This window comes from Oncorhynchus clarkii, chromosome 12, assembly GCF_045791955.1.
Source record: "Oncorhynchus clarkii lewisi isolate Uvic-CL-2024 chromosome 12, UVic_Ocla_1.0, whole genome shotgun sequence".
Lineage (NCBI taxonomy): Eukaryota > Metazoa > Chordata > Actinopteri > Salmoniformes > Salmonidae > Oncorhynchus > Oncorhynchus clarkii.
The window spans coordinates 32,945,430-33,089,608 of record NC_092158.1 but is presented as its reverse complement, the minus strand read 5'-3'; the positions used below and the strand labels follow the sequence as shown (position 1 = coordinate 33,089,608).

The 144,179-nt window shown below is 41.9% G+C and overlaps 5 protein-coding genes and 1 pseudogene across 7 annotated transcripts in view; all 6 read right to left on the bottom strand.

The window, feature by feature from the left end:
- Positions 1 to 25,730: 25,730 nt before the first annotated feature.
- On the bottom strand, positions 25,731 to 47,095 carry LOC139423089 (protein Wnt-11-like). Its single transcript, XM_071174732.1, has 6 exons — positions 46,898 to 47,095; positions 45,234 to 45,429; positions 43,387 to 43,631; positions 40,759 to 41,036; positions 33,937 to 34,229; positions 25,731 to 26,821 (listed from the first exon to the last, which is right to left on the bottom strand). The coding sequence occupies exons 2-6, from the start codon at positions 45,314 to 45,316 to the stop codon at positions 26,647 to 26,649; spliced, it is 1,074 nt and encodes a 357-aa protein (XP_071030833.1). The 5' UTR covers positions 45,317 to 45,429; positions 46,898 to 47,095; the 3' UTR covers positions 25,731 to 26,646.
- A 9,676-nt stretch (positions 47,096 to 56,771) lies between these two features.
- On the bottom strand, positions 56,772 to 91,590 carry LOC139422451 (uncharacterized). Its single transcript, XM_071173626.1, has 14 exons — positions 91,479 to 91,590; positions 91,219 to 91,324; positions 91,085 to 91,121; positions 87,389 to 87,625; positions 76,477 to 76,597; positions 72,712 to 72,822; positions 72,491 to 72,539; positions 70,421 to 72,234; positions 70,155 to 70,188; positions 68,206 to 70,016; positions 67,987 to 68,035; positions 65,964 to 67,771; positions 59,307 to 59,343; positions 56,772 to 59,191 (listed from the first exon to the last, which is right to left on the bottom strand). Exons 4-14 carry the CDS (start codon positions 87,391 to 87,393, stop codon positions 56,772 to 56,774), a joined length of 8,259 nt encoding a protein of 2,752 aa, XP_071029727.1. The 5' UTR covers positions 87,394 to 87,625; positions 91,085 to 91,121; positions 91,219 to 91,324; positions 91,479 to 91,590.
- On the bottom strand, positions 85,318 to 87,343 carry LOC139421781 (52 kDa repressor of the inhibitor of the protein kinase-like; annotated as a pseudogene).
- Positions 91,591 to 92,709: 1,119 nt separating the features above from the next.
- Positions 92,710 to 98,208, bottom strand: LOC139423088 (cytoskeleton-associated protein 2-like). The gene is made up of 7 exons (XM_071174731.1): positions 98,137 to 98,208; positions 97,694 to 97,761; positions 96,811 to 97,592; positions 94,284 to 94,638; positions 94,119 to 94,179; positions 93,668 to 93,938; positions 92,710 to 93,495 (listed from the first exon to the last, which is right to left on the bottom strand). Exons 2-7 carry the CDS (start codon positions 97,736 to 97,738, stop codon positions 93,219 to 93,221), a joined length of 1,791 nt encoding a protein of 596 aa, XP_071030832.1. The 5' UTR covers positions 97,739 to 97,761; positions 98,137 to 98,208; the 3' UTR covers positions 92,710 to 93,218.
- A 21,438-nt stretch (positions 98,209 to 119,646) lies between these two features.
- Positions 119,647 to 135,115, bottom strand: LOC139423086 (dolichyl-diphosphooligosaccharide--protein glycosyltransferase subunit STT3A-like). Of its 2 annotated transcripts, XM_071174730.1 has the most exons (17): positions 135,055 to 135,115; positions 132,333 to 132,452; positions 132,168 to 132,228; positions 131,924 to 132,045; positions 131,497 to 131,642; positions 131,254 to 131,344; positions 131,055 to 131,161; positions 126,670 to 126,834; positions 126,245 to 126,425; positions 125,675 to 125,830; positions 125,437 to 125,528; positions 122,132 to 122,287; positions 121,429 to 121,734; positions 121,197 to 121,299; positions 120,760 to 120,948; positions 120,391 to 120,506; positions 119,647 to 119,959 (listed from the first exon to the last, which is right to left on the bottom strand). In XM_071174730.1, the coding sequence occupies exons 1-17, from the start codon at positions 135,071 to 135,073 to the stop codon at positions 119,921 to 119,923; spliced, it is 2,169 nt and encodes a 722-aa protein (XP_071030831.1). In that variant the 5' UTR covers positions 135,074 to 135,115; the 3' UTR covers positions 119,647 to 119,920. The 2 variants fall into 2 exon arrangements, with proteins under 2 accessions (XP_071030831.1, XP_071030830.1); XM_071174729.1 differs by lacking the exon at positions 119,647 to 119,959 and having other exon boundaries at positions 120,260 to 120,506; positions 135,055 to 135,105.
- An 863-nt stretch (positions 135,116 to 135,978) lies between these two features.
- The window catches only part of LOC139423085 (etoposide-induced protein 2.4 homolog), a 10,555-nt gene continuing 2,354 nt past the window's right edge, over positions 135,979 to 144,179 (bottom strand). For both annotated transcript variants that reach the window (XM_071174727.1, XM_071174728.1), the window contains exons 2-11: positions 142,545 to 142,674; positions 141,692 to 141,837; positions 141,215 to 141,275; positions 141,007 to 141,073; positions 140,772 to 140,896; positions 138,881 to 139,000; positions 138,580 to 138,691; positions 138,361 to 138,472; positions 138,159 to 138,233; positions 135,979 to 138,030 (exon numbers count right to left, since the gene is read on the bottom strand). In XM_071174727.1, the coding sequence (XP_071030828.1) occupies positions 137,865 to 138,030; positions 138,159 to 138,233; positions 138,361 to 138,472; positions 138,580 to 138,691; positions 138,881 to 139,000; positions 140,772 to 140,896; positions 141,007 to 141,073; positions 141,215 to 141,275; positions 141,692 to 141,837; positions 142,545 to 142,586 (1,026 nt within the window). In that variant the 5' untranslated portion in view covers positions 142,587 to 142,674 and the 3' untranslated portion in view covers positions 135,979 to 137,864. The remainder of the gene's footprint in view (positions 138,031 to 138,158; positions 138,234 to 138,360; positions 138,473 to 138,579; positions 138,692 to 138,880; positions 139,001 to 140,771; positions 140,897 to 141,006; positions 141,074 to 141,214; positions 141,276 to 141,691; positions 141,838 to 142,544; positions 142,675 to 144,179) is intronic.

Here is a 144,179-nt window from a genome sequence, read left to right as displayed (position 1 = left end):
CGTGGGGGTCGGTCTCAGTACCTGGTGGACTGGAAAGGGTAAGGTCCAGAGGAGCGCTGGGGATGGGTTACTGTTGCGCCTACTCCCCCTCTCCCGCTCCCGCACACGACGTCGCCAGTCTACTAACCACCGGTCCTGACGACCCACATTTATCCCTTTATTTAGCCCTCAGTAGCCTTAGTCTTCAGGCAGTATTGGTTTTGTTTACGTTCAGTACGCTACTCCTGTTTTGATTATCTTCATGTTTCTAGTTATTAAACTCATCTTCTGCACCTGCTTCCTAACTTCCTAACTACGTTACACATTCATTTGTGAATGCAATTTCCGAAATGGAACAGTTTAGGCCTATTTATTGTTTACGCTAATTATTCAATGGTAACTTTGTTATTTTATTTTAAAACTAAAATGCTTGAATACTGTTAAAATCATGAATGACTCATATACTGTGCGATGACATGAACAAAGAAATTATTGATCCTTTATTATTAACTAGGCAAGTCAGTTAAGAGCAAATTCTTATTTACAATGACAGCTGACCAGGGAACAGTGGGTTAACTGCATTGTTCAGGGGCAGAAGGACAGAGTTTTACCTTGTCAGCTCAGGGATTTGATCCAGCAGCCTTTCGGTTCCTGGCCGAACGCTCAAACCACTAAGCTACATGCCACCCCACAATTTATACAGTAGACTATTTAAGGTAATATAGGCCTTAATAAGTTACGGTATTAAGACTAAACAGGATGTGCTCTTAAGCCTACAGCTCGATGGTGGTTATAAAAGGCTGCTATACTAAGCCTACTAATGACATTACTTATTATTATAATGATCATCATTATAACAATAGTGTCACCTTAGAAAGCCGTTTTATTCCTCTATTTGGTTAGGTCAGGGTGTGATTTGAGGTGGGCATTCTATGTTGTCTATTTCTTTGTTTTTGGCCGAGTATGGTTCCCAATCAGAGGCAGCTGTCTATCGTTGTCTCTGATTGGGGATCATACTTAGGCAGCTTTTTTTCCCACTTTCTGTTGTGGGATCTTGTTTTTGTTAGTTGCTGGTTCAGCGCTACATTACTTTACGTGTTGTTTATCTTTCTTGTTTTTTGGGTTGTTCATTTAATAAATTCAGAATGTACGCCTACCACGTTGCACCTTGGTCTCCATCTCTAAACGACCGTAACAGAAGATCCCACCACCAAAGGACCAAGCAGCGTGGTCAGGAGGAATGGACCTAGGAGGAGATCTTAGACGGGAAAGGACCCTGGGCGCAGGCTAGAGAGTATCACCTTCCGAAGGAGGAGATGGAGGCAGCTAAAGCGGAACGGCGACGTTACGAGGAGTTGGCTCAACGAAGCAAGCACAAGAGGCAGCCCCCAAAAACACATTTGGGGGGAAGCACACAGGGAGATTGGCGGAGTCAGGGTTCAGACCTGAGCCAACTCCCCGTGTTTACCGTGGGGAGCGAGTGACTAGTCAAGCACCATGTTATCCGGTTCTGCGCACCATGCCTTCGGTGCACAGCCACATCCCAGTGCGCTCTCTGCAAGCTCCTCACAGTTGCCGTGCTAGAGCATTCAGCCAGGGGGGATTGTGCTGGCTCAGCGTTCCTGGCCTCTGGTGCGTCTCTTCGGCCCAGGTTATCCTGCGCCAGCTCTACGCACGTTATTCCCAGTTTGCCAGCACAACCCAGTGCGGCCTGCTCCATCTCCCCTCATTTGCCGGGCCATGGGGCTTATCCAGCCAGGACGAGTTGTGCCAGCTCTGCGCTCCAGACCTCCGGTGCGCCTCCACGGTCCAGTGTGTCCTGCGCTGGCTCTACGCACTATGCCTCCAGTGCGCCGTCATAGCCCAGTGCATCCGGTGCCAGCTCTCCACACTCACCGAGCTAGAGTGGGTATCCAGCCAGGACGTGTTGTGGCAGCTCCACTCACTAGGCTGCCAGTACGTCTCCTCAGTCCGGTGAGACCTGTTCCGGGCTCCACGTATGAAGCCTCCAGTGATGATCCATGGCCCGAAGCCTCCAGTGATGATCCATGGCCCGAAGCCTCCAGTGATAATCCATGGCCCAGAGCCTCCAGTGATGATCCATGGCACGAAGCCTTCAGTGATGATCAATGGCCCGGAGCCTGTAGTGGTAATCCATGGCACGAAGCCTCCAGTGATGATCCATGGCCCAGAGCCTGTAGCGATGTTCCATGGCAAGGAGCCTGCAGAAACGGATCCCAGTCCGGAGCCTGCAGCGACGGTCCCCAGTCCGAAGCTTCCAGCGCCGGTCCCCAGTCCGGAGCCTCCAGCGACGGTCCGCAGTCCGGAGTCTCCAGCGATGGTCCGCAGTCCAGAGTCTTCAGCAACAAGCTGCAGTCCAGAGCCTCCAGCGGGGGTTCCCAGTCCAGAGCCTCCGGCAATGATCTGCAGTCCGGAGCCTCCAGCAATGTTTCCCAGTTCAGAGTCTCCAGCGTAGATCCACGGTCCGGTTCCACAGAAGCGGAGGGATCAGCGTAGGGAGCGGGGGCTATGTCCCGAACCGGAGCCGCCACCGAGGGTAGATGTCCACCCGGACCCTCCCCTATAGGTTCAGGTTTGCGGCCGGGAGTCCGCACCTTTGGGGGGGGGGGGGATACTGTCACGCCCTGTCCTTAGAGAGCCGTTTTATTCCTCTATTTGGTTAGGTCAGGGTGTGATTTGGGGTGGGAATTATATGTTGTCTATTTCTTTGTTTCTGGCCGAGTATGGTTCCCAATCAGAGGTAGCTGTCTATCGTTGTCTCTGATCATACTTCGGCAGCCTTTTTTCCCACTTTCTGTTGTGGGATCTTGTTTTTGTTAGTTGCTGGTTTAGTGCTACATTACATTACATTACGTGTCGTTTATCTTTCTTGTTTTTTGGGTTGTTCATTTAATAAATTCAGAATGTACGCCTACCACGCTGCACCTTGGTCTCCATCTCTAAACGACCGTAACAAATAGTAATAATAAGAAGGAGATCAAGGAAAAAGGGTCATTATTATAATTTTTTAAATTCTGACAATTTGGAACAGTGTAAACACTAAATTAATTATAAATAATACCAGCTCTTGGGAGTTATAGAAATAACAACACTCAAAGATATTGGTTATGCTTTGTATTCTAAACTGTATCAGACATGCGTGTGTCCTGTTCTGGACTATCAGCAGGAGTGTGGGGTGCCAAGAGGTATTTCAAAAAATAAACATGTCCATAACAGAGCAATACATTATTTTTTAGGTGTCCACAAGTTTGCACCTATACTTGCAATAACTGGGGACATGAGCTGGGAACCCTGTGAGGTGAGATGGAAGGCATGTATGGTGAGACGTTGGAATAGACTGTTGGATACAGTCTGACTGAACATCTGAATGAAAAACAATTTAAGAGAAACAGGTTGTTGATGCTTTATTAAAGGAGATTGGAGGAGATTAATCATAAACCCAAATTCAAAAACTTTTGATTGATTAAGAGGGAATTTGTGTGTGAGAGATATATTATGTATAACCTAGCTAAAAGCAAGAGATCGCTATGTGCACAGGTATAATCAGGGATATTGCCTCTGCATATTGAAACAAGTCGGTATTGTGGTGAAATGGAAGAGGAAAGACTATGTAACTATTGTGACCTCGAGGAAATAGAGAATGAAACTCATTTTATCCTCTATTGTCCTTTTCTACCACAATATACGCTTGCTCTTATTCCAGAAAGCACACCAGATATACCCTGGCATCATATGGCAGAGCGATCAGGAGAAACTGAAATGTTTTTTTGTCCATTGTGAATTTCTGTTTGCGAAATATTTAGATAAAGCCTGGAATAAAATAAAAAGGACTATCTAATTTAACTGTAAAAATATTTAGCTTCTATGTGGTAAATGGCGTGTGTGTGTGTGTGTATAGGCTTGTCTCCCATATGAATCTTCTCTTTGTGCCAGACTGGGTTCATCACCATTTACCCGTTGTTGTCTTCGCTCTCCCGACCAACACCTGTGATTTCTTTATGGCTCTCTCTAATGTTAATATGCCTTGTCTACTGTTGTTTTGGTTAGTTCTTATTGTTTTATTTCACTGTAGACCCCCCCAGTCCCGCTCAACATGCCTTGGATAGCTCTTTTGCCTCACGCATGAGGAGACCTCACCTGGCTTAACTAGTGCCTCCAGAGATGTAACCTCTCTCATTGTTACTCAATGCCTAGGTGTTAACTCCACTGTACTCACATCCTACCATACCCTTGTCTGTACATTATACCTTGAAATCTGCTTCTTTTATTCTCTGTTCCCAATGCACCCAGACGACCAGTTCTTATAGCCTTTAGCTGTACCCTTATCCTAATCCTCCTCTGTTCCTCTGGTGATGTAGAGGTTAACCCAGGCCCTGTAGCCCCCAGTACTACACCTATTCCCCAGGCGCTCTCATTTGTTGACTTCTGTAACCATAAAAGCCTTGGTTTCATGCATGCTCCAGGTCATCTATAAGTCTTTGCTAGGTAAAGCACCGCCTTATCTCAGCTCACTGGTCACCATAGCAACACCCACCCGTAGCAAGCGCTCCAGCAGGAATATTTCACTGGTCATCCCCAAAGCCAACACCTCCTTTGGCCCCCTTTCCTTCCAGTTCTCTGCTGCAAATGACTGGAACTAATTGCATAAGTCACTGAAGCTGGAGACATATCTCCCTCACTAACTATAAGCATTAGCTGTCAGAGCAGCTTACCGATCACTGCAAGTGTACACAGCCCATCTGTAAATAGCCCACCCAACTACCTCATCCCCATATTGTTATTTTTTGCTCTTTTGCACCCCAGAATCTCTACTTGCACATCATCATCTGCATATCTGTCACTCCAGTGTTAATGCTAAATTGTAATTATTTTGCCACTATGGCATATTTATTGCCTTACCTCCTTAATCTTCTACATTTGCACACACTGTTCATAGATTTTTCTATTGTGTTATTGACTGTACGTTAGTTTATTCCATGTGTAACTCTGTGTTGTTGTTTTTGTCGCACTGCTTTGCTTTATCTTGGCCAGGTCGCAGTTTTAAATGAAAACTTGTTCTCAACTGGTCTACCTGGTTAAATAAAGGTGAAATAATACAAAAAAGCCTTTGGTTTATTTATTTTTTTACCTTTATTTAACTAGGCAAATCAGATAAGAACAAATTCTTATTTTCAATCACGGCCTAGGAACAGTGGGTTAACTTCATTGTTCTGGGGAAAACGACAGATTTTTACCTTGTCAGCTCAGGGATTCAATCGTGCAACCTTTACGGTTACTAGTCCAACGCTCTAACCACTAGGCTGCGTGCATGCGTGCACTACCATTCAAAAGTTTGGGGTCACTTTCCTTGTTTTTGAAAGAAAAGCACATTCTTCACAGTGCGAAGGGTGCCTGTAATCCATGGCTTCTGGTTGGGGTATGTACATACAGTCACTGTGGGGACGATGTCCTCGATGCAATTATTGATAAAGCCAGTGACTGATGTGGTGTACTCCTCAATGCCATCTGAAGAATCCCAGAACATGTTCCAGTCTGTGCTAGCAAAACAGTCCTGTAGTTTAGCATCTGCTTCATCTGACCACTTTTTTATAGACAGAGTCACTGGTGCTTCCAGCTTTAATTTTTGCTTGTAAGCAGAAATCAGGAGGATAGAGTTGTGGTCGGATTTACCAAATGGAGAGTGAGAGAGAGCTTTGTACGCATCTCTGTGTGTGGAGTACAGGTGATCTAGAATTTTTTTCCCTCTGGTTGCACATTTAACATGTTGATGGAAATTTGGTACAACTGATTTAAATTTTGCTGCATTAAAGTCTCCGGCCACTAAGAGTGCCACCTCTAGGTGAGTGGTTTCCTGTTTGCTTATTTCCTTATACAGCTGACTGAGTGCAGTCTTAGTGCCAGCATCTGTCTGTGGTGGTAAATAAACAGCCACTTAAAGTATAGCTGAAAACTCTCTAGACAAGTAGTGTGGCCTGCAATTTATCACAATATACTCTACTTCAGGCGAGCAAAATCTAGAGACTTCCTTAGATTTCGTGCACCAGTTGTCAATACCTCTCACAAATACAAGTAGTGATGAAGTCAATCTCTCCTCCACTTTGAGCCAGGAGAGATTGACATGCATATTATTTATGTTTGCTCTCTGTGTACATCCAAGGGCCAGCCATTCTGCCCTGTTCTAAGCAAATTACAATTTTCCTAAGTCCCTCTTTGTGGCACCTTGTCACATGCCTGTAGTACTTGCCTTGTTGATAATGCTGTTAAAAAGGTTTGAGCAACACTTTATTATGGACCAACTTCTCCCCATCTTAGCTGCTGTTGTATCAATATGTTTTGACCATGACCATGACCACCTCAACTTGTTCAATTTCCACATGATGTATTACATTATTTAGTTGAGGTTTAGTGTTTAGTGAATGATTTGTCACAAATACAATTTTGTTTCTGAAATATTTAGGACTAAGTTATTCCTTGCCACCCATTCTGAAACTAACTGCAGCTCTTTGTTAAGTCTTGCAGTCATTTCAGTCGCTGTAGTAGCTGACGTGTATAGTTTTGAGTCATCCGCATACATAGACATACTGGCATTCCTCAAAGCCTGTGTGGATATAAGATGGCCCGGAAGAGGATGACTGAAGTTTTACATGCCCCTAACCAATTGTACTATTTTTTATTTATTTTTTGCATTGTTTGTAACTTTTTTTTTTTTACTTATTTTGTACATAATGTTGCAGCTACCGTCTCTTATGACTGAAAATAACTTCTGGACATCAAAACTGGGATGACTCATCACGAACTGGAAGAAGCTTTTTTCTTTAACAACTCCGACGAGAAAGATATACTGCTCTCCCGGGAACAGGCCCAGATCCCCGTCATTTGCGTGAGGAAAAGAGGACGCAGATCAGGTTGCCTTTAGAGAATCTGTAGGTGAGCGAGTAAACTCCCACTGCCACCAATTCTACTTGCTAACATGCAATCATTGGAAAATAAAATTGATGACCTACAATTATCCTACCAACGGGACATTAATAACTGTAATATCTTATGTTTCACCAAGTCATGGCTGAACGACGACATGGATAATATAGAGCTGGAGGGATTTTCAATGCACCGGCAGATCAGAGAAGCTACATCTGGTAAGACAAGGGGTTGGGGGTGTGTGTCTTTTTGTAAATAACAGCTGGTGCGTGATGTTTAATATTAAAGAATTCTCGAGTTATTGCTCGCCTGATGTAGTGTACCTCATGATAAGCTGTAGACCACACTATCTACCAAGAGAGTTCTCATCTATATTATTTGTAGCCGTCTATTTACCACCACAGATCGATGCTGGTACTAAGACCACACTCAATCAACTCTATAAGGCCATAAGCAAACAAGAAAATGCTCAACCAGAAGTGGCACTCCTAGTGGCTGGGGACTTTAATTCAGGCAAACTTAAATCAGTTTTACTTCATTTTTACCAGCATGTCACATGTGGAACCAGAGGGGGAAAAATTCTAGACCACCTTTACTCCACACACAGAGATGCATACAAAGCTCTCCCCTGCCCTCCATTTGGCAAATCTGACCATGATTCTATCCTCCTGATTCATGCTTAAGGGCAAAAACTAAAGCAGGAAGTACCAGTGACTCGCTCAATACGAAGTCGTCAGATAACAAGGATACTACTCAACAGGACTGTTTTGCTAGCACAGACTGGAATATGTTACAGGATTCAACCAATGGCATTGAGGAGTATACTACCTCAGTCATCTGCTTCATCAATAAGTTTATGAATGACGTTGTCCCTACAGTGACCATACGTGCATATCCCAACCAGAAGCCATGGATTACAGGCAACATCTACATCCGGCTAAAGGCTAGAGCTGCCGCTTTCGAGGAGAAGGACACTAATCCGGACGGCTGTAAGAAATCCCACTATCCCCTCAGACGAACTATCAAACAAGCAAAGCGTCAATACAGGATTAAGATTGTATCCTACTACACCGGCTCTGACGCTCATCGGATGTGGCAGGGCTTGCAAACTATTACCGACTAAAAAGAGAAACCCAGACGCGAGCTGCCCAGTGCCACGAGCCTACCAGACGAGCTAAATGCCTTTTATGCTCGCTTCGAGGCAAGCAACACTGAAGCATGCCCGAGAGCCCCAGCTGCTCTGGATGACTGTGTGATAACACTCTCGGTAGCCGATGTGAGCAAGACCTTTTAAACAGGTCAACATTCATAAAGCCGCGGGGCCAGATAGATTACCAGAACGTGTACTCAAAGCATGCACGCATTTTCAACCTCTCCCTGACTGAGTCTGTAATACCTACATGTTTCAAGCAGAACACCATAGTCACTGTGCCCAAGGAAGCGAAGGTAACCTGCCTAAATTATTCCCACCCTGTAGCACTCCCGTCTGTAGCCATGAAGTGCTTTGAAAGGCTGCTAATGGCTCACATTAACAGCATCCTCCCGGATACCCTAGACCCACTCCAATTTGCATACCGCCCCAACAAATCCACAGATGACACAATCTCAATCACACTCCACACTGCCCTTTCCCACCTGGACAAAAGGAACACCTATGTGAGAATGCTGTTCATTGACTACAGCTCAGTGCTCAACACCATAGTGCCCACAAAGCTCATCACAAAGTTAAGGACCCTGGGACTAAACACCTCCCTCTGCAACTGGATCCTTGACTTCCTGACAGGCCGCCTCCAGGTGGTAAGGGTAGGCAACAACATGTCTGCCATACTGATCCTCAACACTGGGGCCCCTCAGGGGTGTGTACTTAGTACCCAAAACACGACTCCAACCCCATCGTTAAGTTTTCTTACGACACAACAGTGTCATCCTGATCACCGACAGCGATGAGACTGCCTATAGGGTGGTCAGAGAACTGGCAGTGTGGTGCCAGGACAACAACCTCTCCCTCAATGTGACCAAGACAAAGGAGCTGATTGTGGACTACAGGAAAAGGCGGGCCAAACAGGCCCCCATTAACATCAACGGGGCTGTAGTGGAGCGGGTCGAGAGTTTCAAGTTCCTTGGTGTCCACATCACCAATGATCTATCATGGTCCAAACACACCAAGACAGTCATAAAGAGGGCACGACAAAACCTTTCCGCCCCAGGAGACTGAAAAGATTTTGCATATGCATATGCATATGTCACTTCACCCCTACCTACATGTACAAATTACCTCTAACCTGTACCCCCGCACACTAGTACCCCCTGTATATAGCCTCATTATTGTTATGTTATTGTGTTACTTTTTATTATTTTTTACTTGAGTTTATTTGGTAAATATTTCCTTAACTCTTCTTGAACTGCACTGTTGGTTAAGGGCTTGTAAGTAAGCATTTCACAGTAAGGTCTACACTTGTTGTATTTGGCGCATGTGACAAATAAAGTTTGATTTGATGTCCTTAGTAAAGATTGAAAAAAGTAAATGGCCTGGACAGCTGCCCTGGGGAATTCCTGATTCTACCTGGATTCTACCTGGATTATGTTGGAGAGCCTTCCGTTAAAGAACACCCTCAGCGGCCGCAGACACAAGTTCCCCCAGCGACGAAGGTGCAGGAAGATCAGGCTCCAGGGAGGCAAAACTATTCGTTGTTTGTATCCACTCCGGGCCTCTCGTTGGGAGTGTAGACTGCTTTGAAGGAGGCCGCTGTCTTCGACTTCCACGGCTCGTGAGATGTGATCATCGATTATTGCCATGCTCCTCTTGCTGTGCTTCTTTGACTCCGCTATCAGATGGGGGAGGAGAGGCAGGAGGTTGCTCCCCTGGCAAACAAGCTCCGGGCACATCGGCCAGTTGGATAACGACAAACGACAAGACGGAGATGCGTCCAACATACACTAATGCCGTCCAAACCCTGGCATAGAAAAGGTCAAAATTCCACTCTGCATTTTCCCTAGTTTCTTACGTAGGTGATCAAGGAAGCCACCTCAAGCCTAAAATCCTCGGCAAGCAAACAATTGCCCTATTGGAACTCTGAGTGATCCAGTCAGCGCTGGTTGAAAGAATGCCAGGAGTGTGCAAAGCTGTCATCAAGGCGAAGGGTGGCTACTTTGAAGAATCTGAAATCTAAAATATATTTTGATTTGTTTAACACTTTTTTTGGTTACTACATGATTCCATATGTGTTATTTCATAGTTGTGATGTCTTCACTCTTATTCTACAATGTAGAAATAAAGAAAAACCCTTGAATGAGTAGCTGTGTCCAAAGTTTTGACTGGTACTTTATTGCACATAGATGTACACAGAGGGTGAATGTCAGTGGTATGCATGTCAATCTATCATGGTTCAAAGTTTAGGAGAGATTGACTGCATCACTATTGGTTTTTGTGCGAGGTGTTAATGGGATACAACTGTCTGTTCAAGCAGTTGGCACACAGTTTGGACACTCATCAGTACCACATAAGACATGTAGCCAGAGGTCTCATCACAGTCCCCAGGTCTAGAACAGAGGCTGGGAAACGCACAGTATTACATTTAGCGATGACTACATGGAACTCTTTGCCACCCCACATAACTCAAGCTAGCATTAAAAACAGATTCAAGAAACAGATGAAAGAACACCTGACGGGGACGGTGAAGAAACACAGACATTTTTATATATTTTTCATTGTATTATGTATTGTATTATGTAGTGTTATATTATGTATTTTATGTATTTTATTTGTTGTGTTTTGTTTCCTGTTTGTACCACAGGAAGAGCAATTAGGGGTCCTAATAAAATACTAAAATACAAAAAATACTAATGCCAAATCTTTTCAGCCTTCTGAGGGGGATGTGGACACAGAGGGACTTGAAACTCTCTATCTGCTCCACTACAGCCCTGTAGTCCATGATCAGCTCCTTTGTCTTGCTGACACTGAGGGAGAAGTTGTTGTTCTGGCACCACACTACCAGGTCTTTGACCTCCTCCCTATAGGCTGTATACCACCGTCGTGTCGTCGGCAAACTTAATGATGGTGTTGGAGTCGTGCGCGGCCACACAGTCGTGGGAGAACAGGGAGTACAGGAGGGAACTAAGCATCCCCGAGGGTCCCCCTTGTTGAGGGTCAGTGTGGCGGACGTGTTGTTGTTTTCTCTCACCAACTGGGGGTGTCCCGTCAGGAAGTCCATGATCCAGTGGAAGAGGGAGATTTTCATTCCCAGGGTCATTATCTTAGTGATGAGCTTCGAGGGCACTATGGTGTTGAAAGCTGAGCTACAATCAATGAACAGCATTCTAACATAGGTGTTCCTTTTGCCCAAGTGGGAAAGAGTAGTGTGTAGTGCAGTAGAGATTGCATCCTCTGTGGATCTGTTTTTTCGGTAAGTGAATTGGAGTGGATTCAGGGTGTCTGGGATGATGGTGTTGATGTGAACTATGACCCGCCTTTCAAAGCACTTCATGGCTACAGACTTGAGTGATACAGGTCGATAGTCATTAAGGTAGGCTACCTTGGCATTTTGGGCACAGGGACTATGGTGGTCTGCTTGAAACATGTAGGTATTACAGACTGGATCAGGGTGAGGTTGAAAATGTCAGTGAAGACACTTGCCAGCTGATCAGCGCATGCTCTGAGTACGTATCCTGGTAATCCATCTGGCCTTGCGGCATTGTGAATTTTAACCTATATAAAGGGCTGTTATGGTGACCATATTAGCGCCACACCGGCAATCAAGAGTCATGACTGCAACCAAATTAGGTAACTAGGCTTCTCCATGCTTGGATGCTGCTGATGGTCATTAGTATCTTACCAAACTTGTTAAATGCCTGGTACTCAGCACTCTATTGTCTCTCTAATCACTCTGACATCAATATAAATGTTTCCAAAAATTTAATCAAACACTTCATAAGAGCCCATGAGATCATGTTGTGCAACATTTCTATAGGCTATCCACTTTGTTAGAAAACAAAGTTTTGATGGCCTCTATTAAAAAGGCTAGGCCTACTATATATATTTATCAAATGTCCTAATATTAAGCACATTGCTTTGCTTTACAGGAGTATAGCCTACCTGGCTGGCATAAAAATGAACCACGGGAAAAGCGTCCTCCATTCGCTATTTAAGTGCATAGATGACATGTAGTTTTTTTCCCATGCCCCTGTTCCGAGACAGATCAAGTGAAGGGCATTGGATAAGAAGAATGTATATATCTGACAGAGCCATGTGAGTGAGAGGTGCTTCTGAACATGGCAGCTGGGAGAAGGGAATTCTAATTATTGTATTCAAAGCCTAACACAACAAAATGGACAGTGCTTTCTAAGGCGATGATTCATTCAAAACAAACATATGCATATTAGAGGTTACGCATAGGCTTATGAGCCCAAGCCCCCCCAAAAAACGGAATTAAAATGAAGATTGTGCAGTTATAATATATATAGCCTACTGGCATATTACCCGTGGCAGAAAAACATCAAACAAAACTGATTTAAGATGTCATTGCTGACATTTAATCCTAGTAAAAATTCCCTGTTTTAGGTCAGTTAGGATCACCATTTTATTTTTAGAGTGTGAAATGAAGTGTACATACACTCAATTAGTATTTGGTAGCATTTCCTTTAAATGGTTTAACTTGGGTCAAACATTTTGGGTAGCCTTCCAAAGGCTTCCCACAATAAGTTGGGTAAATTTTGGCCAATTCCTCCTGACAGAGCTGGTGTAACTGAGTCAGGTTTGTAGGCCTCTTTGCTCCACATGCTTCTTCAGTTCTGCCCTCAAATGTTCTATAGGATTGAGGTCAGGGCTTTGTGATGGCCATTCCAATACCTTGACTTTGTTGTACTTAAGCCATTTTGACACAACTTTGGAAGTATTCTTGGGGTCATTGTCTATTCGGAAGACTCATTTGCAACCAAGCTTCAACTTCCTGACTGATGTCTTGAGATGTTGCTTCAATATATCCACATAATTTTCCATCCTCACGATGCCATCTATTTTGTGAAGTGCACCAGTCCCTTCTGCAGCAAAGCACTCCCACAACATGATGCTGCCACCCCCGTGCTTCACGGTTGGGATGGTGTTCTTCAGCTGCAAGCCTCCCCCTTTTTCCTACAAACATAACGATGGCCATTATGGCCAAACAGTTCTATTTTTGTTTCATCAGACCACAGGACATTTCTCCAAAAAGTACGATCTTTGTCCCCATGTGCAGTTGCAAACCGTAGTCTGGCTTTTCTCTGGTGGTTTTGGAGCAGTGGCTTCTTCCTTGCTGAGTGACCTTTCAGGTTATGTCGATATAGGACTTGTTACTGTGGATATAGATAGTTTTGTACCTGTTTCCTTCAGCATCTTCAGAAGGTCCTTTGCTATTGTTCTGGGATTGATTTGCTCTTTTTGCACCAAAGTACGTTCATCTCTAGGAGACAGAATGCGTCTCCTTCCTGAGCAGTTTGACGGCTGCGTGGTCCCATGATGGTGTTTATACTTGCGTACTATTGTTTGTACAGATGAACGTGGTACCTTCAGGCGTTTGGAAATTGCTCCCAAGGATGAACCAGACTTGTGGAGGTCTACCATTTTTTTCGGAAGTCTTGGCTGATTTCTTTTGATTTTCCAATGATGTCAAGCGAAGAGGCACTGAGTTTGAAGGTAGGCCTTGAAATACATCCACAGGTACACCTACAATTGACTCAAATTATGTCAATTAGCCAATCAGAAGCTTCTAAAGCCAAGATATCCTTTTCTGGAATTTTCCCATCTGTTTAAAGGCACAGTCAACTTAGTAAATGCAAACTTCTGACCCATTGGAATTGTGATACAGTGAATTATAAGTGTAATAATCTGTCTGTAAACAATTGTTGGAAAAATGACTTGTGTCATGCACAAAGTACATGTCCTAACCGACTTGCCAAAGCTATAGTTTGTTAACAAGAAATTTGTGAAGTGGTTGAAAAATGAGTTTTAATGACTCCAACCTAAGTGTATGTAAACTTTCGACATCAACTGTAATTGGTCTAGCCTTTGAGTATGGACTTATTATGCATACTGGATGGACTGGTTACCTTATGCTATGCTGCACAATTTATATTCATGAGTCTGGGAGAGAAGGTATAGCCTAGGCCAGGGTTGGGCAAACTTTTTGGAATTCAAAGGAGGGCTGCATTTTTGGGGGGACTAATTGTTTGTTAAATTCAATTTGCAGGGGCCTCCTGAGTGGCGCAGTGATCTAAGGCACTGCATCGGAGTCTTTGAGGAGTTACTCCAGACCTAGGTTCGATCCCAGGCTTTGTCACAGATGGCCGTGGCTGGGAGACCCATGAGGCGGTGCACAATTGGCTTGGCTGGCTAGTGTTTCGAGGGACCCATGACTCTCGACCTTCGCCTCTCCTGAGGCTGTACAGGAGTTGCAGCGATGTGACAAAACTGTCAATTGGTATTTTCTATGTCTCGGGTCGGAAAGGCGATGCTGTTGGTTCATTGATTGTGAGGCACAGTTTGCCTACAATTAGTGAATTTGATTTTGAATAGCCTAGTAATAGGGAATTTTTATATTTGAATAATTCATTGGGTGGCACATTACCTTTAGCTATAAATAATACTTCACCACCATGCATTTCCATGTCCTCCCCTCTCTCCTTTATTCATTTTTTTCGCACGCAGAGGGGGTGTCAACAGTTTAGTGAAATGTTTCGTTGCGAAAACACGGTTACTATCGATGTTCCCAAACAGATTTTACTTGGTTTCCCAAAGTAAGCAATTGGTAGCTTCAGGAACAAGGTTGGAAAGTCCATGGCATACAGAGCTTGGGCGAAATAACAGATAACAGATAGTCAGATAACTAAAATACAGTAGGCTAACTCAAATTCTGTTCTTCTGAAATACATTTTCTTCATATCATAATGTTTCTTTAGACTTAACTAAAATAAATAATGGATTTATTGTGATGGTGTATATTAAAGGGATTTATTAGACTTTTTGAAATACAGATGTTCTGAAATCATGCATCAGCTGCTTGAATGCATGGAGGCCTGGAGATGCTAAATGTGTTTATGTTCATTGACCGGCAATTACCATGAGACCGGCAGTCTTTTGCATGACAATAACCGGCTGACAAAAGTTAATGACCCCCACAGCCCTAGGATAGAGTTATGGTCAGATTGAACAAATAGAGAGCGAGGGAAAGCTTTGTATGTGTCTCTGTGTGTGGAGTAAATGTGATCTAGTGTTTTTTCACCTCTAGTTGCACAGGTAGCTGGTAGAAATTATGAACATTTGCTGACAGGTGTATAAAATCGAGCACACAGCCATGCAATCTCCATAGGAAAACATTGGCAGTAGTATAGCCCGTACTGAAGAACTCAGTGGCTTTCGATGTGGCACCATCATAGGATGCCACCTTTCCAACAAGTCAGTTCGTCAAATTTCTGCCCTGCTCGAGCTGCCCCGGTCAACTGTAAGTGCTGTTATTGTGAAGTGGAAACGTCTAGGAGCAACAATGGCTCACAGAACGGGGCTGCAGAGTGCTGTAGAGCGTAGTGCATAATCGTCTGTCCTCGGTTGCAACACTCACTACCGAGTTCCAAACTGCCTCTGGAAGCAACGTCAGCACAATAACTGTCGGGAGCTTCATGAAACGGGTTTCCATGACGGATCAGCTGCACAAAAGCCTAAGATCACCATGCGCAATGGCAAGCTTCAGCTGGAGTGGTGTGAAGCTTGCTGCCATTGGACTCTGGAGCAGTGGAAAAGCGTTCTCTAGAGTGATGAATCACACTTCCCCATCTGGCAGTCGGACGGATGAATCTGGGTTTGGCAGATCCCAGGAGAACACTACCCACATACGGAATCATGAGGTCAAGGGTTTTTCTTTATTTTTTAAAATTATTTTCTATATTGTAGAATAATAGTGAAGACCTCAAAATTATGAAATAACCCATATGGAATCATGTAGTAACCAATAAAGTGTTAAACAAATAAAAACATATTTTATATTTAAGATTCTTCAAAGTAGCCACCCTTCGCCTTGATGACAGCTTTGCACACTCTTGGCATTCTCTCAACCAGCTTCATGATGTAGTCACCTGGAATGCATTTCAATTAACAGGTGTGCCTTGTTAACAGTTAATTTGTGGAATGTCTTTCCTTCATAAATCGTTTGAACCAATCAGTTGTGTTGTGACAAGGTAGGGGTGGTATACAGAAGATAACCCTATTTGGTAAAAGACCAAGTCCATATTATGTCAAGAACAGCTCAAATAAGCAAAGAGAAACGACTCGAAATTTCTTTAAGACATGAAGGTCAGTCAGTCATGAACATTTCAAGAACTTTGAAAGTTTCTTCAAGTGCAGTTGCAAAAACCATCAAGCGTTATGATGAAACAGGCTCTCATGAGGACCACCACAGGAAAGGAAGACCCAGAGTTACCTCTGCTGCAGAGGATAAGTACATTAGAGTTAACTGCACCTCAGATTGGGGCCCAAATAAACGCTTCATAGAGTTCAAGTAACAGACACATCTTAACATCAACTGTACAGAGGAGACTGTGTGAATCAGGCCTTTACAATCAAATTGCTGCAAAGGGAACCAATAAGAAGAAGAGACTTGCTTGGACCAAGAAACACGAGCAATGGACATTAGACCGGTGGAAATTAGTCCTTTGACCTGACAAGTCTAAATTTGAGATTTTTGGTACCAACCGCCGTGTCTTTGTGAGACGCATTTGTGGTTCCCACCGTTTTTATTATTATTTTTATTATTTCACCTTTATTTAACCAGGTAGGCCAGTTGAGAACATGTTTTCATTTACAACTGCGACCTGGCCAAGATAAAGCAAAGCAATGCGACAAAAACAACAACAAAAAGTTACACATGGGATAAACAAACATACAGTCAATAACACAATAGAAAAATATGTATACAGTGTGTGCACATGTAGTAAGATTAGGAAGGTAAGGCAATAAATAGGCCATAATGGCGAAATAATTACAATTTAGCATTAACACTGGAGTGATTGATGTGCAGATGATGATGTGCAAGTAGAGATTCTGGGGTGCAAAAGAGCAAAAAATAATATGGGGATGAGATAGTTGGATGGGCTATTTACAGATGGGCTGTGTACAGGTGCAGTGATCTGTAAGCTGCTCTGACAGCTGATGCTTATAGTTAGTGAGGGAGATATAAGTCTCCAGCTTCAGTGACTTGTGCAATTCGTTCCAGTCATTGGCAGCAGAGAACTAGAAGGAAAGGGGGCCAAAGGAGGGGTTGGCTTTGGGGATGACCAGTGAAATATACCTGCTGGAGCGCGTGCTACGGGTGGGTGTTGCTTTGGTGACCAGTGAGCTGAGATAAGGCGGGGCTTTAACAAGCGAAGACTTATAGATGACCTGGAAACAGTGGGTTTGGCGATGGATATGTAGTGAGGGCCAGCCAACGAGAGCACACAGGTCATAGTGGTGGGTAATGTATGGAGCTTGAGTGACAAAAAGGGCACTGTGATAGACTGCATCCAAGTTGCTGAGTAGAGTGTTGAAAGATTTTTTGTAAATGACATTTCCGAAGTCAAGGATCGGTAGGATAGTCAGTTTTACAAGGATAAGTTTGGCAGCATGAGTGAAGGAGGCTTTGTTGTGAAATAGGATGCCGATTCTAGATTTAATTTTGAATTGGAGATGCGTAATGTGAGTCTGGAAGGAGAGTTTACAGTCTAACCAGACACCTAGGTATTTATAGTTGTCCACATATTCTAAGTCAGAACTGTCCAGAGTATTGGTGCTAGTTGCGCGGGTGCGGGCAGCAATCGGTTGAAGAGCATGCATTTAGTTTTACTAGCATTTAAGAGCAGTTGGAGGCCATGGAAGGAGTGTAGTATGGCATTGGAGCTTGTTTGGAGGTTTGTTAACACAGTGTCCAAAGAAGGGCCAGATGTATACAGAATGGTGTTGTTTGCGTAGAGGTGGATCAGACAATCACCAGCAGCAAGAGCGAAATCATTGATATATACAGAGAAAAGAGTCGGCCTGAGAATTGAACCCTGTGGCACCCCCTTAGAGACTGCCAAAGGTCCGGACAACAGGCCCTCCGATTTGATACTCTGAACCCTATCTTAGAAGTCGTTGGTACACCAGGCAAGGCAGTTATTTAAGGAACCAAGCCTACCGGTAAGAATGCGGTGATTGACAGAGTCGAAAGCCTTGGCCAGGTCGATGAAGACGGCTGCACAGTACTGTCTTTTATCAATGGCGGTTATGATACCATTTAGGACCTTGAGCGTGGCTGAGGTGCACCCATGACCAGCTCGGAAACCAGATTGCAAGCGGAGAAGGTACGGTGGGATTCGAAATAGTCGTGATCTGTTTGTTAACGTGGCTTTTCGAAGACTTTAGAAACGCAGGGCAGGATGGATATAGGTCTGTAACAGTTTGGGTCTAGAGTGTCTCTCCCTTTGAAGAGAGGGATGACCGTGGCAGCTTTCCAATCTTTAGAAATCTCAGATGATACGAAAGAGAGGTTGAACAGGCTAGTAATAGGGGTTGCAACAATTGTGGCAGATAATTTTAGAAAGAGAGGGTCCAGATTGTCTAGCCCAGCTGTTTTGAAGGGGTCCATATTTTGCAGCTCTTATAGAACATCAGCTGTCTGGATTTGGCTGAAGGAGAAGCGAGGGGGCTTGGGCATGTTGCTGCGGGGGGTGCAGAGCTGTTGGCCGGGGTAGGGGTAGCCAGGTGGAAAGCATGGCTGGCTGTAGAAAAATGCTTATTGAAATACTCGATAATCATAGATTTATCGGTGGTCACAGTGTTTCCTAGCCTCAATGCAGTGGGCAGCTGAGATAAGGTGCTCTTATTCTCCATGGACTTCAGTGTCCTTAAACTTTTTGGAATTAGTGCTACAGGATGCACATTTCTGTTTGAAAAAGCTAGCCTTTGCTTTCCTAACTGACTGTGTATATTGACTTCCCTGAAAAGTGGGGGCTATTCGTGGCTAATGCAGTACGCCACAGGAGGTCAAGGGCAGTCAAGTCAGGGGCTATATCTGTTTTTGAATGGGGCATGCTTATTTAAGATGGCGAGGAAAGCACTTTTAAAGAACAACCAGGCATCCTCGACTGACCGGATGAGGTCAATATCCTTCCAGGATACCCGGGCCAGGTCGATTAGAAAGGCCTGCTTGCTGAAGTATTTTAGGGAGCGTTTGACAGTGATGAGGGGTGGTTGTTTGACCGCGGACCCATTACAGATGCAGGCAATGAAGCAGTGATCGCTGAGATCCTGGTTGAAGACAGCAGAGGTGTATTTGAAGGGCAAGTTGGTCAGGATGTTATCTATCAGGGTGCCCATGTTTATGAATTTAGTGTTGTACCTGGTAGGTTCCTTGATAATTTGTGTGAGATTGAGGGCATCTATCATAGATTGTAGGACTGCCGGGGTGTTATTAAGCATATCCCAGTTTAGGTCACCTAACAGTATGAACTCTGAAGATAGATGGGGGGCAATCAATTCACATATGGTGTCCAGGGCACAGCTGGGGGTTGAGGGGGTTCTATAACAAGCGACAACAGTGAGAGACTTATTTCTGGAAAGGTGTATTTTTAAAAGTAGAAGCTCGAACTCTTTGGGCACAGACCTGGATAGCAAGACAGAACTTTTCAGGCTATCGCAGTAGATTGCATCTCCGCCCCCTCTATCTTGACAGAAAATGTTGTAGTTGGGATGGAAATGTCAGAATCTTTGCTGGCCTTCCTAAGCCAGGATTCAGACAAGGCTAGGACATCAGAGTTGGCGGAGTGTGCTAAAGCAGTGAATAAAATAAACTTAGGGAGGAGGCTTCTGATGTTAACATGTTACAGTTACAGACGTCAACAAATGAGAGCACCTGGGGAATAGGTGTGGTACTGGGGTCTACAGGGCCTGGGTTAACCTCTACATCACCAGAAGAACAGAGGAGGAGTAGGATAAGGGTACGGCTAAAGGCTATAAGAACTGGTCATCTAGTGCTTTGGGAATAGAGAATCAAAGGAGCAGATTTCTGAGCATGGTAGAATAGATTCAGGGCATAATGTACAGACAAGGGTATGGTAGGATGTGAGTACAGTGGCGGTAAACCTAGGCATTGAGTGACGATGAGAGAGGTTGTGTCTCTTTAGGCACCAGTTAAGCCAGGTGAGGTCTCCGCATGCGTGGGGGTTGGGACAAAATAGCTACCTAAGGCATGTTGAGCAGGGCCGGGGGCTCTACAGTGAAATAAAACAATAATAACTAACCGAAACAGCAGTAGACAAGGCATATTGACATTAGAGATAGGCATAAAGCAATCACGGACGTTGGTCGGGAGAGCTAAGACAACGGGTAAATGGCGATGAATGGGCAGAGAGGGTCAGTTAGGTACACACAGGACTGGGGTTGAAAGATAAACAAAATGAGTTACAGTGTTAATGAATAGACCAGCAGGCATTAGCTGTGTAGCTGAGTGATCATAGGGTCCAATAACCAGCAATAGGTGAGTCAGGGAGCCATTCGGTCATTTCTACTATGCTAGCCAAGCGGGAGACATGGCGTTCAGAAAGCTAGCAGGCCGGGGCTGGCAGATGGGTTTTGGCGACATCGCACCGGAAATTGCCGGTTGAAACACATCGGACGATTACGTCGGCAGGCCAGTTGTGATGGATTGGTGGGGCTCCGTGTTGACAATAAAGGGTCCAGGCCAATTGGCAGAAGAGCTATTGTAGCCCAAGAATTAGCTGGTATACTCCGTTGGCTGGCCGGGAGATGAACCTAGCTCGGGGCTAGCTTACTGGTGCTTGCTTCGGGACAGAGGCGTTAGCCAAGAGTAGCCACTCGGTTGCAGCTAGCTAGCTGCGATGATCCGGTGTGATGGTCCAGAGCTTGAGGCATGAATCCAGTGATGTGGTGGAGAAAGCAGTCCGATATTCTCTGGGTTGATATTGCGCTATGCAGATTGGCAGGTAATTGTCCGAGCTAAAGCTGTCTAGTGTCCGAGCTAAAGGCTAGCTTCTGATGGAGGTTCCAGTTATAAGGTATAAAAAAATTGCAAATCCATACCACATTGGGTGAGGCGGGTTGCAGGAAAATATGTTTCGTTCGTAGATGGAAAGTGAGATTAAAATATATACGTAAAAAATGAAAAACAGACTTTACAGACTCATTAACACGGGACAAGACAAACACACATCCGAATGCTACGCCATCTTGGATATATGAAGTGAAGCATGGAGGAGGTGTGATGGTGTGGGGGTGCTTTGCTGGTGACACTGTCGGTGATTTATTTAGAATTCAAAGTACACTTAACCAGCATGGCGACCACAGCATTCTGCAGCGATACTCCATCCCATCTGGTTTGCGCTTAGTGGGACTATCATTTGTTTTAACAGGACAATGACCCAACACACCTCCAGATTGTGTAAGGACTATTTGACCAAGAAGGAGAGTAATGGGAGTGTTGCATAAGATGACCTGGCCTCCACAATCACCCGACCTCAACCCAATTGAGATGGTTTGGGATGAGTTGGACCGCAGAATGAAGGAAAAGCAGCCAACAAGTGCTCAGCATGTGTGGGAACTCCTTCAAGGTTGTTTGAAAAGCATTCCAGGTAAAGCTGGTTGAGAGAATGCTAAGAGTGTGCAAAGCTGTCATAAAGGCAAAGGGTGGCTACTTTGAAGAATGTAAAATATAAAATATATTTTGATTCGTTTAACACTTTTTTGGTTACTACATAATTCAATGTGTTATTTCATAGTTTTGAAGTCTTCACTATTATTCTACAATGTAGAAAATAGTAAAACATAAAGAAAAACCCTTGAATTAGTATGTGTGTCCAAACCTTTGACTGGTACTGTACTTTTGGCCATGTAGTGTACATTCTATATAAATACATTCAGTAATATATGCTGTAATGTATTTAAAATGCATAAAATAAATACAAATAAAATAAATTATTTGGCAAGTTTTTGGTATTTAACATGTATCCCCCCCCCCCCCCCCAAAAAAAAAGCCTGTATGCATTTGAAAGGACACTGATGTTCTATATTCATGAAGATTTACATTCCCTTTTCGAGTTTAAATGTAACACTGTCATATAGAGGTATTGTAAAATTAGGCAATATATGCTTGTCAGTTTTAGCTTTGTGTAATGAAAATCTTTTTTCATTATAGAAATAGTTACAGCTGAAATCAATTGGAATAAGTATCTGAAGACATCAATTAACATGAATGTCTGCCTTTGATCTAAAGCGCATTGCATGTTTTGTGTCTCCTATTATGGTAACTGTTTTTATTCTTATTTTAGTGCTGACTCATTCTCAATAATGAGTGCTCTCTATGCCAAGAGTCTTGATCTTCAATATTATGAGAGCATCTGTACCGTATCTATGACGATGTTCGACTGACTTGATTTTGAGGGAAAGCACCATAGAAATAGAATTACCTGTAATTCTATTTCTCTGGAAAGCACCCATTATTTCTACATATTTCTCCACTCAACCACCTTCCATCACCTCCCTTCACCAGTTCCCCTAATCACTCATCTCACCCATCTTACAAGTTAGTCTTTATTTGGGATGTTGCTGCAGTGCATGCCTTGCCTCTACTATCTCCCAGGCAACATGCCTCTGGACACATCCTAACTGCCCCGGAGTGCCGGCCCAGGCGCCTGCTCACAGCAAACAACAAAAACAGCATTTAACAGCACATACTGCTGGGCCCTTTTTACAAAGAGCAGGAGGGTGGGGAGTGGTTCACAAAAGTCAATTTAAGGTACGGGTCAGTACATCTCAAAGCCTTTACCACTCCAGTCAATTTCTTTGTCTCCCTCATTCACAGCGAGTATCTAGACCAGAGGGCACACAAAGGCGATTGTCATTATATGGTCTCGGCTGACATTAACCCCGGAAGATTTTCACTGCTGTCCATTAAACTCTCCTTTTCCCCTCTCGATTACAGGCTAACTCCCCCAGAGCCACCCTAGCTAAACAGATACTTTTGGAAAATACATAGAAAAGTAAACTTCAGTGACAATTAGTGTCGGGTTGTTTTGTTATTATTAGAGGACAATGCTTTTTAGCGGCCTTGAACTATGGTGTTCTAAAACTGCTATATGTGATGGTGTTAGGCTGAGCAACAAAGCTGCCTGGACATTCTGTTCACATTAGCTAACAGCTCCTCCTCTGCTTCTCTCTGGGCTTTGTGTGGAGAGAGAAAGAAAAAAGACAGAATGCGCAAACAAGTTTATTTGCATTCCTTTAGCTACTAGTGGTCCTCTGTAAAATGGATAGAATTAGCCATGCTTTCATGGCTTATATGAATTATTTCGCAAAGTGAAAGTATTAGTTAAACCTTCTATGTTTCTGTGCTTCTGTGCTATATTTCAACCTCATTGTTCGATCAAATGTTTTAGAGAGGTCAGAAAGAGGTCAGTGGAATTGTAGCATTGTAGCATGCAGACAGAACTCAGAACTTATTCTAAAGGCATGGTAGATCTCTGGTAGTAAATTTCAGTGAATTAATTTCAACAAAACTATTAACATAATAATTCAGTATTATGTTCACGTTATTGTTTTTTTATATTGAGCATACATTTAGGGGATTAATAGACTTATACAAGTATTTAATTACGTTGGGAAATGCTTGCTGTCACCATTAGCAAAGGTGGCACTGCCTTTAGCTTTGTGTTCAAGAGGTCAAGTGGAGGCCTTGTGAGAGGTTGAAGTTTACTATTGCACTCCAAGTCAAGAGTCACCATATAGCCAGACACCGTCCCTTCACATCACACCCAAACACGCACTCTATGACAGCATGGCTTTGATGGTCTGACAAGCTCTTGGACAGCCAAAGTTGTCAGAACCAGGGTTTGTAACCCTTGGCGTGTCACTGGCCCTTAAGTTAGGCCTGCTACATGGAGGGCAGCTTGTGTCTCCTCACTCATCAGGTTAGCCTCACTTATGTGTTGGCAGTGGCCCCACCGACAGACAACAGTCGGCACACATGCACAAGTGCGCACACACACACACACACACACACATGTGCGCGCACACACACACACACACACACACACACACACACACACACACACACACACACACACACACACACACACACACACACACACACACACACACACACACACACACACACACACACACACACACACACACACACACACATCCTCCTTCCCCCTCCCATCCAGCTGCCAGCCTAGGGAATGCCACTGACTGAAGGGTACTTGAGGCTGTCGACAGGCTGGGCTGTGTGGAGCGAGACCTCCACTCACCTGCACAGAGTGCTCCTCCGACTCCCCATTCTTTCCCCCAGACCTCTAACCTTTCACCCCCACCCTCCTCCTCCTCCAACCCCCATTTACCTCCCACACCTTTCCTCATCACGACAGATTGTGTCCATCCTCACATGCTGGCAATGCATTTAAAATACTGACAGATAGGTTCACAGGACAGCCTTTGAGGGTCCTAAGTAGATAGTGTCCATTGTTCAACCCATCTACACATTTTCTATGTATGTACTACCTGTGATTTTCATTGGCTGATGTAACACAGCATGAAAAAGGGGTTATGTATCCATGACACTGGCTTGGCTGGATTACAGACAACACATTGTATCTGGAATTCACTCTGCGGTGTATTTCTCATCATTCCTAAAATATGACTACTTTAATCAGTTAAAAGATGCCCATCAATCAATTTGTTAGCAGTAGTCGATGATTGCAAACAAAAACCTAGCTCATAAAAGACCTCCAAAAAACTAATGTAACAATGATTGCGTTCTATTAAACATACCTCCCCTGCAGTTCTATAGTGTTCTAGTTTGCTCCCACAAGCGGGCTAGGTCAATAGCGGTACATATGCTCGGCTGGATTAGGTTGGAGCCTCAGCATGGGCCAAGAGTTAGTTATTTCTGTCTGTTCAGAATCATGAAAACTACAAAGCAACACAAGGCTTGGTCAGTGGGTTATACTTCTGCCTTATAGAGTGCCAACTGCCAAGATCTGTTCCTTTGACTAACAACCTAAAAAAAATGTAACCCTTTGTATGAAAATAAATTAGATTTATTTTTGTTGTTCCCACGATGAAATCAGGGAGAGGATTGTGGATCTGTCACCATCCATCTGTCCTCTGTTCGTACATTAGTCTCAGACAACACTAAACAGATTTTTACGAAACTTGGGTGAATGATGCGTTTTCCATAGAGATCCGCTGTTTACAAAATTACACTGATTGGTCAGATAGTGGCACTATAACAAGAGATTGAAAATGCAAACTCTGAAAGGTGGGGAGCAACATGTTTACTGTTGCCTTGTTTTTTAATTGGAAGTTTAGCCCAATCCAAGATCTCTTCTCATCCAGATGATTGTTTGTGGGTTAGGCTAAACCCATGATAGAATCATAATTAATAGCCCTTGTGACAGTGAAGAATGTCCAAACAAACACTTTCCCAGGGTTTTTGTAATTGAGAGGTTGATCCCAATTGGCCTTCTGATTGAAAACTAAAGCACATTACAAGTGTGCTCACAGCTCACAAGTCTCACAGTCACAGGTCATTGTGTGAAACTGTTATTTTCTTAACACTTTGAGATGTCATTAATTACAGTAATGCTTCGGGGGGGAGAAATATAGCTAGTCTATTTCAAAAACACCAGCCTGTGAGGTTACATATTTCTCTTGCCAAGTTTCTTTTAAATTACAAACAGAAAATTCACCATGATGATGATGATGAGTTGCGGTCTTGGGAAAATAAAAAATGGAGAGCTTGTTAAAGAGTCTATAATTAGTTTATAAATATTTCTTTCTTTAATTCAGCATACAAAAAGACAGTATGTACAGCCACATAAGAGTGGTTCATCATAACACGGCATTAAAGGAGACCCATGTGTTCCGTTCACATGCTCTGAGTGTTAGGCTTTGGACTACCTGCATGTCAGACATTCTAGGGATAATGTGCTGTTTCTAACACTGGGAGTTCTTTGTCCTTATCCTGAGGATGCACACAGAACTGTGTGTCTGCAGGCGAGTCCCCAGTCAAGCTCCAGTGCTCAAGAGTTCAACACCAGTTACTAAAAAAGTTCCACAACTAAAAGTACTTTAAGTTCCCTTTGTGTGTTGAGCACGATTTCCCTCTCTTTATTTCAGTGTCTTTCTCTGTTGAAAAAAGGACTAACATTTGAGGAAAAACACCATGGATCCTTCAGAACCCTTTGAATTCCGTGGAATGGTTCTGAAGTAAACGGTGAGTGTCAACATCAGAGCGAGGTTGGAAGTATAGCCCCAACAGCAAACGAGGAGACTACAGTCCCTCTCCTCAAAAAACAAATCCAATATCATTTATTTGAATAAAAGTATATACGAAAATAGACATTTGATATCCGAGTACGGCAAGTGTAATGCACATTTATGAAAGGAAAGAAAAAATCCTCGAGGACGGTGGCCTTCACGTAAACCAATAGGCATTGTCACAACACCCATGTGTCCGCGTTCGTAAAATGGAAAAGGTTTTAAGTCCAGCTTGTGAGTCAGAGTTTAATTAAAAAGAATGAACAAAAATAAACACTTTCTTGTCAAAATATACATGCTAAAGCTTAAGACAAAAGTAAGCCTTCTTGGTAACGTAGTGCTTTGGTTATCTGTAGCCCCAGCACATAGACGTGGGGCGGTTAGGTGGGTGGGTGGATGAAGTAGACAACATGGACTCATTTGCAGACGTATCTCTCCACAATCCTCTCACACTTTTTACATGTGACATAGCAGCACCAGTGGTACTTGCAGTGGCAGCGCTCCACCAGCTTCTCTGTGTAGGGGTTGTAGCCACGCCCACAGCACATCATGTCACAGCTGTCGCTGCCGATGGACGTCTTGTTGCATTGCCTGGAATCAACAGACAGAAAGGGGGAAAACGTTACAACTATGTTTGAGAACTTTTTGCATTCCTAAATGACATTCATTCTGCCCCCAAACAAATGAGAGAAAAACAAACCATTCTACACACTGGTAATACATTGTGGTTTATGGAAAGCCCTCAAGGTCCCTAAAACATTTACATTTACATACACATAAACCCAGTCTCCCTAATAGATTCCCCCCTCAAACAACCCCATTGACCTTAGAAGAGTTCCTCTCTCAAAGATCAACCCCAAAACGTTTTGTCCAATGTTTTGGACAATTCCGAAACCATCTCAAGCCTAACAAATGTCTCTAAAAGGGGGAGCTTGATGAATGCTTATTGTGCATTCACCCAAACATTTTCCCCTTGCGTTTTGTCTTAGGGCACCGAATGCTTCGCTTGGGACCCTTTCTTAAGCCTGGGGGCATCTTAAGTGAGCAGAGAATAGTCGTATCATAAATCACAGTGAATACACACGGGAGCCCTCCCTCTATTTAACCCACTCTCGCTCCACATAATTGCATTGTTTTATAATACCAGAGTGTTAATGGCCAGCTTGGTGAGAGACAGAGACACTGAGAGGATGGCTGAAGCCTGCTGACACAGAAAAGGGACGAGGAGGGAATGGGTGGAGGGGCGGGAGGGAAGTTAGAGTCATTGGGAAAAGTAGGACAGACTCATTACAATAGTGGCCTTTGGGACAGGCCAATTAACAATAGCTCTACACAGATATGTTTTGTCAGAGAAAATCTGACCTTTCAGTCTGGTGCCTGGTGTAAAGTTAATGGATCAAAAGCACATGACCATCTGTAAACTCCACATCGCTCTCACACAGCTGTGTGTCTCACAGTCAGAGCTACTAATCCAATTCTGAACTAAAACATCCTTCGATGGTGCCGTCCCTCGTGAGACCCACAGCTCTTGTTGCCTTTGAGATACTGATCATCCCTCAGCTCTGGGGATGTTATTGAGGTTTAACTTGTTATGCATTTCTTATTAATACAGAACACATTCTAACCCCACAAGGAATGTCGCTACAAGGTATATCACTGGACAGCTTTCTACAGAAGGAGGCTTCCAACATTTATATCCTTTACTAAGAAGTAGACTACATATGTTTACTGCTATTACACTCCAGGTATTATCAACGGGGTCAAAAATATCCAAGGCGAGGAGTAGCGAGATTAGAAGGGTAAACACAGATAAGGCCACCCTGAAGTGTGTACCATTGAACACGGCTCCGTCAGGGTCAAACAAAGTGCACTATCCCTTGGTGAGGGGCTAGGGATCGTGGGAGTGAGGTGGATGGTGCTGAGGCCATGTGATGGGGAGGTGCGGTTAAAACATCCCCCAGACCCCTGGGACCCTCGTTGAAACACACACCACACGACACATCAGCGTCACACATAGTCACCAGGAGGCTGGTGATGCCTTGTGACTCAGCATAAAGCACTGAATATATGCCATAGACCATGTGTTACGGGCCCCTTATCAGGTTGGGGACAGCAGATGCATGGAGCACTGCGACTGCACCTGACATGGAGCATGTTTTCAGGTTATCTGTTAAGTGGCCTAAAGAGACATTTGCATGAATTGTTTTCAATGTTCCGCATTTCCAGCTCCAAGAGCCCTGAACCTTACTCCTTACTGAAATTTGTCATACATTTTCTGCAGCCTAGCAGAGATTTAGCTACGCTACTAAAATTAATATCCATGGCAAAAGATACAAAAGGAAGAAAACCCACTAGGCTGCCAAAGATGGCAGTTGAAGTCGGAAGTTTACATACACTTAGGTTGGAGTCATTAAAACTTGTTTTTCAACCACTCCACAAATTTCTTGTTAACAAACTATAGTTTTGGCAAGTCGGTTAGGACATCTACTTTGTGAACGACACAAGTCATTGTTCCAACAACTGCTTACAGACAGATTATTTCACTTATAATTCACTGTATCACAATTCCAGTGGGTCAGAAGTTTACGTACACTAAATTGACCGTAACTTTAAACAGATTGGAAAATTCCAGAAAATTATGTCATGGCTTTAGAAGCTTATTTTAGGCTAATTTACATAATTTGAGTAAATTTGAGGTGTACCTGTGGATGTATTTCCAGGCCTACCTTCAAACTCAGTGCCTCTTTGCTTGACATCATGGGAAAATCAAAAGAAACTAGCCAAGACCTCAGAATTTGTTTTTAGACCTCCACAAGTCTGGTTCAGCCTTGGGAGCAATTTCCAAATGCCTAAAGGTACCACGTTCATCTGTACAAACAATAGTACGCAAGTATAAACACCATGGGACCACGCAGCCGTCATACCTCAGAGGAAGGAGATGCGTTCTGTCTCCTAGAGACGTACTTTGGTACGAAAAGTGCAAATCAATCCCAGAACAACAGCAAAGGACCTTGTGAAGATGCTGGAGGAAACAGGTACAAAGGTATCTATATCCACAGTAAAACGAGTCCTATATCGACATAACCTGAAAGGCCGCTCAGCAAAGAAGAAGCCACTGCTCCAAAACCGCCAGAAAAAAGCCAGACTACGGTTTTGCAACTGCACATGGGGACAAAGATTGTACTTTTTGGAAAAATGTCCTCTGATCTGATGAAACAAAAATAGAACTGTTTGGCCATAATGACCATTATGTTTAGAGGGAAAAGGGGGAGGCTTGCAGGCTGAAGAACACCATCCCAACCGTGAAGCACGGGGGTGGCAGCATCATGTTGTGGGGGTGCTTTGCTGCGGGAGGGAAGGACTGGTGCACTTCACAAAATAGATGACCTCGTGAAAATGGAAAATTATGTGGATATATTGAAGCAACATCTCAAGTCATCAGTCAGGAAGTTAAAGCTTGGTAGCAAATGGGTCTTCCCCAAGCATACGTCCAAAGTTGTGGCAAAATGGCTTAAGGACAACAAAGTCAAGGTATTGGAGTGGCCATCACAAAGCCCTGGCCTCAATCCCATAGAAAATTTGTGGACAGAACTGTAAAAGTGTAAAAGTGTGTGCGAGGGGCCTCCCGGGTGGTTAAGGGCGCTGTACTGCAGCGCCAGCTGTGCCATCAGAGTCCCTGGGCCCCAGGCTCTGTCGTAACCGGCCGCAACCGGGAGTTTCGTGGGGCGACGCACAATTGGCATAGCGTCGTCCGGGTTAGGGAGGGATTGGTCGGTAGGGATGTCCTTGTCTCATCGCACACCAGCGACTCCTGTGGCGGGCCGGGCGCAGTGCGTGCTAACCAAGGTTGCCAGGTGCACGGTGTGTCCTCCGACACATTGGTGCGGCTGGCTTCCGGGTTGGATGCGCGCTGTGTTAAGAAGCAGTGCGGCTTGGTTGGGTTGTGTATCGGAGGACGCATTACTTTCAACCTTCGTCTCTCCCGAGCCCATACAGGAGTTGTAGCGATGAGACAAGATAGTAGCTACTACAACAATTGGATACCATGAAATTGGGGAGAAAAAGGGGTAAAATTCAACAACAAAAAAACATTGAAAAAAAAAGTGTGTGCGAGCAAAGAGGCCTTACAAACCTGACTCAGTTACACCAGCTCTGTCAGGAGGAATGGGCCAAAATTCACCCAACTTATTGTGGGAAGCTTGAAACGTTTGACCCAAGTTAAACAATTTAAAGGCAATGCTACCATTAAAACTTGTTTTTCAACCACTCCACAAATTTCTTGTTAACAAACTATAGTTAGCAATGCTACCAAGGCAATGCTACCAAATACTAATTGAGTTGTATGTAAACTTTTGACCCACTGGGAATGTGATGAAAGAAATAAAAGCTGAAATAAATCATTCGCTCTACTATTATTCTGACATTTCATATTCTAAAAATAAAGTTGGGATCCTAACTGACCTAAGACTGGGAATTTTTACAAGGATTAAATGTCAGGAATTGTGAAAACTGAGTTTAAATGTATTTGGCTAAGGTGTATGTAAACTTCCGACTTCAACTGTATCTGGCCTTTACCCCAGACAAAGAAAATACCCCTTACTTCCCACTAAGTTCTCACAGTGGTCTGACCGACAACATGCAACGTGTATTTCCTAATGAATACCTTCAGATGAATAGAGAGAATCTTGTTTAATCTTAACCCGTTTCCTTCTGTGTCGTGCTCTCAAATCGATATCAGCTGAATGCACTCAGGCTCTAAGAATAACCACATTACTCACCCCTGTATGATAGCAACACAAGGGCACGAGTCACAATGGGCATGGCAGTGACACGTGCTCAGACATACCACAGACAGGCCAATCTCAGGGACCACTTGCTTTATCAGGGATTCTCAAAACAAAATGGTGCCTGCCACCAGGGAGGGCGGCAGCTAATTAAATCAACATCCTGGACGAACTCCCCGCTTGAGAAAACAAACAGGAATGGTAATTTCCTAAATGTTAGCTGCACGGCCGTGAAGCAGGAACCAGGCAGAGCCAGGCCAACATACTGAGTATGTAGAGCTTTCACAAAAGAGTAGCTATGATTTTGTAAGGTCCTATATTACAACCTGGATTCAGGGGTAGACGTAACATAGTAAATGTATATTCGGGACACTCCAAATAGTATGATATGTTACAATTCTCATGGTATTTATTAATTTATCCATTTGGTATGATATGCTCCGAATTACAATTCGTATGATATGTTTCCCGAATTGCAATTCATACAATATGTTACGAATTGGAATTCTTACAATATGTTGTGAATTTCCAAAACATATGATATGTTACATATTCTAATTTGTTGTGGGTAACGTTAGCTAGGTGTCTAATGGCTAATGTTAGCAAGGCTAGGGGTTGGGGGGGGTTAAGGTTAGGGTTAGGTTAGGGTTAAGGTTAGGAGTTAGGTTAAAGTGTTAAGGTTAGGGTTAGAGAAAGGGTTAGCTAGCATGCTAAGTAGTTGCAAAGTAGCTAAAAAGTAGTAAGTAGTTGCAAACTTGTTAATTTACTAAAATGCTGAAGTTGTCTGTGATGAGATTCGAACATGCAACCTTTGGGTTGCTAGACATTCACGTTATAAGTAACTTTCTGTCTTATGTAACCATACCAAACGTGACATATCATAGTAATTTGAATGTCCCGGATTTACATAAGATCAGGCTGTATATTCTTTCACAATGCTCCACCCATGACACTAGGGCTGTGGCGGTCACGAAATTTCGTCAGCCGGTAATTGTCAAGCAAATAACTGACGGTCTCACGGTAATTGACCGTAAATTAACATAAACACATTTAGCATCTCCTGGCTTCTACACATGATGCAGACCTTTGGAACATCTACATTTTAAAAAGTCTAATAAACCCATGTAATATATCCTACACCTTCACAATAAATCTATTATTTATTTTAGACAGGTCTAAAGAAGCATGATATGAAGAAATTGAGTCTATTTCAGAAGAACAGAATAGCATACTTGGAGTTGTCCTTATATTAGGTCCTTACCTGGCTATGCCATGTGGCTGTGGGCTACACTAGTTCATTTAGCAGACAAGATTTGCTTAGAATTCCGTGGCATTATTTATATTATTTTATAGTATGAATAATACAATTAAACAAAGCTGAATAAAAAAGAAAGGACATATTTTCCAAACGATTTGAGGGACTGCGCACATGCGGCTATTCTGTGTTGAGCGGTTAACAAAGAAATAGGTCCTCCTTTATGCTTAATATAGAGTTATTAACGTAACTTCAATTGTTCTACAAACTTTGTTCTATAAGTTTTGATTTTTAATACATTGTAAGGCTGCATGATGCGACTCTAATGATGATTTGAAAAAAGTAGCTTGAAAGGCATGAGCTCTGCTTTGTTTTTTTTTGCGCAGACTGTACACACTTCGTCAGACTCTCATTCACAATTTGAGAAGCACTTGATAATGCCTTGAATTTCCCGGCGGCATTCCCTTTGTGTGGCCATAATGCAACCTAAAAAAGCCATGCCTTCTGCAGCCCTTCTCCCTGAGTGCTGCCTGCTCAGAAGCACCTCTCATCTCACTCACACGGTTCTCCATCACGTGATCGGGTCTTTCTCACAGGATAAAAGTGAAGACAGACACATCGGGGAAGCAACTGCCTGTATCCTTATCCAAACCACAAAGGCAATTGTGCATGTAATGCTTTTATTATAAAGCTGCTTTTTGATGGTGAAAATGATGTTCCCCAAACTTGAAACTCACGCGCTGCATATGTATGTATGACAGTTAAGCTCTACATCCCTTGTAAAGAGTATTAATGTGCTTAATTTTCAGAAGTTATTAGGCCACTTTAGTTGTGATACAAACCTTATCAAAGCATATAGGCCTATGGTCTAGGCTACATGAGGTGTGTGACTATGATTCTAAAAAGTCACAAGTGGTAGTATATAATTCACAATTGATAGGCTAATATTGTCACCCATCAGTTTATTCTTGATTTAATCTTGTATTTACATGTACTAAATAATATATGTGTGAAATTCGTTTTGATATAGAATGGGCCATTATCAGGCAGCGGGAAAAAATACAAGTCATCTATGCACTTAAATAGCGAATGGAGGATGCTTCCTGTAGTTCATTTTCATGCCAGCCAGGTAGGCTATACTCCTGTTTTAAAGATAAGCAATGTGCTTAATATTTGCTTAATATTAGGAAAGTTGAGAAATAAATATAGCCATCACTCTGTTTTCTCTCATAATTGCATAGCCTATAGAAATGTTGTGCAACATGAGCTCATGGGCTCTCATGAAGTGTTTGATTCGATTTTCGATAACATTTGCTTTCAATGGGACAACAGAGTTATTAATATAACATTAGAACATTTAAATTGGCTCAGAATAGGGCTCGTACACATGGATTAGTGGCCTGAGGGCACACACTTAATGTGTTGTGAAAAGTGTTATGAAATGTAATGTAATGTCATGTAATTATTAAAATTATATATAGCTGCCTTAATGTAGCTGCCTCCAATACACACACATACACACACACACACACACACACAAACACACACACACACACACACACACACACACACACACACACACACACACACACACACACACACACACACACACACACACACACACACACACACACACACACACACACAGTCTCCTGTAACAGTCTCACCTGTCCTGGGTGCCGACGGAACCCAGCTTGTCGTTTTTGGCACAGAAGTCCGGAGAGCTCTGCAGGTAGACCAGTTCGTTCTCTCTGACGGGCCTGATGTCAATGTCCTTGGGGACCAGCTGCTTGCGCGTACCCATGGGTCTGTGCACCACCTTAGTGGCTGAAAGGTACTTGGTCTTCAGGTCAATGGCGATGTCCTTCAGGTCCTGCAGGCCTCTCCAGCAGGTCCGTATGGAGCAGGAGCCAGACACACCGTGACACTTACACTTCATCACCAGCGCATCTCTCAGGGCCTGGAGGACGTGAACGTAAAACACTGTTACTATTGAGGCTAATGCTATAGCAGAAAATATGTCAAAGATTGCACAAAGGGATTGATTTACAGTAATAGGCCCTGAAAAGAGCTATATACAGTGCATTCGGAAAGTATTCACACCCCTTAACATTTTACATATTTTGTTACATTACAGCCTTATTCTAAAATGTATTAAATTGTTTTTTCCCTCATTAATCTACACACAATACCCCATAATTAGAAAGCAAAAACAGGTTTTTAGAAATGTTTGAAAAAATAAATAAAAATAAAAACAGAAATACCTTATTCAGACCCTTTGCTATGAGACTCGAAATTGAAGTAAGGTGCATCCTGTTTCCATAGATCATCCTTGAGAGGTTTCTACAACTTGATTGGAGTCCACGTGTAGTAAATTCAATTGATTGGACATGATTTGGAAAGGCACACACCTGTCTATATAAGGTCCCACAGTTGACAGGGCATTTCAGAGCAAAAACCAAGCCATGAGGCTGAAGGAATTGTCCGTAGAGCTCAGAGACAAGATTGTGTCGAGGCACAGATCTGGGGAAGGGTACCAAAATATTTCTGAAGCATTGAAGGTCCCCAAGAACAAACTGGCCATCATTCATAAATACAAGGCTGGAAGTTTGGAACCACCAAGACTCTTCCTAGAGAGCTGGCCGCCCAGCAAAACTGAGCAATCGGGGGAGAAGGGCCTTGGTCAGGGAGGTGACCAAGAACCAGATGGTCACTCTGACAGAGCTCCCAGCGTTCCTCTGTGGAGATGGGAGAACATTCCAGAAGAACAACCATTTCTGTAGCACTCCACTTTTTTATTTATTTTACCTTTATTTAACCAGGCAAGTCAGTTAAGAACCAATTCTTATTTTCAATGATGGCCTAGGAACAGTGAGTTAACTGCCTGTTCAGGGGCAGAACGACAGATTTTGTACCTTGTCAGCTCGGGGGTTTGAACTTGCAACCTTCCGGTTACTAGTCCAATGATCTAACCACTAGGCTACCCTGCCGCCCCACTAATCAGGCCTTTATGGTAGAGTGGCCAGATGGAACTCACTCCTCCTAAAAGGCACATGAAAGCCCACTAGGGGTTTGCCAAGGGACACCTAAAGGACTCTCAGACCATGAGAAGCAAGATTCTCTGGTCTGATGAAACCAAGATTGAACTCTTTGGCCTGAATACCAAGTGTCATGTATGGAGGGAACCTGGCACCATTCCTACGGTGAAGCATGGTGATGGAAGCATGATGTTGTTGGGATGTTTTTCAGTAGCAGGGACTGGGAAACTAGTCAGGATCGAGGGGAAGATGGACAGAGCAAAGTACATAGAAATCCTTGATGAAAACATGCTCCAGAGCGCTCAGGACCTCAGACTGGGGTGAAGGTTCACCTTCCAATAGGACAACGACCCTAAGCACACAGCCAAGACAATGCAGGAGTCTCTGAATGACCTTGAGTGGCCCAGCCTGGACTTGAACCCGATCAAACATCTCTGGAGAGACCTGAAAATAGCTGTGCAGCGACGCTCCCCATCCAACCTGACAGAGCTTGAGAGGATCTGCAGAGAAGGTGCTTTAACAAAGTACTGAGTAAAGGGTCTGAATACTTCTGTAAATGTTATATTTCAGGGTTTTTTTCTCGCTTTTTCATTATGGGTTATTGTGTGTAGATTGATGAGGGAAAAAAGTATTTAATCTATTTTAGGATAAGGCTGTAATGTAACAAAATGTGGAAAAACTCAAGGGGTCTGAATACTTTCCGAATGGACTGTATGCTCAAATAGTCATCCATATATCCATATTTCAAGCCAAACTACTACTACTACTACTACTACTACTACTACTACTACTACTACTACTAGCCTTAACCCTTGTGTGGTGTTCGGGTCTGTGGGACCCATTTTCAATGTTATATGAAGAACATGTAAAATAACAACTTTTCATTGAGTGCACACTGTGCACCGCCCTACACATTTTTATTACATATGTGGTGTTTGGGTCCACTGGACCCAAGGGTAAAAAAAGTGTGGAAAAGTGTATGTGTAGGTGAAAACAAGTAAAAATTAAACCAAAAGTTTTAGTGTGTGCCTTTACTCTGTCTTCCTCCTCCTAACCTGGCTCTCTCCCTGCCTGTCTGCATGTATCCCGCTATTCTCGCACTCTTTACCATTTGTAGTGTGTGAAACTACACAATGTCTTGTGGGAACCTGCACAATGTTATTATAATACATTCGTCTGATACATTGTAGCTCCTTACCACAATCAATCAGTATGGCAAAAATAATCTCTGCTCAGAGGGCCTTAGAAATAATTTTTGCCGAGAGAGAAGCTACAGTAGTGCGGAAGGAGCATTTTCCACTTTGGAAGATGAAGACATTTCAGAATATGAGGATTAAGTCTCCGTCAATTCAAAGTCTGACAGTGAGTTGGAAGAAGAGGATGAGATTGACCCTCAGCCAGCCCCAGAACCAGCCCATCAGCAGCCAGGCCGTGGGCAACCAGCTCGTCAGCAGCCTGCAGGAGGAGAAATATAGATGTAAAAAAATGGTGGCATTGAATGGTCTTCTTGCCCAAAGAATGAGCCACCCCACATGGCTGCCAATGTGATAAGGATGCAACCAGGGCCGACGCAGATGGTGGTTACTCATGTGCAGGACATAAAGTCTTCTTTTGAACTGTTCATCCCAGACACCATCCAGAAAATCATTCTGGACACTAATTTGGAGGGCAGGTGTGTTTTTGGAAAGAGATGGAAGGAGATGGACAAAACTCATTTACATTTTTAGATCCAATGGGAAATCCGCAGAATCCCTGTGGAATGCAGAAACTGGCAGATAACATTTCCGTGCAACAATGTCTCTGGAAAATGTACACATTATTTCCAGGATTATCCGCTTTCGATAACTGAGCCACCAGACCAGCTCAGCAGCAGAGAGACAAGCTAGCTGCAATCAGGTCAGTGCAGAGAGACAAGCTAGCTGCAATCAGGTCAGTGTGGGACACGAGGGTGGGCCGCCTTCTCCTGTTTTACAACCCTGGGCCCAACGTTACTGTTGATGAGCAGCTTATGCCATTTAGGGGCTGCTGCCCCTTCAGGCAGTACATACAGTCTAAACCTGCAAAATATTGAGTCAAGATCTGGACTGCTTGTGATGCTTCTTCATCATATGCGTGGAACTTGCAAGTGTATACAGGGAAGCCAGATGGAGGAGCCCCTGAGAAGAACCAAGGGATGCGGGTTGTCCTGGATGTGACACGGGGACTCGGTGGACACAACATCACATGCGATAACTTTTTTACTTCGCACAAGCTGGGACAGGAGTTCCTCAAGAGGAAGCTGACGATGGTAGGAACCGTATGAAAAAACAAGCCAGAGCTCCCACCTCACGCCGACACGTCCCTAGTGTCCTACGTGCCAAAGAAAGGCAAAAATGTTGTACTCATGCTACATAGGGATGGGCGAATCTGTGGCCAGGAACAACAAAAAACAGAAATCATAATGGATTACAATGCCACAAAAGGAGGGGTGGACAATTTAAACAAGCTGGTTACAGCTGCAAAAGAAGAGCCCTACGCTGGCCCCTTGTGAAATTCTTCAACATCTTGGACAACGCGTTTGTCATCTGGATGCCGTTGAACCCAGATTGGAACAGAGGGAAGCTGAAGAGAAGACGTCTCTTTCTCGAGGAGCTGGGCAAGGCATTGGTAAGACCTCAAATCTAGAGGAGGCAACATATCCCAAGGACCCCATCTTCTGCAGCCATCGTGAGGATGATTCAGGAGGAGAATGCTGGTGCCCCATCCGTCCAAAACACAGAACTAACAACTCCAATACCGGAAGTAAGTGTGAGTGATGTTGTTGCATGTGTGTCTGACTCTCCTACCTTGACCTGCTGTAACTATATATGTGAGTGAGTGAGATGTTAGTAAAATTCCTGAACTGTGTTTTCATCCTTGTAGATTGAAGCCGGTAGCAACAAGAAGAAGTGATGCGATGTGTGTGGAAGAAGGACAGGAAGACGCAGTACAAATCCATCAAGAGCAAGAAATACATTTGCTACACACACACAGTAAAACTCTGTCCCTCATGTGGTGTGTAGACCGACTTTAATTTGTGTTCAATGGGGCTCATTTATCATTTCCATAAAATACTGAAAAATGTGTCCTTTCAATTTGTTCAGTTCAAAGCAATAAACATCAATAGTGATGAAAACTTTGTTTAATTTATATTTGTTTAAGATAGACATGATTTATTCCACCCGTGTCTTGATAAAAATAGATTTCTGTTAACAAAAATTTAATTTTATTAAAAAAAAAATATATATAGTGCTTTTATTGATATGTATGCTGTCTATATTGCTTGTAATGTATTTAAGTCAACATCTAAGTATTAAGTATTCTTATGTAAATTGTTATGGCTGTATTGTTTTAAAAACCCAATAATATTGTGGGTCCATTCATTGGGTGAATAACAAAAACATGAACACCACACAAGAGTTAAGACTTGTGACTCGACGTTGACTTGAGACGGATGACTTGAAATGATCTGGCTAGGTTTGTAAAATGTTTTCACTCATTTTGTGGCACTGAGTCTCTGTGGATTTACTCTCCAAGCAGCCAGAGACAGTAGCCGCAGCTACGTAGAACGTGCAACAGATTGGTGAATGAATTGGACCAGCAAACTGTTAATCAACAAAGGTCGGATGAGCTAGCGCAGTGGTTCTCAAAGTGAGAGCGTTTTGGGGGGTCGCGAGTATAAAGCTGAATGGGAAAAATACATATTTTTCATACATATTTTAATAGGCTACACATGCATATTTTTATATTTTATATATTGTGTATATATACCTTTGCCTGTTTGATCTGGTTTCTAATATAGACCTACCCTACGGTATTATACCAAAAGATTGTCTCAAAAACATCTCATCTGTGCTTCAGAACCAAAAAGTTGCAGGTCTTGATTGTTGACCAATGACCAGTCATCAGCATTGACGCGCAAAGGCGAGCGCGCATATCCAGAGATAAGTGACCAGAAATAACTTTTCTCCAGTTTTGCCTGACAAAAGCACAGTATGCCTACATTTATATTATTTATCCATATAATATATAGTTTAGAAATCAACCACAGAGGCATCTTTGCCAGAACAATAATAGGCTACCTGCCGATTTCATTGATCTTGTTCATATTTCAGATAGTCCCAGTTTGGGTGGCTACTGGCTATATCATGTTTAAGGCTTGCTATAACATCGCACTGCCTTCAATATTATGGGATGAAAATTTAACATATTCTGGCGACTTAATTACGGTATTTGTGAAAAATAAAAGGGCTACCCAGTTCAGGTGTCAACGAGCATTCGGCAGGCAGGCGGTCCTCCAAAGTGAAGCACTAAGCGTGCAGTGCAGACAGACAATGCTTTCCAGACGATCCTGCAACCTCCACTTTTTACAGGTAGGCAGTATTTTGCTTGCCCTGGACTCCAGAGAAGTGACATAATATCCCTAGTTGTTATTGGCTGCTAACAAGAATGGTTGTAATGGCTGTAATGACAGGCTACATTTGCGCAGCGATTATGTGCATGTGTTAGTGTATGTGCCTCGGGCATGTGTGTGTGTGGGTCGCAAACTTTTAACCAACTATTTTTGGGATCTTGCAGGTCAAAACGTTTGAGAACCACTAAGCTAGCTAGGAAGAGAATATTGGCATAAATATATATCTAGCTCCAAATATTGTTTGGTGATCAAAAATATTAACTGTTTACTTTGCAAGCTCACCAGCAATGGGGCATCAGTCATAAATTATTAGCATAGGCCTAGCTACTGTTCTTTTGGTATGTCAAAACTGCTTGAAATGTATAATTGACTTACATTATGAACTAGTTGGAATTAGTTGCAAAGTATGTTATAACATAATCAAAATGTGTTATAGACAAAATAATGAAAAGGGCTGCCTGGAAGCCTCAATAAACAGTCATTGCAGTCATGTATAGGTTTTATTTTTTTACTTGACTTGAAAAAACGTAACAGTCATGTATAGGTTTTATTTTTTTACTTGACTTGAAAAAACGTGTGATTTGACTCGACTTGAATTGTTCTTGGAAAGCATGATTTAGATTTGACTCGAGACTCGTTTGACTTGAGACTCAGATCTTGTGACTTGCTCGTGACTAAAATAATAGTGACTTTTATTTTACCTTTATTTAACTAGGCAAGTCAGTTAAGAACAAATTCTTATTTTCAATGACAGCAGTGGGTTAACTGCCTGTTCAGGGGCAGAACGACAGATTTGTACCTTGTCAGCTCGGGGATATGAACTTGCAACCTTTCGGTTACTGATGACTTACTGTTCATTCTATGTAGTAGTATTCAGAGGTGGGACGGCAGGGTAGCCTAGTGGTTAGATCATTGGATGATCTAACCACTAGGCTACCCTGCCGTCCCACCTCTGAATACTACTACATAGAATGAACAGTAAGTCATCAGTGATCTGTGATTATAAGATTACTTTGTACCTGTCTCCCCACTTCACTGTTGTGCAGATGCATCAGCTTGTTGGCGTGGGAGCCTGCCTTCTTCATCTTCATCGGGGCGTCAGAAAACTTGGAGCCCATGACCAGGCCATAGTGCAGGTTGTCTGCACATCCGCCCCAGCGGTAGCCCGGCTCAGGGATCTCCCCGGGGATGGGGCCGCATGAACACAGGCGCAGGTCCCCCGACGTGCACGCCTGCGCTATGGTGTGGCTGATGGCCGCCGCAGACAGGGCATACACAAACGCTGACTCCCTCGTGCCTGTTTGGAACAAGACAAGGCCTTTTGAGTGAGGGAAAATACATCAGTGAGTATAATTTTTGTAGTAGAATCTAACCTTTATCTATTGTATCATTGAACAGTTTGCCAAGTGAAACCTCAGTAAGAGTAACATCAGATAGTCACTGGACAGATATGGTTATACAGCCGGAGTGGATCATATGGATCTAATGTAGGTGATGAAGTGTGTACACAAAGAGGGCAGATATGTCAATGCTGGACGATGGAGGTGGGAGACAGGAAGAACCAGCCAGACCACAAAAACATCCCTGTATGAAGAAGACCACTAGTTTATTGTTGACCAGTGGCTTCTCAAGACTGGTCTAACAGTTGACAGATGGAGCTTGTCTTCTCCTGAGGCGTATCATCATGGAGCTATCTCCTTAAATCTTTGATTAGGAGCCAGCTCTTTGTTGTGTTTTATATATATATATCTTCACTCAAACTCAGTAAAACTGGAACTGACATTGGCTCTGCCTGGCTCAGCAAAGATCCCTTTGGCAATGGAAATAAACCCATCTAAGTAGAAGTACAGAACATGGAAAGACTCTCAGACAAATCACTGAAAGGAGTGTGCATATAATGAGACAATGATCGATCAAAATCTGTAGGCATGTACTGTATACAATACTAATGCTTTGTACTGGAAGGAGCAACTAAGAGCCTGCCTGTATGTTCAGTTGAGTTCGCTGATAATATTTAGCATCTTGCAGTACTATAGAAAACCAGATGCGTGTAGGTAATGTGTGACGTAAAAGGGATTTAGAACTGAGAAGGATGAGTTGTCACAAAAAAAAAGATGTCTAGATCCCTTCTAATAGTCACTGTCAAACTCAATACTATCTCTCACATGAAGAATGGAATCTATTGTGTCACAAAAGAGAGTCAAGGCACTGTTAAGCTATGAAGACAACCACATCAAGTACTTGGAACATAAAGAGAAGGACTTTGTAGCACGGATATTAGGGAGGTGGGTGGCTAGGGTGATAAAGGACAATTTTCTTTCTTTCAAGGGGACACAAAGAAGAATGGTAGCCTTTGCTTGGCCCAGTCTGCTCTGCCCTCAGAGCACAAAAGACCCCCAAGGACGATGATTAAGGCTTTAAACTCTCGCTTGTAAATGATCTCCTGCAACACTTGAATTAGCTTTTTGAATCCCACCAAGGACACAGAGTTTCTACTGTCCTGATAATTTGGTCTGAGATGATCACTCCTAGTTCTATTGAAAAAAACGTTTGGGTTGCACACCTAGCACAATGGATCTCACACCACCATTTCAATCAATTGATCTCACAGCACCATAAACAGTAGGGGAGACTGGGGTTTGTTGTCTCACGGGTTTTGGTATTTGGCATTTTATTAGGATCCCCATTAGTTACTGCTGAAGCAGCAGCTCCTCTTCCTGGGGTCCACACAAAACATAAAACATGACATAATACAGATAATTCATAGACAAGAACAGCTCAAGGACAATCTAAATGGCACTGTGCAATATTTGTAAGGTTAACATGTGTGCATTCTTTGAAAGAACCGATCCACCTGGTCTATTCATGTCAGCATGTCAAAACAGTGAGGTTAGGAGAATTTGTGTTTTACATAGATGGGGGGGGATTTTCTTTACTTTTTTTGTTTTAATTACGGGAGTATCCATGAACAATTATGTTTGTTGAAAAGAAGAGAGGGAGAGCTATATTTCAAACCTATTTTCTGAGTTCCAAGGTCCAGCCATGTAGTAACTAACATCTTTATTAGCATTGGGGTTGTTTGTCACTATCAACTCCATTATAATAAATCCCAAGCTCTTTTGTGCTTGTGCTATAAAAAGTTCCCTTCGTTGCCGCTCTCTCACACACATATTTTTTATGTCTCCCCCCCCACACACACACACACATGCTTGTGCAAACAAACACATACACACCCAAATTTACTCAAAATGTCATATGTTTTTCTCACGGCATAAAATGTTGAATTTGTTAGAAATATCCTTAGATCAAAGAAAGGCTTTTTCCAAGATGATGTGTGCTATATTGCTTCATTTCCTGTTACAGAAAGAATAAGCTACTAGCAAACATTGTGACAACCAACAACATATTGTGTGACATCCTATCCCACGATGGGGCTGGTTGTCACAGGTGGACAGAGTGTGTTTTGATGGCTTATAACTCCATGTTGGAATAAGATATGAGGGTCCCCATTTCAACCCAATACCTTGGTCTTTCTCCTAATATTGAAAAGAGCCTTTTAAGATATACTGGTGCTGAGAAATACACACAAGAGTAAAAAGTGTGACAGCCAACCCCGGTCTCCCCTAGATTGTGACCAGTAGGCCTACCTCTGTCAAGATCTGGACGATACCTCGAGGAGTCACTGGGGATTTCAATAGAGGAACAGTTCCAGCGCATGTCGGCGAAGGTCTTCTGGCAGGTCTTCTTGACCTCGCGGGCTGCGGCGATGATGGTCTGCATGAGCTCCAGGTTGCTCCGACACAGTTGGGCTTGTGACGACACCAGGCCGGGCAGCAGCTTGCAGTGTTGGGTCTGGTTGATGTGTAAGGACGTGGGTGTGTGAGATAGGGCCCTGGAACAGAAACAGACGTAATTATAAGTACTTCATTATGATGGCTTCAACTCAGAGGTTTCTATACTGCAAAAATGTAATCTGAAAAATTCCAAGATCAAAATATTTAACATTTTTGATATGAAATATGACATGATTTTATGAATGCAAAAGCCGATGCCATAGTTAAAAGTCATTTTCTCACTTCTAACATACATACATTTTTAGGCCCATAACTATAGCTATGATACATACTGAACCATTGCGCTTCAAACTTGTTTTGAAACAATCAAACAGATTATCAGAACTGTTGGAACTTTTAACATTTTTGGCATTCGTACCACTTGACTTGGAAGATACAAAAATACCAGAGAGAGGATGCCAATGAAAATCTCTCAAGAAGTCACGAACAGGTAAAACATAACAGACCACAGCTTGGCATCAGACTATTCTCCTGTATTAGTTCAGCAGAGGAGGTTCCAGAACATGCCAAATGATGATTTCATCATAGGCAAAAACCCTGACCCAGATCTAACTGACAGCACTACATCTATCCATCTATCATCATTTACATTCTTCATTGTTAAAAGGATTGCATTCTACCGAGAATTTTGTTTGGCATAAATCATCTGATTACGAAATCTAAAAGGGGGGCACACATAATTGATTTGCACATAGACAGAACAGAAGATTAGTTCATAGAAAAACCACCAGAGAACCTGGTCAGTCAGTGTCTGACTCTGTTTTCTATGTCTTGTAGCAGCACTGCGAGGGAGAGAGAGTTCCGTGAGAACCAGCCAGTGCCTCCTGCACTATGGCCTGTTTCGGATTAGGAGTGAGGGGAGTGGCCACTCCATGCCCAACGATAAGTTGTGACAGACTCCCCTGTGCTCTGGGTAACCCAGAGCTCACAGGTGTTTATGGCCGCATCTGGTTCACATCCAGGCCCCGTAGAAATATCAAGGCTGGGAGAGACCCTTTCTACTATAGGATTTAGCACAATGTCATGCAATCTCCATCTCTCTCTCTGAGGCACATTTGCTGTTCGACTGTTATAGCCTATCGAAATCTTACAACAACTCACTCATAGGTTTCAGATGCTACAGATGGTAAAAATAAACATCCCAAATCATGTGCAGGTATAAAATGTCAATCAATCTATGAACCAAAGAAAAATATGTACCAAAGTCAATGAGGAATTTGTATATCTAAGGGAAAAACTTCCAAATTATGTCACTCTTGGTTATAATGATGTTTAACACACAAGCTGCTTGTTGCTTTCGAGTACTCTGTTCTAACAGAGTATTCATTTTTCACTCCATAATTCCCATTCAAATCTTCTCATTAACATTCATCAGGGGACAAATTGAGAACCTGGACTGAAATAATGCACAGCCTTTCTTTTAGTTTACCGGCAAAAAATGTGGCAAATGTTCATCCTCAGATGGACAATAAAGTTATATTATATTTTTCTGCAGGTTTAGAATAAATACAGTAGGAAACAAGAAGGACTTGGAGAGCCCCAGCTTCTGTTTTGCTGCCTATGCACAACACAAGCCACAATAAACAGTAAAGCAAAAGGAAGAATGCACACACATAAAAGACAACATAAAAGTTCCTTACAGCCATTTGATGCCGGAGCAGATCTGGGACAGCAGCAGAATGGTAAGCAGACAGAGTGGGAGGGTGTTAGACGTTTTCTTCATAATGATAGTGTTCCAACTTAGAGATGACAGTAATGCAGGTGGCTGTTGGCTTTTAGGCTCTTATAGGTGCAATCACAAGTCAACTGCCATGACACCGTCTTCCCCTCTTTCCCCTGTTTGGTGGAATACAAAAATACACCATTAAAGGAACACTCCACACTATTCAAAGCAAAATGTCAAAAGATAATCTATGCTATAATGGTTTTGTTCACTGCCACATTTCTTATGTATAGTGGAAAAGTAATAGAGAAATCTAAAACCCTATTTCAAGAAATGTATTAATTGTGGAACTCTTGTGCTCATCCTTCCCACTGGTGCAACAACACTCACTGCAGGGGCTATTGAGAGTTGACAGATCCCCCCACCCACCCCCACCCCACACACACACACACACACACACACACACAAACTGAATTGTATTTTCTGTTTACCCTCAGATACATTTCAGATAGTAATATGATCAGTGGATGGCAACACCAGCAGCGCACACTACACTACAGCAGACAAGGTTGTACTTGTACAGGGCATTACCTCCATCAGATAGGGTTTTTAATTGTCGAGTGATGATAAGGAAGCTCTTTGAAAATAACTTTAATTTTATGCCTCAAACAAAACACTAATCTCACTGATTATAGTGATATTTAAAGTGGAAATAATAGTTGCTTAATACGTCTCATCAACACATAATAAGACAGTATAATAACACTATTATTTCACTATATTTTCACCATGATGCACATCTTTCTAAGCATCTCTAACCATGTGGGTAATACAAACCTATAGCCTCATTTATATACATGTTGCGAATTGTGATCTAAATTGGCTACGCTGTACAGGAGCACAACATCAGACCCTTTGGAAATGTCAGCTACAGCACATGTGGTATAACGGTTAGCAAGCGATCAACTATCAGCAGGCAATCAGTTTAGATAAGAATATCCGATTTTACATTAAAAACATTTATTTAACATTTAAACACATTTAACATTTATTCACAAAACCTTAAAGTTGTGGTAGTTCCATTTGTCCCGATCTCCAATTTTATATAAGGTGCATTGGGTTTATGCGAGGGAAACCACTCTATGCATGCAGAGGTTACTTTGGTATTTTGTGTGGGGTGAAACTGTCAATGAAATGAATAGTTTTCCCCATGATCACCTTCAACGAATATCTATTAAATTCCCGTTGTATAATATAGCCGTATCAGCCACTAAACCTAAACATTGGAACTTTATTATCTTTCAAATTCCCCTCCATCTGCATGTTTGAAGCTGTCTCCTTGTTATTATAGCCTTCTACCTCTATTCAGTCGCAGTGGGAACAATAGGTAAATAAAGTTACTCTTAAAATGTAGTTTGAGTCACGTTCAAGTTAATAAGGCAGCCTACACTCGAGTCCTTATTCGAAAATATCTAGGATATTATCTATCCAAACTCAAATCAGATATATAGTAGCCTAATCTTTTAAATAGCCTAGTTCGTGTTCAACCAATTAAAAGCTATCAAACTCTGAAAATAAGCATGTCATCGATAACTTTAGACTTTGATAGTCATGTCATGAAACTAGACCATTGCTCCTCACCTTTAATGATGATTCGTGTCAGTGTAATATCCTTTTGAATTCAATATCCTCCACAAATTCGTATAAATCCACAATTTCGCAATTCAAATGAATCCAAAGAAGTAAGCATCGTTTTACTCCCCAGCAACAGTGGCTACCTCTTCTCTCTCGCAGGTTATTCAGCGTGCAGTGCCTCTCGCTGCGGAATGTGTTGGACTCATGGCAGTGGGGCAGCCTCAACTCATAAGTACTCCTGCTCCGCTTTGATCTCGCTGGTGATGTCAGGCACAATTAGCATAACAAAGCGGGTTGAATTTGGACTTCCAAGGAGAGACGTAAGATACCCACACTGTCATTGTCCAATCTTGCTCTACATGTTAGATCATTTTAACCAGTTGCGCTATAGTTTTTGTTATATATTTTCGCAGTTTTATTTTCTAGGTTGCCCCCAACACTAATGCTCACAATAATGATAATAGTTTAATGTATAATAGAAACCACGAATAGTTTCAAGTTTTAATGTCACATACACAAGTACAGTGAAATGCCTTTCTTGCAAATTCAAAACCCGACAATGCAATAATAAATAACAATGTAATACTAGAAGAAAAACACATGAGAAATAAGACGAAATATGAAAAACACAATAAGTAAGTAAGTAAGCATACTGCAGAGTCTGTTCCAATACCATATTTACAATGTGCAGGGATACTGCAGTAAATACTGTATGTATAGGTAAGGTGAAAAGGCAACATTATATAAGATTAACAGAGTAGCAGCAGCTTGTATGTGAATGAATGTCCGGGTGTGTAGAGTCTGTACAAACGTATGTGCATATTATGTGTGAGTGAACAGATGTTGTGTAAGTGTGTAGGGCCCTGTGAGTGTGCATAGACAGAGTACAAAACTAAAACAAAAGGTCAATAACGATACAAGGTTAACTCAGATAGTCCGTGTAGGTATTTTGTTAACTATTTATAAGTCTTATTGCTTGGGGATAGAAGCTGTCCAGACTTGATGCACCGGTACCGCTTGCCGTGCGGAAGCAGAGAGAATAGTCTATGGCTTGGGAGGTTAGTCTTTAACGATTTCCCGGGCCTTCCCACCACACCGCCTGATATAGATATCCTGGATGGCAAGGAGCTCAGCCTAATAGGTCCAATAATATATGATGATGATGATGATTATTTTTATTTTTAGTATTATGCTATTACCATAATGGGCCTGTTGTTTTATTATCAGCATCGTCTATGCATAAAAAAAACTGAAATGTAATTCCAACTCAATGTGGACAACTTGAATATGCTGAGTTTTGTTAAATATATTCAATAATAATAAACAAAAACAGGGGCGTACTGAAAATGTTTCATGCACATAATGATTCCACCATGGTCACCTTATTAATAATTTTACAAGCGAGGCAGGTAACTATTTCCTTATAGTTTCTGTGTTTTAATATCAGTGAATGTTCCCATGCATCGCCATATGCATTTTCTATTAACCAATAACCTGGCTCTCTTTGCTCACTTTGCCTCATGCAGAGAATTCTGTAACGCTCAGTGCTCTCCCCTCAGTAAAACAACCACACACCCAAGCGCTGTAACAACCATGCAACTAAGACACCTTCATTAATAAGAATGTTTCCACTGTTAACACGGTTCCAGTGTGTTGTTGTCTGACTGAGGCAGAGCTCCGCAGGTAATTTGTGCTTTTATTTTTTTTATTTTATGGGGACAAACTTAATGAGAAAGGAGCGCACAACAATGTAGGCTACAATTACATTTCAGAACGCATGGTCCTATAGGACCATTAACTATGAGTGTAATTTATGTACATTGGATTACGAGGGTAAAAACGCACATGACAGAATAAAAAGTAGGATGGCATTTTATTTTACTGGCTAAACCATCCCAGAATGAAATGTAATAATTTATAAATGAAAATGTAGAAAACAACGTTTATTAAGATGGGAAATGTTTTATGAACAGTCCTACTGGAATGTTACATTACATTATGGAATACTTTGCCGAGTAATTTTGAAACCCTGATACAGTCTTTGCAAAAACAAAAGACAAACTGGAAAAGTTATTTCGTGATATTTAAACAACACCACAATTCATCAGATTTTACAATGCTGGGGTAGGAACCTAAATCAACTTTAATATCCATGTTCCATTTTTTTATACCTTTAATACCAGTATAATGACAGCCTTTTTCTTCTGTTTGGAAATTGTATGAAAACAGAAATTACATGTCCATTGAATATAACTGGTTTAAAAATGATCCAGGGAGGCTCCAGTTGCTAGCTGGTGGAGCCAGAATACACGGATTAAAAATAGAATCATGACATTATACAAAAATAATTCTGAAACTAGTAACACTATCACAGCCGCTCTTTCTCACATCATCTGTTTTTACTCAACAGGGGTCCTCTACCAAACAGTATTATTTTTCTGGTCGGGTATCATGAAACTTGCTTGAAACGCAATAATGGGAAAGCAAATCAATACGCACGCGCACGCGCACGCGCCCCCCCCCCCCCCCCCCCCCCCCCCCCCCAGTGTAGAGTGGGCTGGGCTCCAGACTGGCTGCAGGCATGGTTTAAACCACTGACCTTGCTCCCTGCCCCACGCCCAACATGCTAGCAGATCCTCTACTGGCTGCTCCAGAGGGGAGAAGGATTAAGATCTGTCACAGTTTCTTTCTGCCGGTTTGATCATGTGGGGTAGACACATTTACGAACCAGGACATGCCCACTTTCCCTCTGCACAGGGGGATTCTGTGGCCCAAATCTCTTTGGCAAACATGATACAATCCAAGGTTGTTATTTGACAGTAGCGTGTCTAGGGAACGCTTGGAGTTTGAGTTAACCTTTTACTGCAGTGGGCTAAATCAGGGTCACACAGAGTAGACTTAAACAAATCCTATTTGTAGTGTGACTGCACTATGCCATGTTTCTGGTTCCGGCGGAGTGGGTGAAATGTGTTTTATGGCAGTAAACTGTGAATGGACATGGGTTGTACTGTGTGTGGGGAAGGAGGGGGCTGCAGCAGAGCTTACTGTAGCTGGAGCACTACAGCACCGTCTCAGGGTTGACCGTTTTACACAGAGGCTCTCCATTCCTGTCTGAGCCAGGATCAACATACAGGCCTTTGATCTCCCATCTCACCTTTCAACCAACACACAAGGGTAAGGAATCCTTTTGGCTGTTCTGACTGGACAGCAAAGCCACACGACTTCATAAAAATGAAAAACCTCAGTTGTTTTACCCAATAACAGCCAAACCTTCATCAAACCTTTGTTTGGATTTAGCACCTGCAATTATTCTCTGTATATGTATAACAAACTAACAATGCCTTGTTCTACCCCACAGAAAGAGCCTGAAGAGGTCTGAATACAATGCTTAAACGTTTGGGAGGAATGGCTTTTCCAGCTCACAATGTTGTGCCATTGTCTCCCCAATTACAAGTGTACCAGAGCTATAGCAAGAGAAGATAAGACCACTCACCTTTCGCCTCCTGGGATACAGGCCTGAATGGGCCCTGAGTCACAGCTACCCAGCAACTACCCCCTGAAAAGACTAACCTGTCTGGCATCCATTCAACCCTTTCCTTTTATTTCTCTATCCCTCCTGTTCCATGTTTCTAAGCATCACCATCAGACTGGCAAGTTTCATCATGGTGTTGCATAAACTTGTTTTAGCGCTCACATCAAATCAAATCGTATTTGTCACATGCCCCGATTACAACCTTATCGTGAAATGCTTACTTACAAGACCTTAACCAACAATGCAGTTCAAGAAATAGAGTTAAGAAAATATGTACAAAATAAACTAAAGTAAAAAGTAAATAAATAAAAAAGTAACACAACAAAATTACATAACAATAACGAGGCTATATACAAGGGGTACCGGTTCCGAGTCAATTTGCGGGGGTACAGGTTACTCCCATCTACAGGCACATCATTTTTTTGTTAGTTCAATCAAGTAACCAATGTGAATGCCATTGTATTATTGTGAGAAAGATCTGAAAGTTGATATATGCTTATGTTTGTAGCTCCCACAATGCAGTATACCTAACAATACACAGAAATCCAAACACTAAAAAGAAAGAAATTAACTAATATCAGAACGAGCAATGTCAGAGTCGGGAATATAAATATATATATATGGATATAGTGTTGTGTATAGACAGTATGGACAGGATATGAATAGGAAAGATGTGTACAGCAGTAGTTATATAGGATGAGCCTTGACTAGAATACAGTATGTACATATGAAGTGGATAAAAATTATTAAAGTGACCAGTGTTCAATGACTATGTACATAGGGCAGCAGTCTCTAAGGTGCAGGGTAATGTATCGGGTGTTAAGCGTCTAGTAACAGTGCCTAAGTTCAGGGCAGGGTACTGAGCGGAGGACGGCTAGTGGTGTCTATCTCTAGATGGTAGCGGGGTGAACAGTCCGTGGCTCGGGTGGCTGAGGTCCATAATGATTTTCCTGGACTTCCTGTGACACCGGATGGATTAGATGTCCTGGAGGGAAGGCACATATACAATGCAACTGAATTAAGTGTCCTCTTGTTGATGAATATTTCAAAAGATCCTCACTGTAAGCTTAACTTCTTCTGAAAGCAGATGGAAATCCTGGAAATCTCTGAGACACAGACAGACATAGCTCTTTCTGGCTTCCTGCAACATTATTCCATAAATTATTACCTCTTACTAGCTCAGACTTTGATGAAAATGGTCTATTTGAATTTTTTCATCAAATGTTTACCACCAAACACTACGGGATTCTATCTATCAGTTTGTTCTGATATAAAACATGACATTTGTGTCTGTGAAATCCTATACAACACCATAATCAATAAAAGCACCAAACTTTCCCTATAAAAAGGGAAAAAGCATCATCAAAGAGGCAGCTCACCAATGTGAAAATACTATCTTGATGTGTGGATTTTCAGGTGCTCTTCTTCACAGGCAATGGTGTACCTCACAGCAGGGTCCACAACAGAAACAACGATCACCATCCAATTTGTGCTCTATAGTCAGGAGAAGATAGGAGCACATCTTTTGTGTACCATTTGTTTATAACCATTCTTAAACTCTGCTTTGAGGAGCCTAAACCCTTTCAAGTGACAGATGGGTGGCACTTAATTTGGTCTTCAAGGAGTGCTCAGGCCTGTATAGGACTGTTTATCCATTCATGGAACCTTTGGCAAATGTACTTGTCTGGATCCAGAGTCCAACACCATTGGTTACTCATTTCAAAGGTGAAATGATATATTTACAGATTAATTTAAAATTAATATCATAGTTCCATACTAAAATCCAGCCACACTATAATATTAAAGGGATACTTCAGGATTTAGGCAATGACGCCCCCAGAGTAAGATGAACTATGGATACCATTTTTTATGCCTGCGTGCAGTTTGAAGGAAGTCGCTAACTAGGGTTTGAGCAATTGCTAACTAGCTTTAGCGCAATGACTGGAAGTCTATGGTGCCTACTAGAATGCTAGTAGATACAATAGACTTCCATTCATTGTGCTAACGCTAGTAAGCATAGGCTACCTCTAATTTCCTTCATACTGGATGCAGAGACATAAAAATGGTATCCATGAGTTGATCTGACTCTGGGGAAGTAGATAAAGGGCTTCATTGCCAAAATCCCAAAGTATCCCTTTAAGTGATTTCTCAATTTGCTCTGCTGTAACTGTCAAGGTTTATAAAGCGCTTATAAAGCACATACAAAGGAGGCCTTCACAAAGATTATGAATGTTGTTCCTTGAAGACATTGTGAGATAAAATTAAATAACACATGAGCATTAAACTACTGAACAAAATAAATCAATATTTTCTTTAGGGTATTATGACATGAAATTAGGATCAAAAGTACTTTTTCGCCACATGCAGATAGAGGACATAGGACATTTCCTGTAACATGAAAAGAGATGTCAGTGTCGGCTTCTACAGACCATCCATCATACGAGAGCATATTATGTCTGACGAGGTGTTGCTGAAAGAGGAGGAAAGGGGAGAGCAGGTGATAAAGGTAGCGGAAGGATGGAGGTAAACTACCTGGGTGGGGTGATGCTTCCCTTCACAGTTCAGATTCACTCTGCCAACACCTCTCAGGAAGACTGACCCAGACAAAGATGAAGGAGCCAACAGGGACAAGTGCCGCCACCACAGGACCACAGGCCTCTGCACAGCATAATAGGATCAATTGTGCAGCAGAAAGACATGTTTCCTTTCTCCTCCTCAGAATCGGTGGAGGGGTATCAGAGTACTGGAGCACTCTTTAATAATGCGTGGCGCTTAAATCTGAAAGTGGAGCAGCAGTAGAAAAAGGGGTTACCAAAGCAGTAACCTGATCACAAGTTAATCGTCTTTGCCCTCTGCTGGTAAAGGGGCACATTTTTACTGGGCCAAGCTCAGAGGACGAGCAATCAGTGACCGACTGCTGATGCCCTGGCTTTAGGAGAGGGAGTAGATTTAAGGAAATGTCAGCAGTAGAATTAATATCTCAAGAATATCTATCTATACGTTGTATACACACAGCTTTGGAAGCGCTAAGTTTATCAATGGCATTTCTATACATGTCACAAAGACATATTTCCAATAGTACAGTTTAGTTTTAAATGTCTGTCCAGTGCATGAAAACCTGTTTCTAGGTCTGAATGGCTGACTTGGTGTTGCGATAACTCAAATTAAATGGTCTATTTGTGGGTGTTTTGAATTATGGGGGGCGATGCCATTTGTCCCCTGCAAAAGGAACCTTTAAATAAAATCCAGTTAAGCCTGTCTGCCTTCCCCTCCAGAGTGACCTTAAATTCTAGCAATGGACATGATTAGAATACCACAGGTCTAACATTAGAGCAGAACCTTTACTTCCAATAGGAAACCAGCACATAAGTTCTAATTATGACAAGCAATTCCTTGTTTTGATGGGAGATGAAAAGGCATTTCTTGCTTGTTATAGCAAGGGGTCCCAAAAACAACCAACCAAAAAGAGTCAACATGAGATACAGTACAAAACACCTGCAACGAGGTCCACCTTTATTTCTGTATCAGTGGAAATGAGAGGGATACCAATAGCTTATGGGACTGAGCAGAGCAAAGTTTAGGAGTTCCTTAGCTGGATGTAGCCACCAGGGTTGTGGTCAATACCATTTCAATTCAGTCAATTAAGAATGTAAACTAAATATTTTCTCAGAGAAGCATTGAGTAAAATTGGAATTTCAGTGTACTCCCTGAATTGAAAAGGAATGGACCTCAACCATGGTGGCCACAGCTAAGGAGAATGGGCTGTAATCCAGTCTGCAAACAAGGCTCTGGGCTTGTCAGTGACGACCCAGAGCACAGCAGAGACAAATCCGTTTGCTCAGCAGTTGACCGAGGACATGGAGATGTTCCTTTCACACGGAGCTGAGCCCCAACAATACATTCTTTCTTGTAGGGGAGGTTTCTGCTGTTACAGATCACAGGAAGAATACATGTCCCTTGAAGTAATAGTTGAGATGGGGATGCACTGCTCTTTAATGCATAGATGGAAATAAACAGTTTTTTCTTGGTGTGTGAGTCCCAAGGTGATGAAAGAATCACTGGGTCAAACATATTTCAGTTTATAACCAGTTTGTTTTTGCCAAAATAATATCATAAAATAATGGTTAATTGTGGTAATTTCAATTAGATAGAAAGAAACAAGATTTCTTCGGTTTTAAGTCAGGATCTACCTGAGATTAGTAGTTATTTTACAAATCAAACACTTTCCTCAAAACACTTTTTTTTAAAGGAAAGTATATACCTATGGGACTTACAAAATCAGTTGGGTAATCTGAAATTTGAACACATTTGAAAGCACACAGAACCCCAGTCCTTTCTGCTGAGCACTAGACACATATCTGGCAGGCAGATGACACAAATAAAAATGTATTGCTTGTGGAAAATGTGGTCAGTACCTAGGTCAAAATCTAGAAATGACTGGGAAATTCTCTAAACGATGAGAGGAACAAGAATTTGGCGCGTCTGCACAGCGTCCATCTTTTCACAAAACTTTTAAAGCTTAGCATATCAGGAATGGTTGTCAGGATAGATTCAAGAAAGCAATCTTCTGGCTTTCAAGACTTCTCTATAGATAACAAACACAATGTAGAAAAATATTTAATACATTGGTTTCGCTCACCCAAAATCTGAAAACGTCTTTCATGGTGTCTTTTCATAGAATATCTACATCATAGTTAAACATTAGGAAAAGCCCAAGGTTCCTTTAAAAAATAAATACTGCATATTACAAGTGTTTTACTGATGACCTAAAATAGTTGATTTGTGAGAGCAACTATTGCATTGTCATCTTAAGATCTTTGTTCTACTTGGGTTCATAAGGCTTCTGAAGTGCCCTCCTCACAGCAGCTAACCTCAGAAAGATCATAGGTTATTGCCCTAAACTGACCCAGAGCCCAAGGTCTCACTGAAGACAGACTGATTGCCTCCCTTCAAGATTTGATGACATCAGCTTGAAAACAATACCCCAGTGATTGATGCCCAGTCCAGAGACTAGGCTAAGGATGTGTTACAAATCAGACAAGAGGGAGTGTAAAAAAATAAAATCACCCCCACCATTCAACATTTAAGATATTTACCCCGACAATGGGAGGAATTAAAATTTGTAGAAAGTGAAGAATCAAAAGCAACATAATGGGAGGAAAAAGTTGGAAGTGCATAGGCCTACTGCACAATAAGCAATTATGAGATGAGATACTTCCTTTTGTTGTTGTCTAAACCAGTTCATATGTTTGAGATTTCCCATTAAGATTACAAATCGGTAAGATATACAGCAAGCTTCATGGTTTATTTGGCTTTGGATCCCATATCAAAAGGTGTGGCAATGCTTACATTCTCCAATCCTCAACAGAGCAGTCAGCTGCAAGTCCACCCCCCCCCCCCCCTCAAATTATTTAAATAAAATATGCTTTATAATCAAACATTCTCTTGATCAATAAAGGGGACTCTTAATATATTCCAAATTAATTGCCAAAATAATGTCGCCCTCTTGTGACTGCTTTGAACATTGATTTACTCACGATGGTATGCTTGCTACAGCAATGTGAAGTCATACAATAAGAACATTGATTTACTCACGATGGTATGCCTGCTACAGCAATGTGAAGTCATACAATAAGAACATTGATTTACTCACGATGGTATGCCTGCTACAGCAATGTGAAGTCATACAATAAGAACATTGAGTCTTTTTAGAACTTTATTTTCATTTTTTGACAAATATATATGAAATGTTGAACTCTTAAGGAGACAGTATTTGGAGAATTCTTTACAGAAAATGAACTCTCCTAGACAAGAAACCATCATAAAATACATCTACATGATTGAACTAACCATTTCTATTTGTGCCAAGGAAGAGAATGATACAACTTATTGACAGTGAATTGATGCAAGTGATTCTTAAATCCAGTCCAATGTTATTTGGTGCTGACAAACAAAAGTTATTTCAAAAAGCCTGACGGGACTGTCATTTTCAGACATCTGTATTTTTATGATTCATGGGGTTGACTGTTAGTTTTGCATAAAGGCACACAAGCATTGGTAACCCTCAGGTGAGCATTGCTTTTTTTGTCAAGACATTGGTCCCATTAGGCAGTACAATTATCCAAACAACTTAAAACAAAAATGTTATAATAAAAAACAATGAATAAAATGACCAAAAGATTTAGATCATTCATGTATACAGGGAAATGTCTTCTAGTAAGTTAAAATGTTTATTGAGACCTAAATTAGGTTGGACATTTACTCAAGGGTACAGTGGGTCAGCAGTATAGGACACCAACTCAGAAACCTGCTTTATGCTAATAAGAGCTTGAGGGAACACGTGCTTATTTACAGAGGATGAAGTTCAGAAAGAGACCTGGTCTCCTGTTGTATGAACCCCTGGAGGCTTCTCTTTCCCTGCCTGAAGGTACTCTCCCTCCGGGAAAATGGTAGGATGACCAGGAGTCTTAGGAGGGTTTCAATGTTACTAAAGCTCCTAATGTCTGATGCCTTCAGAGTGTCGAGCACAGTGGCTGGAAGATACCCGGACATGGGATCCAACCACTTCTCTCTCCAAGACTTAATCTCTGTTGGGAGTGAGACCAGGTCAGGCATGTCATCTTTGTACATGCGGAAAACGTAAGCATTTACACTGCTGTTTTCTAGCTTCGACATGGCGTAAGGCACAATCTCCAGGCACCTCAGGGTACTGAGGACCTTCTCTGTGAAGAACTCACTGACCTCAGCAATGGAGTGCTCTATCACCTTCTGACTCACCGCCATTTTGTAAAACTGACTCAGGGGTTCTAGCAGCGCAGAGTGCAACAACGTTATCTGCAGCTTGGAAGCTAAAGAGACAGCTTCCTTGAACCAGGCCTTGTGATGTGTGTCGATATCGCTCTTCAATTCATTGAGGGAAGTTAGGAGATCGGGCAAGCTATTCATAGCTAGCAACACATCTAGGGGTTTTCCTTGAAGAGATTGGCTCAGCTTTTTGGTCGAGCTCAGGACATTCTTCAGCACGACAGCCGTGAAGATGAACTCAAAACGTCTGACTTTATCGAAGTAAAGCAGTGCTTGGCCACTCCCTAAGCTATTCTCCTCACTTTTCAGCTCATTCAAGCACAGCATGACTACCTCCAGGAGCTCTACCATCAAATCATGCATATCATGACTCTTCTCCCAGTTCTTAATAAGCTTGTCCCTAAGCTCATTACCCTTCCCCTCATCATGTTGGAATATAGCAATGATCACCTCTTCCAGTTTGATCTGTCGTTCTGCATCCTCTGTGAGCCACTGTAACATGTTTTCTACAGACACTGCACAGTCTGCTGCTGCCACTGCAGGAGATGACCTGGCTAGCCACACATTCAGAGACACAGCAGAGCTGACCATTTGCATGGCCAGGGGGTATTTCTGGGCTATTACAGCAGATACAGCCCTCATCCGAGATCCTACCTCACCAACACTTAGCAAAGCTTGCCCTCTACAGTACGCCATATTGAGCCCCCATTTCTCTGATAGGGCTGTTTCAATAGCATCAGCCAAGACAGCAGTGTCCTGGCTGAACGGGATGAAAGCTACAGTCTCCTCGCATTGAGTGTCCTGTTTGTCCAAGTACCTGATGCACAGGGGGACATAGAGCTGTCTCTCAATCTCAACCGCCTGTTCCGTTATTATTGTAAAGAACTGTGAGTCCCAGAGTTCCTTAAGTATTTCCTCGCGCACAGGTGGGTCATAGAAAGACATAGCCTGCCTCTGACCTACGACCCTGTCCTCTACCATTACAACACCATCCTCCGCCTGTGCGCCGCCGCCCTGCGCGACGCCGTCCTGCGCGACGCCGTCCCGCGCCTGGGCGACGCCGTCCTGCGCCTGCCCCTGGGCGACGCCGTCCCTCCACTGGGCGACGCCGTCCCGCGCCTGCCCCTGGGCGACGCCGTCCCGCGCCTGCCCCTGGGCGACGCCGTCCCGCGCCTGCCCCTGGGCGACGCCGTCCCGCGCCTGCCCCTGGGCGACTCCGTCCCGCGCCTGCCCCTGGGCGACTCCGTCCCGCGCCTGCCCCTGGGCGATGCGGCCCTGCGCCTGGGCCACGCCCTCCTGGGCCACGCCCTCCTGCGCCTGGGCCGCGGCCTCCTGCGCCACCCCCTCCTGCGCCTGGGCCGCGCCCTCCTGCGCCACCCCCTCCTGCGCCACACCGACGCCGTCCTGCGCCGCGCCCTCCTGCGCCACGCCCTCCTGCGCCGCGCCCTCCTGCGCCACTCCCTCCTGCGCCTGGGCCGCGCCCTCCTGCGCCACCCCCTCCTGCGCCACACCGACGCCGTCCTGCGCCGCGCCGACCTCCGCCACCAGCGGCGCGCCGTCCTCCGCCACCAGCGCCGCGCCGTCCTCCGCCACCAGCGCCGCGCCGTCCTCCGCCACCAGCGCCGCGCCGTCCTCCGCCACCAGCGCCGCGCCGTCCTCCGCCATCAGCACGCCGTCCTCCGCCACCAGCGCCGCGCCGTCCTCCGCCACCAGCGCCGCGCCGTCCTCCGCCACCAGCGCCGCGCCGTCCTCCGCCACCAGCGCCGCGCCGTCCTCCGCCATCAGCACGCCGTCCTCCGCCATCAGCACGCCGTCCTCCGCCATCAGCACGCCGTCCTCCGCCATCAGCACGCCGCCCTCCTCTTGCAACTCTCCTGCAAGGGGTTGTTCTGCCATATCAGCTTGGTGTTCCTCAACTGTCTGCTCATGTCTCTCATCAGGGTTTACATCAAAAGCTCTGAAATCTAAACACACCCACACAGTTAAATAAACACCCCTCTTTCCTTTATTTTCATTCTACTATTACATGGTTCATGTAGAATGTCATGATGAATCTTCATGATTTAAACATTCACTTACCACTTTCCAGCTTCAGACCTTTCATTTGTTTCTTCACCTAAATTACATAACAGAATTGAGTACATTTAAAACACATTTATTTGCTATGCATATCTCCTTTGCCAGGGGATAGGGGGGGTGATCTTGTGTATTGTTTACTGTTATTATCTGTCTGTTTGTAAAATGGACAATTCATGAATAAAATAATTGTATGCTATACCAGGGATTTTCTGGATCAAAATGGGGCTTAGGTGGTGGCGTGGCCATGGGCCTGGCAAATGGTGTGGTCGATGGCCGTAAATTTTAGGAGGCCCTCCTGTTGGCCTCAGTGACAAAATGTAGCCGTTTTAAAGGAAATTACAGTGCCTTGCGAAAGTATTCGGCCCCCTTGAACTTTGCGACCTTTTGCCACATTTCAGGCTTCAAACATAAAGATATAAAACTGTATTTTTTTTGTGAAGAATCAACAACAAGTGGGACACAATCATGAAGTGGAACGACATTTATTGGATATTTCAAACTTTTTTAACAAATCAAAAACTGAAAAATTGGGCGTGCAAAATTATTCAGCCCCCTTAAGTTAATACTTTGTAGCGCCACCTTTTGCTGCGATTACAGCTGTAAGTCGCTTGGGGTATGTCTCTATCAGTTTTGCACATCGAGAGACTGAATTTTTTTCCCATTCCTCCTTGCAAAACAGCTCGAGCTCAGTGAGGTTGGATGGAGAGCATTTGTGAACAGCAGTTTTCAGTTCTTTCCACAGATTCTTGATTGGATTCAGGTCTGGACTTTGACTTGGCCATTCTAACACCTGGATATGTTTATTTTTGAACCATTCCATTGTAGATTTTGCTTTATGTTTTGGATCATTGTCTTGTTGGAAGACAAATCTCCGTCCCAGTCTCAGGTCTTTTGCAGACTCCATCAGGTTTTCTTCCAGAATGGTCCTGTATTTGGCTCCATCCATCTTCCCATCAATTTTAACCATCTTCCCTGTCCCTGCTGAAGAAAAGCAGGCCCAAACCATGATGCTGCCACCACCATGTTTGACAGTGGGTATGGTGTGTTCAGGGTGATGAGCTGTGTTGCTTTTACGCCAAACATAACGTTTTGCATTGTTGCCAAAAAGTTCAATTTTGGTTTCATCTGACCAGAGCACCTTCTTCCACATGTTTGGTGTGTCTCCCAGGTGGCTTGTGGCAAACTTTAAACGGCACTTTTTATGGATATCTTTAAGAAATGGCTTTCTTCTTGCCACTCTTCCATAAAGGCCAGATTTGTGCAAAATACGACTGATTGTTGTCCTATGGACAGAGTCTCCCACCTCAGCTGTAGACCTCTGCAGTTCATCCAGAGTGATCATGGGCCTCTTGGCTGCATCTCTGATCAGTCTTCTCCTTGTATGAGCTGAAAGTTTAGAGGGACGGCCAGGTCTTGGTAGATTTGCAGTGGTCTGAAACTTCTTCCATTTCAATATTATCGCTTGCACAGTGCTCCTTGGGATGTTTAAAGCTTGGGAAATCTTTTTGTATCCAAATCCGGCTTTAAACTTCTTCACAACAGTATCTCGGACCTGCCTGGTGTGTTCCTTGTTCTTCATGATGCTCTCTGCGCTTTTAACGGACCTCTGAGACTATCACAGTGCAGGTGCATTTATACGGAGACTTGATTACACACAGGTGGATTGTATTTATCATCATTAGTCATTTAGGTCAACACTGGATCATTCAGAGATCCTCACTGAACTTCTGGAGAGAGTTTGCTGCACTGAAAGTAAAGGGGCTGAATAATTTTGCACGCCCAATTTTTCAGTTTTTGATTTGTTAAAAAAGTTTGAAATATCCAATAAATGTTGTTCCACTTCATGATTGTGTCCCACTTGTTGATTCTTCATAAAAAATACAGTTTTATATCTTTATGTTTGAAGCCTGAAATGTGGCAAAAGGTCGCAAAGTTCAAGGGGGCCGAATACTTTCGCAAGGCACTGTACATGCAATTCCACAAAAAACAGAGATTCAAACAAAACTAAATCTATGGGGGCCCCATGACAAATACTCCGGAGTTAAAATTTTAGATTCCCCCTGACTGTCATGCTTTTATTTTGGTGATTTGTTCTCAAAGATGAACTTACTTCAATATGAACAGGTCCATTATCGTTTCTACATACTTTATATCTGTGGTTTAATTTTACACAAAAATAATTAATCACCCCCCACCCCAAAGAAAAACAAATGTTTTGTGTGGTGTGTGTGTGTGTGTGTGATAGATAGATAGATACAGTGGGGCAAAAAAGTATTTAGTCAGCCACCAATTGTGCAAGTTCTCCCACTTAAAAAGATGAGAGGCCTGTAATTTTCATCATAGGTACACTTCAACTATGACAGACAAAATTAGAAAAAAAAATCCAGAAAATCACATTGTAGGATTTTTAATGAATTTATTTGCAAATTATGGTGGAAAATAAGTATTTGGTCACCTACAAACAAGCAAGATTTCTGGCTCTCACAGACCTGTAACTTCTTCTTTAAGAGGCTCCTCTGTCCTCCACTCGTTACATGTATTAATGGCACCTGTTTGAACCTGTTATCAGTATAAAAGACACCTGTCCACAACCTCAAACAGTCACACTCCAAACTCCACCATGGCCAAGACCAAAGAGCTGTCAAAGGACACAAGAAACAAAATTGTAGACCTGCACCAGGCTGGGCAGACTGAATCTGCAATAGGTAAGCAGCTTGGTTTGAAGAAATCAACTGTGGGAGCAATTATTAGGAAATGTAAGACATACAAGACCACTGATAATCTCCCTCGATCTGGGGCTCCACGCAAGATCTCACCCAGCAGGGTCAAAATGATCACAAGAACGGTGAGCAAAAATCCCAGAACCACACGGGGGGACCTAGTGAATGACCTGCAGAGAGCTGGGACCAAAGTAACAAAGCCTACCATCAGTAACACACTACGCCGCCAGGGACTCAAATCCTGCAGTGCCAGACGTGTCCCCCTGCTTAAGCCAGTACATGTCCAGGCCCGTCTGAAGTTTGCTAGAGAGCATTTGGATGATCCAGAAGAAATGGGGAGAATGTCAAATGGTCAGATGAAACTAAAATATAACTTTTTGGTAAAAACTCAACTTGTTGTGTTTGGAGGACAAAGAACACCATACCTACTGTGAAGCATGGGGGTGGAAACATCATACGTTGGGGCTGTTTTTCTGCAAAGGGACCAGGACGACTGATCCGTGTAAAGGAAAGAATGAATGGGGCCATGTATCGTGAGATTTTGAGTGAAAACCTCCTTCCATCAGCAAGGGCATTGAAGATGAAACGTGGCTGGGTCTTTCAGCATGACAATGATCCCAAACACACCACCCGGCAACGAAGGAGTGGCTTCGTAAGAAGCATTTCAAGGTCCTGGAGTGGCTTAGCCAGTCTCCAGATTCCATAGAAAATCTTTGGAGGGAGTTGAAAGTCCATGTTGCCCAGCAACAGCCCCAAAACATCACTGCTCTAGATGGGGTCTGCATGGAGGAATGGGCCAAAATACCAGCAACAGTGTGTGAAAACCTTGTGAAGACTTACAGAAAACGTTTGACCTCTGTCATTGCCAACAAAGGGTATATAACAAAGTATTGAGATAAACTTGTTATTGACCAAATACTTATTTTCCACCATAATTTGCAAATAAATTCATTAAAAATCCTACAAAGTGATTTTCTGGATTTTTTTCTTCTCATTTTGTCTGTCATAGTTGAAGTGTACCTATGATGAAAACTACAGGCCTCTCTCATTATTTTAAGTGGGAGAACTTTCGCAATTGGTGGCTGACCAAATACTTTTTTGCCCCATATATATATATATATATATATATATATATATATATATATATATATATATATATATACATATATACACACACACACACACACACAGTGAGCACCATAATTCATTGGACAGTGATTATTTCTTGTGTTATTTTGGTTCTGTACTCTAGCACTGAGTTTGAAAGGATACAATGACAATGAAGTGCAGACTGTCGGCTTTAATTTAAGGGTATTTTCATACATATCGGCTGAACCGTTTAGAAATGACAGCACCTTTTGTACATGGGCCACCAATTTTAAGGTACTACAAGTATTTGTTGAATTGGCTTCACATATGTGTGTTGTTAGGCAGGTGTATTCATTTTTGTTGTTAGTGAATGAGCTGTTGACGAATAGTATTGATTATAGACTTTGCTATTGCCTTTGGAGGTTGTTGTTGGGGTGTGACAACATGAGGAAGACAGCAGTGTCGATGCAAATGAAGCTGGCAGTAATAGGGCTCAGAAATGAAAATCAATCAATCAGGAACATTGCAAAACCCCTGGGCATGCCCAAGTCAACAGTTTGGCTCATAATTAACAAGAAAAAACAACCGGTGAACTCAATTATGTCAAAAGACCCGGTAGACTGAGGAAGACCACTGTGCTCTCTCTTTAGCCTCCAAACTCATTGGACAGCACTTCATCGTGCAACAAAACAATGACCCTAAACATACTGCTAGAGCAACGAAGGGGTTTTTGATGGCCAAAAAGTGGAATCCAATTGAACATGCATTTTACATGCTGAAGAGGAGACTGAAGGCAATAAGTCCCAGGAACTGAAGATGGCTGCAGTACAGGCCTGACAGAGCATCACCAGGGAAGATACCCAGCATCTGGTGATGTTGATGCATCGCATACTTCAAGCAGTCATTGCATGCAAAGGATATGTGACCAAATATCAACAATGAATACTTTATTCTACATTATGTTAAACTGTCCAATGCTTTTTGATGCCCAAAAATGGGGGGGCTTCTATGATTTCTAAATGGTTCATCCGATATGTATGAAAATACCCTCAAATTAAAGCTGACAGTCTGCACTTCACCCTAATTGTCATTGTATCCATTCAAACTCAAAGTGCTAGAGTACAGAACCAAAATAATAACAACAAAAAAGATCACTGTCCAATGAATTATGGTGCTCACTGTATATATCAAAAGTTTGGACACTCATACTCATTTCAGGGTTTTTATTTATTTTTTTACTATTTTCTACATTGTAGAATAATAGTGAAGACATCAACACTATGAAATAGTACATCATGTAGTAACCACAAAAGTGAAACTATTCTTCAAAAGTAGCCACCCTTTGCACACGCCTGGCATTCTCTCAACCAGCTTCACCTGAAATGCTATTCAACAGTCTTGAAGGAGTTCCCACATACGCTGAGCACTTGTTGGCTGCTTTTCCTTCACTCTGCGGTCCGACTCATCCCAAACCATCTCAATTGGCTTGAGGTCAGGTCATCTGATACAGCACTCCATCACTCTCCTTCTTGGTCAAATAGCCCTTACACAGCCTGTAGGTGTGTTGGATCATTGTCCTGTTGAAAAACAAATGATATCCCATCTGGTTCACGCTTAGCGGGACTGGCGTATCGCTGCAGAATGCTGTGGTAGCAATGCTGGTTAAGTGTGCCTTGAATTCTAAATAAAATCACTGACAGTGTCACCAGCAAAGCAACCCCACACACCATCACACCACCTCCTCCATGCTTCACGGTGGGAACCACACACGCAGAGATTATCCGTTCACCTAATCTCACAAAGACACAGCAGTTAGAAGTAAAAATCTCACATTTGGACTCATCAAACCAGACCAAAGGACAGATTTCCACCGGTCTAGTGTCCATTGCTCGTGTTTCTTGGTCTTCTTATTGGTGTCCTTTAGTAGTGGTTTCGTTGCAGCAATTCGACCAAGAAGGCCTGATTCACACAGTCTCCTCTGAACAGTTGATGTGGAGATGTATCTATTACTTGAACTCTGTGAAGCATTTATTTGGGCTGCAATTTCTGAGGCTGGTAAATTACGAACATATCCTCTGCAGCAGAGGTAACTCTGGGTCTTCCTTTCCTGTGGCGGTCCTCATGAGAGCCAGTTTCATCATAGCGCTTGATGGTTTTTGCAACTGCACTTGAAGAAACTTTCAAAGTTCTTGGCATTTTCAGGATTTACTGACCTTCATGTCTTAAAGTAATGATGGAATGTTGTTTCTTTTTGCTTATTTGAGCTGTTCTTGCCATAATATGGACTTGGTCTTTTACCAAATAGGGTTATCTTCTGTATACCACCCCTACCTTGTCACAACACAACGGATTGGCTCAAATGAATTAAGGAAAGAAATTCCACAAATTAACAAGGCACACCTGTTAATTGAAATGCATTCCAGGTGACTACCTCATGAAGCTGGTTGAGAGAATGCCAAGAGTGTGCAAAGCTGTCATCAAGGCAAAGGGTGGCTACTTTGAAGAACCTCAAATATAAAATATTTTGATTTGTTTAATACGTTTTTGGTTACTACATGTTTCCATGTGTGTTATTTCATAGTTTTGATCTCTTCACTATTATTCTACAATGTAGAAAATAGTAAAAATAAAGAAAAAACCTGGAATGAGTAGGTGTGTCCAAGATTTTGACTGGTACTGTATATAGATTTTTTTTTTACCGTTTGGACATAGGCGGCCCGAGAAAAAAAAAAACACTTAAGCGGCCCGTCCAAGGCTTTTCTATGCAGACAAAAACCTGTGTATCAATAAAATCAGTCTTTAAAACATCAGCTTTGGAATGGTAGAATGAGTATTGCTTTTAATTTACCTGCTCAAGACATGGGATGCTTTCTGGGTCAACTTCGATGCACTTCTCAATGACCTCCCTTAGTCTTTGAACAGTTGGGTAATGCATGAGAAGCATCACGGTGTCGGTTTTGCTGCCCTTGCAGACAGTGTTCTTCAGCAGAGCCCTCATGGAGTTCAGGGTGGTCTTCATCAGGTCCCACTCCATACTGACGCTCGGTAGAACAGCCACCAGTCTGAGCAGCATTGTCACTGTGGGATGGCTTTGAGATTCTGGGTGAAGCAGTATCTCAGAGATAGAAGCTGGTGGTGACATGTCCTGATATTTCTCTTTCCACACTGTGGCCCAGTTACTGATATCCTGCTCTACTGTGTCAGGATCAGGGAGGTCAGACAGGTAGAGACTGTATAGCTTGTCTGTGGACTCTGCGCGGATTGGCTCAGAAATGGGCTGTGGATTGCAGGTGGGAAGAAGAGACAGGAGCTTCAAGGCTTTCAAATGACTGTCGGAGAAGTTGTACTTCATTTCGTCAATGAGGCAGCGCAGTACAGGAACACTAAAGTTGTCCCTGTAGTACACCTCTGGAGACTCATAAGAGTTAGCTTCCTCTGGGAAACATACTTGCTGAGGGGCCACCTTGGATGCTAGTTGGAATGCCTCTTCAAACCAAGGTGTGTGTACAGTGCTTATGTTCTCCAACATCTTGTTCAGTGTCTCTATGATTGGTACGATCTTCTCCACCTCACAGATGATGTCAGCAGGGTTACCACAGCGGAAAACAGTGCTGCAGTTTCGAAGAGGAGAACATGCGTTCTTCAGGATCACAAGTGTGACGACAAAATCCATCTCTCTCAAAGCAGTGGCGAGGACCTGTGCATGTAGCGACATAGTGCCCGTGGCGCTGGAACTAACTGAATCCAGGCAACTCAAGACTCCCTCCAATGTGTCGACTAGGAGATCAAAAAAGTCCTCCCTCTTCTTCCACCTGGAGCAACAGGTTTCTGGAATCTCCTCCAAGGCCTCCCGAGGTGTATTCAGTAACCCATCCACGGCCTGTGCTAGCTCAGCCTCCAGTCCAGGTGACTGGTCAAAGAACAGTAGAAGATCTTCCACAATTCCCAGCATCTTTGTGACAGGTGGGCAGTGTACACTTCCTGCTAGCCAACAGGCAAGACCACAAGACTCACTGGGTGTGATGACAGACAGAGGATAGCTCTCGAGGAACTCCAAAGACATCTTCTTCAGGCTGTGACAACCTGAGCCCATGCGCATGAATGCTTGTCCACGACACTGACTCATCGGCAATCCCCAGTCTTCGGTTATAGTTGCTGAAAGATTCTTGACTTGAACATCAACGTCACAGGTTTCAAAAAATCGCAAAAAACCAATGAGCTCTACCTTGGGGGCACATTCCCCAACATATCTGACAAAGACAGGCAGATAGCTCTTATTAGCAATTACAACAGGTTTATCTGTGATAAGAGAAAAGAAGGGGGACTCCTGTATTTCTAAGAGTATGACTTCCCTGATGGATTTTGTGAGAAGCTCTACCATTTCCTCCTCTCCTACGTTAAGCGTGAACTTGCCATCTCTTCCAAACCAGTGGCACAGGCCGAGATCCTGGATGAGAAGGACTTGATCTTCTTTGGAGAGTTCGGAGAGCTGACACTTCTTTTTCCCTAGACGTGCAGCCAGTCTGAAAACCATTTCCAAACTCTGTCGATTATCTCCAGAGTGCCCATTCTCATCCACCGCTTTCATTTCCTGGTTCTCTTTCATGTCAGAAGACTGATTCTCAAGGTCTTCTGTTCCATCTTTGCCATGATCGACTGAAAATATAACAGCTAAATTATTGAATTCAATTTACTCAGTTCAAGTTCTATAATTTTCTATCAGAGAGAGTTAATTTATTTAGTCACTTGACAAAACCTAGGTCCATCCATATTACCGACATACTAAATGGTAAGTGTTATTACATATTTAGTACCTTACAATTACATAGTCACATGGGGATTCATTGTAACAAATATTTTCTATAACATACCTTCCATGTTGGCTTCAGAGTTCTTCATCAGACTTTTGGATTCTTTATCCTAAAAAACATAAAACAAAAAGACATTAAAAGGAAATCATTTATTTTAAAATGACAACATTTCAGTATAGGCTGCTCTGAAAGACTACATAGGTTTAAGAAGACTACATAGGTTTAACGTATTAGACAAAGTAATAATCATGGACATTTATTTAAACAGTGAAAACTTACCAAGCAGATGCCCTCTAAAGCCTGGGGAGTGACCTTCAAGCACTTAGTCACCATCCGGTCCAGATCTCTGCTGAAGTTGGTTCCCACCTGCAGCATGGCCAGACATGGGGACCTGTCCTTGGGGCTGGTGTTCCTCAGGTATTCCTGGAACATCTTGTGGCGCATCACTTCCCCACAGTTCTCCAGTACTGTGCTGGGTAGCACAGACATGATCCTCAGCAGTGTGTTGATGTTCCCAAAGTACTGCATGAGTGGCAGACGGAGAGTCTGAAAGATGGTGTCTGGGATGGTCACGGATGCAACTTTGGTCTTCCACTTCACCCTCCAGCAGCACAACTCGGTGAAGAAGTTGTCGGAGTCAGGCAGATCACTGGCGTAGAGAGGAGGCTTTGACCTTAGGATCTCAAACATGTAACTCACAGTCACAGAGCAGGGAACCAGGGAGAGGAAGTTTAGGGCCTCCTTGTGGTCCTCAGAGAAATGATCCTTAACAGCATTGGTGAGGTTGTCCACTAGGGGCACACTTAGTGCATCTTTGTAATACAGAGCTGGTTTCATCATGCTATCCCTGGACGCAGAGGAATTATCAGGCACTTTTATCTGCACACCTAGACTCTGGGCGAGCGCACAAGCTTCATCAAACCAATTCTGGTGAAATACTTTGATGTTTGTTTTGACCCTGTTAAGAGTAGCCACTATACCACTGATCTGGCAGAGTTGGGATGCTGCACTGAAATGATCCTTCTGGAGTCCTGCACTCAGTTCCCTGGTGAAGGACGAGGTGTTCTTCAGGGCTACCATGGGCACAATAAAATCAAAGTCCCTTATCAAACGCAGCAGTGCTCCAGCTTTTAGAGAGAATGAGGATTTCCACCTCTGTGGGTTGCTCTTGATTTTCTCCAAACATTCGACAAGGGGCTCCAGCATCTGCACAAAAACTTCATAGGAATCATGCTTCTCCTGCCAGACGGTACAGAACTTCCCCTGCAGCTCTTGAACCTTTTCATAGCTTTCCCTAAGACCAAATGCAATGACATGATCCAGTTGTTTCTCAAGCATAGGCATGCTCCCAAAAAACATCAAAACCTCTTCAAAAACATCCAGGGCCCGTTTGACTGATGACACAGGGGTGGATTTTGACCACCATATGTTAAATGAGTAACAAGAGCAGTGTGTGCATATTGCAAGGGGGTACTTTTCTTGGATTTTGCAGGCAAATGCTTTCAGCTTGTAGGAGACATCACCGGACCCTAGGTAGGCCTGACCTCTGCAGTAACACAAATTGAGATGCCACTCTTTGGTGACAATTTCCAATATGCGCTCTGACATGGCATCACAGTCAAGATCCACATCCAGAAATCCCATGAGCTCCAATCGCATGACATCAAAACTGTCCACAAACCTGAGGAAGAGAGGAAGATGTTTTTTCTCCCCTAACTTCACAACGCGGTCGATGAACAGAGAAAAAAAGGAAGTGCCCACCTCCACAAGAATTCCCTCCCTGACAGCATCCTCGCATACTCTGAGAACTTCTTCCATCTCAGACTTCGACACATACTTCAATGAGTCTTCCACCTCACCATCCTGTTCAGCAGAGGCCTCACCAGGCTGTCTGCTCTGGCTGTTATATGCAGCTGTCACAGCAACCTGCAGAGCAGATTTGAGTGCCTCCTTATTAGTTTCTGTGGCTGGGAGTTTCGGTTGCCCCACTCTCTCGGTCTCCATCTCAGAGGGTATGTCCTGTGGTTCTTCTTGTGTTTCTTGTACATTCTCTTTCAGAGTGTGATTCCCATCATTCTCAGAGACAGGTTCTGAAATAAAGCAGTGAAGAGCATGAGCCAAGAAGGAATAATTAATAAAACATAGGTATTAATGCAAATATTTTGATATTTACACAATACTGCAATAAATATTATACAATTATTATATTAATAATTGTACTTCCTTACCAGCGTCAGGCTGCATCTCTATTACCTCATCATCCTATGAACAGAAAATAAAAGCATTAGCAAAATAACGTTTTTGTTCAGTAACTGAAACCTACAAATGCAAATATTAGTAAGAAAACAAGTTAAGAAATATCCAACATCCATTTACAGTTCTTTAATTTTGTTTAGTTTTTCAAATGATTTGAAATCTTCAGTTTATTTGATTGCGGCGCAAAGACTTTAAAAACAACAAGAACACAATAACTGTTATATTTAAATAAACTTACCATATGCAAAAACTGCAATATGTCAATATGCTTCTCCACATAGGACTCAACCATGTCTTCCACATTGAAGTGCACGTCTTGATTGACATAGACAAATGCCATGTTGCACAGTCTCTTATCCTCCGGTGTGGCTTTCAGGTAAGACTGGTACCGCTCCAGCACCATGTTGTACTGCCCATACACGTCTGCCTCTGCGTTCACACAGGGGATGGTGCCCAAAACTCTCAGCAGGCTCTGCACATTTGGGTAAAATGCAATGTCTGGGATTTTCAATGTTGCAAACACTGTTGTGGGCAGGATCCTCCGCTTGCTGGCATGTCTCCACTTCACCTCCCAGCAACCAAGCTCATCGTAAAACGTGTCGGGCCGAGCGAGGTTGTTCAAGTTTGCGTCCGCCACTTTATCCCTGCGGATACTGAAATTGTGGTCAGCCATGTAAGACGGCACCAATGAGAGCCATCTCAGAATCCGTACCATCTCCGTGCTGAACACCCTCTTTACCTCCGCAACAAGGTACTGTAAGATCTGCCTGCTCAGAGTCTCTCTGTAGAAATCCTCCAGAGGGGTTTCAGTTGCAACTGCCTCGCCAGTCTCAGGTGAGCTCTCATCCGGCCTAGCAACCTCCACTCCCAGCTTCTTAGCCCTACCCACTGCATCAGAAAACCACTTCCTGTGGAATATTGCAATCTCCTGCAGATGTTTGTTGACCAGCTTTAAGGCGTTGGAGATTGTGTACTGCAAGGTGCTGCTGATGCTGATGGCTCCCCTGAGACTCGGGTTGAGGATACTCACGCAACAGAGGGTATTCTTCAGAACAACCAGGGTGATAATGAAATTGAAGTTCTTCAGGATCGGCTTGAGCTTGGCCATCTGCTCACAAGTAGCGGTGTCTGCGTTCGCAGCCGAGCACACCTCGTTGATGCAGGCGAGGAATGGTTCAAGAATGTCCAACATGGTCTGGAAGGCATCAACACCATACTCCCAGGTGTTCTGGGAAGCCTCTATGATCCTGTCCACTTCACCTTTAATGTGGCTGTATGAAGACTTGATTTTCACCTCCAGTCTTTCCCAAAGATCTGGGGATCCTCTAATTATTTTGGCAACCTCCTCCACTGTGTTCACAACCTTCTGGATATAAGGTATGGGCATGGAGCGGATTAGCCACATGTTAAAGGCATATGGGTCACTAGGTGCTAGCACTACCTGAGGAAACTCCTGCAGAATCCTGCTGGTGAGATCCTTCATTTTCTGACATAAACCACCTGTGGTCAGGTAGGTGAGTCCTCGACAATGCTCCATCCGCAGCCCCCACTTATTCCGGATTTCTGAGAGCAGCATGTAAAACAGGCCCTCAGCATCTGCATAACAGGGCAGGAAACCCATGAGGTGTTTCTGAGGGAAACCTGCCACAGTGACGGACCTGATGAAAACTGGGATCTGATCTTTTCCCTCGATGTTTGTCACATCTTGAAGCAGGATGGAGAAAAAGCGTGCCAACCTCAAACTGTTCCGTATCTCCTCCCGCATGAGGTCCTCGCTGAACTGGAGGACTTCTTTCTGGTCGATTTTTTCAACACAGATGGGGTTGAGAGACTGTTGTCCTCTGTGGTCTCCCATCGGTTCATCTGTGTTGGGGTTTGCATCGTTCCCTATGCTGAATCCAGTGAAGGCAAGGGTTTCCTTAAAGTAGACTTTAAGGATTTCCTTTGCTTTGGAGTTAGCGACATCCTCTCTCTTTTGTTCCTCTTGCTGTAAATCACATGTTGCACTATTCTCTCCTGGCTTATCTTTCACCTCAGATGGAGCATCATCTTCTGTAGTAAAGGAGAAAACATGGACAAGAAATTGAAAAAAAGTGTTTCTACAAATACCCTATCAAAAGGTGTACTTTCCTAACTTAACATATAGCCTATGACAATACAGACCACATTACTATGCACTACTAGTTGCTACCCAATTACATGTAATTTCTGGTAGGAAAATATATATAATTTTGCAGCGAGTGGCCAAATATGGAAATATTTTATTCTTATGGTAAAACAAACAACAAATGAGAAGAAATAGATTTACCAAACCAATCCCCTTTAGCTTTCTTCAAGGATGCAAGCTCTGCCTCAGCCTAAATGGATTAAAGACATACTTAGATGTAAACTGGAATTAATGCAATAGTATCAGATTATACACTTACTGAGATCAGGTTATGATGACTATATTGGGTACAACATTCAGGGTCATGACCTTATAAGGGACACTCTAAACCACTTGTGTGTTTTAAACGTGACAATACTTACAGGTTCTCTTATTCTTTTATTCCGGTTGTGGCCTGATGGATTGTTCAAATGGCTTGTAAAATCAAATCTGGTTGGAATAGCACCCTCTTTCAAGGATGTTCTTAAAGTGCTCTGGAAAAGAAACAAGCAAATAATTATAACAATTTCAATGCCACTCTTTTGCATGCCTGAGAGTAAGAACCCACAAGGAGAAGCATGACCTTTTAATACAGACCTACTAGTGGTCTTCAGATAGACCTAATGATTAAGCTAGTCCCAACAAAGGTCTATATGACTTACACATCATGTCACACAGTATGTGGGAAACCTATTCTACAATAGTTTTTGATTCCCCTAAGAATGTGACAAGACACTATTTCTAGTGTGCAAGATATTTTATTCTGAGAGCAATGTACATAACACAAGGTGCAGTGAAATGTGTCGTTTTACAGGGTCGGCCATACATAGTATGACATAGACCCATTGACCGGGTTTGGGATGTAGGCTATTTGCTAATGCATAGATGAGTCACCACCTGAACAGGTCATCTGTAACTCAAGACTCCGCCCTATTCCTGAACAATATAACTGACTGAAAACGTAAAATTAATGGGGTTTTTTGCCATTCGGACCCCTCGACTTGGAAAGTTTACGGACCCCTCGACTTTTTCCACATTTTGTTACGTTACAGCCGAATTCTAAAATTGATTCAATAGTTTTCCCCCCTCATCAATCCTCACAAAATACCCCATAATGACAAATCAAAAACAGATTTTTTTTAAATGTTGCACATTTCTTAAGAATAAAAAAACTGAAATATCACATTTACATAAGAATTCAAACCCTTTACTCGGTGCTTTATTGAAGCACCTTGGGCAGCGATTACAGCCACGAGTCTTCTTGGGTATGACGCAGCAAGCTTGGCAAACCTGTATTTGGGGAGTTTCTCCCATTACTGTGCAGATCCTCTCAAGCTCTGTCAGGTTAGATGGGGAGCGTCGCTGCACAGCTATTTTCAGGTCTCTCCAGAGATGTTCCTGACATGTGCCTTTTACTGCGGTAAAAGGCCTGATTGGTGGAATGCTGCAGAGATGGGAGAATCTTCCAGAAGGACAACCATCTCCACAGAGGAACTTTGGAGCTGTCAGAGAAACCATCAGGTTCTTGGTCACCTCCCTGACCAAGGCCCTTCTCCCCTGATTGCTCAGTTTGGCCGGGCAGCTAGCTCTAGGAAGAGTCTTGGTGGTTCCAATCTTGTTCCATTTCAGAATGATGTAGGCCAGTGTTCTTGGGGACCATCAATGCAGCAGAAGTTTTTGGTAGTCTTCCCCAGATCTGTGCCTCAACACAATTCTCTCTCGGAGCTCTACGGACAATTCCTTCAACCTCATGGCTTGGTTTTTGCTCTGACACGCACGGTCAACTGTGGGACCTTATACAGCGGGGCAAAAAAGTATTTAGTCAGCCACCAATTGTGCAAGTTCTCCCACTTAAAAAGATGAGAGAGGCCTGTAATTTTCATCATAGGTACACTTCAACTATGACAGACAAAATTAGAAAAAAAAATCCAGAAAATCACATTGTAGGATTTTTAATGAATTTATTTGCAAATTATGGTGGAAAATAAGTATTTGGTCACCTACAAACAAGCAAGATTTCTGGCTCTCACAGACCTGTAACTTCTTCTTTAAGAGGCTCCTCTGTCCTCCACTCGTTACCTGTATTAATGGCACCTGTTTGAACTTGTTATCAGTATAAAAGACACCTGTCCACAACCTCAAACAGTCACACTCCAAACTTCACCATGGCCAAGACCAAAGAGCTGTCAAAAGACACCAGAAACAAAATTGTAGACCTGCACCAGGCTGGGCAGACTGAATCTGCAATAGGTAAGCAGCTTGGTTTGAAGAAATCAACTGTGGGAGCAATTATTAGGAAATGTAAGACATACAAGACCACTGATAATCTCCCTCGATCTGGGGCCCCACGCAAGATCTCACCCCGTGGGGTCAAAATGATCACAAGAACGGTGAGCAAAAATCCCAGAACCACACGGGGGGACCTAGTGAATGACCTGCAGAGAGCTGGGACCAAAGTAACAAAGCCTACCATCAGTAACACACTACGCCGCCAGGGACTCAAATCCTGCAGTGCCAGACGTGTCCCCCTGCTTAAGCCAGTACATGTCTTTTTGGTAAAAACTCAACTCGTCGTGTTTGGAGGACAAAGAATGCTGAGTTGCATCCAAAGAACACCATACCTACTGTGAAGCATGGGGGTGGAAACATCATGCTTTGGGGCTGTTTTTTTGCAAAGGGATCAGGACGACTGATCCGTGTAAAGGAAAGAATGAATGGGGCCATGAATCGTGAGATTTTGAGTGAAATCCTCCTTCCATCAGCAAGGGCATTGAAGATGAAACGGGGCTGGGTCTTTCAGCATGACAATGATCCCAAACACACCGCCTGGGCAACGAAGGAGTGGCTTCGTAAGAAGCCTTTCAAGGTCCTGGAGTGGCCTAGCCAGTCTCCAGATCTCAACCCCATAGAAAATATTTGGAGGGAGTTGAAAGTCCGTGTTGCCCAGCAACAGCCCCAAAACATCACTGCTCTAGAGGAGATCTGCATGGAGGAATGGGCCAAAATACCAGCAACAGTGTGTGAAAACCTTGTGAAGACTTATAGAAAACGTTTGACCTCTGTCATTGCCAACAAAGGGTATATAACAAAGTATTGAGATAAACTTTTGTAATTGACCAAATACTTATTTTCCACCATAATTTGCAAATAAATTCATTAAAAATCCTACAATGTGATTTTCTGGATTTTTTTCTCTCATATTGTCTGTCATAGTTGAAGTGTACCTATGATGAAAATTACAGGCCTCTCTCATCTTTTTAAGTGGGAGAACATGCACAATTGGTGGCTGACTAAATACTTTTTTTGCCCCACTGTATAGACAGGTGTGTGCCTTTCCAAATCATGTCCAATCAATTGTATTTACCACAAGTGGACTCCAATCAAGTTGTAGAAACCTCTCAAGGATGATCAATGGAAACAGGATGCACCTGAGCTCAATTTTGAGTCTCACAGCAAAGGGTCTGAATACTTATGTAAATAAGGTATCCGTTATAATTTTTAATACATTCGCAAACATTTCTAAAAACCTGTTTTCACTTTGTCATTATGGGGTACTGTGTGTAGATTGATGAAGGAAACATTTTAATTCATCAATTTTAGAATAAGGCTGTAGAAAAAGGGAAGGGGTCTGAATACTTTCAGGATGCACTGTAACTAGTGATGGGAGGGAAATCTATATTTACATATCAACATTTTATTTTGGACAATATTATATCAATACTTTGACTCCAGGCATCAATTTGTAAAAAACAAACAAACATAGGTAGCGTTAGTCAGTCGTACCTCCTATAGCTTGTTCTCCATCTTTAAAAAAAAGTGAGCCAATAACATGTTTTCAACACTTATTTCCATGACTGATCAAAACACATGTTCTCATGCTCTCTCATCTCTCTGCAGCAGACAGATATTGAGCAGAAGTTTTCCCCCCAAAATCTTAATCTGCTCAGAATTAAGATAGAATATATTCTGTTTGCATCAATATGTTTGCAACATCAAATCGCAGGATCGAATTGCAATATATATAGAATTGGGAGCGTTGCAATATTACTCGTATAGGCACCTAAGTATCGTGATAATATACTATTGCTAGGTCCCTGGCAATTCTCAGCCCTTGATAACTGGTTTCTTCAGTAAATAATAATACTTACGTCACGACAAATCAAGGAAGGCTCAAAATGATTTGCACAAATTTGGAAGGAATTGTGTAACTCCTCAGGGGTTTTTGGCTCCAAGTCAGATCGATGACAATTATTTAACCATTGTTTACATCTGAAAGGAAAAATTCACAGGATTAGATTTCAAAACTGCAATAAGGATAGGCCTGCCCCCATGTTATAGACCGATGAAAAGGTCTATCTGCATATCACTAGCAAACCGTCTTGTGACTGTTTAGCGACATGGAAGGTAGGTCTACTACCGTAAACCACGGTAATGGATTTACACTGAGATTGATTTTTTTCACACAAAATGCCAAACAAAAACATTTATTTCAAAGTTGAACAAGGCCTACTTTTAATACAATTTACATAGACATTTTTACAAAAACGCATTTAATGGAAGAACTGTGCAGATGCAAAGTTAGGTAACAGAATTTCAGGACAGAATTTCGGGACATTCTCAGTTTTTTGCATGACCAAGTTTTCCCTCAAATCTTAAATCTGCTCAGAACTAAGATACAAATATGTCTGCAGATGGAATGAAGTGTCAGCTATTATATGAAACCTTTGGTTTGAGAAAAAAATATTTTGGTTATTGAACTACAGTAGGTGAAGTGGACCTACACCCAGTAACAGCATTGTGGTAACGAATTTCATCATGCATCTGTACTGTACTGTAATTTGTTTAATACTTTTTTGCTTACTACATGATTCCATGTGTTATTTCATAGTTTTGATATCTTCACTATTCTTCTACAATGTAGAAAATAGTAAAAATAAAGAAAACCCCTTGAATGAGTAGGCGTCAAAACTTTTGACTGGTACTGTATGTAACAGTATAACTTTAGACCGTCCCCTCGCCCATACCCGGGCGCGAACCAGGGACCCTCTGCACACATCAACAACAGTCACCCACGAAGCATCGTTACCCATCGCTCCACAAAAGCCGCTCTGCAAGGGGAACCACTACTTCAAGGTCTCAGAGCAAGTGACGTCACCGATTGAAACGCTATTTAGCGCGCACCACCGCTAACTAGCTAGCCGTTTCACATCCGTTACATATATAAATAAATCTTTCTGAATGACAAAATATTACATCAATGTACCTCAAAATCGTTTTGATGGAGTGACTTAAAAAGTTGAGATGACACAGAAACAATTTTTTGTTGATCAAGACTACTTGCATCCAGGGAAAGGGTTCAAAAAAATTGTGACAAAGTGGTTTTCCCAAGTTACCCTACGTTTTAAGGAAAGGAGAAATATTTGCTAGTGTCTGACATACGCTGGTGGCTTTGATTAAAGGGTCCTTTTACCGGTTTGTGTGTGTGAGTTTGCGGATTCTCTATAGGCCTATATGTTCATTCAGAAAGTTCCCTAAAGTAGCCTGTCTGGACTGTCAATCCTTTGTCTTGATCACGTTGAAGGAGAGGTTGTTGTCCTGGCACCACACTGACAGGTATCTGACCTCATCCCTATAGGCTCTCATTGTTGTCGGTGATTAGGCCTTCCAGCATCGTGTCGTCTGCAAACTTAATGACGGTGTTGGAATCATGCTTGGCCACACAGTCGAGGGTGTACAGGAGGGGACTAAGCACACACCCCTGAGTGGCTCCCGTGTTGAGGATCAGCGTGGAGATGTGAAGTTGCCTACCCTTACCACCTGGGGGGTGGCCCGTCAGGAAGTCCAGGATCCAGTTGGAGAGGGAGGTGTTTAGTCCCAGGTTCTTTAGCTCAGTGATGAGCTTTGAGGGCACTATGGTGTTGAACGCTGAGCTGTAGTCAATGAACAGCACTTTCACATAGGTGTTCCTTTTGTCCAGGTGGGAAAGGGCAGTGTGGAGTGCAATTGAGATTGCGTCATCTGTGGATCTTGAAGAGGGTTAAACCAAGGCCTCATACCTTTTAAAGGGTTAACAAATTGTGTTATGATTAACTGTAAGGTCTTCTCTTCTCTGAGATCTCTGTGTGTGTATTAACATCTGTTTGAGTGTTGTGCCCTTCAGACATTATCAGAAGGCGGAAACCTCTTACGTTCATACATACTCCTCCTGTCTGGGCCCCACCTGGCTATCTGAGATTCTGAGAATACGACTGCTTTTCTGAGAACAAGGCTGCAGCAGGCCTGATGAAAACAGCCACCGGTCAGAAGATGCTTGGACTCGTTCACCTTGTTATGAACCTATTCTTGTGATGAAAGATCAAGTTTTGGTCAAACCCACTTCTGAGCTTTTAATTGCTGAGAAGATGGTTGCTGCTGTCAGGTGGAGGTTAGATTTATTATAATGTTGTTGCCAGGGAAACTCACTCAAGGAGGACTGGAAGAGGCTATATGAGTTACAGGATGTCCTAGTCATTTTGCAGAACCTGGGGAGAGCTATCATATACTGTACTCTGTACCAACTTCTGCCTATAATTGTATTACTAAAGGATCATTTTAATACTTAAAACGGAGTGTTTCCTTTCCATTACTAATGTATGTTCGATAATTATATAGAATTGATCATTGGTTGAAGAAATTGACCAACAACCTGTAGGGTTTCTCATGATGGTGCTGATGTGAGCCATGACCAGCCTTTCAAAGCATTTCATGGCTACAGAGTGCCACAGGTTGGTAGTCATTTAGGCAGGTTGCCTTGGCGTTCTTGGGCATAGGGACTATGGTGGTCAGCATGAAACATGCAGGTATTACAGACTTGGTCAGGGACAGGTTAAAAATGTCAGTGAAGACACTTGCCAAATGATCCTATTTACACTTTGTAGTCAATTTTGACACTAGAATAAATGTTTTGACTCATATAAATGCCACATATGCCGTTTTCAAAACGAGAAGTTGCTTTTTAGGGGCAGTTGACCTCTAATTCCAATGCTTCTCTAGCGCAGAGACCCTTAGAGTGCATAGTTCTTCCTGATGTTGTACGACCTCTAGGTGTCGACACAGTGAGCCCAGCCGGTAATACACCTGTCCCCCCCCATGGACCGGCTCGTACATAAAACATCCTCCATTCAAGGCTGAAAAGGCGTTGGGTTTTCTCCTTAACTCGATTTAATGGCTTGTCAGTGGGAAAAGAAAACGGGCAAAATATGTATACTGTCTTAATAAAACATTTTCCACCACCATGCTACAGTGGCTAATACTACTTCCTGATGTTGTGGTGCGCATTCAGACAGGGGTAAACGGACGCTGTGTGTAACATCCGGGAGTTGTCAGAAAATCCGAAAACGGGCGGGGAAAATTGTGTTTTATTAAGACCGTACACAATTTCCCACTGACGAGTCATTAACCTGAGTTAAGGAGGAAACCGACAAATCCTGAATGAAGGATGTTTTACGTACAAGCCGGTCCATGGGGGACGTGAGTGTATTATCGGATGGCCACATTAAAGTCGGATGTAAGAAGACAAACAATGTAAAAGGAATAATGGCGCCATCTTGCGGCTGGTAGGCTTCTACAATGTTAAGACAATGTTATGGTTAAAATAACTGTGCTTACAGTTATTAACTGTATACATGACAAACTTGTGGGGCTAGGCCTGCCCTGACTTCTGTAAGGTAAAATTTTGAATTACCATTTTCGGGGAGCTTATATTCATGACGCTCACACACTTGATGCATTGATTCAACATGCATTTTATTAGGTACACCCATCTAGTACCAGGTTGGACCCCGGTTTGCCTACAGAACAGCCTGAATTATTTGGGTCGTGGAACCCAATGTTTCAAGAGACCTAACGTGTTCCAGGAAAATATCCTCACCAGCACACCACTGCCACCAGCCTGTATCGTTAACACCAGGCAGGATGGGGTCATGAACTCATGCTGCTTACACCAAATCTTGACTTTGCCATAAGCATTATGCAACAGTGAACGGGATTCGTCGGACCAGGCAATGTTTTTCCACTCCTCAATCGTCCAATTTAGATGATCGCATGCTCACTGGAGCCACTTCTTGTTTTTTAGCGGATATGAGTGGAACCCGGCGTGGTCGTCTGCTGCAATAGCTCACCCATGACAAGGATCAACCAGCTGTGCGTTCCGAGATGCCGTTCTGCACACCACTGTTGCACTGCGCCATTATTTGCCTATTTGTTGCCCGCATGATTCTTGCCCTTCTCCTTTGACCTCTCATTAACAAGCTGTTTTTCGATCACAGGACTGCCGCTGACTGGATGTTTTTTTTGTTTGTCATACCATTCTCGGTCAACTTTAGACACTGTCGTGCGTGAAAAGCACAAGAGGTCAGACGTTTCTAAGATACTGGAACCAGCGTGCCTGGCACTGACGATCATACCACGCTCAAAGTCGCTTAGGTCATTAGTTTTGCCCATAAAGTTCAATCGAACCATAACTTAAAGCTTGATGCCTGTTTGCCTACTTTATATAGCAAGCTACAGTCAAGTGACTCACTGTCAGTAGGAGAGAACAATTTCCCTGAAGAGGGTGGTGTACCTAATAAACTGGCCTGTGAGTGTATTTGGACTATCGTCAACATAGGGAGGGGGTGTAACCTGCTATATCAAAGCTAGATAGCCTGCTAGCTAGTCTGATTAAACAAGCTGTAATGCAACATTTGTATTTACAGCCGGAAACTCATGCCTTCAAAATCATGTAAATGTTCCTTACAGGTCAGAATGTTGAATAAAATTACATTTAAACTTTACTGGTTGTGTGTACGATTTGTCCTTCACCTGCCCAAAAATGTAGACAAAATATCCACGGGAAAGTATTGTTTACAGAACTTCTTAGAAAGCCGGTAGGTATATGGTTCGGCACCAAAGTAAAGTTAGTTTTAAATACACTCAAAACTCCTTGTATATAGTCTTGTTATTGTGTTGCTATTTCCTTTTTTATTGAGCAAATATTTGTCTTACTTTTTAACTCTGCACTGTTGGGGATGGGCTCGTATGTAAGCATTTCACTTAAGTCTACACCTGTCGTATGACATATGTGACCAATAAAATGTTATTGGATTCAGTTCTCTTGTCAATAGCTATTGAACCAAGCATGCCATGACAATGAAAATGGTATATTCTGAATCAGGGAAGGATGGAGAACAAACCTGTGAATTTACATTTTCTTATTTGGATTTTAATTGTCAAAAATATTTTATCGAAGACAGATTGTTCTCCATCCTTCCCTGATACAGAATATACAACTTGCCCTGGCATGCCTTGTTCAATAGCTATTGACAAGAGAAAACCAAACATCCAATATAAAACAAACTTTACCTTGGTGCAGAATGAGTCATATAGAGAGCAATAGTAATGGCTAATTCCCCATGGTTCGTTGGACAAAACCTATGGGGAAATTGAGTTTTTGGTTAAATGCCAAAAAAGATGGTCTGTAGTAAACAAGCTTCAGAGATCTTATACATTTTGTTCGCAGATAAATCTTCATCAGCTGTCACTGTGAATTTTGCAGCATTTATGTAAAAAAAAATGTAAAAGCACAAAAAGGATTCATAAATCATAAAGATCATGTTAACTGACTGACTGATAATGTCATAGAACAAAACGTATAAGATCTCGCAAGCCTGTGTTAAACATAAGGTCTGAGGTTATCATAAAATCCTACTTTCCCCATAGGAATGGCTGAACTAATGTTTTTTAGGACTACAAGCTGGCGACCCCTATAGACGGTTTGGTTGTTCAGCAACAAAACCGACGCATGCGCAACTATAGGGCAAAACAGACGGGGTTGGCTTAGATTTTTAACTATATTTTGTATCCAATGCTTATTGAAAACATACATGTGCACCTGTCTCAAATACATTGTTATAGTTGTTGGTTTGCTAGCTATTAGTATTGATATGAAACCGTAAAAATACCTCAAAACAAGACATGGTATCAAAAACAAGATGAAACGAGCCACGATTTCCCACATGGCAGTTTGTCATTGTTGTAGCCATCTGGCCATCCAGAATCACAACAACTCACGGACTTCTGCTCCACTGAAGCATGCGCATTGTTTCGTGACGTTGTCAGCTTACCCATCTATACCTACCCACCCTCTAAAAAGTTTGGTAAACAATAACTAGCTACTTTGCTGTGGATATTTGATCTCAAATTTCAAGCAGGGGAAGGACAAACCGTGCAGACAATACGTAGAGTAAGTTTAAATGTAATTTATTCAACATTCTGGCTTGTAGGAACATGTACACGATTGTGCAAGCATTGTTTTAGGCTGTATATAGACCCATTTGGGATTTAGTGGAGGGTAAACACAGTTTATGCACCTTTTTAATTTGTGTTTACGCACATTTTTATTTCGTTAATTAACGCTCACACACGTTTTATTGCGTTCCCAGCGTTGATCAACGGTCACAATGTTAATTTTCTTGATCGGAGTTAAAAATCGCGACTGCCTCTCTGCGACGAGTGGACTCATGATTCAGGTATGCTCGTTATGTTCGCCTACTCCCCCCGGATTTGTCGTGTTAGAAGCACCTTCATTCACCACTCTGTCAAAGCCAAACCCCCCGCCCAGGCACAGACGTGAAACGAACTACCTCAGCCCAGACCAGTGGTGTAAAGTACTTCGGTAGTACTTTTAAGTATTTTTACTTAAGTAGGTTTGGGGAGTATCTGTACGTTACTATTTATATTTTTGATTACTTTTACTTTACTACATTCCTAAAGAAAATAATGTACTTTTTACTCCATACATTTTCCCTGACACCCAAAAGTACTTACATTTTGAATTCTTATCAAGACAGGAAAATTGTCAAATTCACTCATTATCAAGAGAACATCCCTGGTCTCCCTACTGCCTCTGATCTGGCGGACTCACTAAACAGACATGCTTCATTTGTAAATTATGTCGGAGTGTTGAAGTGTGCCCCTAGCCATCTGTAAACTATTTTTTTTTTTAAACATGGTTTGCTTAATAAGGAATTTTAAATGATTTATACTTTTGATACTTAAGTATATTTGAGCAATTACATTGACTCCTGCGGTGTCAGACATCCCCCCCCCCCAAAAAAAACTACTCTGAGAATGAGTGTACAACTGGCAAATAGTCGCTGATATTTCAGTTAGATGGCTATCTGGCTAGAAGGATGGCGTTAGAAGCTAACATTAAACAGATCTTGACCTCAGCAGGAGCAATTGACTGAAATTAAGCTAGCTATAATCTTAACAAAAGATGGGCTACATAGATTCACATAAAATAACTTTGCTTTATAGCGAGTAGTGAGAGACAGTGGTGAGGCAGACTGGGGTGAGGCAGGCTGCAATGCAGAAGGCAGCAGAGTAGACACACAGAGAGAGGAAGCAAGGTTACAGTGGTTACCAAACTTGGGGTCCTCTGCATTTTAAAATGGGATCCCTGAGAGAATATGTAATTGTATCAAACACAATAACATGTTCTATTCAAATGCATATAGAATACAACTATTTGTATTCTATTTGGCATTTTACAATACAGAATTTCAGTGCAGCTCACATGAGATACTAAGAACATGAACGTGATTAAAAAGATAACATTTCAATATAAAGATCTCCACATCCTATTTCTCTGGACTTTCCTAGAGTCCAGTCCAAATAAATATTTTTCTGAGGGCGACCTGATGTGCATTGTGTAGCTACATAAAATTACATTAGGCCTTCCCTATTGACCTGCATGAAAATGGAATCAAACAATGCAGTTCTAAAATTGTAATTTTTTGGTTTATATCGGTGGTTCGTCTGATCTCGATCGCCCACTGGAGTTTATAGTTTACCCACCTTTGTTTTACCACTACATCACTGATACCAATGAATTGTGTATTACAACTTGATTCATCTGACTACCCAATTTAGCTAGCTAGCTACAGTACAACATATGAAGAGGATGTTGTCAGATTAAAGATAACTTTCATAACTTTGAGGGATGACCAGGGACCACCCTCTCACTAAAACATACTTCTAATTCACCCTTAACGTTACGCAATTAATACGGTTTCCTTAACCACAATGTAGCCTTTTAGCAAGCTAGCTAGCTGGCTAGCAAACAACCCATCTTTGCCATTACCATCAACGTTAGCACAAGCTATGCTAACTAGCAAGCTCTAGAGGTTTCAATGGATCAGCCAGCTAGCTAGTTAGCTAATTAAGAATACCAATTTTACTTTAAAAAGTATAGTTTGTAGTGGATTGTACACTATTTACATCTAACCCAATTACATTGCACTTACCGCTCCGAGTCCAATGGAAATCTGAAAAATGGGACGTCTGATTTATCTGTATAGATATTACAATTTGGTGCGGCACAGCGGTTGGGCATTTTGGGATCCATGCACTCACTGGTTCAGAATAAATCGTGCATCGTGCAATTAATCCGAAATCCACCCGTATTGAATCTTTAGCTTAATATTTGTACAAAGTCTTTAAATTAACTTTGTACCTAGCTAGGTAATTTAATTATTTCATTCCGTAAAAAGTTGATTTGTTGAGCGGTGTAGTTGCCCGAGTGTTCCTAAACCAGGAAGAACACCTTTGTAAAGCGGAAATCGACACCGCTTAGCGCATTGATCTCTGATCTCAGTACAATGTGTTCAATTGTATATCTTTGTATTTTTCCTTCTATGTGTATGCAGTGGCGTATCAGTACGATTGTAATAACAAATGTATTTTGATAGCTGTATTTTTTTAAAGTTCCGCATATGACAACCGAGTAAATAATATCGGAATACCACGAGGCCTCATAAAACCCCTACTTGTCACGTGACAAGATGACTGAACGAGTTCATGGTTGTCAAAAAAAGCCTATTAAAAGCTACATCTTATCAGACATACATTGAGGAAAAAAATGCACTTTACTGTGAATTGTGTGATCAAAGTCAATGAGGAAAGAAACATTTTCAACAATTTATTTCAGAAATGCAGCTATCACACAATAAAATGGTGTAAATAAATGTATGACAATAATAGCAATTCTTATTAGACTGAATCAAAAACGTTGATCTTTATTTGTAATCATTTTTACAAGAAAGAACACAGTCTTAGATCAAAGCAGGTAGCCTAACAGTTAAGGGCGTTCGGCCAGTAACAGGTTTCGAATCGCCAAGCCGACTAGGTAAAAAAATCTGAAGATGCGCCCTTGAGCAAGGCACTTAACCCTAATTGCTCCTGTAAGTCGCATTGGATAAGATCATCTGCTAAATGACACAAATGTAACTGTATTTCAAGCACATTGGTCTTAGAAGAAAGTACTTCCAGAAGACTTATGTAATAAGAATACATTTTCAGTTCTGTAATTTACATAACCAGTTGCATAAATTTTTAAATGACCTATACATACATTCAAATCACAAAAAACTTTAGTTGAAACTAAGTGTTTTGGTGCATACTAAATCTAATGATTCCCTCAAACTTGCAATGGTCATTGATCAACTTTATACAGCCAAAATAAGTGGTTTCAAGTCAACATATCAAACATCCAATAAGTAAGAGGTCAGCTCGTCACAAATGCTGAAGACAGACTACAATTTATACAAGAACAAGTCAACAGGCTGGCATTCTTGCTCATTAGGGTCATGAAATTAATTGGATTTAACTTTCATTGTGAGGGTACATCTTAACGTAACTATCAACCATAAAGTCCAGGTCATGTCTGGCATTATAATGTATGTTTAGAAATGCCAGACTCTTGGAATCTGTGTTTGTCAGGTGTGTTCTGCAGGTACATCTGAAAACGTTTACGAGAAGCATTGCCGTCGACATCCTCAAGGCCCAGGACTGGCAGGTTGCTGAGCACCCTCAAGAATGCACATTGGGGAAGAACTTCACTTCAGCAAAACTGCAGCGTCTCATGGACGGTGAAGGGCAGGGTTACCTTGCCCCTATGCTTCCACTTCACCCTCCAGCAGTGAAGCTCAGCAGGGGGAGTGTCTGCGTTGGGAAGGTCGTTCCTGTACATCTCCACGTTGTTATCTTCAGACATGTTGAATTTCAGCTGCCCCATGACAGCAGGGACGAGCGTCAAATATCTCAGGGCGTTAAGGTGGTTCTCAGAAAAGAGGTTGTTCAGTTCTTTGATGACCTGGCTCACCACTGGAGCAGTCAGGTGCTCTTTGAAGTAGCTCTCGGGCTGGATTTCTGTTCCAGCTTCTGGGCGGTGCTTTCTCAAGTAGGTAGAAATCATGGTACCCCTCAATGTTATCCAAGACCTCGTTCATCAAGTGCAACACAGCGGTCAAGCTGCTTGCAGCAAAGTAGACTTCTATCGTAGGCCTTTGAAAGTTCTTGCCGAAGGCTGTTGTGAATGACATGGTGTTTTTCAGTACAACCAACGCTGCAACAAACTCAAAATCAGCCAGAGCCTCTGATATCTCCAAGGCATCATGTGTGTCTTGGTCATTCCACCTCAGATCTTCATCGTCATGAACACCATCTACGCAGAGCAGTAGAGATTCCACAACGTCGACTGCCACCTCAAATGTATCATGCCTCATTGTCCAGTTGGTATGACAGGCCTCTTTCAGATCACTGGCATTCTCTTCATTGCCCTGATTGAAAATGGAGATGGCATTCTCCAACTCCAATTGCAGTGAAGGTGACTTGTTGAAAAAATAATCAATATTCTTGAAAGTAGACATGACAATCTGAATGCCTGTCAAAGCCACTCCACTTGCCAGTGAGACATTCAAGGCACAGGTGGAACTTGGTGTGTGTGCACTGCTGTGGGATACTTCTGTGAGTTTGGTTGCAATGGCTTTCATTTTGCAAGAATGCAAACAGGAGCTTAAGTGGGCCTGCCCTCTGCAGTAGTCCATATTCAAGCCCCACTTTTGTTGTCACCTCAGTCAGCAGCCTCTCCATCAGGGTCTCCTCATCTCCCTCAAAAGGAATGAATCCCACAAACTTCTCCCGCAAGCAGTTGGCCTAGTTAAAAAAAAAAACTTAAGAATATGGGGATATGGCACTCACCTCATTCGGTACGCCAACAATGCCTGGAAGTTGCTTGGAGTGAGACCGTCGCACTCCTCAGTATGTCTATTCAGAGGTATGTTCTGTTTCCCCAACACCAGAAAAACTTCAAATAGTGATTTGAGATATTCTCTGTGCTTCTTCTCCTCAGAGGTCAGCTGGGGGGGTGGTTTGTCTCAGAGTCATCTTGGCCTTCACCATCATCTTTGCTAGTCTTTGATTGGTCCACAGAGTCCTCTATAGGAAAATAAAGTAATATTGATTAAAAATAAGATTAGTGTAACTTTTTGCTTATGTGGGTCCTGTGATATTTTTTTATTTCACCTTTATTTAACCAGGTAGGCTAGTTGAGAACAAGTTCTCATTTACAACTGCGACCTGGCCAAGATAAAGCATAGCAGTGTGAACAGACAACACAGAGTTACACATGGAGTAAACAATTAACAAGTCAATAACACAGTAGGAAAAAAAAGAGTCTATATACATTGTGTGCAAAAGGCATGAGGAGGTAGGCGAATAATTAAAATTTTGCAGATTAACACTGGAGTGATAAATTATCAGATGTACAGGTATAGATACTGGTGTGCAAAAAAACAGAAAAGTAAATAAATATAAACAGTATGGGGATGAGGTAGGTAAATTGTGTGGGCTATTTACCGATAGACTATGTACAGCTGCAGCGATTGGTTAGCTGCTCAGATAGCAGATGTGAAGTTGGTGAGGGAGATAAAAGTCTCCAACTTCAGAGATTTTTGCAATTCGTTCCAGTCACAGGCAGCAGAGAACTGGAACGAAAGGCGGCCAAATTAGGTGTTGGCTTTAGGGATGATCAGTGAGATACACCTGCTGGAGCGCGTGCTATGGGTGGGTGTTGCCATCGTGACCAGTGAACTGAGATAAGGCGGAGCTTTACCTAGCATGGACTTGTAGATGACCTGGAGCCAGTGGGTCTGGTGACAAATATGTAGCGAGGACCAGCCGACTAGAGCATACAGGCAGCGAACGGTTGAAAGCAGGCAGCGAACGGTTGAAAAGCATGCATTTGTTTTTACAAGCGTTTAAGAGCAGTTGGAGGCAGCGGAAGGAGTGTTGTATGGCATTGAAGCTCGTTTGGAGGTTAGATAGCACAGTGTCCAAGGAAGGGCCAGAAGTATACAGAATGGTGTCGTCTGCGTAGAGTTGGATCAGGGAATCGCCCGCAGCAAGAGCAACATCATTGATATATACAGAGAAAAGAGTCAGGCCGAGAATTGAACCCTGTGGCACCCCCATAGAGACTGCCAGAGGACTGGACAACATGCCCTCCGATTTGACACACTGAACTCTGTCTGCAAAGTAGTTGGTGAACCAGGCAAGGCAGTCATTAGAAAAACCGAGGCTACTGAGTCTGCCGATAAGAATATGGTGATTGACAGAGTCGAAAGCTTTGGCCAGGTCGATGAAGACGGCTGCACAGTACTGTCTTTTATCGATGGCGGTTATGATATCGTTTAGTACCTTGAGCGTGGCTGAGGTGCACCCGTGACCGTCTCGGAAACCAGATTGCACAGCGGAGAAGGTACGGTGGGATTCGAGATGGTCAGTGACCTGTTTGTTGACTTGACTTTCGAAGACCTTAGATAGGCAGGATGGATATAGGTCTGTAACAGTTTGGGTCCAGGGTGTCTCCCCCTTTGAAGAGGGGGATGACTGCATCAGCTTTCCAATCCTTGGGGATCTTAGACGATATGAAAGAGAGGTTGAACAGGCTGGTAATAGGGGTTGCGACAATGGCGGCAGATAGTTTCAGAAATAGAGGGTCCAGATTGTCAAGCCCAGCTGATTTGTACGGGTCCAGGTTTTGCAGCTCTTTCAGAACATCTGCTATCTGGATTTGGGTAAAGGAGAAGCTGGAGAGGCTTGGACGAGTAGCTGCGGGGGGGGGGGGGGCTGTTGGCCCGAGGTTGGAGTAGCCAGGAGGAAGGCATGGCCAGCCATTGAGAAATGCTTGTTGAAGTTTTCGATAATCATGGATTTAATCGGTGGTGACCGTGTTACCTAGCCTCAGTGATAGGGCATTGTCTCATGATGAAAAGGGAAATACATCCATACTAGTCATTCAATTTAAACCTAGAATATTATTGCATTGCAAAGCATTCAGAAAGTATTCAGACCCCTTGACTGTATCCACATTTTATGTTACAGCTTTATTCTAAAATTGAAATAATCCCCCCCTCAATTTACACCCAATTCCCCATAATGACAAAGAGAAGAGGTGTTATATTTTTTGTTGTTGATGTATTACAAATAAAAAATAGCATATTTAAATAAGTATTCAGACCCTTTGCTATGAGACTCGAAATTAAGCTCAGGTGCATCGTTTCCTTTGATCTTCCTTGGTGTTACTGCAACTTTATTGGAGTCCACCTGTGGTAAATTCAATTGATTGGACATTATTTGGAAAGGCAAAAACCTGTCTATATAAAGGTCCCACAGTTGACAGTGAATGTCAGAGCAAAAACCAAGCCATGAGGTTGAAGGAATTGTCCATAGAGCACAGAGACAAGATTGTGTCGAGGCACAGATCTGGGGAAGGGTACCAAAAAAAATCTGCAGATTTGAAGGTCCCCGAGAACACAGTGGCCTCCATCATTCCTAAATGTAAGACGTTTGGAACCACCAAGACTCTTCCTAGAGCTGGTCACCAGGCCAAACTGAGCAATCAGTGGAGAAGGGCATTGGTCAAAGAGGTGACCAAGAACCTGATGGTCACTCTGACAGAGCTCCAGATTTCCTCTGGAGATGGGAGAACCTTCCAGAAGGACAACCATCTCTGCAGCACTCCACCAATCAGGCCAATACAGTGGCCAGATGGAAGCCACTCCTCAGTGAAGGGCACATGACAGCCCGCTTAGAATTTACCAAAAGGCACCTAAAGGATCATGAAAAACAAGATTCTCTGGTCTGATGAAACCAAGATTGAACTCTTTAGCCCGAATGCCAAGCATCACGTCTGGAGGAAACCTGGCACCATCCCTACGGTGAAACACGGTGGTGGTGGCAGCATAATCATCATGCTATGGGGATGTTTTTCAGTGGCAGGGAGACAAGTCAGGATTGAGGGAAAGATGTACGGAGCAAAGTACAGAGAGCTCCTTGATGAAAACCTGCTCCAGAGTGCTCAGGACCTCAGACAGGGGCGAAGGTTCACCTTCCAACAGGACAACACAGGAGTGGCTTTGGGACAAGTCTCTGTCCTTGAGTGGCCCATCCAGAGCCCGGACTTGAACCGATCAAACATTTCTGGAGAGATCTGTAAATAGCTGTACAGCGACGCTCCCCATCCAACCTGACAGAGCTTGAGAGAATCTGCAGAGAAAGAATGGGAGAAACTCCTCAAATACAGGTGTGCCAAGCTTGTAGCGTCATACCCAAGAAGACTCGAGGCTGTAATCGCTGTTGAAGTTGCTTCAACAAAGTACTGAGTAAAGAGTCCGAATACTTATTTAAATGTGATATTTCAGTTTTATTTTAAATAAATTTGCAAACATTTCTAAAAACCTGTTTTTGCTCTCATTATGGGGTATTGTGTAGATTGAGGAAACAAAATAAATGTAATCATTTTAGAATAAGGCTAATGCAACAAAATGTGGAAAAGTCAAGGGGTTTGAATACACTGTACATTGAAACAGCCTCAACATAAGATGCACAACTTACTTTTCCTCAATTTCATTTGCCTTGCTTCATCTTCACTCTGTAGAATATAATAGCAAGAGAAACAATAACAAGCTGTTTGATTTCAATACATTGAGTATGACTAGAGATTTGTTAAATGGAAAAGAAACCCCTACCAGCTCTTTAATCCTCGTGTTGCCTACTCTGTGGCTTATTGAGCTGGCTTGATAAATCAAAGATGGCTGAAGGATAATGCCACACCAACCTTGTCCTGTAGGAACTCTGGAAATATGAACGATTTATTAAACTACCTATTTGATGGGTGTGTGTAGCACTAAATAAGTACACATCTCTGTTCAACTACATCAATTTCAAATGTTAAACGTTTCAGCTAGGCCAAAACAAATGCTAAGCAAATTGCATCAGTATCACTTACTGCTTTACAAATCACTGATGGTTCAAATTGCTTAGCACAAAGTCTGTAGTGTCTGTTCAGCTGGTCAGGTGTTTTATCTTCAAGATCCTTGCCATGACAGTTTTCCACCCACTGCTTGCATCTGTGCACAACAGACAAAACAAACCATTCTCATTCATACATTTAGCTTCATTGAATGAGATTGAACATTAAGAACGAGTTATTCAAACACTGACGTCAGTGACCAATGAGAAAAACGACCCTCTCTGACTTCCTGTAAGAGCTCCTCATGGATACAACTTTTTTTTTTTTTATAAAAAAACAGTTCTCATTTATATATTTAGCGATCATTGAATGAGATTGAAGAACTAGTTATTAAAATACTGAAGACATGATTGCTATAGTTAATGGTATAATCACACAATAACATTGTGTGCTGTGTTGACAATAACATGCAAACTAAATCATTGTGTATCACTAGCAAGCAGCTTGCTGTATGTTTTAATAACGTACTGATTTGCAAACCCCAAAAGTCTGGTTATACAATTATTCTGCAAGCATGCTGCAAAACTAGCTACAAGCTAGCCAAATAGCTTGCACAGTGCACATATTTAGCTGACAGCTAACGTTAGTTAGCTTAATGTGCAAAGTCAAGCATGGAAAACCGTCTTAACGTACCTTTCAGTGTCCATTGGAAACCTGAAGAATAGCGATGCTGACCGATTACTTTTTATGGTGCAATTTGGAGCTGCGCAAAAGTTTGCCATGGTTTGCTTATGCTAGTATAATGCTTTTCAAAAGTAATTTACTTCAATATTAATTTATCCAGAAATTAGTAAGGAATGGACTCGCACGCAACAGTGCTTTATGTGGCCTGGAGGAATTAAATCACGGCCTTCCCACAATGCTTTGCTAACATAACTCAGTACGCATGTTTGTCACTGTCCTGTTCATATCACCTCAGGGTTCCAATACTGATATTAGCTTTCCTTGCGCCCTTCGGATCAACACATGCCTGCACAATTATCCACACAAGACATTTCAAAGGAGTTTTGACATGGTTCACGTTTGGCCCTCCGAAACTCGTTAGCCAGGTTTAGGACAGTATTTTTTAACTTACCATATCCCTATTTGACTAAAATTACAGCCCAACAGAAGGGAAGTTGGATCCAGTGAGTAATCAATGAACGTTATTTGTTAAGGTATGTTATTGCATGATTTCCCATTTCAAAGGCAATAATTCCACCAGAGAACCATTTTGGTATAATTTTATTGAATAGTGTCACTTTTTCTGGATGTACAACACACATTTCTTTATTTCCTACCAGATGATTTGAAGGTGATAAAAGGTGTGCTGTACGTAATTCATCTATGGTAAAAACCTAGTGATAGATAAATGATCAACTCTGCATTAAAATAAACAATACATTCATAAAACAAACACAGTACGACAGCAGAGAGAATGCATACAGCAAATAAAAGTGAAGGTGTAGCAGATCAAGCTATGGCAAATGTCCCTTCCTTATGAGAAGTAAAAACAGAAAACAAAAGGCATGCCGAATTGAGGCACCCAGTCTTATTGTATTAGTAAATCTTGCCACACAAAGCCCATATTATCACAATTTGGATTAACAACCATTATGGATGGTAAAACAGCAAATCATCTATTTTCATTATTTTAAAACCCCTTTGTAAAGTGCCCATCAGTTCCATATTTTTTCTATTCATTTTCAGGCCTCCTCATCCCACTCATCCAAAGACTCAGATCCTCTCCAGGTCTTTGGGATGGTCAGGCAGGTCCTCCAGGAGAGCAGGGTTCCTCCTGTAGATGTAAGCGCTGGCATCGTCGTCCAGATTCACCAGCTCTGCCAGTGAGGACACACAGGTGTCGTGGTCTGTCAGCATCCCAGGCAGGTGGGATGACTTGCGCTGGATACGACAGGAACGACGGACTGGTGTCAGGAACTTCAGATCTTTGATGGTGTTTTTTCGCTTGGAACCACTTGCACATGCTTCAGTGTTGATTGTTCTCTTAACACTAGAAGGGGAAAGATATAGACAGAATTGTGTGGTTAGTTGACAGCCATGTTCAGTTTAATATACATTTCAATATAGAGATGTGAAGTAGTGATGTTCTCCATGACCTCCAGTATTTCCAATAATTGTATGGAAGTGATTTTAAAATAGGTATTTAAGATAAGAAATATCACCTTTGAAGGTATGGCGTTGTCTTCAGATTGTATTTCACTATGGAGGCTCCCTCTGGTGTAGTCTCCATCAAGCATTCGTCATCATAATCACTATCAACTTCCTCAATATAACCCTTCCTTACTTTCTGCTCTGAAGCTCCCTCTCCTACTTCACTTTTCACTTCCTCAGACCTGTCAAAATTATTCTCAGCAAACTCATTCCTCTCTTCAAATCCATAATTTGTCTCAGCCTCCACAATTTTCTCTTCAGATTCCTTTTTCTCATGTGGCTCTAAAAGAAAAAAAGAACACACCAATGAATAACACACAAATAAAGTTTACATGATAAAATGTTACTCTTACATGATTTGAACCTTCCAGTTGCATGATTTGAATCAGGCAGATTATGCCAAGTGAGCAAGTAAATTTGACTGTTTGCTGTGAATGTAAATGCACTGACCACAAAACTTACCATCCACACTTGCTGAGGGCGTCTCCAATGCCTCCAAAGCATCACAAAGGTTGACCACAACCTGTGATAAGATACAAGACAGTGGTGGTTAGGTTATATAAGAATTTTGATGAAAAAAATTACAGTACCAAAAAAATAAATTACTAAACAAAGAATGTTTCTTACATCATTCATTTGAACCTCTGGATCAATAGGGAGAAAATATGTATCAGAGTTGTCAAGCAAGTCCAGCGTCGTGTTCATTATCAGTGGAGTTGAGGCACAGGCTGCCTCCTGCTCAGGGACCACCTGGTCATTTTTAGGCCGAACAGTCGGTTCAGGCTCAGGACCAGGTTGTTGTGACGTCTGATCAGAGAAATGAGGCTCAACATTGGTCTTTTGTGGTGAGAAGGCTGTGGATACTGCGTGGACTTCCGGCTCGGGCTGCACAACTGGTTTATACTTTGGGAGTGCCACTGCCGATATGGGAGGCCTTTTCAGAGTCTTTCCCTTGGATGCCAGCCACTCCGCCAGCTTTGCTCTGGCAGTCAATGATTAAAAACATCAGTTAAAACCAGTGGTGGAAAAAGTATCCAATTGTCATACTTGAGTAAAAATAAAAAGATAACTTAATAGAAAATGACAAGTAAAAGCGAAAGTCACTCAGTAAAATACTAATTGAGTAAAAGTCTAAAAGTATTTGGTTTTAAATATACTTAAGTATCAAAAGTAAATGTCATTGCAAAAATATTACGTAAGTATCAAAAGTTAAAATAATTTCAAATTGTGTGTGTGATATATATATATATATATACACACACATACACTGCTCAAAAAAATAAAGGGAACACTTAAACAACACAATGTAACTCCAAGTCAATCACACTTCTGTGAAATCAAACTGTCCACTTAGGAAGCAACACTGATTGACAATAAATTGCACATGCTGTTGTGCAAATGGAATAGACAACAGGTGGAAATTATAGGCATTTAGCAAGACACCCCCAATAAAGGAGTGGTTCTGCAGGTGGTGACCACAGACCACTTCTCAGTTCCTATGCTTCCTGGCTGATGTTTTGGTCACTTTTGAATGCTGGCAGTGGTTTCACTCTAGTGGTAGCATGAGACGGAGTCTACAACCCACACAAGTGGCTCAGGTAGTGCAGCTCATCCAGGATGGCACATCAATGCGAGCTGTGGCAAGAAGGTTTGCTGTGTCTGTCAGCATAGTGTCCAGAGCATGGAGGCGCTACCAGGAGAGAGGCCAGTACATCAGGAAACAGACTCCATGAGGGTGGTATGAGGGCCCGATGTCCACAGGTGGGGGTTGGGCTTACAGCCCAACACCGTGCAGGACGTTTGGCATTTGCCAGAGAACACCAAGATTGGCAAATTCGCCACTGGCGCCATGTGCTCTTCACAGATTAAAGCAGGTTCACACTGAGCACATGTGACAGAGTCTGGAGACGCCGTGGAGAATGTTCTGCTGCCTGCAACATCCTCCAGCATGACCGGTTTGGCGGTGGGTCAGTCATGGTGTGGGGTGGCATTTCTTTGGGGGGCCGCACAGGGCCCCCATGTGCTCGCCAGAGGTAGCCTGACTGCCATTAGGTACCGAGATGAGATCCTCAGACCCCTTGTGAGACCATATGCTGGTGCGGTTGGCCCTGGGTTCCTCCTAATGCAAGACCTCATGTGGCTGGAGTGTGTCAGCAGTTCCTGCAAGAGGAAGGCATTGATGCTATGGACTGGCCCGCTCGTTCCCCAGACCTGAATCCAATTGAGCACATCTGGGACATCATGTCTCGCTCCATCCACCAACGCCACGTTGCACCACAGACTGTCCAGGAGTTGGCGGATGCATTAGTCCAGGTCTGGGAGGAGATCCCTCAGGAGACCATCCACCACCTCATCAGGAGCATGCCCTGGCGTTGTAGGGAGGTCATACAGGCACGTGGAGGCCACACACACTACTGAGCCTCATTTTGACTTGTTTTAAGGACATTACATCAAAGTTGGATCAGCCTGTAGTGTGGTTTTCCAATTTAATTTTGAGTGTGACTCCAAATCCAGACCTCCGTGGGTTGATAAATTTGATTTCCATTGATAGTTTTTGTGTGATTTTGTTGTCAGCACATTCAACTATGTAAAGAAAAAAGTATTTAATAAGAATATTTCATTCAGATCTAGGATGTGTTATTTTAGTGTTCCCTTTATTGTCTTGAGCAGTATATATATATATATATATATATATAAACGGCACAATTTAAGTTAAAAAAAAATATGAATTTACACATAACCGGGGACACACTACAACACGCAGACATAATTTACAAACAAATCATGTGTTTATTGATTGACCAGACCAGAGGCAGTAGGGATGACCAGTGATGAGTTGATAAGTGTGTGAATTGGACCATTTTCCTGACCCATTAAGATTTCAAAATGTAATGGGCACTTTTGCGGGTCAGGGAAAATGCATGGAGTAAAAAGTACATTATTTTCTTTAGGAATGCAAAAGTTAAATTAAAAGTTGTCAAAAATATATATATAGTAAAGTACAGATAACCCCAAAAACTACTTAAGTAGTACTTTAAAGTATTTTTACTTAAGTACTTTACACCACTGGTTACAACTATTTTGAGCAGTTGACAAAAGTACCAAAAATATCAGTTATTGGACAATTCAAGAATGTTAAACAAAAATTACAAACCTTTTCTCTTCAGCAGTCTCTGTGGTAGCCCTGTACTGGCTTAGGGTGCTGGCAACCGGAGGCTTGCGAACTTTGTCAGTTGTCATCTTAGGCTTGGTTCTCTGTGGCAGCTCTTTCCCCTTTGATGTCATGGCAGACCTACTGGAACTTTGGAGAGCTGTGGTAAGTAGAGCCATTCTGGCAGGAGGGACTGCAGAGCAAAAGCCTGTTGGACGGCATGTGGCTGGGCACTTGGAGACTGGAGGAGGCCCATTGGACACAGACTTGGATTTTGAGGGTTGACATATTTGAGGGGGCTTGAACATGGAACGCTGAGGCAAGTCATCAACAGCTTTGGGCCTGATCTTTGTCAAATTCCCAGGCTTTTGGCTTTCAGCTTTGGGTGCCGAGGTTTTGGTAGCAGCTTTGCTTTCTACCCCTCCCTCCAGGCCACTAGGCTTCCTGAAGGAGCTTATTTTGGATTGGACAACCTTGCCTTTGTAGGTGCCGGGGACAGGTTTAGCTGGGACGGTAGCTGGCTCTGAGGCCTCTGCAACCAGTTTTCTCTGTCTGACAGCCTGTTTGGTGAGTAAGGTTTGGCTGAAAGTGTTGCGTCTCTTTGTATCGCCAGCTGTTGCCATCTTGACCTTCTTCAGAGCATCTTCTCCCTTTCCCAAGTCATCCTTTTTATTGCTCTTGGAATGCAGAGGGGCAGATGGAGCTGCCACTGTTTTAGTAGGAGCAGCTCTGGTAATAAAGGGCTTAGTGGTTCCACTTGCTGGTCTGGCATTCTCTTTGTTACCCTAATAATAGCAGACAGGACAAAGAAACAAGAAATAATACATTGTACAAAAAAGTAGTAGGCCTAACAGAAAAAAGAGAAAGAAAAAAAGAGCTACATTACCTTTTTGAAGTTGGTGTTCTTTCGTGTAACTGTATCCATTGTCATTGGTGTCACAAATGGCAGACCCCCTAAATATTTACAAATATACTTGTTCAGTAACAGAGCTTGAATAAATAGTTAAAAAGCCAGGGGAAAAAATGTGTTTTACAAAGGAATTCAGCTTGTATAACGTTAGCTGGCTACTAAAATGTCTTCTCTGTTTAGTCATCTATATGGCTAGTTAACCACCTAACTAGCAGTTTAGCCTCTAGTAATAATGATAATAATAATAATAATCTTTGATATTAGTATTGTTAGATAGCTAGCCGAAAGCCGTTTTTTCGACCACGTTGGCTTGCAAAACGTAGATTAAACTGGCTAAATGTATTAGCTAGCTGGAAAACTTCAAAATACGGGTGTCAATTTCAATAGCAAAGTAGATAACAATTTCAAATCGCGCTTACCTTCTGATTCAATGTATTGTAGACAAAAATAAAAACCGCCAGCTAAAACGTCCCTCGCAAAACAAACCCCGATTCAACGTTGGCGCTGTATTACGGAAAATGAGATTGGTCGAGATGTTGTCGGGAAAACTCAATTTAGCCAATCGAATGTCTCGAGATTAGGTCATAGGACAATTTGGAGGAGGGTTTGGGCGGGTTCATCTGCGATGAAGGCATACGTCTGTACTTTTGAATGTTTGAACCATAATAGAATTCCTAAAATACTGTCTGACTGCTACACCCAGACCAGAGAGGAAGACAACATTTGATATAACTTGTATAAAAAAAATGTATAGACTGATTAACGCCCTAACGGTAATCCAACTTCAGAATCACCTACATGCTGCTTTATTGACCGAGATCAATTGTGTATTGCTGCGTTCATAACCAAGTGTGAAGATGGTAATTACAAGTATGCTATGTTGTTTTTGATTTTAACAACATGTACTTTTTAACAAATTTAAATGTAACTTTCAAATGCTGTGTTTTACGCTTTGTTGCCGTTTTTATGTGTATGAAATGATGTAAAAAAATGTATGAGCTGTTTTTAAAGGAAATGTGTTAATAACATTTTACAAAAGAAAAAATGAGACTTGAAATTGAGCTCAGGTGCATTCTGTTTCCATTGATCATCCGTGAGATGTTTCTACAACTTGGAGTCCACCATTTGAAATATTTTTTGATACTTCATTGGGTCTTAAAATTCAAAATCACATTGCAAAATTATCCTTGGTATGACCTTAAAACAAGTCCATGTACTATAGCTTAGTAGAACCCAAACTTTAACTACTAAGATGGATAATAATTTTGACTGCATGAATTCATTTATTTTTCTATGTCGTTCACAAGATTTAATTAATGAACAGAGACAGTGTGGGCCTGGGGAGGAGGGCCTGCCACAGGGTATGTGTTCTAGCGGTTTCAAAGTAGAATCTGTGTGACTATCTAACGTTACTTACCTGACCATCACTCAAGCTAGCTTTCGCCAGGTTAGTTATAATAACGTTAGTTATTTAGCTAACTAGCTAGCTAGCTAGCTGCATGCCTTCAATGCTTGGTAGCTGTATTGACAGACAAGACAGGGAGCTTATATTAAAAACCACCAAACATCGAGCTAAAGCTAGCTAGCTGTCAGGTGTGTGTGTACACTGTCCAAGGATCGCTCAAGACTATCCAGCCCCAGCTAACACGGCTTGACATACCAAGTTTTGAACATTACCCTCTCTGCCATCAGGTGAGTATAGATTCATTATCAATTGTCTATATGGTGTATGTAGCAAGCTATAGCTGGTCCTTCCCTCCACCTACCAATGGCAGAGATTAAAGGAATCGCTGAATTGTTCAATCATTCTCAATGGTAATTAGTATAGAGAAATAGGTGGGCATACTGCGAATGGGTGAGATTAAGACACATCACATATAGGCTGGCACAACACTGCTGCCCTTCCTTGCCTTGCATGGTATGGCTCTGTATATACAAGAGTATAATGCCAGATTTCCCTGTTTTTCTAGAGAGAGACAGGTGCAGTGTGTAATGTGCGATTAGCTAAATTGACTTTGCATTTGACTCTGTGTATAATCTTCATTCTCCATAGACGCTGGATTTATGTTCAGTAGAGAATAACATCCATAGACATGGAGCTGCTGCATCATCTAGACCAATTCCTACAGGTAACACGCACACAGGAATGGATGAGCTCACAGAAAGGCTTAAATTCTGCACCGAGAATCTTATGAGCTTTATTTCTGTGTGTGTGTGTGTGTGTGAGAGAGTGAGGTAAGGGGGCAGTGTGTTTCCCAATATGTACCTAAAGGGTCTAACCTCTGTGTGTGTGTGTGTGAGAGAGTGAGATGTGGCAGACTGTGTCGTACCCTCTGAAGGGGTTAAAGGCGTTGCATGGTCAATCCAACGTCTGCATTGGCTGTGCAGCATTTACAGTGGTACGGCCTCTGCAGAAGTCAAGGCATTCATACTTCTCGTGCTTTGCAGAGCAGCACAGAGCTGCTGTAAAGGAAGTGAGTTCTTTATATAGGACCTCTGGCCCTCACCTACAGTCAACCAATCATGTCAATGCGGAGCCCTCCGCATTATTAAAAATTTGGGAGGAAACAGCAATGTGGTATGTGGCCTCTGCATGCCTCCGGATGCTCCGCAATTGCCATCCCTGCGGATTAAGCATAAATTGGCTTTAAATATAGCATGCACACACACACACCTTAAATATATAGTTTGTTTATAAGAGCAACACACAGTGTATAGATGATCAATAGATAAACATAATAACATTATATAGAATATGTGTGAGTAATGAGTGTGTAATACTGAACATAGAAATCCTAAAATGGTAAAGTAGCGTACATGAGTCTGAAAGTGCTTTGTCGGCATTAAAGTGCTGAAGTCCATTGGCATCAGACAGATGAGTGGTTTTGGTTCATCAGGCTTGTTTCCTAACACTATATGTTTCGCGGAGTGGAACAGGGGAACCCCAGAGCAGGCTCAGACGAGGAGAGTGAGATGATGTAACCAAGGTATTTATTGAAACAAGGCGGAGATGGAGTGCAGGTCAGGGGAAGCTCTGACCTTCAGAGGCTGAGGCTGGAGTCTGGAGCAAGAAGGGTTGAAACAGGGTAAGTAGGTCCGGAGGGGAATCCAAGGGAGTAATAGAGTTGGGAATCCAGGACAGAGTAGCAGGATGACGAGACAGAACTGGAGACAGGGACCAGAGTCAGAGCGGGCAGAACTGTTGCGGAGAGGAAAACGGCGTCAGGCAGGGAAAACGGGCACAACAGGATCTGAATAATAACATATGGCTAGAAACCGCCTGACTGAGCAGAGATTACAATCTGGCAGTGTGGAAGTGGCAGGGCTGAGTATTTGTAGAGGTCTTGATTACGGAACAGGTTGCAGCTGGTGGGGATCTGCTCTGACTCCAGCACACCTGTCTCCCCACACACAATCACACACACAGAGGGAGAGAGTACTGGGGAAGTGGCGGCAGGTCAAGGAGACACAGGATGAGCAGTAGAGGGCGTTGCAGGAGCAAATGTGACACTATAATACAGTTTAATTTACACATCTCATTTGCTACAATATTGTGTGAGCCAGTACATACACTTCCTACCTAACACAAATTACACATCATCCCACATTTGCAAGATAGCAACCTCCTCTTAACTACTTGGCTCATGTTTAAAAAACTCTCATGTCCATTTACAACATTAATATACTCCAACCTTCATCTACAAATACACATACCTCCTAGATATCCTGACCGAACCCTCCAATGGATTCTTCCAGGTTAATTCCAAAATTGATTACAAATACAGTGTAGACATTGTTAATGTTGTAAATGACTATTGTAGCTGGAAATGGCTGATTTTGAATGGAATATCTACATAGGCGTATGGAGTAGAGGTCGACCGATTATGATTTTATCAACGCCGATACCGATTATTGGAGGGCCAAAAAAAGCAGATACCGATTAATCGGCCTAGTTTTTTTATTTTAATTTATTTGTAATAATGACAACTACAACAATACTGAATAATCACTTATTTTAACTTAATATAATACATCAATCAAATCAATTTAGACTCAAATAAATAATGAAACATGTTCAATTTGGTTTAAATAATGCAAAAACAAAGTGTTGGAAAAGAAAGTAAAAGTGCAATATGTGCCATGTAAAAAAGCTAACGTTTAAGTTCCTTGCTCAGAACATGAGAACATATGAAAGCTGGTGGTTCCTTTTAACATGAGTCTTCAATATTCCCAGGTAAGAAGTTTTAGGTTGTAGTTATTATAGGATTACTATTTTTCTCTATACCATTTGTATTTCATACCATTTGTATTTCACCTTTGACTATTGGATGTTCTTATAGGCACTTTAGTATTGCCAATGTAACAGTATAGCTTCCGTCCCTCTCCTCGCCCCTACCTGGGCTCGAACCAGGAACACAGACTGCTATATCAAATCATAGACTTAATTATAACATAATAACACACAGAAATACGAGCCTTTGGTCATTAATATGGTCGAATCCGGAAACTATCATTTCGAAAACAAAACGTTTATTCTGTCAGTGAAATACGGAACCGTTCTAACGGTTATCTAACGGGTGGCATCCATAAGTCTAAATATTCCTGTTACATTGCACAACCTTCAATGTTATGTCATAATAACGTAAAATTCGGGCAAATTAGTTTGCAACGAGCCAGGCGTCCCGTACTGCTGCATATACCCTGACTCTATTGCAAGAGAAGTGACACAATTTCCCTAGTTAAAATAAATTCATGTTAGCAGGCAATATTAACAAAATATACAGGTTTAATAATATATACTTGTGTACTGATTTTAAGAAAGGTATTGATGTTTATGGTTAGGTACACGTTGGAGCAACGACAGTCCTTTTTCGCGAATGCGCACCGTATCGATTATATGCAACGCAGGACATGCTAGATAAACTAGTAATATCATCAACCATGTGTAGTTAACTAGTGATTATGATTGATTGTTTTTTATAAGATACGTTTCATGCTAGCTAGCAACTTACCTTGGCTTCTTACTGCATTCGCGTAACAGGCAGGCTCCTCGTGGAGTGCAATGTAAGGCAGGTGGTTAGTGTTGGACTAGTTAACCGTAAGGTTGCAAGATTAAATCCCCGAGCTGACAAGGTAAAAATCTGTCGTTCTGCCCCTGAACAAGGCAGTTAACCCACCGTTCCTAGGCCGTCATTGAAAATAAGAATGTGTTCTTAACTAACTTGCCTAGTTAAATAAAGGTATAAAAAAATAAAAATCGGTGTCCAAAAATACCGATTTCCGATTGTTATAAAAACTTGAAATCGTCCCTAATTAATCGGCCATTCCGATTAATCGGTCGACCTCTAGTATGTAGGCCCATTATCAGCAACCATCCCTCCTGTGTTTAAATGGCACGTTGTGTTTTCTAATCCAAGTTGATCATTTTAAAAGGCTAACTGATCATTAGAAAACCCTTTTGCTATTATGTTAGCACAGCTGAAAACTGTTGTCCTGGTTTAAAGAAGCAATGAAACTGGCCTTTAGACTAGTTGAGTATCTGGAGCATGTTGGGGAAAAATCTGAATTAGTTGGTAACATAGGTAAGATGTTTTATATTCATCATATAAGTTACTTCTCAGAATGTTTATTTTTGTATAATACTGTGGCGGGGTTGCAGTATCTGTTCTCTGTCAAGACTAAGTTGCTTGGGCCGGAGAGAGGGGAGAGGGTCAAGCGTGTATCTCTTGGCTCCACAATGTCTGTGTGCCAGTCAATGTGTCTCTGTGATCTTGTCAAGATAGGATGGATTTGATATATGCCTGTTGATTTGTTTAGGTTCTGAGTTTGAGAAAAGAGCATAGTTTAGGAGACAAAGCTGAACGATAAATTATGCCAATGCTGTCTGGCTATGTGTGTCTTTGCTATAAAGGATCTCAGTTGCAATGTGTAAGGGACTCTCAGAGAATTAATTTATAGACACTGAATTGATCTGAGAGTCACCGGGTTGTGATGGAGCTCATATAATTAAAGATGGACTTTGTGATAACTAACTCTGACTTGTGTGTGGTTTGCTCTCATGATTTGGTAAATACAGGAAATTTCCACGACATTTGGCGACGAGGAGGGGATGTGAATCTTCACTCGGTGACCGTTCCTGACGATCTAGGTAAATAAATTGTGCACGAGGGATCCCCTAAACTTGGGATCTTAGGGAAACCACACTTCGGGAATGAAGCAGATGGACCAACCTTTGATCTGAGGGGAAGCGAGCCGAGTGGATACCACATCCCAAACTGAGTTTTTTTTTAAGAAAAAGGTGAGCGAACCACACACAGATTTGAAGTCGAGTTTTTTTAATTATGCCTGTTACGTATACTCTGAGCGTGAATTCCTTTGTAAGGAAGGCACCTTGGCGGTGTAAGCAGGGCCGAGTCAGGGGAGAGTAATCTGAGGGTTTGTGTACTCAAAATATACTCTGCCACTGTCCGGTTGCGAGTGACCAAGAGCCGTCCTGACACTGAATTGATCACAGTGGGGATTTGGTGAGGTCTGTCGGGGTGAGGGGCCAAAGGGACTGTGCGTTCTAGGTGAAAACACGGCATTTGGTGAAGCCCTATTGGAAGAAGGACCTCATTCTGTGCGTCTGTGTGATTGTCTAAGTGACCCTCAGAGGTGGTGAATTCCAATTATTTTAAATGTGCTAGCCAGGTATGCCCTGGGTTACTCTGTGTGAGTATTTTGTTATGGGATCACTAGGTAATAGTTGTCGGACCGTTCTGTGTGAGCGGGGTAGGGTTGACTCTGTGTGGGCAAACCTTTTTATGTTCTGATGTTCTGTGTGGACATCTGACCAATCCTGTGTGGGTGATCCTTAAAGTTCTGTGTGAGTACCTAAGATTTCTTAAGTTTTATATGGATTCTGTGAATTATTTGAAATTATGAGAAATTATATGTGTGTATAATCAATTACTAGAGATTTGATAAAGTAATGCTGAGAATGATTAGATACAATTTAAACCACCCATTCGTAGACGTACGTAGGTTTTGAGTTGGTACAGTGCCTTGCGAAAGTATTCGGCCCCCTTGAACTTTGCGACCTTTTGCCACATTTCAGGCTTCAAACATAAAGATATAAAACTGTATTTTTTTTTTAAGAATCAACAACAAGTGGGACACAATCATGAAGTGGAATGACATTTATTGGATATTTCAAACTTTTTTAACAAATCAAAAACTGAAAAATTGGGCGTGCAAAGTTATTCAGCCCCTTTACTTTCAGTGCAGCAAACTCTCTCCAGAAGTTCAGTGAGGATCTCTGAATGATCCAATGTTGACCTAAATGACTAATGATGATAAATACAATCCACCTGTGTGTAATCAAGTCTCCGTATAAATGCACCTGCACTGTGATAGTCTCAGAGGTCCGTTAAAAGCGCAGAGAGCATCATGAAGAACAAGGAACACACCAGGCAGGTCCGAGATACTGTTGTGAAGAAGTTTAAAGCCGGATTTGGATACAAAAAGATTTCCCAAGCTTTAAACATCCCAAGGAGCACTGTGCAAGCGATAATATTGAAATGGAAGGAGTATCAGACCACTGCAAATCTACCAAGACCTGGCCGTCCCTCTAAACTTTCAGCTCATACAAGGAGAAGACTGATCAGAGATGCAGCCAAGAGGCCCATGATCACTCTGGATGAACTGCAGAGATCTACAGCTGAGGTGGGAGACTCTGTCCATAGGACAACAATCAGTCGTATATTGCACAAATCTGGCCTTTATGGAAGAGTGGCAAGAAGAAAGTAATTTCTTAAAGATATCCATAAAAAGTGTCGTTTAAAGTTTGCCACAAGCCACCTGGGAGACACACCAAACATGTGGAAGAAGGTGCTCTGGTCAGATGAAACCAAAATTGAACTTTTTGGCAACAATGCAAAACGTTATGTTTGGCGTAAAAGCAACACAGCTGAACACACCATCCCCACTGTCAAACATGGTGGTGGCAGCATCATGGTTTGGGCCTGCTTTTCTTCAGCAGGGACAGGGAAGATGGTTAAAATTGATGGGAAGATGGATGGAGCCAAATACAGGACCATTCTGGAAGAAAACCTGATGGAGTCTGCAAAAGACCTGAGACTGGGACGGAGATTTGTCTTCCAACAAGACAATGATCCAAAACATAAAGCAAAATCTACAATGGAATGGTTCAAAAATAAACATATCCAGGTGTTAGAATGGCCAAGTCAAAGTCCAGACCTGAATCCAATCGAGAATCTGTGGAAAGAACTGAAAACTGCTGTTCACAAATGCTCTCCATCCAACCTCACTGAGCTCGAGCTGTTTTGCAAGGAGGAATGGGAAAAAATGTCAGTCTCTCGATGTGCAAAACTGATAGAGACATACCCCAAGCGACTTACAGCTGTAATCGCAGCAAAAGGTGGCGCTACAAAGTATTAACTTAAGGGGGCTGAATAATTTTGCACGCCCAATTTTTCAGTTTTTGATTTGTTAAAAAAGTTTGAAATATCCAATAAATGTCGTTCCACTTCATGATTGTGTCCCACTTGTTGTTGATTCTTCACAAAAAAATACAGTTTTATATCTTTATGTTTGAAGCCTGAAATGTGGCAAAAGGTCGCAAAGTTCAAGGGGGCCGAATACTTTCGCAAGGCACTGTATCTTAAATGGATAATTTGATAAAGATGAGTTTTTAAGCACTATTAAAATAATCTACAAAATCTGGGAAATTGAGCTCTAGAAACTGATTAGAGTGTGTCCACTTTTGGTTATTTTACCCTAACGATGTAACTATAAAACGCATATTGGATTATCTCCGTCTGGGTGAAACATTTGAAATTTAACTGCCCTTAAGGTCTGAACATGTTATATTTTTTCTTCCCAGTATGAGAGAAGTTGCGGGATTTATTGAATAAACTGAATAAAGTTATAGAGAGAATTAAGAGGGAATCTCGATGTAATTTATGTCGTACAAAGCCTAAGGTTTTCCATCAAACTTATTATCATTGCATGATTAATGTGATGTAGTAAAGTAATTGAAATACGTTGCATAAGTAAACATAATCTACTTTTATTAAAAGGCGCAATATCTGTTTCCTAGTCATTAACTGTCGATTTTATTCTTTGATAGCTAATTTATTCATTTGGCATTTGAGAATCAAAGCTGGAGTAACGCTTGTACATTTAGATTTGGGCTATTTTTTCTTCTGGGAATTGCCGATAGTGATGTGTCTTGATTTTACTTGTAAATTGGGTTTATTTGCGGAAAATCTTAGTTTTTCACATAGTATTAGTGGTTCAGTAGTAGAATTCTCGCCTGCCATGCGGGAGGCCCGGGTTCCTTTCCCAGTCAATGCGCTGACTGAATTCAGAGTTTTTTTTATTGTAAATAATCTATTTGTATGTTTTGACTGGAAAGTTATGGTCGCTAGTGTTTGTATAAGATATAAACTGAACGTTTTAATAGCTTGTCTGGTTCAAATTGATAGAAGGGATAAATTGAACGTTTTCAATAGATTGTTTAGGTTAAATTGATAGACTAATTCAACTTAAAATAATAACAAAGCGAATTCTGATGCAAGACTATGTCTGTTCACTAAATTATCTGCTGGAATAATGTATTGAGAATTGAGTCATATTTAAATTACTGTATCAATAGAGAAGACAGTTACCTAAGTTAAAGAAATTCTGAATGATAGCGGGGAGAGGATGGCGATAGGAAGTGATTACCGAAATATTTTTAATTCTTATAGATTGACTGACGCATGTTATCATTTTGGCGCTGCGTGTGTTATTTTTAAAGAAATAGGATACATTTCATAAGTGTGAAGAGCAAAGAGAAGAGGAAGTTATAAAATTTGGTTTTAAAGCTTACGATAGAGGTAAGGAAAAACGTTGAAATGGGAGGGGTTATATTTTTGCCCACTGGGAGAAAAGAAATACGACGTTAAGTTGTGAGTGTGTAAAACATTGTGAGAATAGATTCTGATGGTTATTGATTCTTGGTTTGATTGTTTAAGTAACACCAGTTAATTTGAGCAGGAAAGTTCATGTAGTCTAACATTATAGTATGTTTCCATTATGTGGAACAATGTCAGGTCATTAAAGGTGATTGCTGGATTGAGTAGTATGAGAGCCTGTTGGCAGAAGACTGAATGGGTATGAATGTTGAAAAGCAAGATTGGGCCAAACTAGTAAACTAATATGTTAAGTGGGGGAGTATCATAGATTTTAATTATAGTGTTGTTACCGCAATAGTCAAAACAATTTCATATGTTTTGGGAAATTAGCTAGGTTGAATTTGGTTATTTGAGTTCCTTTATTGTTTGCTTTTTAAAAGAAAGGTTGGAAGCAAGTATGATGCCTTGGCACTTAAAATCAGATACCACCAGGAGCTTTTTCCATCAGTAGTTGTTTTTTGAGGAACATGCAGACTGTGTTTTATTTTATTGAGATGTAAACATGAGTCTCTGAGCAGTTTTGTCATCTGAACCATTATAGTAGTGAGTTCTTGTGTAGTTTGTTATTTGCATGAATTTATCACTGTATCATCTGCATACATTGGAACTTCAGACCCTGTACAGACTAAAGGAAGATCACTAAGGGATGCGCTGAATAGTATTGACCTTTGGGGAATGACAGCTTTGTGGATATGAGTGGGAAAAAAATAATACGTTTGTTTTGATTTTTACACTGATGAGACAGCGCCAACTTTTGAAAGATTTTAGATTTGTTTAAAAAAATCAGGATCGTTTTTACTAAATTTATATCAACAGGTTGAAATTATTAGATTGCTGATTAAAGTTTTTTTTTTTAGGAGTTGATTTAACTTAATTAAACATTGTATCATACATATACATTGATGTTGATTAAAACTTATGATTAATGATTTGAGATACAGTGGAATTATCATTAGGTTTGGTTTATAGTTCACGTTTGAGTTACTGAATCAATGTAGTGTAATGAATACTAACTAAGTGTTTTGTGTTTTCTCTGGGAAAATTGATATTTCACTGTCTCTCTGGAATGTTTCCAGGGTGATTGCTGGATTGAGTAGTATGAGAGCCTGTTGGCAGAAGACTGAATGGGTATGAATGTTGAAAAGCAAGATTGGGCCAAACTAGTAAACTAATATGTTAAGTGGGGGAGTATCACTCCCCCACTTAAGGGCCTGGAAGTTGTTTGTTTTCATTACACACGCAAATTCTTTTGATAAAGGAATGTTCTGGGAACATGGAAATACAAAAATGTTGGAACTAGTTGACTATTGTTTGCAATTTGTTTAATATAGTGAAAAACACTGCTTTGAAGGGTTTTGTATGACCTATGACCTTCGGATGACTTTCCGTTGTGGCTTGATCACCCGCATTGGAAAGCCATTTGGATAATGAATTTATGGTCATTTGTAATACTGCCTTCAAGATAATTTTGTGTAATTGGTAAATATGTTTCTTAGCCATATTTGTAATTTGGACCACTGCGAAGAGGGAGAGGGCATTGCTTTTAACTAAGGGTATGCTGCTTTAAGTCTATTTTCCTATGACCATAGGGGTTAAATTATTTTTATTTGTGGAGTTTTTTTTTAGTTTATTGATTTTAATTTGATTAGGTTAGTTGAAATTTTGTAAAACATGGGGGAGGATTCAGTTTTTTGAGGGTTTGAATTGAAGTTATACAACTTAAGTGATATGTGAATCGTTGGCTAACTGGGTGTGTGGTCCAAGTCTGGGTTTAAGGGTCTCTTTTCCAAGCTTAAAAGGATAAACATTCTACATTGGCCATGCTGTCAATGCAGCATGACTTCTGTCGCGCTCAAAACAACTGGAAACTCAGAACTGGGAAATCTCAGACTTCAGTGGTTCAAGACAACTGGGAACTCCGACTGGGAAGATACGTTTTGAAAGGTCATCTGACTCGGAATTCCAAGTTGGGAACTCTGGCCTCTTAATAGAGCGCCGACCTGAAGATCACTAACGTCATGATTCAACCTTGTTTTTTCCCAGTTGTCTTGAAACCACCATAAATCCATAGAATGCCAGACTTTGATGACATAAATAGCCTACTGTTCTGACTTGGTTGTGCACATGTAGCCTATAGCCTGTTTTAGAGAAATGTCATCATCAAATATTGTGAGAGCTTTCATTGTCTGCCTACATATCCCCTTTATTTATCCTACGATTCTGACTGGTGTACAAGGAGAATACCTTAAGAACGGCCCATGTTCTGAATTCTGTTGCTGTATATTTCAAAAGTGCTGAACAAATAGTTATATTGACTACATCTGTCCTAGCTCGTTCATTTAATGTTTTAATCGAAATTACGGATTCACTCTAATCCACTCGTCGTCTTTTTTTGCCATAGTTTGTACATCTCAATTATCAGTAGAAACCACATTTGTTTAAGCAAGTCAGCCATACCAGCTATATTTTTTTACCTCTACAGTATTGGTGTCCTGACCTCGGGACAGTTGAGCTAACGTAGGCTAATGCGATTAGCATAAGGTTATAAGTAACAAGCACATTTCCCAGGACATAGACATTTCTGATATTGTCAGAAAGCTGAAAAAAAAAGAAATATTCACAATGGTATTCAGTTGGTAAGAGACAGACATTCCGTAAATACTAGGAATAGATTGTCCACCATCTATGCGTTATCCAGACAGAAAAGAGAAATAGGCAAAATAACATTTCGATTTAGAGCAATAAAGAAATTGAATAAATTAACTGAGCAAACTAGAAACCTTTCAATATATAATTTAAACATTATTTTAAAACAATTTAAATATAGTATATAGAAATGTTGTGGGACTATAGTAGATGAAGAATCAATATTTTTTAGATTTAGTATTTATTGGGTCATTATGCTAGTAAATTATGTGTGTTTGTAATAGTGTGTTATATGTGAAAGTGTGTTTGTATTATAAATTGTATTTTAATGTTAAGGACACTTGGAAGATTAGTCCAAATGGGGACTAAAAGAGATCCCAATCAAATCAATGATGTCGCTCTTGCTGCTGGTGAGTATCTGATCCACCTCTACGCAGACGACACCATTCTGTATACTTCTGGCCCTTCTTTGGACACTGTGTTAACAACCCTCCAGACGAGCTTCAATGCCATACAACTATCCTTCCGTGGCCTCCAACTGCTCTTAAATACAAGTAAAACTAAATGCATGCTCTTCAACCAATCGCTGCCTGCACCTGCCCGCCCGTCCAGCATCACTACTCTGGATGGTTCTGACTTAGAATATGTGAACAACTACAAATACCTAGGTTTCTGGTTAGACTGTAAACTCTCATTCCAGACTCACAGCAAACATCTCCAATCCAAAGTTAAATCTAGAATTGGCTTCCTATTTCGCAACAAAGCATCCTTCACTCATGCTGCCAAACATACCCTCGTAAAACTGACCATCCTACCGATCCTCGACTTCGGCGATGTCATTTACAAAATAGCCTCCAATACCCTACTCAATAAATTGGATGCAGTCTATCACAGTGCCATCCATTTTGTCACCAAAGCCCCATATTCTACCCACCACTGCGACCTGTACGCTCTCGTTGGCTGGCCCTCGCCTCATACTCGTCGCCAAACCCACTGGCTCCAGGTCATCTACAAGACCCTGCTAGGTAAAGTCCCCCTTATCTCAGCTCGCTGGTCACCAAAGCAGCACCTACTTGTAGCACGCGCTCCAGCAAGTTTATCTCTCTGGTCACCCCCAAAGCCAATTCCTCCTTTGGCCGCCTCTCCTTCCGGTTCTCTGCTGCCAATGACTGGAATGAACTACAAAAATCTCTGAAACTGGAAACACTTATCTCCCTCACTAGCTTTAAGCACCAACTGTCAGAGCAGCTCACAGATTACTGCACCTGTACATAGCCCATCTATAATTTAGCCCAAACAACTACCTCTTCCCCTACTGTATTTATTTATTTTGCTCCTTTGCACCCCATTATTTATATTTCTACTTTGTTTCTATTTCTACATTCTTCCACTGCAAATCTACCATTCCAGTGTTTTACTTGCTATATTGTATTTACTTTGCCACCATGGCCTTTTTTTGCCTTGCCTCATCTCACCTCATTTGCTCAGATTGTATATAGACTTATTTTTCTACTGTATTATTGACTGTATGTTTGTTTTACTCCATGTGTAACTCTGTGTTGTTGTATGTGTCGAACTGCTTTGCTTTATCTTGGCCAGGTCGCAATTGTAAATGAGAACTTGTTCTCAACTTGCCTACCTGGTTAAATAAAGGTGAAATAAAATACATTTAAAAAAGGTGAAAGACCTGGATAACCGAGGGCTCTCACGGACGTAAAGCCCTCCAACCCGCCAGCATTCATGCACCTCTTTTAGCACACAGCACTGAAAATCATTCCCCTGTGGTCTACAGATGAGTGTGAAATTAAACTTTTTTTCATTTTCTTTGTAGATTATTTGTTTTTGTACTTACCAATGTGGTGTCTCATCTGGGAATGGAAGGAGGTGGTGTTTGATCATGTCCAATCAAATGTCAATGAGTGATTTCTGCAATCAGTGACCAAAATAATGATATTGTCTGTCAGTGAGCTTTGAATTTTTACAATTTGGTCAATTAAAGATGCATACATTTGACACATTTTTCCAAGAGCTTTATAGGAGTCAAGATTTGACAGCCTTGCAACTCCAAATTATTTTGGATGGTTTTGCTTACTGAATACCAAGACGACGGTAGTACTATATAGGCAGTGGTATTTAGGGTAACATTTCACAGAAAAGGACCACAAAAGTTTTTCTAAATGGGTCATCAACATATCTGTGGTTACTCAAGATTCTAAAGCCTTGTTCACATTGGCAGTTTGGAGTGACTTAAACCCATTTTTTTTTGCATATCTGATAATAATCTGTTATTTTTCCTGCAGTCTGAACAGCCAAAAAGCACATTGAATCAGATATTTCTAGCTGCAGACGGTTACTTGTCATATCTTGTTGCTTTCTAGCTACTCTGTTGACAGTTTGACATGAATATGTGGTAGCTAACTAACGTTAGCTTGTTAATTTTTTACAAACAAATTAGTGATGTGCTAGAAAGCTAAACAGATACCAAGCTAGCTAGTTGACTGCTGTGGCTAGCCTAAAAGGACTCGTTTTGAAAGTTGGATCATCTTATCTTTTGAGGCTTTAAGTGTTTTCCCGACACAATGATTTTTAACATTCAAAGCAACTGCCAAACATCCATGGCAGGCATTGTTGTCACCTTCGCCTGCTTTATAACTTCTGAGTGATGGGAAGCACGAGCTTCACAACCATTCAACCTACACCTCTGCGCACACACCCGTCGTTAATATGACAACCAGCTTAGCCATGTCAGCAAATTATTGCTGTCTTGAACACACACTTATCCGATTTGGTCACTTTAGGCTCCAGGAGTGAACGTCACATTTTATTCCTCTGCTTGTTCTTGCAAGTTGCACAAATGCAGCAAAGATTTTTATAACTAACCCAAGATGGACCACAGCCTTTAATTTCCAATGTCTGCACATGTATCATAGTGACCAGAACAAGCAAGGAGGTGGGCAGAACCAAGCACGAGCTAACGAGATCCTATTGGCGCGTACTAGCAGGTATTTGCACATATCTGTTAGGAAACGCCTACTCTGAAGTGCGCGTATGCAATAACTCAATTCGCACCTTGCACTCCTTTAGAAACTTTGGCAAAGGGTAAAGTCTAAACGTAATCCACAATGATCGTAACGGATTGTAGTTTTGAGAACAGAACACTGTGTTGAGATCAAATGTTTCATTGATGAGAAAATTTGCAGAATGTCAGCCAAAATCCATCTGGCTCCATCTTCTCCCAGTGCTGGCCACTGGGCTTCCTCTCATCACCGTATTTGGTGGTGAGTGGGAATTCCAACAGGATGCTTCAGATTTATACATCTGGTGAAACGTCTCGTTTATTGTTCTATCTGTGTATGTGTAACAGCTGTCCAGCGAAGAACAGAAGACTGGTCACGGTAGCAGTGTAACAGATGTGATTGTACTTCGTAACTCTCTTGCGTTGTGCTTTTAACGAAAGCACTGTCCAGCCAGCAATCCCAGTTGATTTGTGTTTATGCTAACGATAGACACAAGGAAGCACATTAGATGTGCAGGACAACAATATGTTAGTGGCCCTAGATTCGTATTTCGTCGCTTGCATGTCAATATCAGACTGGGAAGAATTTACATTTCCAATTTCTCCCTATCTGCAAGCATGACCAATGCCATAACACATTATTGATATCTAACTTCAATCAACCAATAGGAATACATAAACATCAAATGCATATTTCTGCAGTGTCAAGTGAAAACATAACCAACCTTGTTACATATGCAGTCTCTTGATCTCTTTGTCAAACCACATGTTGACTTCATGAATCATTATAAAAAGTATGGAAAAGAACTAGCAAGTATAATTGAAAGAGATATGTTTGATGACATGATCTTTGAATAATGACACTTGATGTGGTATACACATCCCCCGGGCCCCCAAAAAAGAAATATATGACAACATCAGAATTTGGATATACTTATTTTACAGTTACTATCCTGTCTTTGAGGAAATATAGAAAAAGGAACACTGTATCCCATGCATACCTTGCCCTTCTCAAAATTAAAGCATGAAATCAAGCTTTGCATTTGGTTGTTCTTCTTTTGGTACCACTTTTGTTGCATCATGTAGAAACATAGTGTAACTAAGTTTAACAGGGTTTAACCACACAGTTACTATAGTTATAGAATCCACTTTTACAAGGGCATGCAATATAGTTTGAGAGACGTGTTCCTTTTCTTTCAAACTATTCATTCATAATTTACACATTAATTACTCAATGGTGGCCAGCTGCAGTGCTTTTGACATTTTCAAGGTAAAGTCTAGGAGGATGTTTTACCTATAATTTAGTTTATTCATTTGTACATTAAAAATAAAAACATTTACAAACGATCAGCAGAATATGCAGGAGATTGATATACCCATATACTGTACAATGCTTGATTTCATGCTTTAACTTTGAGAGGGGCAATGTTTTGCTGAAGAACATTTAAGTTGTCAAATACCATTAGCATACATGCTGCATTGGATTCCATGTCCCCTTTTCCACATTTCTTCAAAGACAGGATAGTAACTGTCAAAGAAGTATATCCGAATTCACACTCCAAAAGTCAGGGCCAACACGTTGAATCACAAAGAAGTGCCTGATGCTCGCCTTGCCCCTTCCACATCTCCTTCAGACAATTTCTTCTTCACCTGAAATTGCAATGCAATAAAGGTGTGTTCGTAACACATACTGAAAGCTCATACATTATGAAGGCTATTAAAAAAATAGGATTTTATAGACTAACATTTATGGACTGATTGCACGCATTTGATCCAAACAGCAAGCAGGAAAAGATCATATTCAGGATGGACCAGCAGTAGTAGCCTGGCACTGATGGCTCTTCAGTGTTGACATATTGGAAGGCTCGTCTTTGCCTTTGGGACTCAACACCATCTTGGGATTGCATGTCAGTTACAGGGGTGTTTGACACACCTCAACAGGCTCTAAAGATGAATGCTTAATACAGCTCATCTCTTACCAATTATACTAAGTAAAACCTTCTTAATATAAAGGTACACCTCCACCAAGGCATGCTACCCACCCGACGACCACATTTGTGACAGAGCACAAGCCATAACTACGTAGGTAAGGATTCACTTAATTTCTCTGAAACAATCACCAACAACCTAAGTAAACAATTGAACCCTTGCAACAAAGAACCATATTCTGTGTGCATTTTGAAAAATTCTGATATTGTCAAATATAGTGGTGGAAAAAGTACCCAATTGTCATACTTGAGTAAAAGTAAAGATCCTTAATAGAAAATGACTAAAGCAAATGTGAAAGTCACCCAGTAAAATACTACTTGAGTAAACGTTTTAAAGTATTTGGTTTTAAATATACTTAAGTATCAAAAGTAAATGCAATTGCTAAAATATACTTAAGTATCAACATTTTTAATAATTTCAAATTCCTTAAATTAAGCAAAGCAGAAGTACCAATTGTCTTAAAAAAAAATGTTAACGGATAGCCAGGGGCTCACTCCAACACTCAGACATCATTTAAAAATGAAGCATTTGTGTTTAGTGAGTCTGCCATATCAGAGGCAGTAGGGATGCCCAGGGATGTTATAAGTGCGTGAATTGGACCATTTTCTGTCCTGCTAAGCATTACCCGAGCGCCAAGTTTAGGTCTAAAAGGCTCCTTAACAGCTTCTTCCTCCAGGCCATAAGACTGCTGAACAATTAATCAAATGGCCACCCGGATATAATAGATTTTATTCTATTTTCTTAAAACTGCATTCTTGGTTAAGGGCTTCTAAGCAAGCATTTCACGGTAGGGTCTACTACACCTTTTGTGTTCGGCTCATATGACAAATACAATTTGATTTGATTACAATTGTAACAAGTACTTCTGGGTGTCAGAGAAAATGTGTGAAGTAAAAGTAAGTTGTTAGAAATATAAATAGTAAAGCACAGAGACCCCAAAAAGCTACATAAGTACTTTACACCACTGGTCAAATATTTATTGGGTGGGGAATGTGTATACCACATCAAGTGTCATTATTGAAAGATCATGTCATCAAACATCTCTCCTTGAATTATACTTGCTAATTTTCTTATTTCACTCTTTTCCATACTTAAAAAAAAAAAGATTCGTAAAGTCACATTTTTTTCCAAAAGGCACATCTGATTCTTCATCTGCAGGATTCAATAGTCATCATCATGATGGAATTCTAAACACAAGAAATGTGTCTAATGTCTATAAATTGTGTTTTGTGAAGAAGAGTGAAAAGTTCAGTCTGGTTTATCCAGGCTGGTAAGTGGTCAACCTGGTCTCAGAGCATTTCATATTATATGTATGTAAACCCGAGACAATACATTTATGTTATGTTTCGTATGCTATGCAGGAATTTAATCACCAATTTTGTATTATATGTTACGAACAACAATATGTTATGAGTTTTAAAAATGTACAATATGTTACAAATTTGCAAAACTAACAATACGTTATGAATTGGAAAACATATGACATGTTACGAATTCTAGCTAGGTGGCTAACGTTAGCTAGCCGGCTAACGTTAGCTAGGTTAGGGTCAGGGTTTAGCATTAAGGTTAAATGTAGGAGTTACGTTAAAAGGTTAGAGTCAGGGGAACTGTAAATCTTACTGCCGTTTATCCACATGGTTGGTTGTGTTACTGCAGTCAGTCATTTTCCTTGGGGTGGAGCTGTGGTTTGACATTTAGTTCAGAGACTGCATACACAGAACAATGAGTCCGATGTTTCAGCAGATGTATAAATATAAAGCAACCGGTTGGCATTCCCATTCATAACCAAATATGTCGAGAGGAAGCCCAGTGGCAGGCAGTGGGAGTAGATGGACCAATATGGATTTTGGCCAACATTCTGCACATTTTCTCATTGATGAAACATTTGCTCTCAATACAGTGTTCTGTTCTCAAAACTAGAATCTGTAACAAACAGAGTGGACTAAGTTTTGTAGAATAAATATTGCTCAGGTTGTAAATCACAGCTGGCCTGGTAGATTGTTTGCTGCGTCTACCCATTCGGGATGCACTGTTTCAGTTTCAATGACTCAATATTTTGAACAAAAACGGACGACTAAGGCTGGGAATGTCAATACAATCAAACTAGCAAGGGCAATGATCACAACTCAGTCATAACGTGGCGAATAGGCTATCGCACATGCGTCAAACACAAGGACCGCGGGCCGAATAGGACAAACACGCGAGTATAAATGAGTCGGTGAATTAAACTTCAATTGCACTGCTTTCGTGTGTCCCGTTTACAGACATGCCACAGTATGGCTAGGCTACTAAAATGTTGCAGGTTGGCTTTGGTTTTTAAAGTTTGACAATGAATAACCAAAAAACTAAACCTGCACCAAAACACCATGCAAAGGATAAACATGTAACGTTAGGCCTATTACAGCAACATTTGAGCAGTAGCCTAGGCTGGCTACTCGAATACAATACATCTGAGCAGTAGCCTGATTGAGTTTGACACCCCTAGGCTAGTTTATCTATTTATGTAGCTTGACACCCCTAGGTGTAGTTTGACACCCCTAGGCTAGTTTATATATTTATGTAGCTAGCTATTTATTTAGCCAGCTAAAAATAAGTAGCCTAACATTAGCAAGCTGCTAAGTCATTGGAGGGGTGGGTGAGTTACCAACTTTACCCTCTCATATCGTTTTTAGGTGGCTACAGCTAGAGATCCAGGTGTCATTTGGTTAGCTAGCAAGAAATGTGAATTGCTTTTCTAGCTATGCTGAACTTGAATGACTGTTATCCATAGTTAGCATATCTCTTAGTTGTCATCAACTGTATTTGGCATCGGACGTGTTAGCAAGTTTCCATTCAGTTGTCAAAACAAGCATGCATTGGGAAGCAAACTGCAGAAGGACAAGGAGGCTACTAATTCCCCATTGTTAATCAGTGCAATTTTGACAGCCAACTAGATACGTTAATCTAATGTTCCCTCATTACATTTTAGCTCATCTGGCTCTGGCTAGCATTAGTTGATCTTGTTGTTGACGTGATTCAGCAACCGAGGGAGCGATAGTCCTATTGATTAAACAGCCATGAAAAGGTAGGCTGTGAAGTTCCCAAATGTAAGAGGACTCCTGTGGAATTTACAGAAATCCATTCAGGTGTATTGTGTTTTTTTGGCGAACGCGTTCGAATGATGCCACTGCCTATTAACAAGCAGTCCAGCTCAAAGTGAATAATGAAAGGCCCCTTGTGGCAAATGGCTTATTTGCATATAGGCTTACCGTGGTTCTGATTGGCGCACGGGTCTGCATAGACTCCAATTTCGGACAAGACAGATGTTTATTAGGTTTTATTTACTGCAGTTTCTAAACGCATGGCCGCTTTCCCACTCTATATTGCTATAGAATTTGGACAAACGTCTTACTATACGCAATTCCAACATTCTATGGATTTATTTAAACGACCATATCCAAGTGCTCACTTGTCAGGGGTACATATGAAAATATTTTAATAAGAGTTCATTTTGCTACAATGCAGTCAGTTCTAGTTTAAGCGTTCACACTGCAGGCCTTATTGCTCAAACCGTTTTGGAATACTGACTGTCCAAACAGTGAGTTACAAATGACGGAGTTATGTAGCAGGCTGTGACAATGCCTGCCATGGACATTTCCCAGTTGCTTTGAATGTTAAAATCATAGTGTAAGAACACTATGCATCAAAAGATAAGATGAACCAACTTTCAAAAATAGTCATTTTTTTTGGATAGCCACAGCTGTCAACTAGCTATCTGTTAAGCTTTAACACATTCACGAATTTATATGTAAACAATTCACAAGCTAGTTAGCTACCACATGTTCTTGTCGAACTTTCAGAGTAGCGAGCAAGCAACAAGATGTGCCAAATAACAGTCTATACTAATTAACCATCTGTGGCTTGTAATATCAGATGTCATGTGTTTTTGGCTGATCAGACTGCAGGAAAAAGAACATATTAGAATTGGATATGCATTTCTTTAAAAAGTGTCACTTAAACTGCCAATGTGAACAAGGCTTTTGAACCTTGAGAAACTGCAGCTATATACAGTGTAGGTGACCCATTTAGAAAAACCTGTGTTCCTTTTCTGTGAAATGTGACCACAGTTACCACTGCATATATAGTACTTTTCCCCCCACAGTTCAAATCATACCATTGTCTTGGTATTCAGTAAGCAAAATCATCAAAACAATTTGTGAGTTGAAAAGGTTGCCAAATCTTGACTCCTATAAAGCTTTTGGGGAAAACAAATCTGCCAAAGAATGCATTGTACTGTGCAAAGAAAATTCAAAACAAAACAAATGACAGACAACATGCCATTTTGTCACATTTAAGCCTCCTTTAATTGACCAAATTGTAAAAATTCAAAGCGTGTTCTTTTGGCCACTGATTGCAGAAATCACTCCTTGATATTTGATTGGACATTATGAAACACCACCTCCTTCCATTCCCAGACGAGAGAGACTCCACATAGGTAAGTACAAAAAACAAACAAAAATTCTACAAACAAAATGAAAAAGTTAGACCAGAGGGGAAGGCTTTTCAGTGCTGTGTGCTAATAGAGGTGCATGAACGATGACGGGTTGGAGGGCTTTACGTCCGTGAGAGCCCTCGGTTATCCAGATCTTTCACCTCAAGGGGGTAAACACAGGACAGTGTTAATAATGTGTTTAAAATAAGTGTCTACATCAGGGGGTATTCAACTCTTACCCTAAGAGGTCCGTAGCCTGCTGGTTTTCTGTTCTACCTCATAATTAATTATACCCACCTGGTGTTCCAGGTCTAAATCAGTCCCTGATTAGGGGAGGAACAATGAAATAAATGCAGTGTGACTGGCTTCGAGGTCCAGAGTGGAGTTTGAGGGGTTTACATGTAATGGCAGGTAGCCTAGTAGTTAGAGTGTTGGGCCAGTAACGGAGACACCTGAGCCGATAAGGTGAAAACAACACATTCAACTAGAGACATTTCATATAAATAACCCCCTGGAATGGCCTGGTACTCTACGGGCGGGACTGAATAAATACAGAGGAGAGTAAGACAGTAGTCACAGAAAGAAAGTTTACCTTGTATATCCTGACCAGCCAGTGCTCTGTAGTGTAGGCCTCCTCCAGCACATCCAGCTCAAAGTCCTTGTTGCCGATCTCAGCATTTCGTACTCTGTCATAGCCAGGGGGGCGCTCTGGAACAAGGGTTAGAAAATCAGGACTAGGGCCAAGATGATAAAGAGGAATATAATATTTTCACACAGTCCTCTGTGGAGACATGTTATGAGGTATAATGCCACTCTGATACTTCAGGAAATCATTGAAAAATCATGAGAAATAGGATATTAGTTTGAAGGGATAGAGGATGATGTCAGACAAGCATACCTGATACTAGATAGTTTCGGAGCAGACCTGCCATATGGATTATAATCATGCAGGGTTACTCACTGGCCTCTGTGTAGACCTGCCCGAAGCGGTAGTAGCACATCTTGTACATGAGGCAATTGAGCAGGACGGGGGAGCCCTCTCGGTCCACACGGAACTCTCCAGTGGGGGTGTAGTAGTCGTGCTCCTTGATGTGCTTCCCTGTGTCTGTGCTACCACCTATACGCACCATCCACAGGAACTTGTTAATGTCTGCACAGAGGATAGAGGAAGTGTTAGCAGACCTAAAGCATGATTGACATTCAAGTTTATTTATGGACATGCAAAAGGTGCTCCATCTAATGTATGTATTAGGCATTGACAACTAATGATCATGAGTTAAATAATGTAATATGAAATATGTTAAAATGCTGTAATAATAAGAAGCTGTAATAATTCAACAAAGTGATTATCCATAGGGTGATGGGCATTGATAGTTTCCACTGGCTTTGTAGACATACCGTCTGATGAGTACCCCGTTAGTCCACCAAAGATCACTAGGACGTAGCTGACATCTAGCTCCCGCATGATCTCATAGGCCTTTTCCTCAGTGGACGCCATGGCCTACCGGTCAATAGAAACACAGTTTAATTGAAGTTCAGCAGTCACAGGTACCAAGCAGCCATTAACAGATGATAGGATTTTCCCACTTATCAGTCCCATGTTAAGTCATCAATACAAAAAACACCTCACCTGGCCCACTCTGGAGATGTGTGTGTTGTTCCACGTGTTGTTGTCCACTAGAATTGTTCGATTGGCCATGGCCGTTATCTGATAGCCGTAATCCCACCATGACATCACTTTAGCATCCACTGGAGTGTTGTGGCGTAGCCAGTAGTAGGCCTCTCTGAAGTCGTCAAAGATGATGCGGCTGCCGTCTCCACCGCGGGCTGACAGGACGATGGAGGGAGAGGAGTAGGCCTCGCTGGTCACCCAGGTGGAGTGAAAGGTGTAAGTGATGAGGAAGAAGGTCATGACCAGAATCATCCCACTGGCCACCTGGTAGACAAAATGGTACAGGATATCAGCGGAACAAATACTAGAAAGACTTTCAGATCTATACAAGTGTCTAGGGTTTAACGGTTGTTACTGGACCGGGCCTAGATCTCACTAGAGGTCCCTTATCAGCCCTTACCAAAAGTTGGAATGACATCCAGTAGCAATGGATACATTCTCAGTGCTGCATTTCAGTAATATAAACAAACATTCACACACACTGCTGCTACTCTGCTTATTATCAATGCATAGTCACTTTACCCCTACCTACATGTACATATTACCTCAGCTACCCCATACCCCTGCACATTGACTTGGTACCGGTAACCCTTGTAGATAGCATGGTTGTTATATTTGGCGCATGTGACAAATACAATTTGAAGTATCCTTCCTCTCTTACCTCGTTCTTGAAGGGGTAGGTGGCGTCCTGCTGCTTCTTGCTCTTCTTGTCTGGCCGGCTGATATCCAGGTTCTTCATGTAAGTTGTGAGGACCTGGGACACACCAATGCCTGACAGGATGCACATGACTGGGGCCAGGACCAGCATCAGACGCACCTGAGGAGAGAAGCAGCTGGATTAGTTAAACACACCTGCTCGGCTTTTCTTTCATTATTTTAGGCTATCTGGCATTAGTTCATAAGCGTTAGGGCCTAACTGTACATGCACCAAATAGCCTACACTCCAATCGCCAAATGCTTTTAGGAACAGGCAGAAAAAGTTAGTCAATCCATGGAGGCAAAAAAGTAGGAGTTTAATTCAATAAGATAAGCTGCGAAATGGAGAGTTGAAAATAAAGGGAGGGCCAGAAAAGTAACGTTTGGGAAAATATTTGTTGAAGTGGTAAAATAGGATGATAGCATGCGATTGTGAGGCGCTATACAAATTTGAGTCACAAGACGGGGACTTCAAATAGGCCTATGTCACATCAAGGGAACTGTAGCCTATTGTTCAGATGGGTTAATTGGAAACTGATATCTGGACACTGACTATAGGTCTATAATCTCTCACATAGCCTTAATATAACTCCTGCAGAAGTAAGCATTTCTTACAGTAAAATGATACACCAAATGTAGGCTAAATTTTGATGGTATGGTATGTATCTATCTTTATTAGTATCATAAAAGCACAAAATATGCATCCAAGCTGAAATGAAATCTTACCAGAAACATGTTAGGTAATTCTCACAGCTTTCTATTTCCTTTCAATCAGTCAAAATGATGTAATTTGGAAATTTTGCACAGAAAATCTTATAAAATGCAATAACACAAACATTTGAAACCAAGCCCCTAAATGGCTTTGCTCCGTGAAAGAAGCAGAGCTGAAAGAGAACTTTACCCATATCAACTAGATGGAGGCATTCATTCTACTGATTTATGACATTCTGGTGAGCAACGGTTTATTCAGTCTTCTCGGGCAACATATAATGACAGAAGAGAAGCTGCATGTATCTAATTATAGACAAGCTGACTAACAAATAGCCAAACCAAAATGTTGGAAATTTTAAATCCGGCAAAAAATAGTTTAAAAATAATTGCTTCACTAAAATAGAAGTCGGTACTATTTGTGACGCTGAATGTGGTGCAAGTCCTGCCTCTCCCATCTCCTCATTGGTTTATAGAAGCAGATAACCACGTGCCATCCCCTCATTGGTTATACCCACATGGGTGATTGAAAGACGAACTGAGTTTGGTCGGTCGTCGTGGTAACTATGAAAGTTAGATGCCAATTTCCATATAAAGTCCAAAGAAGAAAAAGCCTGGGAGGAGGAGAGATTACTAGAAACGATTCGGTTGACCGTTTTCTGTGGATTACTTGTCAGAGTAGAGGACCTTATGCATTTCAGGTAAAATGACAATTCAACATTTATATCCCAGGACAAATTAGCTAGCAACTGCAAGCTAGCTAGCTAAATTGCCATAAATGTTTAATGCTTTTCGACCTGTCCCCAAATTAATACAATTGGTTCAGAGTTTGTTTTGATATTTCAACCTGCGTGTCGTGATCGCGTTTGGTGGGGGAGGACAAAATCAATTTGCAGCCGGTTTTGGTGCGGTGTAAGCATTTGTGATCCGCAAGTCCTTCAGATCAGAGGCAGTAGGGATGACCAGGGATGTTCTCTTGACAAGTGTGTGAATTGGACAATTTTCCTATCCTGCTAAGCATTGGAAATAACTTTTTCTTGTCAAGGAAAATGTATGGAATAAAAAGTACATTATTTTCTTTAGGAAGGTAGTGAAGTAAAGGTAGTCAAATATAATTAGTAAAGCACAAATACAAAAAAAAAAAACTGACTTTTGATTTTTTTTTTTTACCTAATCCACTCCCTGTGACGTGGCAAAGAAAAATCACCACCTGCTGGAGAAGACAGATTTTGGTCCCAGTTCCCACTCTAGCATCGCCTCTTCCTCTGGTGTGACACAAATTTCAGTTAATTACTATAGCTCCTGACTTGGGCCAAACGGTGTAATTTTGTAAATCCGGATCTCTATGGCAAGACAATTCATTCACCCAAGTTTCATCAAAATCAGGCCAGTGCTGTCTGAGATATCGCGTTAGCCTAACGAAAGGACTGAAAACGATCCACAGTCCCCTCCCCAATGTAATCGTGGGGAACAACGGAAGATATTTTGCTTACAGAGCAGATGAGGGCCAGCACAGAGAAACCACTATGCAAAAGGTGTTATAAAGCAGCGCAAGGCAGGTTTAGTTGCAAAATGACAAATGATTCTACACATGACATTTTGCATTGTAATGTTATTCTACTAGCAACTAAATTCTAATTATTTTTGAGTGGCAATGACATGAACATACAGCATTTTCAGCATGACATTCATGTGAGAATTATAATACGATTACAACCCAAAAGTAATGTGAAATGCACTCATTTAGCTATGACAGCAATATATTTAAATTAAACAACTTTATTTGTCTGGGCTTGCTAGCAGTAGCCACTAGCCAGCCAGCAGCCCTGGGCGGAGCATTGCACCCTGGGAGTTGAAATGCACTCGGAATGGTAGTATGGTGTATAAAATCCATTGTGTATAAACTTAAAATTAGTTTCAAAGTGTTAGTTGTTTTGGAACTAAACTATTCAATTAATACATAATTATTTAACTGTAATGAATCATAGGTCAAATGAATGTAATTTGATCCAATATTATGGCCATTGTAAAATTATTTTATATGCGCCGAGTCGCATAGTTTTGCATAAGGACATTTTACGACATTCTTCTGTTATTTAATATGGTTTTATTTTTGAAAGAAATTGAATAGATATTCTATTTGTTATTTCAGTAGTTCAAAATGTAAAAAAAAAGAAACGTTTTGAAAAATAAAGGACAGTCGGTTGGTTATTCAGTGACTTTAGCCAATACACTATTTTTCTTGGTGTGGTATCATTTCGACATTGAGTATCATTTTGGTTGAGTATTTTGCAACTAAACCTGGTATCAGTATTGAATTCTGGTATCATGACAACCCTAGAGCTGACAGTTAGGTACCACCTGCATTGCTTGCTGTTTGGGGTTTCAGGCTGGGTTTCTGTACAGCACTTTGAGATATCAGCTGATGTACGAAGGGCTATATAAATAAATTTGATTTGATCTGACCATGTGCAAGTACTACTCACAACAGCAGAAATATTGGAATATTTTAAATGTATGGTCTCAAATATTCCTCTCATTCTAATCTGCTAGCTGACTTACCATGACAGCTGAGAAGTACATGCTGGTGACTCCATACATGATGATGAAGATCCTTGCATCAGACAGGTTATTGAAGCAGTAATACAGACCCACTGTCAGGAGGAAGCAACGCAGGTTCATTAAAGCAAGTGATTTTTGTACCTTTGTCCCAAAGGTATTCTGATCGATCCATTCATCTAAAAATAATTTCACCAGCAAGATTCTGACATTCGAGACTGATTGAGAATAATCTATGTACCTGGGAACATGAAGACGAGCAGCTGCAGGTCAAAGTAGTAGGAGGACCAGGTGGTGGGCTGGTGCTCAGACACAGAGGCGATGATGGGGATGTTGTTCTTGGCGTAAGATGGGTCCAGCAGTGAGTAGAAACGACCCGTCCAGGGGGAGATCTTCCCTGAGAAATACAACAATCACAACACAGTCAAGTCATGTCAAATAAAAAGGCACTACCAAATCACTTACTGTAGTTCTGATACTTAATGGGTATACTGTTTTGCATTTTCTTAATCTTGACCATATCAGTATGTTCCTAAAAAAGGCATTTTAAATGTGGAGAATCTCAAATTTATAGAGGAATTGTGTTGATAGAGAAATGCAATTACAGGTTCAACAACAACAAACAAGCTTTGAACGACCATACAGGCCTATAAATAGAAGCCTACATTACTGAGTAGAGTCGAGGCATTGCCCAGGCCTGTCTGAGTGGCAGACCTGAATTCAAATACAGCAGTATTGGTTTTCTTTCAAATATTTTAACTGGACTTGAATGATCGTATTTTACTGAGTGGATCCTTGGCGAGCCTCTTACCGGTTAGCATGAGCACGGTGCCCACAGAGAGCAGTACGAAGCCCACCAGGGAGATGACGCTCTTGAAGAGGACCTCAAACTGCTGGGCGTTTAGCTTGCTGCGCAGGTAGTCCACAAAGGCATGAATCTGACATAGGCCAAACACCCCGAATGCTGCCATGTGCTCAGACGACTGCACTGGCTTCAAATGGAGATGAGAGGGAGACAAGGAGTTGAATGAACTGTGCGTGTGTTTCCCAAAATCTCTCCACCAGCAAAAATGACTGATCGTACAATATATAATGGCTTAATCATTGTAAATAATCATATTGGGCCATCATTGTCTTCACAAGATAACATGCAACGGACATGCAGTTTAACAACTGACAAGGCAGCTGCTGTGTCTATGCGAATGAAGGGAGAGAATACGTTTTTCTTTTTTTTACTTGGAAGCCGACGAAAGAGATCTGCATGGAGAGGATGGTTCCCAGGCAGTAGACGGTGCAGTAGGCCACGTAGATACGGTGGGAGAAGCGGCCGGTGAGCATGAGGACCAGCACGTGGAGGGGGATGAGGTTGATCAGGAACACATAGCCACCCCAGGAGGACACCTATAGACAAAGACATAAGGGGTGTGTTCAGTTGGTTTAACGTTTTTGCCTCATATTAAATCAAATTTTATTAGTCACTTGCGCCGAATACAACAGGCGTTGTATTACAATGAAATGCTTACTTACGAGGCCCTAACCAACAATGCAGTTAAAATAAAATATGGTTAAGAATAAGAAATAAAAGTAACAAGTAATTCAAGAGGGGGGGGGCACCGGTACAGAGCCAATGTGCGGGGGCACCGGTTAGTTGAGGTAATATGTACATGTAGGTAAAGTTATTAATAAAGTGACTACGCATAGATGATAACAACAGAGAGTAGCAGCGGTGTAAAAGAGGGGGGGGCAATGCAAATAGTCTGGGTAGCCATTTTATTAGGTGTTCAGGAGTCTTATGGCTTGGGGGTAGAAGCTGTTTAGAAGCCTCTTGGACCTAGACTTGGCGCTCCGGTACCTTGCCGTAGCCTGCCGTAGCAGAAAGAACAGTCCATGGCTACGGTGGCTGGAGTCTGACAATTTTTACAGCCTTCCTCTGACACCGCCTGGTATAGAGGTCCTGGATGGCAGGAAGCTTGGCCCCAGTGATGTACTGGGCCGTTCGCCCTACCCTCTGTAGTGCCTTGAGGTCGGAGGCCGAGCAGTTGCCATACCAGGCAGTGATGCAACCAGTCAGGATGCTCTTGATGGTGCAGCTGCAGAACCTTTTGAGGATCCATGGCAAAAAATGTCAGTCTCCTGAGGGGGAATAGGTTTTGTTGTGCCCTCTTTACAATGGTCTTGGTGTGCTTGGACCATGTTAGTTTGTTGGTGATGTGGATGCCAAGGAACTTGAAGCTCTCAACCTGCTCCACTGCAGCCCGATCGATGAGAATAGGGGAGTGCTCGGTCCTCTTTTCCTGTAGTCCACAATCATATCCTTGGTCTTGATCACATTGAAGGAGAGGTTGTTGTCCTCACAACACACGGTCAGGTCTCTGTCCTCCTCCCTATAGGCTGTATTGTCATTGATCAGACCTATCACCGTTGTGTCATCGGCAAACTTAATGGTGTTGGAGTCGTGCAGTCATGAGTGAACAGGGAGTACAGGGGGGGACTGAGCACACACCCCTGACGGGCCCCTGTGTTGAGGATCAGCGTGGCAGATGTTGTTATCTACCCTTACCACCTGGGGGCTCGTCTGGAAGTCCAGGATCTAGTTGCAGAGGGAGGTGTTTAGTCCCAGAGTCCTTAGCTTATTGATGAGTTGAGGGCACTATGGTGTTGAACGCTGAGCTGTAGTCAATGAACAGCATTCTCACATAGGTGTTCCTTTTGTCCAGGTGGGAAAGGGCAGTGTGGAGTGCAATTGAGATTGCATCACTTGTGGATCTGTTGGGGCGGTATACAAATTGGAGTGGGTCTAGGGTTTCTGGGATTATGGTGTTAATGTGAGCCATGACCAGCCTTTCGAAGCACTTCATGGCTACAGATGTGAGTGCTACGGGTTGGACGTCGTTTAGGCAGGTTACCTTCGAGTTCTTGGGCACAGGCACTATGGTGGTCTGCTTAATACATGTTGGTATTACAGACTCGGACAGGGAGTGGTTGAAAATGTCAGTATAGACACTTGCCAGTTGGTTAGCGCATGCTCGCAGTACACGTCCTGATAATCCATCTGGCACTGCAGCCTTGTGAATGCTGACCTGTTTAACTTCATTGGGATAGGGGGCAGCATTGGGAAGTTTGGTTGAAAAGCGTGCCCAGAGTAAATTGCCTGCTACTCAGGCCCAGAAGCTAGGATATGCATATAATTGGTAGATTTGGATAGAAAGCACTAAAGTTTCCAAAACTGTTAAAATAATGTCTGAGTATAACAGAACTCATATGGCAGGCGAATCCTGAGAAAAATCCAACCAGGAAGTGGGAATTTTGAGGTTTGTCATTTTTTAAGTGAATGCCTCTCCAGTGCCTGTGGGGTCAGATTGCACTTCCCAAGGCTTCCAGTAGATGTCAAGTCTTTAGAAGTTGTTTCAGGCTTCTATTGTGAAAGGGGAGAGAACAAGACCACTCAGTAAGTGGCTCAGCTGAAAGCCATGAGTTGTTTATCGTGCGTGGCCGTGAAGCGCGCCGTTCGTTCTCTTTCCTTTCTAATGACAACGGTATTGTTCGGTTGAAATATTATTGAATATTTATGATAAAAAGATCCAAACGATTGATTATAAACATCGTTTGACATGTTGACGAACTTTAATGGAACTTTTTTACTTTTCATCTGGATGTTGGGAGCACGTTTTGTACCTTTTGATTACTGAACTAAACGCGAACAAAACAGAGGTATTTGGACATAGAGGGATTTTATTGAACAAAACAAACATTTGTGTAACATGGAGTCCTGGGAGTGCCACCAGATGAAGTTCATCAAAGGTAAGTGATTAATTTAAATCGCTATTTCTGACTTTTGAGAGTCCTCACAAAATGTCTGTATGGTTCTCTGTGGCTAGGTGCTGTCCTAACACAATCGCATGGTGTGCTTTCGCCGTAAATCGGACACTGTGGTTGGATTAATAAGAAGTTTATCTTTAAAATGGTGTATAATACTTGTATGTTTGAGGAATTTTAATTATGAGATTTCTGTTTGAATTTGGCGCCCTGTAATTTCACTGGCTGTTGGCGAGGTGGGATGCTAGCGTCCCACAAATCCCAGAGAGGTTAAAAGGTCTTACATTGGCTGTGGAGAGCGTGATCACACAGTCTTCCAGAACAGCTGGGGCTCTCATGCATGTTTCAGTGTTATTTGCCTCAAAGCGAGCATAGAAATAGTTTAGCTCATCTGGTAGGCTCGGGTCACTGGGCAGCTCTCGGCTGCGCTTCCCTTTGTAGTCTAATGGTTTGCAAGCCCTGCCACATCTGACGAGTGTCAGAGCCGGTGTAGTACGAGTCGATCTTAGTCCTGTACTGACGCTTTGCCTGTTCGATGGTTTGTCAGGGGGAATAGCGGGATTTCTTATAAGCTTCCGGGTTAGAGTCCCGCTCCTTGAAAGCGGCAGCTCTAGCCTTTAGCTCAGTGCGGATGTTGCCTGTAATCCATGGCTTCTGTACGTACGGTCACTGTGGGGACGACGTCGTCGATGGACTTATTGATGTCATCGATGCACTTATTGATGACACCAATGACTGATGTGGTGTACTCCTCAATGCCATCGGAAGAACCTGGTTGCACATTTAACATGCTGATAGAAATTTGGTAAAACAGATTTAAGTTTCCCTGCATTAAAGTCCCCGGCTACTAGGAGTGCCACCTCTGGGTGAGCGTTTTCCTGTTTGCTTATGGTGGAATACAGCTCATTCAATGCTGTCTTAGTGCCAGCCTCTGACTGGGGTGGTATGTAAACAGCTACGAAAAATACAGAAACTCTCTAGGTAGGTAGTGTGGTCTACAGTTTATCATGAGATACTCTACCTCAGGCGAGCAATAACTCGAGACTTCCTTAGATATCGTGCACCAGCTGTTATTTACAAAAGTACATAGTCCACCGCCCCTTGTCTTAACAGAAGCTGCTATTCTATCCTGCCGGTGCAGCGTATAACCAGCCATGACTCCGTGAAGCATAAGATATTACAGTTTTGAATGTCCTGTTGGTAGTTTAAGGTCATCTATTTTAATGTCCAAAGATTGCACGTTTGCTAGCAGAATGGAAGGAGGTGGGGGTTTATTCAATCGCCTACGAATTCTCAGAAGGCAGCCCACCCTCTGGTCCATTTTTTTTCCACCTCCTCTTCATGCAAATCACGGGGATCTGGGCATGATCCCGAGAAAGCAGTATATTGTTTGCGTCGGGCTCGTCAGACTCATTAAAGGAAAAAAAGGATTCTGCTAGTCCGTGGTGAGTAATCGCAGTCCTGATGTCCAGAAGTTATTTGTCATAAGAGACTGTAGCGGCAACATGATGTACAAAATAAGAAAAAGTTAAACAATGCAAATAAACAAACAAAAAAAATAATCGGTTGGGGGCACGTAAAACATCTGCTATCTTCTCCGGCGCCATCCTATTATAACGATGCACACCGCTTTATATTTTTTCTTCATCTTGAACGCAGTGAAAGAAAGCCTCCTTCAGATGAGCACCATGAGCGGAGTGTCACAACCTTTAGCACAGACTAAGTTACTGTACCTTTCAGTTTGTAAGTTCTCTTGATTGTTAAAGTTCCTCATCATTTCTATATTTTAGAGGCGTTTGTCTCACCATGTAGAAGTAGGCCAGGGCACACATGGCGGACCAGTATATGGAGCCTGTATTGACTGCCTTGATCCACATGTAGTACGTCAGCAGCATGCAAAAGATGGCAATACCTGGACAGAAAAACAATAAATGATATTAAAGACCACAACATGGGCTAAGTCCTTTAAACTGGCATGTTAAGGGGATGAGGCCATTTCTGTACCTTCATTGTCATAGGAGCCTGCGACAGAACGGGAAATGTAGCCAGGTACCACTGCTATCATGGCAGCAGCCAAGAGCCCAGCACCTGCATCCTACAAGAAATAGACTGTAGATATGAAAGCCATGGAAACAAGTACATTTCAGAACTCTTGAGCATTTTCAGGTTGTAGGCTATCTCCCTGCTTTCCTCCATTTCTTTATGTTGTCTACCCCCTGAACAGGACCCAGGTGTGCTGCAACCTACCTTGAGCTCCTTGGTGAAGTGGTAGGTGACGATTGCAGTGAAGGAGGAGAAGAGGGGAGCCAGAAAGACACAGACGTTACGGATGTCAATGGTGATGTGGAAGAAGTTCAGGACGTGGTACAGAGCAGCAGAGGTGATCATCAGGCCTGGGGGAACAGGGCAGAACAGAAAGAGTTAACGAAGGGCAAGTATTTCAGCTACTGGCCGTGTCAGCTTGCTGTTGCCAAAAAAATTGTGGGATAGGCCAAAACAAAATCACAGAAAGGATCTATATAACAGAGGGAAAAAATGGTGACACAAGGACTTTATTACCCAAAGCCACCTTAACAGGACTTTTTTTAGCTGAACATTTTAATGTCTAGATAATCACCCTATAATGTAAAGTACTGTACAAAGTATTGTGTTGAACAGGTCATCCCATTCCTACCTGGGTAAATAGTGCCACCGATGATTCTCCCCAGAGGGTACCATGCCCGGTCATCAAACCAGTTATGAAAGTTGTAGAACCCCTCTTCTACCAAGAAGCGGGTTGTTCTGTAGTTAAAGTATCTGAGGATGAAGCAGAAAAGCATTCAAGGTCATGCTCCATTTCTGGTTTTAAACAACATTGAGAAAAAATGTTGTAAACTACCATGAATCTGAGTATTAAGAAACCAAGGCAGTGGACTTACGGATCAAACTCATGGATGACACTCTCGAACCTTAACACAGAGAAAAGCCTGGTGGAAAAGGCTAACAAGAAGGGGGAAAAAGAACAAGTCTAAACCATCTCTACACGTTGGATCATCAGAGTCCGCGACAATGGCCCTAATAATAATGTATGTATGTGTTCTTACAGAGGATTGCAGCCATTGACAGGATGAGCAGCTTCAGCAACGTGTCCTGTTTTTCATAGGACAGCCGCAGGAAGCCTAACTTCGTCATCTTCACACGGGGAGTGATAACTTGGCTTATCCCTATTGGAAAGAATCTACATTAGCAGTGAAGGTGCAAGGCAGCAAGCTCCATTCTAGAGGTCGACCGATTAATCGGAATGACCGATTAATTAGGGCCGATTTCAAGTTTTTATAACAATTGGAAATCGGTATTTTTGGACACCGATTTTGGCCGTTTTTTTTTTTTTTACACCTTTATTTAACTAGGCAAGTCAGTTAAGAACACATTCATATTTTCAATGACGGCCTAGGAACGGTGGGTTAACTGCCTTGTTCAGGGGCAGAACGACAGATTTTTACCTTGTCAGCTCGGGGATCTTATAAAAAACAAACAATCAATCATAATCACTAGTTAACTATACATGGTTGATGATATTACTAGTTTATCTAGCGTGTCCTGTGTTGCATATAATCGATGCGGTGCGCATTCGCGGAAAAAGGACTGTCTTTGCTCCAACGTGTCCCTAACCATAAACATCAATGCCTTTCTTAAAATCAATACACAGACGTATATATTTTTAAACCTGCATATTTAGCTAAAAGAAATCCAGGTTAGCAGGCAATATTAACCAGGTGAAATTGTCACGTCTCTTGTGTTCATTGCACGCAGAGTGAGGGCATATGCGATAATAATAAATGCTTTGTTTTCGAAATGATAGTTTCCGGATTTTACCATATTAATGACCAAAGGCTCGTATTTCTGTGTGTTATTATGTTATAATTAAGTCTATGATTTGATATTTGATAGAGCAGGCTGACTGAGCGATGGTAGGCAGCAGCAGGCTCGTAAGCATTAATTCAAACAGCACTTTCGTGCATTTTGCCAGCAGCTCTTCGCAATGCTTCAAGCATTGCGCTGTTTATGACTTTAAGCCTATCAACTCCCGAGATTAGGCTGTGTAACCGATGTGAAATGGCTAGCTAGTTAGCGGGGTAGCGCTAACTAGCGGGGTAGCGCTAACTAGCGTTTCAAACGTCACTCGCTCTGAGACTTGGAGTGGTTGTTCCCCTTGCTCTGCAAGGGCCGCTGCTTTTCTGGAGCGATGGGTAACGCTGCTTCGAGGGTGGCTGTTGGTTGTCCTGGTTCGAGCGAGGAGAGGGACGGAAGCTATACGGTTACACTGGCAATACTAAAGTGCCTATAAGAACATCAAATAGTCAAAGGTATATGGAATACAAATGGTATAGAGAGAAATAGTCCTATAAAGACTATAAACTACAACCTAAAACCTCTTAACTTGGAATATTGAAGTCTCATGTTAAAAGGAACCACCAGCTTTCATATGTTCTGAGCAAGGAACTTAAGCGTTAGCTTTTTTTTCACATGGCACATATTGCACTTTTATTTTCTTCTCCAACACTTTGCTTTTGCATTATTTAAACCAAATTGAACATGTTTCATTATTTATTTGAGGCTAAATTGTTTTTTTATTTTATTTATGTATTATATTAAGATAAAATACGTGTTCATTCAGTATTGTTGTAATTGTCATTATTACAAATAAGTAAAATATATATTTTCTTATTTAAATCGGCCGATTAATCGGTATTGTCTGTTTTTGGTCCTCCAATAATCGGTATCGGCGTTGAAAAATCAGTCGGTCAACCTCTACTCCATTCCAAACTTCCCCACTTGCATTGCTTGTGCATGAATCAAAGCAGCACAAAAAGTACACTCCCAACAAGTCAGTTTTTACTAGCTTGGTCAGTAGATTGGCCATGAGGCAAATCTATTCCATCAATTATTTTCATAGTAATTTTGGGTTTGAAAACATGGAGCTTCAGTCTACAAACTAAACCCCAATTATATTGGAAAATTCACTTGAGTAATGTTAAACACAAAACCGCAATCTATTATTAACAACTTGTCTTACACCAACATTATTTGCCTGATGAAATCACTGATTGGGTTTAAAAGACGTGATTCAGTCTGTTCCCACTAGGTGTGTAAGCATTAGTCCAAGCATTGCAACTAAAATTTAAGTTTATATTGGAAAATTCAGGTAGGTCTATCCCCGTTTATGAAACGTTTTGCAACAGAACCGGCGTAATGAATCGCCCCCGATAAGGACATGCGCACTTCCAGTTTGATGTGGCGAAGAATGAAACCAGGAAATGGATGCAACTCCGTCTAGACTGCAAACATTCCTTGCTATTCATACAGTTCTTTCCAACACATCATTGGTTATTTCTCTGCCTTCTTCAACCAAATTATTAAGACATTCATTAAGACACATGTAGAAATGACCAAGAAAGTGACAAATCTGGCAGCCAGCCTTTGCTAAATAGGTAAAGTTAACTAGCTAGTTAATGTAGCTTAATGTGTTAGCAAATATGCATGTATGTATTGACCTAGCTAAACGCAATACGCAGTTATCTGATGGGTTTTCCGTTCCTGTAAATAGACAGTGCAGATTCCATTAAACTGAAGGAGGGCTGAGCCTTCTTTTTACATGCTAACTTGCTAGCTAACTTTAGCTGTATGAATGAACAGAAAATCTGCTTTCATTTATTCTCAAAGCTACACCTCGTGATTAATTTCAGAATAGTCATACAAACAGAGCCATAGAGCAGTTAAATTATATTTTTCGTTGAGGTAGCAGCTATTTTGAGCGGCACTTACCACTGTTGCTGTTACACATATACTCACAACCTTGTGTTCCCGCCCAACCACACTATGCAACGTGTTTATTGGCCTTGCACCGGCCCTCAGTAAACTCTCATTCCTGATTCGTTCATCAGCTATCATTCAAACAGGCCGCGCAGTCGCTGTTCGTTCCAGTGACGTGTCCTTACTGCTGAGAATAAAATAAGAACTTGCAATTCATGTGTAGTGATTTTTATTTCTTGTTTCTGTTTATTTTATGTTTCTTTAGAGAAATACGTGTAGTGATGGCCTGTTTTTTTGTTATTGTAATTTGTAATACATATTTTTATTAAGACATTTTTAAAAAAGAGCTTGATAAAAATAGTCTGGAAGTATGAACAGAGAAGCTGTTCTCTCTAAATTATCACCCACATTGGGACATGTATAAAACACCAGAATATTTTTTGTGAATTCTCTTACAAATGTTGAGATTTTTTAATTAAATATCCAGGTGAGAAAGTTAAAGTAAATTTCCTGCAATTCTACACATTTTGTAATGACTTATGACATGTTAATATGACATTTGAGTGAGAATGACTAACAAAATCAATAGGGAACCCCTGGAGTTCAGGGCCTCTTGGCATGTGCCCTGTGTGCCCGGTCGGTATTCGGCCATGATTACTACAAGTGTAGATGGCTGGCTAGACAAACTACCAATTTAATTTAATTTTACTCTCAATAGTATGTTGATACCACAACGGAGTTTCTAAAAAATGTAAATATAACTTTTTATTTATAATTTTTCTCTTGGTTTTGGTTGGGTCCCCTAAGCAACCACTTTTTTTAAATTATGACTGGAGCTGGCCCTGGGTGGGAAACATTGAGCAACAAAGCAGCTAACCATAGAATAACATTTGAGACAAAATAAATTGGGGTCAATCAAGATTACTTCCAAGTAGATGTAGTGTATACTGACCAATTTTATTTAGGCAATACTTTTACTCCAACCTCACAAATATCAATCTGCATACATAAACACTATGCACTTCTTACAATTACTACATACCGTTTGTTTCAAAAACACTTCCCCTTCCCCCGCAACCCATGAGATTAATGACTAGGTGAAAGCTAGATGATGGTAATCCCCTTGGTGAGGTTGAACATTAGAGCCAAGTGACATCATGTAAAACAAGAAGCCCCTACAGGCTGTTTGTATTTGCCACTGCTCATGGGGGAACATAAACACAGAGGGTTTCTCCCCTGTCTGTTACTTCAAGAGAAAATCTGTCAGAAGTTCAGCTCAGTGACATCTTCCTATTTCCTACACTATAGTCCTTGGTGTGCAATTGATTTGAAGCAGAAGTAAATCAAACAGAGTAGTAAAGAAGTTTGGCAGTTTCATCTGATCTGACCCAGCAGCAGACAGACAGCTTCACCTGTCTGTCTAATGCTGCGTTTACACAGGCAGCCCAATTCTGATCTTTTTTCCACTAATTGGGCTTTCGACCAATCACATCAACTCTTTTTCAGAGATGATCAAAATACCAATTAGTGAAAAAAAATATCAGAATTGGGCTGCCTGTGTAAACGCAGCTTAATACACCCCTATAGAAAACCGCTTCCTTAAAACAGCTAACTCCACACAACAACCAGTGATTTCATATTTGGATTTTTTAGGTAAGGATACTCTTCCTTGGTAGTGTGAGGTTTAGATCAGGGCCTGTATCCACAAAGCGTTGCAGATCAGGAGTGCTGATCTAGCATCCATTTGGACTTTTAGATCATAATGAATATAAGATTGTATGGACAGATCCTAGATCTGCGACACTTTGGCTGTGTTTACACAGGCAACCCAATTCTGATCTTTTTTCCACTAATTGGTATTTTGCAGCCTACATGGATACAGGCCCATCTCCCATGCTGAAAGCGTAAAAATTAAGATTCCTCTAAATAAAGCCCTTATAGGAATAAAGTGTCCCTTTGTTTTCACCGCACAAGCTTATCCCTGGGGCAGAGGAGTAGCAGTGTCACCCTGGCTTTATAGCGAAACAGCTATTCATGAACAAGTCAGCATCCTATCAGGGTGAAAGGAATGTCACTTGCAACACAGAAAAAATTACACTTGTGCTTTACTTTTGAACATCGCACACATGTCACCCCCTTCAATTGAAAAGCCGAACAGGCGTCTTTTGGTCACACACATTTTCTACTGCTTGAGCTCCTGTTTCTCTTGTAAAATATTATCTCAGAAGTATTGTGGAGGTCCTGCACCAAAACAGTATCGTCACCCAAAATGAACACAGGCACGGCACGTATTTCAATCCAAGTCAATCATTGATAACATCAGTCCTGGCAAAAATGTAACCTTTTCCCTTTTCTCTTCCACATCCAGTGTTTTATACAAATCAGTCTGGGATCAGTCACTGGGTTATAAACATATTAAACAAACAATAAGATAGCAAACATTGGAGTTGGAATTGAAAAGAGCAGAAAAAAAACAAACAATGTATATGACAGCTTGTGCTGTATTTAAAGCTCTCAAATGGCACATCATACATAAAAAAAATTATTAAACAAAATAAATGAGAAAAATATATAATAACTTGTGTGTTTGAGTGTGAGGGACAGGGCAGTCAAATCTCATTCGTCATTCACATTAAAAACACACCTTGCAGGTGCTCCAAAAGAATATGAAGGGCTGTGGTAGAATCATTAAAATCACATAAAACCCCCCCTTTAACCAAACAAACATCATTCCTCTTCCTGTCCACAGAAAGAATCAACTGCTCCTCCATTTGTTTACTAAGCAGTTGCTGAGCTGCTCCTTTGTCGCCCCCTGGTGGCCATCACTGGGAGGTTAGGGGTCTCTGGCGGCCAGGTGAGGCGTGGGGAGAGGGGGGCAGCTTCTCGGTGGAGGTGGACAAAGTCAAGGACGACTGTAGGTGGACCGTTTTGTGGAACAGCTTGTTGCTAATCAGCACAACCAGAGAGAAGAGGCGCAGCTGGAAGTGACTGTGTGGAAAAGACACGGGAGGAAAGAGAGTGAGTGAGCAGGGAAGAGGATTTCACTGGTTCTTTTTACACAAGTGAATCTGTTTGATCACTGGACATTGTTAGGGCTTGCAGTGCACCATACTCACTATAATTTTGTTGGGGTCTTGGCCTCGTTAGCGCTGATGATGAACAGAGGGAACAGGATGGAGAACAGACAGCCACTAAAGCAGAAAAATATATAATTTGAGTGGATCATTCAAAATGATTTGGTATATCAGTAGAACTGAAAGTCTGCATATTGGAAGAGTCTCGTGTTTGGATTGAAAGAGGGGCTACAAGTGGCGTTACCTTATAATATATGAAGAGGGGAGGGCAGTCAATAGAGCCATGGGGAGACCAAAGCCAAAGTAATAGGGCCAGTTCCTCTCAATGTTGGACAGCCGTTGGTGCATCTCAATGCCTTGGATGAAACGGTTACAAATGGGTTGAGATTCTGCTCAGTTCCTATTACCTAAAATGAGCAAAATACTTTGAGAAGAAAAACATCTGAGTAGAAAGGAGGCACACCATGGTTGAACCAGCGATACTCAAAGCAGTAGAGGGAGTAGAGCAAAGACATGTGAAGAAGGCTGACCATCTGTCCGATGGCATCGATGGGGAAGAGACTCACAACCATACCCTAGTGGACCACAACAAAGACAAGATGATGAGCTAATAGATTGACTATTAACTTCAACCAATGGATGTAATGAATTAGAGCTCTCAGCGTTGATCCCAAAGACCCCTGCATGTTTTAATTTTAATATAACCTTAGTGAACCCTTCTTTGTGAACTTAGAGACACATGGGAACGTCAATTGCTGTACTACCTGAATGAGGAAGAGGGCCTGGAGGAGGAGGTTGAAGAGCATGTCAGCGATAATCTTACTGACGCTGGGGAAGGGCTGGGCTTTCCGACCAGACACCTCAAACGCCAGGTCAGCTATGTCCTACAGCAGACAACCAGAGGGCATGTTAACCTCCTGTTTCACTGTGTGACATATGTTATCATCTCAAAAGATCCTCGGGCAATAACAGTGTAAAAACACTGGAAGGGAATATAGATAGCATAGCAATAACACATTGGAAATCCGTTACTGCTGTGAAACAAAAAGGAAAGCATAGCCAAGCATTCATTCAACGTATTAAAGCCACTACTCCATCGCCTGAACATTGCTGGAAAGCTATAAAAATCGTCAATAGAGACCGTAATTGGTTTATGATAAAACTATGTATATACAGTGCCTTGCAAAAGTATTCATCCCCCTTGCCGTTTTTCCTATTTTGTTGCATTACAACCTATAATTTAAATTGATTTTTATTTGGATTTCATGTAATGGACATACACAAAATAGTCCAAATTGGTGAAGTGAAAAAAATAACTTGTTTAAAAAAATTATAGAAAATAAAAAACGGAAAATTAGTGCATGCATATGTATTCACCCCCTTTGCTATGAAGCCCCTAAATAAGATCTGGTGCAACCAATTACCTTTAGAAGTCACATAATCAATTATGTGCAATCTATGTGTCACATTGTCTGTCACTTGATCTCAGTATATATACACACACCTGTTCTGAAAGGCCCCAGAGTCTGCAACACCACTAAGCAAGGGGCACCACTAAGCAAGCGGCACCATGAAGATCAAGGAGCTCTCCAAACAGGTCAGGGACAAAGTTGTGGAGAAGTACAGATAAGCGTTGGGTTATTAAAAAATATCAGAAACTTTGAACATCCCACGGAGCACCATTAAATCCATTATTAAAAATATAAAAAATATGGCACCGCAACACACCTGCCAAGACACACCTGCCAAGACAACACACCCGCCAAAACTCACGGACCAGGCAAGGAGGGCATTAATCAGAGGCAACAATGAGACCAATGATAACCCTGAAGGAGCTGCAAAGCTCCACAGCTGAGATGGGAGACTCCCCAAACATATGAAAGAGGGTACTCTGGTCAGATGAGACTAAAATTGAGCTTTTTGGCCATCAAGGAAAACGCTATGTCTGGCGCAAACCCAACACCTCTCATCACCCCGAGAACACCATCCCTACACTGAAGTATGGTGGTGGCAGCATCATGCTGTGGGGATGTTTTTCCATTGGCAGGGACTGGGAAACTGTTCAGAGTTGAAGGAATGATGGATGGTGCTAAATACAGGGAAATTCTTGAGCGAAACCTGTTTCAGTCCTCCAGAGATTTGAGACGGACGGAGGTTCACCTTCCAGCAGGACAATGACCCTAAGCATACTGCTAAAGCAACACTTTAAGGGGAAACATTTAAATGTCAACTTGAAGGAGCTGGAGCAGTTTTGCCTTGAAGAATTGGCAAAAATCCCAGTGGCTAGATGTGCCAAGCTTTTGAGACATACAGCTGCAAGTCTCTTGGGGTAATTGTTATGCACGCTCAAGTTCAAGTTCTTTTTTGTCTTATTTCTTGTTTGTTTCACAACAAATATTTTGCATCTTTAAATTTGTAGGCATGTTGTGTACATCAAATGATACAAACCCCAAAGAAATCCATTTTAATTACAGGTTGTAAGGCAACAAAATAGGAAAAATGCCAGTGGTGAATACTTTCGCAAGCCACTGTACGACTAGTGCTCTCCGGTGCAAACTGAGCAACAGTTGTCCTTGACCAGCTATATCCCACCCTTGTTACAACGACAACCACAAAACATCTACGTCATCACCTGTGTACTAACAAAGGCCTCACCTGGAACCAAATGGCGTTGACTATCTTGCTGAGCACAAACAGAGGGAGCACCCAGAGAGCACTGAACACGGAAGTCAATATGAACTCCAGCCAGGACCACACGTTACCATGGAGTGAGGGGTCACCTGTCAAGAAATGCCTCTTTGAGTGACAGGTTTTACCACTGTTATTAACAAATCACTATGAAGCATGTGATAATGGAGTGAACCCACCCCATAGTTCCAGGCAGGCATACCGATAATTCTTGCTGTCAGAGTCTGCAGCAGTGGAATAAACACCCGATAGAAGAGGAACAGACTGAGCTGCAAAAATATTTGGAGGGATTACTAACATGAACAATGTCGTTGTAATATTACTTCTCTGCCCCTCTCATAGAAAAATCTATATTTGCATGATATGCATTTTTCAAACAGTTTTAAAATATAGAAAAGTATGTTTCTTACCCAAAACACTCCCCCATTCCATGCACAGCACTGAAAAATCCTACTGGCTAATTTGGGTTCACTGAAAGAGAGAGTATGACTACACATTATCACTCACCATTGTCATTAATAAGCACAAAAAAGGTATAGGCCTAAGCCTACTGTTCACACTGGACAGCACACAACGATCCATGTTAAAGTTTTTTAATATGAACCCGTCATAACTAGAAAGAGCATATCAGGTTAGATAGGGAGGAATGTTAAAAATACCCTTTTATGATATGTATCAAATAGCTCCTCGGACTGAGAGAGAAAACACATATACCCTTTTTTATACCCACAATATCGTGCCAACCAAAACAGAAATGTGCTGTCTCTGATTTTTTTCTTCTACACCACCCCTTCCAGCACGGTTCCAAAAACTGGGGGTTTTGAATCCAGTCCAGCTTGGCTCGGCAGTGTGAATAGGGTATTAAAGTCGTAATTGCCAGTGTCTACCTCTCCTGTTTGCATTCCTCACTCTGGGCCCGTCTCTGAGCCAGGGCCCCGCTGGCTCTCCTCTTTCGCTGCGCCTCCCTTTTCTGCTGGATGCGGGCATCCAACTTGGAGATAGTTCCGATCCCCAAAATGGAGTCCTTAATCCCCTGTAGGACACACAGAAAATTCAAAGTGAGACTGGGGTAAATGCCTTATGAAGAAAATCAACACAGCACATTCTTCTAATGTTGAACACTACACTGTATGTTAGACTTGGTATGTGTATACGTACATGGGTGGAAAAGTTCCTTTTAAATCCAAAGCAGTGTTGCAAATACAAAATGTATCTTAATATCATTGAAGTCAGGTAACTTGTGCTTAAATTCACTTGCTTAACTAGTAGCACAGTTGAAATAAAAACACTTGAACTATACCAAAAAAACAAGGCTAATCTTTGTACTGCTTTTGTGGAGGAGATCTTCATCTGGAAATAAGGTAATGAGGGTCAAGGTAAACAACACAAGGGTAAACATTTGGTTAAGCCATTAAATGTAGGCTACTATGGTTTTGCCCGAAAGCAATGTTTGCTCTAAAGCAAATAAGAAAAAACACGAAAGAAAAAGCTTAAACTTTATTATAATGTTTAATTTGTCTAGTGTAAAAACATATTAACTTATTAGACGAAATGTCTAATGGGCCGAGTGGATGGCATCAATTTAACTAGAACATAATTCCCAATGGATCTAAACAGAGCTTGCTAGTTGGTTCACCAGCTCATGATTCAGACTCATGATAGCTGTACCCTCCTTTAATCCCATGTGTAGGCCTATCACTTGTGTGTGGACAGACGGGGTGTGATGGGTTGCTGTCTGACCGTCGCAACATTACGGAGGAAGGCCCTGACACTGTCTGTCATCTCCAGACCAGCTGCAGATCCATCAACTGCAGGAGGGGGTGCAGGGGATCTGGTCAACTCTCATCGCAGGGAGGGCACACCTAGCAACCTGTGACATCACACCACACAGGAGAACAGTTACGGAGAGCAGCAGGTTCACTTTGCTCCAAGTCTCATGTTAAAGAGCAAGTTATTCAGCCTCTATTTAGGGAAGTTTTTATTCATGGCAAGGAGGAGCACACTAAGCAACCAGTGACATCACACAATGAAATATTTAGAGCAGGGCTCTCCAACCCTTATGCTGCGTTCTGGACAACTGGGAACTCGGAAATCTCGGACTTCCGACTTCAGTGCATTCAAGACAACCTAGGAACATACAAAGATGTATGTTCCTTGAAGACAACTGGGAACTCAGGAAAAAAAAATGACCTTTGACTGGGGAAAATGGTTTTGAAAGGTTAATCAACTAAGAAACTCAGGCTTTTTTCTAGAGCTCCTACTTTCCGACTTGAAGATCACCGCAGTCATGATTTTACCTATTTTTTCATTTCTTTTGTCCAGACATTTGAATATAGAAATTTATTAAATCAAACAAAACTATGCTACATTTTATCTCTGGGACCCTCAGGATGACAAATCAGAGCAAGATTACTGAATGTAAGTACTAGAGGTCGACCGATTAATCGGAATGGCCGACTTAATTAGGGCCGAACAATCGGAAATCGGTATTTGTGGGCGCCGATGTGCCGACTGTTTTTATTTTTTAATACCTTTATTTAACTAGGCAAGTCAGTTAAGAAAACGTTCTTATTTTCAATGAACAAATACCATGCTATTGTTTGAGAGTACACAACAAGAAACTTATCATGGCAACTGGTTTGATACATTCACCTCTGAAGTTAAATAATGTACTTACTAGAGGTCGACCGATTATGATTTCTCAACGCCGATACCGATTATTGGAGGACCAAAAAAGCAGATACCGATTAATCGGACGATTACATTTTTATTTATTTGTAATAACGACAATTACAACAATACTGAATGAACATTTATTTTAACTTAATATAATGCATCAATAAAATCAATTTAGCCTCAAGTAAATAATGAAAGATGTTCGATTTGGTTTAAATAATGCAAAAACAAAGGGTTGGAGAAGAAAGTAAAAGTGCAATATGTGCTATGTAAGAAAGCTAATGTTTCAGTTCCTTGCTCAGAACATGAGAACATATGAAAGCTGGTGGTTCCTTTTAACATGAGTCTTCAATATTCCCAGGTAAGAAGTTTTAGGTTGTAGTTATTATCGGAATTATAGGCCTATTTCCCTCTATGCCATTTGTATGTCATTAACCTTTGACTATTGGATGTTCTTATAGGCACTTTAGTATTGCCAGTGTAACAGTATAGCTTCATTCCCTCTCCTCGCTCCTCCGTGGGCTCGAACCAGCAACACAACAACAGCCACCATCGAAGCAGCATTACCCAAGCAGAGCAAGGGGAACAACTACTAGAAGGCTCAGAGCGAGTGGCATTTGAAACGCTATTAGCGCGCGCTAACTAGCTAGCCATTTCACTTCGGTTACACCAGCCTCATCTCGGGAGTTGATAGGCTTG

Bases quoted from the DNA above. Each gene is read 5' to 3' on its own strand.
- LOC139422451 (XM_071173626.1), bottom strand. The intron at 70,189-70,420 runs GTAAGTTTATTT...TTCTGTTCATAG, and splicing joins TATTGCAGTTTTTGCATATG to GATGATGAGGTAATAGAGAT. The intron at 68,036-68,205 runs GTAAGTTTTCAC...TATGTTTTTTAG, and splicing joins CTTTAGAGGGCATCTGCTTG to GATAAAGAATCCAAAAGTCT.
- LOC139423086 (XM_071174729.1), bottom strand. The intron at 126,426-126,669 runs GTAAAAAAAAGA...CTCCATTTGAAG, and splicing joins TCTCTTTCGTCGGCTTCCAA to CCAGTGCAGTCGTCTGAGCA. The intron at 120,507-120,759 runs GTGAGTAACCCT...CCCTTGTTCCAG, and splicing joins GCAGGTCTACACAGAGGCCA to AGCGCCCCCCTGGCTATGAC.
- LOC139423088 (XM_071174731.1), bottom strand. From the start codon at position 97,738: ATGACAATGGATACAGTTACACGAAAGAACACCAACTTCAAAAAG. The intron at 94,180-94,283 runs GTAAGAAACATT...ATCTTATCACAG, and splicing joins CAGAGGTTCAAATGAATGAT to GTTGTGGTCAACCTTTGTGA. The intron at 93,939-94,118 runs GTAAGTTTTGTG...TTTTTCTTTTAG, and splicing joins GCCCTCAGCAAGTGTGGATG to AGCCACATGAGAAAAAGGAA.
- LOC139423089 (XM_071174732.1), bottom strand. From the start codon at position 45,316: ATGAAGAAAACGTCTAACACCCTCCCACTCTGTCTGCTTACCATTCTG. The intron at 43,632-45,233 runs GTAAGGAACTTT...TTTCTGTTCCAG, and splicing joins TGCTCCGGCATCAAATGGCT to GGCCCTATCTCACACACCCA. The intron at 41,037-43,386 runs GTAGGCCTACTG...TGTTCCAAACAG, and splicing joins TCGTCCAGATCTTGACAGAG to GCACGAGGGAGTCAGCGTTT.